The sequence below is a fragment of the Hypanus sabinus genome, chromosome 31 (genome assembly GCF_030144855.1).
Source record: "Hypanus sabinus isolate sHypSab1 chromosome 31, sHypSab1.hap1, whole genome shotgun sequence".
Lineage (NCBI taxonomy): Eukaryota > Metazoa > Chordata > Chondrichthyes > Myliobatiformes > Dasyatidae > Hypanus > Hypanus sabinus.
The window spans coordinates 27,570,212-27,714,390 of record NC_082736.1 but is presented as its reverse complement, the minus strand read 5'-3'; the positions used below and the strand labels follow the sequence as shown (position 1 = coordinate 27,714,390).

The following is a 144,179-nucleotide window of genomic DNA, read 5'->3' as shown; positions in this document are numbered from 1 at the left end:
ATTTCAAGACGCATGTAAGTGATGATAAACCTGATTCTGATAGTGGTCTCCATTGAGTGACGCTGTCGCAGGAAAGCAGCATCCATCATCAGAGATCCCCACCACCCAGGCCGTGCTCTCTTCTCCAGAGATCCCCACCACCCAGGCCGTGCTCTCTTCTCACTGCCGCCATCAGGTAGAAGGTACAGGAGCCTCAGGACTCGCACCAACAGGTTCAGGAACGGTTACCACCCCTCAACCATCAGGTAGAAGGTACAGGAGCCTCAGGACTCACACCAACAGGTTCAGGAACAGTTACTACCCCTCAACCATCAGGTAGAAGGTACAGGAGCCTCAGGACTCGCACCAACAGGTTCAGGAACAGTTACCACCCCTCAACCATCAGGAAGGAGGTACAAGAGCCTCAGGACTCGCACCACCAGGTTCAGGAACAGTTACCACCCCTCAACCATCAGGAAGGAGGTACAGGAGCCTCAGGACTCGCACCACCAGGTTCAGGAACAGTTACCACCCCTCAACCATCAGGAAGGAGGTACAGGAGCCTCAGGACTCGCACCACCAGGTTCAGGAACAGTTACCACCCCTCAACCATCAGGAAGGAGGTACAAGAGCCTCAGGACTCGCACCACCAGGTTCAGGAACAGTTCCTACCCCTCAACCATCAGGTAGAAGGTACAGGAGCCTCAGGACTTACACCAACAGGTTCAGGAACAGTTACTACCCCTCAACCATCAGGTAGAAGGTACAGGAGCCTCAGGTCCCACACCAGCAGGTTCAGGAACAGTTACCACCCCTCAACCATCAGGAAGGAGGTACAAGAGCCTCAGGACTCGCACCACCAGGTTCAGGAACAGTTCCTACCCCTCAACCATCAGGTAGAAGGTACAGGAGCCTCAGGTCCCACACCAGCAGGTTCAGGAACAGTTACCACCCCTCAACCATCAGGAAGGAGGTACAAGAGCCTCAGGACTCGCACCACCAGGTTCAGGAACAGTTCCTACCCCTCAACCATCAGGTAGAAGGTACAGGAGCCTCAGGTCCCACACCAGCAGGTTCAGGAACAGTTACCACCCCTCAACCATCAGGAAGGAGGTACAGGAGCCTCAGGACTCGCACCACCAGGTTCAGGAACAGTTACCACCCCTCAACCATCAGGAAGGAGGTACAGGAGCCTCAGGACTCGCACCACCAGGTTCAGGAACAGTTACCACCCCTCAACCATCAGGCTCCTCAACAAAAGGGAATAACTACACTCACTTGTCCATCCATTGAGAAGTTCCCACAATCAATGATCCCACTTTAAGGACTCTTTATCTCATATTCTCGTTATTTATTGCTATTTATTTATATTTGCATTTGCACAGTTTGTTGTCTTCTGCACTCTGGTTGATCTTTCACTGATCCTGTTCTAAAGATTTGCTGAGTATGCCCGCAGGGAAATGAATCTCAGGGTATGTGGTGACGTATATGTACTTTGACGTTAAGACTTACCTTGAACTTTGAGAGTCGGAAGGGGGCAGGGAGAGGGGAATCATGGTTGGGAAAAGGGGGGCAGGGAGAGGGGAAGGAAGGGGAAGCACCAGAGAGACATTCTGTAATGATCAATCAACCAATTTTTTTTGGAACAAACGACTTTGCCTGGTGTCTCAGGGCTGGGTGCGTCTGCACCCACATCACTGCCCAGTCCTGCCACCTATCCCGTACCCCTCCAACCCCGCCATTCCCAACAGTCCTTTGCACCCGCCAGGTTTACAAACTCGCTCTCCGCTCCATGTTGACAAATACTTCACTGTGCAAAAGTCTCAGATATCATAGCTACAGAGGTGAGGAAATCCAGTGCAACACACACAAAATGCCGGAGGAACTCAGCAGGTCAGGCAGCATCTGTGGAAAAGAGTAAGCAGTCGACATTTAGGGCCAAGACCCTTCATCAGGACTCTAGCCATAAGATCGTCAGACACAGGAGCAGAGGATGGCGCTGGAGTCCAAGGTCTTGGGCAGGGTTTAATTAACATGGTGTGTGGATTGGACTCTGCACACCATGTTACAATGCGTTTCTAGGTCACTCCTTTTCCGTTGCTATTTTGGGTGGTTTTGGTCAGGCGGACTGGCTCTGTGGCCTTTAGTCAATGACTGACACAGTGCTAGATTGAACTGAACTGAGCTGAAAATAAACATTCCTGGAGCGTTCACCTGGCGGAGAATCTCACCTCGTCCCTCAACACCAGCTCCACAGCCGAGAAGGCCCATCAGCGTCTCTACTTTCTGCGAAGGCTGAGGAAAGTCCATCTCCCACCCTCCCATCCTCATCACATTCTACGGGGGTTGTATCGAGAGCATCCTGAGCAGCTGCATCACTGCCTGGTTCCGAAATTGCACCATCTCGGATCGCAAGACCCTACAGCGGATAGTGAGGTCAGCTGAGAAGATCATCGGGGTCTCTCTTCCTGCCATCACGGACATTTACACTACACACTGCATCCGCAAAGCAAACAGCATTATGAAGGACCCCACGCACCCCTCATACAAACTCTTCTCCCTCCTGCCGTCTGGGAAAAGGCTCCGAAGCATTCAGGCTCTCACGACCAGACTGTGTAACAGTTTCTTCCCCCCAAGCCATCAGACTGCTCAATACCCGAAGCCTGGACTGACACCAACTTACACACACACACACACACACACACACACACACACACACACACACACACACACACACACACACACACACACACACACACACACACACACACACACACACACACACACACACATCTGAACACCACTCCACTCCCTTTGCAATTTTTGCTAATTTCTTTCTCAATTCCTGCTAAAACATTGTTTACATTTGCATCATTTATTGTATATTGTAATTTGCCCTTTACTGTGCCTATTGTCTTGTTTATTAATTATTGTACTGTCTTTCACTGTTTTGTGCAATTTATGTAGTCCCATGTAGGTCTGAAGTCTAGTGTAGTTTTGTGTCGTTTCAGGTAGTCTAGTGTAGCTTTGTGTCGTTTCACGTAGTCGAGTGTAGTTTTGTGTCATTTGAGGTAGTCTAGTGTAGTTTTGTGTCGTTTCACATAGTCTAGTGTAGTTTTGTGTCACTTCAGGTAGTCTAGTGTAGTTTTGTGTCGTTTCAGGTAGTCTAGTGTAGTTTTGTGTCGTTTCACGTAGTCTAGTGTAGTTTTGTGTCACTTCAGGTAGTCTAGTGTAGCTTTGAGTTGCCTCACATAGTCTAGTGTAGTTTTGTGTCATTTCACGTAGTCTAGTGTAGTTTTGTGTTGTTTCATGTAGCACCAGGGTCCTGGAGGAATGTTGTTTCATTTTTACTGTGTACTGTACCAGCAGTTTATGGTTGAAATGACAATAAAAGCAACTTGAACTTGACTTGACTTTGTAGTTTGTTGTTTCATATCCTGTATTTTTTCAGTCTATCTTTTTCTTTTGTCTGTTTGCGCGTTGTTTTTTTTTGCATGTTTCTCTTCGAACGGGCTCCGTGGTGCTTCTTTGACTCGTGGCTGTCTGTGGGGAAGACGAATGTCAGGGTCAGATGCTGGCACGCACACTTTAATAATAAATGGACTTCGAATGAGGCCGGGTCCACAGTTTGTCACCAGATCTCTTCGGCGCCGAAGGAAACGACCGCGACAAGCAATCCGCTGGGAGATCTCGACGGGTCAAGCAGTGTCTGTGTGAGGAAAGGAATCGTTGATTCATCCTGCATCAGGACACTGATACGGGGGGGGGGGGGGCGGTTTTGTCCTGAAAGGTCAGCGACTCCGTTTCCCCCACCGAGGCTGCTCACCCCGCTGAGATCTTCCAGCAGGTTGTCACCTGCGGTCTCCTGCGCCACCGGAAATCTGCTGGTCACGGCTTTGAGCACCTTCAGCAAGTCGCCGGCAAGCCCGCACTTGGAGTACCGTCCGCAGTTTTGGTCACCCTGTTGTTAAACCGGAAAGAATGCAGAAAAGATTCATGAGGGTGCTGCCAGCACTGGAGTTGGAGGCAGAGATTGCCCGGGCTAAGCCTTTATTTCTTGGAACAATGGAGAACGGAGTCCTAGAAAAGTACAGCCCAGAAACAGGCCCTTCAGCCCATCCAGTCCGTGCCGAAACATTTAAACTGCCTGCTCCCATTGACATGCACCTCCATACCTCCAACCGTCCATGTACCTACCCGAACTTCTCTCAAACGTTGAAATCAAGCTCACACTCACCACTTGCGCTGGCAGCTCGTTCCACACTCTCACCACCCTCCGAGTGAAGAAGTTTCTCCTCATGTTCCCCTTAAAGTTTTCACCCTTCACCTTTAACCCATGACCTCTGGTTGTAGGCCCACCCAACGTCAGTAGGAAAAGCCTGCTTGCATTTACTCTATCTGTACCCCTCATAATTTTGTATACCCCTATCAAATCTCCCCTCAATCATCTACGCTCTGAGGAATAAAGTCTCAACAAGCAACGTACAATCTGCTGGAAGAACTCAGTGGGCCTAGCGACTTCAGAGTGAGGAAAGGAATTATCGACATTCTGGGGCCAAAACCTGGCATGAGAACTGAGAGGGGAACCATCTTGCCTCTCCTCTCGGTCCTGACATGGGATTTAGACCCTTCCTTCCAGTGAAGCTGATTGGTTCCCTGTGTTCCTTAAATAGATTGTGACTCGTTCGACGTGTGCTGCGTATGTTAATCGAAATGGCTTCTTTGCTTGTTAAAAGTAAAACTGCTTCATTGTTATGTTAACTGGCGAGGGAGTGTTGTCTGGCTGAGCATTCTCGAAGCTTCTCGCAGCCCGTTTACGCTTAGGATCACCGATAACGGGGATTGTATTCATTTGTTAACCAACGGGGTCGGATGTTATTTTTTTTTCCTGGTGGGTCTGGGAGCTGGGATTTCGCGGTCTTTTCGGGAGTCGGGGAAGAAGACGCCGAAGAAGGTGGACACGTGCCTCACTGCTTGGTCAACCACTTCGGGTGGTCCCAGGTGCGAGGGCGTGGAGGGCGGAGGAGAGCGAAGAGGGGTCGAACAGTTCGATGGTTGAGCTCCAACGATGTGCACTAAATTGACTGAACCCTGATAAATTTTGGCGCCTTTTACTTTATTTTCTGTTCCTTCATATATACTGTATCATTGGTAATCACTTAGTTCTAGTAAAATCCATTTCCCTTCAGCCTATCACTTCCCAGCTCTCTACTTCATCCCTCTCCCCACTTCTTATCCCCCCCTTGACCATCCCATGTTACTTCGCTCCTGATGAAGGGTTTCGGCCCGAAACGTCGTCACTACCTCCTCCCATAGATGCTGTCTGGCCTGCTGAGTTCTACCAGCATTTTGTGTTTTTATTTATTTCCAGCATCTGCAGATTCACTCTTGTTGCTTCTGTAACTGTATCTGGTGTGAGCTTGATATTGCATGAGTGATGCTGCATTAACTTGTTTTCCACAGCGTCTGCGCATACGGGAGGTGGGGTTGGCGTGTGGCTGGAACCTCCCCCCTAGACATATACCAGCCTGTCGCGTAAGCGTTACAGGCGTCTTTGCAGTCTCCTTTATTTTAATCATTTTCCTTATTTCCTTATTAATCATTCTCCTTCTTGGAATCAAAATCACACAGAAAAAGAACGTAGAAGAGTACAGCACACAGGAACAGGCCATTCAGCCCACAACATTGTGCTGTACCAGCTTAAAAGCAAATCAGACCCCACCCAAACACTGATCCCTCCTCCCTGCACCATGTCCACATCCCTCCATCTCCCTCACATCCATGTGCCTTCCGAACTTCTCTTAAAAGCCTCTAAATGTATTTGCCTCTACCCCCATACCAGGCACCCACCACTCTCTGAGTAAAAAACTTACCCCTCTCACCTTCAATGCATGCCCCCCCCCCGGGTATTAGACATTTCGACCCTGGGAAACAGATACTCCAGTATGCCTCTCGTAATCCTGCAATAGCCACAGATCTTCACACCGTCCCTACGCATCTGGAGAAGAGGGATGCTTCTGTGAGAATGCTGTTCTTGGACTACAGTTCAACATTCAACACCATAATTCCCTCCAGGCTCGACAAGAAGCTCAGAGACCTCGGCCTTCACCCTGCCTTGTGCAGCTGGATCCTGGACTTTCTGTCAGATTGCCGGCAGGTGGTGAGAGTGGGCTCTCTCACCTCCAACCCTCAACACAGGAGCCCCCCAGGGCTGTGTCAGGAGCCCCCTCCCTTACTCCCTGTACACCCATGACTGTGTCACCACCCACAGCTCCAATCTGCTAATTACATTTGCTGATGACACTACACTGATTGGCCGAATCTCAAATAATAATGAGGTAACCTACAGAGAATAACTCATCACCCTGACACAATGGTGTCAAGAAAACAACCTCTCCCTCAATGTCGCAGAAACAAAGGAGCTGGTTGTGGACGACAGGAGGAATGGAGACGGGCTGACCCCTACTGACATCAATGGATCTGGGGCTGAGAGGGTAAACAGCTTTGAGTTCCTCAGCATCCACATCACCGAGGACCTCACGTGGTCTGTACACACCGGCTGTGCGGTGGAAAAGACACAACAGCGCCTCTTTCACCTCCGACGGTTGAAGAAGTTTGGTGTGGGTCCCCAAAACCTGAGAACTTTCTACAGGGGCACAATTGAGAGCACCCCGACTGGCTGCATCACTGCCCGGTACGGGAACTGTACCTCCCTCAATCGCAGGACACTGCAGAGAGTGGTGCGGACAGCCCAGCGCATCTGTAAACGTGAACTTCCCACGATTCAGGACATTTACAGAGACAGGTGTGTAAAAAGGGCCCAAAGGATCATCGGGGACCTGAGTCACCCCAACCACAAACTGTTCCAGCTGCTACCATCCGGGAAACGGTACCGCAGCATAAAAGCCAGGACCAACAGGCTCCGGGACAACTTCTCCCACCAGGCCATCAGACTGATTAATTCATGCTGACACAACAGTATTTCTATGTTATATTGACTGTCCTGTTGTACATAATATTTATTATAAATTACTATGATTGCACATGATGGAGATGTAACGTAAAGGTTTTTACTCCTCAGGTATATGAAGGATGTAAGTAAAAAAGTCAATTCAATTCGAACCTCTATCAGATCTCCCCTCCGGCACTCCAGAGAAAACAGCCCAAGTTTATCCAGCCTCTCGTGATAGCACATGTCCTCTAAACCAGAGCTTTATAAAGTTATAACATCTTGACTTCTGAATTCAAAGCCTTGACTAATAAAAGATGCGAAGTCCATTTATTATCAAAGTGCTATAAATAGCACAACCTTGAGATATACCTGCTCACAGCCAGCCACAAAGCAAGAAACCCGAAAGAACTCAATTTAAAAAAAAGACCAACCCCCAATGCTCGGAGAAAAAAAAAGACACCAATTATGCAAACAACGGAAGGGAGCACCATGGCCACATCGCTGGCCTTCGAGTGCAGAGAGGAGGCCTGAACTCCCAGAGTTCTTCGTCATGTTCACGTCGCTGGCCTTCAAGCGAGGAGCCGAGGCCTAGACTCATCCTGACCTTTAACTTCTTCGCATCCCTGTCCTTCAACCTCAATCTGACCACTAACCCCACCCGCACATCCCACTCTCTGAACGCTATCCTGACCTCTCTGTTCAACCATCCCTACGAACTTAAAAAAAGTTTACAGTGAACTTGCAGAAGGGGAATGACAAACTTGGACGAAAGAACCTCTTAGTCACCTCACTCAGCACCGCGGAGGAAGTCGCTAATGAGTAGGATTCTGCGTTGAGAGTAACAGCGAGGCTCCGGCAGTAAATTCAACAGTGTTCTGCGGAGTACAGAGCGAATGTAGGGATGTTGTTACTACGTCCTCCCCCACAGGATGTACCATGGCCCAGTCGTGCTGATAGCACTGAAAACCAACGTGTTTACGGAGCCACCAAGAGTATCAGAAAGGGTGAGGGCCGATCAGTTTTGGTCCCCTAATCTGAGGAAAGACATTCTTGCCATAGAGGGTGTACAGAGAAGGTTCACCAGATTGATTCCTGGGATGGCAGGACTTTCATATGAAGAAAGACTGGATCGACTAGGCTTATACTCGCTGGAATTTAGAAGATTGAGAGGGGATCTTATTGAAACGTATAAATTTCTAAAGGGATTGGACAGGCTAGATGCAGGAAGATTGTTTCCGATGTTGGGGAAGTCCAGAACGAGGGGTCACAGTTTAAGGATAAAGGGGAAGCCTTTTAGGACTGAGATGAGGAAAAACTTCTTCACACAGAGAGTGGTGAATCTGTGGAATTCTCTGCCACAGGAAACAGTTGAGGCCGGTTCCTTGGCTATATTTAAGAGGAAGTTAGATATGGCCCTTGTGGCTAAAGGGATCAGGGGGTATGGAGAGAAAGCAGGTACAGGGTTCTGAGTTGGATGATCAGCCATGATCATACTGAATGGCGGTGCAGGCTCGAAGGGCCGAATGGCCTACTCCTGCACCTGCTTTCTATGTTTCTATGATCCATTCAGATATTGGTGGATTGTTAATCGGTTGGTGGCGGTTGTCCGTCATGTCTGATAATGATAGGGAACCTGTGCGGGAGAGTTTTTTAAAGTGGAAAAGCCGTCGCACTGGGGCAGTTCCATTCTCCCGAGGTCAAAAGTCCAGGTCCAGTGGTACAGACAAGAGTCACAAATTGAGATCTTCCCTGGCTGCAGGGGACGACCGTGGCATCTTCTGTGCCTTGTCATGCCCATCGCTCTCCACGCAGCGTTACATTCTCAGCCGCTGGATCTCGCTGTAGATCTCACCTGCCCAGTCCGCCAGAGCTGGCGCCGGAGGCTGGGACAGGCATGTTCCTCTCTCACCGGCTCCCCTCACCCAGTTTACCCGCCTGTCGAAGCGGCGTAACGGAGGTGCAGGCGCTGTCGTGGGCAAACGGCTGCTTAGAGCCAAAGGTTTCCTCAGAATTGTCATGTAAGCCCCCTTCACCAGAGGTGCCACCCCTCCCTGGACACCCCATACACCCTGATCTAACACAAGCCATTATTATTCTCAAATAAATTACCTGCCAGTTTAACTTCCAGTGTTCAGGATTCAATTCTCATTTAATTCTTCCTCTTCCTTACCTTTGACCTCTATTCCCCCTCGCACTGAAATATAACCTACACTTCCCAGTTCCCTCCAAGAGGGCCACAACCTTGCCGTCGGGTTTGGAGGCTGGCGTGCCTCAACGAACCGCTTGAGCTATGTTGGCCGGAGTCAGGGCTTTATGTTTTTGGCTCTTGGTGGGGTCACCCATGCCAAGGAAGGTCAAAGGGTGGTTGACCGCTCTTAATCTGACCTCTACCCTTTGACCTGTTCAAGAGCCAAAGCGCAGAGCCCAGCCATCATAGCTCTCTAAGTCATCAAGCACACGAGCCTCCAAACTCAATGACAAGTTTGTGGTCCTATCGGAGGATAACTTAGTATAACTTACAGTAATTTTTAAAATGTATGACACTGTACTACTGCCACAAAGCAACACAATTCCCAACAATAATAAACCTGATTCTGATTGGATTCTGAACCACCCAATCAGACTGTAGTTCTTCACCGGCAAACACGAATTTCAGCTCTTCATTGGTTGTTCAGTATTCTCAGTGATTGTTCAATATTTTCTAGAAACATTTTTAACAATTTATAATCACAAACTTGTTTTTGAAGCCTCAGCACTTGTGCTGATCTTTATCTAATGAGTCTCGTTACGCGGTTCCCGGGGTGAAGTGGCGAAGCTGTTACATTCCAATAGTTTCTGAGGTTGCCCGTGAGTTCAAAGTTCAAAGTGCGTTTATTATCAAAGTCTGCATACCCCTTAAGGTCCGTCTGCTTACAGGCAGCCACAAAAGCAAGAGATCCGGAAGAACCCAATTTAAAAAAGGAAGACCAACACGCAGAGAGAGGAAAAATATCACGCGAACAATGAAAGCAAGCAACAGCTTTCAGGAGGAACGTGAGTCCGTAGACTCGGAGCCTGGTGCAGGCCCAGAGCCTCAGCCTCAGTCCATGACACAGTGGGGGAAATCGTCGCGGCATCCATTTCAAAATAAAACAGAAAATATGACTGAGGTATTAAAAAGGAGGACAGGAAATCTTGAATAAGGGTCGTGGCCCGAAACATCGACGCTTTATTCCTTTCCACGGATGCTGCCTGACCTGCTGAGTTCCTCTGGCATTTTGGGTGTGCTACACTGGATTTCCAGTGTCTGCAAAATCTCTTGTGTTTGTCTAAGGGTAGAAGACAGGAGAGATTGTTCAGAGTTCAAAGTGCGTTTATTATCGAAGTGATTCGTCTCCTTACAAGCAGCCACGAAACGAAGCGGCCCCCCCAAAAAAAAAACACACACATATGCAAAAGAGAAGACAGTCGAACAGCCAACGTGCAGAGGGGGAGAAAAACACAAGCGACTAGCGTTCTGATGTGAAGTCCGCAAGTCAGTCCCATAGTTCAGCGCAGAGCCCGGTAAGTGTCGTGGAGCAGCGATCCGGACTGGCCCACCCCTCGCCTCATGCCCTGACGCCCCGACCTTTTCGATCCAGTCCGGCGCTAGAACTGTCCAAATATTGGGGTCAATCCCTGGGGCCTGGGGCCTGGACTCCGCCGCGATCCGGAGCCTGTAACTGACCCTTCCGATCGGGCACGGGGCTTATCATGTAGGTAAAAACATCTATGAGGGTTTTAAACGTAGATTAACTGTATAAAATCAACAAAGACTTGAGGAAGGAAAGGTGGAACTCCGAAGTGAAAGATTAGGAGCAGAGTTGGGCTCAGAGGAGGCTTCTGAGCAGAAGAGCTTCTTCACTGAAGACTAGATACTGGAATTAACTTCCAGAAGGAAACAGATTAAGCCAAAGAGAAGGATTTAGATGAAGAGCAAAAAGGATTTTACACATTTGACTGGCTCTATATTATCCGTGATTGGGTCTAAAAGACAGCCAAGCGAGTGAATGGTCTCCAGTGATGGTAGGAGGGGTGACTCATAACACTTTACGGCGCCAACTGGGGTTCAATTCCTGCCGCTGCCTGTGAGGGGTTTGTACATTCTCCCCGTGACCTCGTGGGTTTCCTCCGGGTGCCCCGGTTCCCTCCCACAGTCCAAAGACGTACCGGTTAGGATTACCAAGTTGTGGGCGTGCGATGTCGGAGCCAAGAGCAAGGCAACACCTGCGGGCTGCCCTCAGCGCGTCCTCTGACTGCATTGGTCGTTGGCGCAAACAGTACACATTGCTGATCGCTACGATGTATGCAGGACAAATAAATCCTTCAATGCATGCCCTCTGGCATTAAGCTTTTCAACCCTGGGAAACAGATACTCCCTGTCCACTCTATCTGTGCCTCCCATATAACGAGGAACGTTTGATAGCTCTGGGTCTGTACTCGCTGGAATTGAGAAGGATGAGGGGGGGATCTCATTGAAACCTTTTGAATGTTGAAAGGCCTAGACAGAGTAGATGTGGAAAGGATGTTTCCCATGGTGGGGGAGTCTAGGACAAGAGGGCACAGCCTCAGGATAGAGGGGCGGCCATTTCAACACGGAGGTGCGGAGAAATTTCTTCAGCCAGAAGGCGGTGAATTTGTGGAATTTGTTACCACAGGCAGCTGTGGAGGCCGGGTTGTTGGGTGTATTTCAGGTGGAGATTGATAAGTTCTTGACTGGACTCAGTGTCGAAAATTACGGGGAGAAGACCGGGGAGTGGAGTTGAGGAAGGGAAGAAAAGGATCAGCCATGATTGAATGGCAGAGCAGACTGTATGGGCCAAATGGCCTAAGTCTGCTCCTGTCTCCTATGGTCTATCAAATCTCCCTGAAGTCTGCAGGGCTCCAGAGAAAACAACCAAGTTTATCCAGCCTCTGCTGATAGCGCAGGCCCTCTAAACCAGGCACCATCTTGGCGAAACTCTTCTGCACCCTCTCCGAAGCCTTGACATCCTCCCTACAGCGGGGCGACCAGAACTGGACGCAGTAATCCAGACACAGACCAGAATCTGACTCAAATGTATGACCACTGATTACATCGTGGAAGTTTTGTGGTAGCAAGGCATCAAAATAACTCCAAGTTACATGATAAAAATAGATAGGCCGTGTAACCGTTGGAGACCTGCTAGGAAGGGATTCCTGAGTTGAGTTTGGCAGCTTGATCAGCCATGCTGGAGGCTAACAGCGGACAGGAGGCCTGCGTTTTAAGAGTCTCAAACCGTGGAAGGTTGGACCACCGGACGAGACTTCAGAGATGGGAACGGCCGGCGAGCAACATTTAAATAGGGAGGCTTGCTTCCTCGAGCTCCTTTGCTCTGTCCACCTCAAGAGGCGGGATCTCCCAGTGGCCGACCATTATTCCCATCCCCTTTCCGATATGTCTATCCACAGCCTCCTCTACGGCCGCGATGAGGCCACGCTCACCTTGGAGGAGCAACACCTTATATTCCGTCTGGGCAGCCTCCAACCCGATGGCGTAAATGTCAGTTTCTCCAACTTCCCTGGGCTTCCATCCTCTCCCATCAGATTCCCCCTCCTCCAGCTCTTTATCCCTTTCACCAATCAATTTCCCAGCTCTTTAATTCACCCCCCTCCCCCTCTTCCCGGTTTCACCTGTCACCCACCACCTTGTACATCTTCCAACACCTCCCCCAACCCACTTTCTTATTCTGAACTCTCCCCCCACCCCCTTTCCTTCCCAGTCCCGATGAACGGTCGCGGCCCGAAGCATCACTGTCGAAGCTGCCCGGCTTGCTGGGCTCCTCAGGCACGTTGTGTGTAACGCAAGCGGGATGCCTGGGTCAAACCAGGTCCATTTTTAAAAGATCACACACACACGCAGTGAAATGTGCCATTTGCACTGACAGCCAACACAACCTACGGGCGTGCTGGGGGCGGACCGTCGGTGTCACTGCACGTTCTGGCACCCACAGTGCTCATCGGAGCATCACAGGCACCAACAACTGGGCTGCAATATCAATGAAGCAGGACCCCCCCCCCCCCCACCCCCACCCCCACCCCCGGCCGCCCACCTGCTCGCTCACAGACGGTCCACCAGACCCAGGGCCTCGAGAGGGCCCGTGGACTGGCGGACAGCAGGCCTCCGACGCAGCCAGTGGTCTCGCAGACCCAGAGCCTCAGGGAGAATGTAAGTAATGTTGTGACACACACAAAATGCTGGTGGGATGCAGCAGGCCAGGCAGCATCTATAGGGAGAAGCCCTGTTGACGTTTCGGGCCGAGACCCTTCGTCAGGACTCACTGAAAGGAAAGATAGTAGGAGATTTGAAAGTAGGTGGGAGGGGGAAATGCGAAATGATAGGAGAAGACCGGAGGTGGGTGGGGTGAAGCTGAGAGCTGGAAAGGTGATTGGCAAAAGTGATACAGAGCTGGAGAAGGGAAAGGATTATGGGACGGGAGGCCTCGGGAGAAAGAAAGGGGGAGGGGAGCACCAGAGGGAGATGGAGAACAGGTGATGGGCAGAGAGAGAGAGAAAAAAAGGGGGGGGAAATAAATAAATCAGGGATGGGCTAAAAAGGGGAGGAGGGGCATTAACGGAAGTTAGAGAAGTCAATGTTCATGCCATCAGGTTGGAGGCTACCCAGCCGGTATATAAGGTGTTGTTCCTCCAACCTGAGTGTGGCTTCATCTTGACAGTAGAGGAGGCCATGGATAGACATATCAGAATGGGAATGGGACGTGGAATTAAAATGTGTGGCCTCTGGGAGATCCTGCGTTCTCTGGCGGACCGAGCGTAGGTGTTCAGTGAAACGGTCTCCCAGTCTGCGTCGGGTTTCACCAATAAACGGCCGCACCGGGAGCACCGAACGCAGTACACCACACCAGCCAACTCACAGGTGAAGTGTCGCCTCACCTGGAAGGACTGTCTGGGGCCCTGAATGGTGGTGAGGGAGGAAGTGTAAGGGCAGGAATAGCACTTGTTCCGCTTACAAGGATAAAGTGCCAGGAGGGAGATCAGTGGGAAGGGATTGGGGGGGGGAACAAATAGACAAGGGAGTCACTTAGGGAGTGGTCCCTGTGGAAAGCAGAAGTGGGGGGGAGGGAAACGTGTGTTGTAATTTTGGACCACTTTCATGTATTCTGGGAAGCCGATTGTGTAGGGATTGTGTCGGTCCCCGAGTCAGTGGGGGGGGGGGGGGACTCAGAGAAGAGATGTGTAACATTGGAACATCTGCTGCTCTCCTGCTTGGATAACCTCTCTCTCCATCGATGGGGTGAGAGAGAGCCCGTCTGAAATACTGAGCTCTGGAGAGTGTTATACGGCCGGCTACATCATGGTCAACGCTCAGCTGGAGGCCGAAGAAGTGCTACAAGGACCAGATGAAGAATGCTTTAAGGAAGCGTGAGATCAGGCCCGAGGACCTGGAGGATGTTGCTGCCGACCATAACACTTGGCGACAGTTGTGTCGGGACGGGGTCCGTATTCTGGAGATGGAAAGAACAACCAGAAGACAGCAGAGGAGAGCCAGGAGAAATGCAGCCATGGTTGCCATCACTACCACCACAACCACATATACATGCCCCACCTGCAATAGAGCTTGTGGGTCCAGGATAGGACTGTATGGTCACCAGAGATCTTACCGTTAAGGGAGTGGACGTCGTCATCGGATTCCGCTGGACAACCAACGAAGAAGACGAGGAAGTTTTTCATGGACTCTAGATCAAGATCTCTTCGAGGAGCTTTTGCTAATGCTTTCCTGCTTGGGGGGGGGCGGATTCTGGAGTTTCTGTCACTCATTCTTTGGGTCTTTACTGTCTCATGGACGTCCGTGAAGAGTAAGAATTTCAGGTCGCGTACCGTACACACACTCTGATAATTAAATTCAACCACTTAAAATGATCTTGAGAACTGGTTTCGTCACTTCCCTTACCCGGTGGGGTGGGGGGGGGGGGTAATTCACTGTGCAAAAATATGGGGGGGGGGTAATGCACTATGCAAAAATAAGAAGATGCCATGTGAAACAAACTACGCGCTACGTGGGGTGACACTCTGCTACCCCGCTACGATCATCGGCCAGGGCTCAGTTCCCGCCGTTGCCTGCGAGATGTGCATTTCCTCCGGGCGCTCCGGTTTCCTCCCGCAGTCCAAAGACCTACGGGTGGGGATTAGTAAGTCATGGGCGTGCTACGTTGGTCCCGGGAGCATGGCAACCCTTACGGGTGATTTGGTTTGACGCAAACGGTGCATTTCGCTCTACGTTCCGATGCATGCGTGACAAATAAAATTAATCTTTCTCTCCTGGAGACTGCAAGTGGATTCCGCAGGGAATGGAAATGCTTTTTGACGAAACAGAGGTGAGGAGAGCGATGTGGAAGTATTAATGGCATGTCCTTACTCATCTCTTAATAAACCTATATTTATTAAGGCAACAAAAAGCACTGTACTGTATTTCACTCAAAAATATTGTGGAACGCCCTGGTTCATGTTTTTCTAACTGTTTCGCTGCTCTGTATTTCATTTTTGTGTTGTTCTATGCAAACCGCTTATTTGGATTACTGTTGAAGACAAGAGATAGGAGATTTGCGTGCCGTCCAGTTAGGATAGACGGATTAACCACATAACAACTACAGCACGGAAACAGGCCATCTCGGCCCTTCTAGTCCGTGCCGAACACGTACTCTCACCTAGTCCCACCGACCCGCACTCAGCCCATAACCCTCCATTCCTTTCCTGTCCGTATACCTATCCAATTACGGGGAGGTCTCTCTCGTGAGGGACCCGAAGGTTGGGCTTGGGGCTTTTCTTCGAGAGGAGATGAAGAGAGAGACGCTGGAGAAAAGAGGTCGTAGGGTTCGGCCCGGAGCGGGGCTGTGATTCAACGAAGCCCGGGGAGATCGAAGGAAGATCAGAGAAGGTGTAACGGTGAGCTCCAACTTGTGCATGCCCTTTTCTTTTTCTTTTAGTCCTTTTCTTTAATAACCCTTGAGTCAAATTAAGAATTATAAAGCTAAGTCTTTTAATTGCATGTGGTGTGCTGTCTGTTATTTTGTGGTACTGGTTTATAACAGGGTAACGGATCTCGCAGCATCCACACAGACAGGGTGGGCTCGGTCCTCAATCGCACACGTTTGGCGGGGCCAGAGATTGTCTCCCCAAGCTGACGGAACCAGAGTGTTTCAGTCGTACCGTTAATAGGCCCGAAAGGAATTGTCAGGATCTCAGGGGATGTGGGTTTAACTCAATGAAGTGGTTTGGAAGTTTAAAACAAAGATCAGTTATAAACTTATTGACTGGGAAGCAGGCTTGATGGGCTGAATGGCCTACTCTTGCTTTTATTTCTAACGAGCTTAAATCATTGATGGGTAAGGGCTATCAGAGCAAATCCCTCAGTAGACAAATCATTTTGAACTCTCAGTTCTGAGCGGGTGTAACCCCGAATATCCAATAATCTGTCCAAGAATTTGAAGACTGAGAAGATTCAAAGCACATTTTTTCATCCAAATAAGTTGTACAACCTCGAGATTCATCTGTTTGCAGGCAGCCGCAAAGCAGGAAACCCGAAAAGAACCCAGTCGACGAAAAGGACCGACCGCCAACGCGCAGAGAGAGAGAGAGAGAGAGAGAAAAACACACCGAATCACACGGACGGAAATGAGTCCCCAGTTCATCGCTCAGCAGTGAAAATGGCCGCGAGGCTCGCAGGCACGAAGCCGGAGCTGTCACACAGTCTCAGTATTGAGGAGACAAGAGTAAACACCACGGAGCAGCAAGCAGAACTGGACCTCCCCTCCCCTCTGGTCCCGACACCCTGCCTTTTCAGTCCACCTGGACTGGCGTTCAGTTTGCCCACACGCCAGGCCGTACCCCCCCACTCCCCGGGTCCCCTCCGCAGCACTGTCCATCACCGCCTGGAATATATTCAGTGACCGAATCTCCACAGACCTCCTGGGTGGAGAATTCCCAAGATTCACCACCCTCTCAATGAAGAGGAGCAGGAACAATGAAGACATGTCATTATCAGAAGACAAGAACTCTCAGGGGCCTGAATGAGCCACGAAAGGCCGAACCTGGCTTGCTCATTCCAAAACATTTTTGAGTAAACTACAACCTGCTTGAATAAAATGCTGTCACTTTTCATCTCGTCTAGTTGCCCTGACTCTGCTTGGTATAAGATTCTGAAACCCTGGTTATCGAGCACCTTCTAATACCAGAGGGCAACACTACCAGAGGGTAGGGTAGTGGTTAGCACGATGTCTTACAACTCCAGCGACCCGGGTTCAATTCCCGCTGCTGCCTGTGAGGAGTTTGCACTCCCTTCCCGCAACTGCAGGGGTTTCCTCCAGGTGCTCCGGTTTCCCCCCCACAGTCCAAAGACGTCCAGGTCATTGTAAATTGTCCCATAATTAAGCTAGGATTAAATTGGGGAATTGCTTGGTGCTGGGGCTTGAAGGGTCAGAGGGTTGTATGACATTGTATGACAATCAGTCAACAAAATAAGTAAATGATAAGTTAAAAAAGTAAGTATATAAATAATTAGATAGATAAATAAGTAAGACCATAAGATATAGGTGCAGAATAAGGCCATTTGGCCCATTGAGTCTGCTCTCCCATTTCATCATGGCCGATCCATTTTCCCTTCCAGCCCCTATCTCCTGCCTTCTCCCCCGTAACCCTTCACGCCCTGACCAGTCAAGAATCTGTCAACCTCTGCCTTACATACGTACACCCAAAGACATGGCCTCCACAGCCACCCATGGCAACAAATTCCACAGATTCACCACCCTCTAGCTAGAGAAATTCCTCTTCAGAACAAATAAATAAATATTAAATAGATAGAAAGATAGGGATAGATAGAAATAGGCAGATAGAGAGAGAGAGACGGATATAGATAGATAGAGACAGGCAGAGAGCTCGATGGAGAGAGAGAAAGACAGATGGGTAGAGAGATAGTGGTAGATGGATAAGTAGATATATAAACATATAGAGAGATAGATGGATAAATGACTAGACAGACAGATAGATAAATAGACTAGATAGACAGACAGATACATATTGAATTGAATGATCTTTATTGTCATTATGCACAGGTACACTGAAACTCTGTTTGGCTTCCTCTCAGGCAATTAAACAAAGCGGTAGATAAAAACAAGACAGTGATAGAAAAACAGTATTAAATAGATAAGTAGCAGAAAATAAGTTGCAGCAGCACCAGAATGTCACAGTAACGCACAAAGTGCCGTCGGTGCGAGTATTTGAGTCCTTGTGTGTGCATGTGTGTGCTCGCAGTTTCAGTCATTGTTCTGTGGGAGTGGTGTGATGGAGGCCACAGCTCTGGGGTCGAAGCTGTTCCTCAGTCTATTTGTTCTGGCTTTTCGTGTCCTGAACCTTTTGCTGGACGCAGCGGGTCAGACAGGGAGTGGCCGGGGTGCGTGGTGTCTCTGGTTATGCTGATTGCTTTCCTCCTGAGTCTGCTGGAGTAGACGGTGTCCAGTCCTGGGAGCTCCATCCTGACAATCCCCCGGGCCGCCGTCACCACGCGATGTGGGTCTCGTCGCTCAGCGGCTGATAGATAGAGAGACTAGATAGACAGATAAATAGCTAGAGATAGGTAGATAGATAAATAGATAGATAGATGCATCAATAAATAAATAAATAGATAAGAAAATAAGTGAGTAAATACATTAATAGCTGAATGAATGAAGGAAGGACCCCCCCCCCCCCACCCTGGGCTTACCCTCTTCTCAATCAGGCAGGAGCAACAAGAGCCCGACGACATTTCAGGAACCTCTGCCACCAGCTTTTTTTGAGCGGCCCATGAACCCCACCCCAGCATTTGTCTTTTGCATGGTTTATTTATTTATTTTTATAACTTGATCGTAAACTTTATGTCCCCCCCGGTGCTGTCGATAATAGACCCGGTTCTGATTTTGCCACCTTGCTCCCTGGCCTCCACCCTGTTCCCTCAGCTGGGGAGGGGTCCCGCAGAATCTTATTTGTAAATGATCCATGAATTAGCGATATCAGGAACTTGTTTCTTGAGGAGTCAGATACAATTAGTGCATTTGAGAGACACTTTGACAGGCACTTTAATAGACAAGGCATGAAAGATCAATAGATAGATAGATTATTAATCCCACAACAAATCACAGTGTCATGGTAGCATTACAAGTGCACAGGTACACAAATACTAGAAGTAAGAAAGAATAAAAAATAAGTTTCTTTAAGCAGTCTAACAGAAGGAGGACCATCACTCCCCCGGCTGTAGGTTGACTCATTGGCCGAGGGTAAGGATTACCTCATATATTGTTCTTTGGAGCAGCTCAGTTGTCTCAGTCTGTTACTAAAAGCTCTCTTTTCAGCCAAGGTGACGTGCAGAGGGAATAGCAACCTAATATGGTTGGATGGGCAAAAATGGTCAGTTTGGCCCCTGTTGGCTTCGAAGGACCTGTCCCTGTTCTATATTATTCTCTGGATTTATGATAATTAATGACTGATTTATCTTGATATAACGTGCTTTCTCAAGGTGGTTATAGCCAGTGGGTGGGGGGGGGGGGAAGGAGAAGGGACAAAGCTGGGTGACTGGCACCTTAAAACGAGACACTTTGGGCAGGTGGGGCTCGCCAGACCGTCCAGGAGAAAGGAAAGCTCCGGTCCCAAACCCCCGCTGCCCTGCGGCCGTACCCGCTCGCGGGCAAGGGTCCGGGAGTGAACCCCAAGGGGAGAGTCCGGAGCTGGGGTCTCTGAGGCGGTCCGATGTCAAGCTCTGACTGGCAGCTCTCTCCTCTCTGTGCCAAAGCCACAGTTCTCATGTTCATCTGGCTACTCACATCAAACCGGAGTGGAGCAGCTCGGTCAGAATCAGGCTTAATATCACCAGCATATGTCATGAAATTTGTTGTTTTTGTGGCAGCAGCACAATGCAGTGCATAATAATATAAAAATACTTGAATTACTGTAAATATATATGTAGCATCCGTGCCCCCAATTTACCCCCGTTCGCCTAGGGTGAACTGCCATCGCCCCGCCAACGGTGCAATACTTCAGTGTAAATACGGTATAATGCGCCCCCCCCCCCCCCCCGTACATGCTCGCAACACAAATACCAGACAATACACCACAGGCGAGTAAATAATTGCAACTTTATAGTTATCTCTTAGTGATGGGTTAGTAGAAACAGATAACCTAAAGGTGCCAAATCAGTAAGTTTATCAGTCTGTGCACATAATATGTTAATGCGTTGGAGCTCACGCCTCCGGTTCCATCCACAACGACCTTCTGAGCCTTCGGCCACCGTCCGAACCGCCGACGTCCAGTATCCGGTGGCCTGGAACCGCTTTCCGCTCCTCACTCGTCCGTCCTCCTCGCTCGCCTCCCGGAAAAGACCGCGAACTCCCGCTCAGCTCACACATACAAGATAGCACAGCTATTCTCCCCCTTATCTGCAGTTATAACCCAAACATTCCAGACACAGAAACCCATTACAGCATTAAACATTACAGAGAAGCCATTTCATTATAACAATACCGAGAAGCCATTTTGTTAGCCTGAACAGTTAACACCACAGTTAATGGTACTGAGAGCCCTACATACATATTAAATATTTCAAATTAAATAAGTAGAGCAAAAATAAAAATAAAAAAAGTAGTGAGGTAGTGTTCATGGGTTCAATGTCCATTCAGAAATCGGATGGCAGAGGGGAAGAAGCTGTTCCTGAATCGTTGAGTGTGTGTCTTCAGGCTCCTGTACCTCCTCCCTGATGGCAGAGGGGAAGAAGCTGTTCCTGAATCATTGAGTGTGTGTCTTCAGGCTCCTGTACCTCCTCCCTGATGGCAGAGGGGAAGAAGCTGTTCCTGAATCGTTGAGTGTGTGTCTTCAGACTCCTGTACCTCCTCCCTGATGGCAGAGGGGAAGAAGCTGTTCCTGAATCGCTGAGTGTGTGTCTTCAGGCTCCTGTACCTCCTCCCTGATGGCAGAGGGGAAGAAGCTGTTCCTGAATCGTTGAGTGTGTGTCTTCAGGCTCCTGTACCTCCTCCCTGATGGCAGAGGGGAAGAAGCTGTTCCTGAATCGTTGAGTGTGTGTCTTCAGGCTCCTGTACCCCCTCCCTGATGGCAGAGGGGAAGAAGCTGTTCCTGAATCGTTGAGTGTGTGTCTTCAGGCTCCTGTACCCCCTCCCTGATGGCAGAGGGGAAGAAGCTGTTCCTGAATCGCTGAGTGTGTGTCTTCAGGCTCCTGTACCCCCTCCCTGATGGCAGAGGGGAAGAAGCTGTTCCTGAATCGCTGAGTTTGTGTCTTCAGGCTCCTGTACCCCCTCCCTGATGGCAGAGGGGAAGAAGCGGTTCCTGAATCGTTGAGTGTGTGTCTTCAGGCTCCTGTACCCCCTCCCTGATGGCAGAGGGGAAGAAGCTGTTCCTGAATCGCTGAGTGTGTGTCTTCAGGCTCCTGTACCTCCTCCCTGAAAGGCCTATTCCAAGCTGGTTCTCTAAATAATAAATAAATTAAGTTATACCAAGATACACGTAACGCATTTTAACTCAGCGTTTTCAATTAACAAAACTTCCCCTAACAAAATGCTTTCCGGGAACACATCCCTTTTGTTAATTAAGGTATGTCTGAACAGTTTTTGTAATGGGATTTTGTTAGTCAACACTCCAAGTAAATGGCCAACCAGGCTTGGAGGACTGACAGAATCGTTGCCGATTAGTGAATTGAATTGACTTTATTACTTACATCCTTCACATACAAGAGGAGTAAAAACCTTTACGTTGCATCTCTGTCTAAATGTGCAATTTAGAGTAATTAATAATAAATAGTATGTACAACAGGATAGTCAATATAACATAGAAATGCAATTGTGTCAGCGTGAGTTAATCAGTCTGATGGCCTGGTGGAAGAAGCTGTCCCGGAGCCTGTTGGTCCTGGCTTTTATGCTGCGGTACCGTTTCCCGGATGGTGACGGACACAGTTAACATCCTGTCCCAGCCCCTCAGTGTTCAGCAGTTCCTAATCTGAATCCTTCCTCTGTTTTAATGTTTAACAGCCCGATGGGTAATCTAGGAGATTATCCATATCCTGTGAAAACTTTTAGCCTCTGCCGGCGAGAATTACAGAGGGAGAGGGGGGTGCGGGGTTGCGCACTCTCGGGAAACAAGTGCCGGGTGTATTATCTGTAACGTACAGTATATCGGGAAATTTGCTGTTTTGTAGTAATAGTACAGCGCAATATATTAAATATACTCTAATTGCGGTAACAAAGTATCTTTTAAAGTAAGTTAAATGAATAGCACAGAAAAAGAGCAGATCTAGTGAGGTGGCGTCCATGGGTCCATTTAGGAATCGGATGGCAGAGGGGAAGAAGCTGTTCCTGACCCGTGGAGTGTGTACCTCCTCCCTGATGGTAACAATGAGAAGAGGGAATGACCTGGGTGGTGGGGGTCCTTAATGATGGACGCTGCCTTTTCTTTAAGGCATCGCCTTCTGAAGGCGTCCTCGATACTGGGGAGGCTAGAGCCCATTATGCAGTTTGCAACCCTCTGCGGATACACTAGTGAAATTTAGGAGACCACCAGACAGGTATATGGAGGAATTTAACGTTGGGGGGGTTATGTGGGAGGCAGGGTTTAAGGGTCGGCACAACGTTGTGGGCCAAATGGTCTGTACCGTGCTGTATTGTTCTTTCCGATACTGTGCAGTGGCTGCTCCTGACCGGACGGTGATACAAATATTCAGAATGCTCTCCACCACACAGCTATTGAAATCTGTCAGAGTCTTTGACAGTGTCCCCTCTAATCGGCTTTTTTTCCCCACAGCTACGTGGACCAACCTTTGGCCTGAGTAGGAAATTTTTACACGGTCTAAAAAATCAGACAGACAGACAGACATACTTTATCGATCCCGAGGGAAACTGGGTTTGTTACAGCCGCACCAACCAAGAATAGTGAAGAAATACAGCAATATAAAACCACAAATAATTAAATAATAACAAGTTAATCATGCCAAGTGGAACTAAGTCCAGGACCAGCATATTAGCTCAGGGTGTCTGACACTCCGAGGGAGGAGTTGTAAAGTTTGATGGCCACAGGCAGGAATGACTTCCTATGACGCTCAGTGTTACATCTCGGTGGAATGAGTCTCTGGCTGAATGTACTCCTGTGCCTAACCAGTACATTATGGAGTGGATGGGAGTCATTGTCCAAGATGGCATGCAACTTGGACAGCATCCTCTTTTCAGACACCACCATCAGAGAGTCCAGTTCCACCCCCCACAACATCACTGGCCTCATGAATGAGTTTGTTGATTCTGTTGGTGTCTGCTACCCTCAGCCTGCTGCCCCAGCACACAACAGCAAACATGATAGCACTGGCCACCACAGACTCGTAGAACATCCTCAGCATCGTCCGGCAGATGTTAAAGGACCTCAGTCTCCTCAGGAAGTAGAGACGGCTCTGACCCTTCTTGTAGACAGCCTCAGTGTTCTTTGACCAGTCCAGTTTATTGTCCATTCGTATTCCCAGGTATTTGTAATCCTCCACCATGTCCACACTGACCCCTTGGATGGAAACAGGGGTCACTGGTGCCTTAGCCCTCCTCAGGTCCACCACCAGCTCCTTAGTCTTTTTCACATTAAGCTGCAGATGATTCTGCTCACACCATGTGACAAAGTTTCCCACTGTCACCCTGTGTGGCACTTTAAGTTTTTTTTTTGTAATACACATACTTTGAATATTGAGAATAAAAATTTGAAAAATCACATACTTTTGATTTTATTTATGAATTGAAGGTTAGAATGAAATACAATACCACACATAAAATCTTTCATAAGCGTTTTCTCATCTGCCCTTGTTACAAGTCCATTGTCTATAAACGCTCTCTAGTTTAATTTCACATCCGGGTGAAAGGCACGTCTTCTTATCAACCCAGTGTAACCAAAAGGACATCCTTCGCACATTAACAGCCCAGTAATACATTCTTAACTTAGGCAAAGCAATTTTTGTAAGTGACATTTCCTAATTCCTGGTCTTCTATCATTCCAAATAAAAGATGAGATAATAGAATCAATTTGATCAAAAAACTTCTCAGTCAAAAAAAACAGGGATGTTCTGCAATAAATATAAAAATTTTGGTAAAATCATCATTTTGGACGCGACCGGCAAGTGAAAACGTGAGTGGGCTCCTTCTGCTAAATAAATACTTCATAGAATCTACCAAGGGAACAGAATTAGCTTTCTTAAGATCCTGTTGAAGTGGAAGGACACGTCGGCTCCCACTCTGTCACAGCGGTTCTCTCAAGTGATGCTTGGGTGAAAATTAGAAGTTGAATCTTCGAACCTATGTTTGATTTTGAGAAAAGTTGGGGTTCATTTGCTCATTGCTACCATTTGAGTGATTGATAGATTTCCTCCGCCATCTAGTTGTAAATTTTGGTAAAAAAATTTTGTTGGCGGTTTGATGTTTGTCTTTAGAAGCTTTTTTTGTCTGACGCACGGCTCCGGGGTTGAACACCTAATGTAGCGGTCGCCAACCCGTCGATCTTTGAGACCTTCCCAGTAGATCCCGAAAAAAATCCGAAAAATTAAACACAAATACTGTTGAGAGGTTGTTTCCGGGTTGCGGGGTTTTAGTTCCGTTCTTTCTGCCCAGTGCGCATGCGTGTAGCGCCCCCGCCGCGTGACTGCACAGTGTATTTCTGTGGTCCCCAACCACCGGGCTGCGAGGAAACTATGAGTCAGCTGCACCTTTCCTCACTCCCGGTCACGCCCCCTGTTGAACTTGAACCCACGCGAGGTCATCAGTCGCCTAAACGCAGCGACGTCCTCGCGCACAGGGATCACCGGCTGGCCTCGGGTAACCGGCCGGCGGGAAGCGCCGATGCTACCAGCCCGGAGCGCGGACAGACGGGCGCCACCTCTAAACCTGTTCAGCACACCGAACGTTTGTGGGGAACCCAGTGCTAAAATATTTGCAGACGACCTAATTCGGGCTCAGGGTTTCGTAAGTAGCAGAGCAGCTACCTCGCTGCGATCTGCTGAAACAAACTTTGGTCAGCCGATAGATCCGATGGGGGGGAGGGGCGCAGGCAGGCACCCTGTCGCACTCCTCGCTCGGTCGGTTGGTTGTTCGCTCTCTCTGGACTGCCACCGCCACACCTGGCCAAGGCGGCGGGCGGCGGGAAGCTGGAGCTCGGGCCTGGAGACTGTCTAATGAGGCAATGAAGCCCTCAAAACTGCTCCGGTACCCTGAGTCCAAGCACCCCGCACTTTGAGACAAATCCACTCAGTTTTTCCAGCGGAAAAATACGTGAGCAAGTGGGACAGCAGGTAAGTGCCGAGAGCCGAATTGCGGAATAGACGGGACATAAGGAACTTGCTGCGAGTATCACTGTATTCCCGTCATGTTTAACAACACTTCCCCCCTCCACCCCGTCGGCCAGTCTGCAAGAATATTGTCAGTATTAAACCGGTCCGCGGTGCAAATAAAGGGCAGGTACCCCCTGGTGTTCATACATTATTTCTACTTCTGGGTCGCAGGGTTTTACTTCCGGTCTTTTCTGCCCACCGCAGTGCGCATGTGTGTAATTAATTGACTTGGAGTCGTTCTTGCCTTTTACTAAAGCCGAGGTAGGGGATCTTGGGCTTATAAAGGTCGGTGACCACTAACCTAATGAGTTTTTTTTCTCACTTTGCTTTCGTAGGGTGTTTTTCCTTTTCTTTTTTTTTGTTACCAAATTTTTCAATCTCCAAAACATTTCTTTTTCCCTTGAGACATTGCAAGTGTTACCTACTTCGATGTACACTTGCTATTTTGGACAACAATGATAAAAAGATTTGAAAAGGAAACAAAAGACACATCTTAATCCTCATTGCATCATCCAGAAGCTCCACTTACAGCCTGTTCCTAGATTTACATTTGATTGAATTCATAAGACTGAATCTGCATTCACAGTCAGCACTAGAAAACTTGAAGTTCCAACTGTCAGGGGGCCGATGGTTTACTGACGATAAGCTACCCACCGACTTCCCTTCTGGGTGAATTGTTGCAATTTATAATAGCGTTGTCACTTGAAACACTAACAATGCAAGTACATTGAAGCTCTAAAATGTTCCAACGTAAAGGTTGTGGCATGCTTACTACTTAGAAAATTTATGGATTATATTCATTAACATAATTAAATGCAGAGTATTTCACAATTACATTGACATCGACTTCGAAGCTATGTTAACATGGTTTCAAATTTATAGAAAAGAAAATTCTGCAACGAAGGCTATGTGCATGGTAGCATTTCAGTTACTACACAGCCACGCATCTGCAGTGGAGTCTGGCGACATTCCGAGCCTCCTCAAGCTGCCAGCCAACTCAGCCTCAATCCTCCCCCTCTTTCACTGCGCCCCCTGCGAATCGTTCACTCCCAACTTCCTTCCGGACGTTCTCTCTGAACCAGCTCCTTCCGGGAATGGGATTGATTGGAGAGTGATGGGCGGGCTGAAATGATTCGACGATGTTTCCCTCGCTGCCAACTTCGGGAACACTCCGCCACTCCTTGCCAACTACCCTCCCGGCGTTGCTGTGCGCACGCTGACGGTGCAGAGCCCCGCACAGAAGCCAATAGCTCTGCAATCAGCGTGTCTGGTGTTTCTCATCTGGGGTTCCGAGCCCTGCTGTACTCAGTGTGAATGGGAAATGTCAGAAGCTGTTCGTCACGAGCACGGGCCAGTGATCACACACAGTAAGAGCTCTCTCTTCCGCTGCACGTCAACAGCGTTTATTATTCTTATAGGACTAAGCTGATTACAGCCTGGGGTCACCCACCAGACCTCTGATCGACCTGGGCTGAATTTCTCCTGAAATAAAACCATTTACCCACTAATGAGCGGGCTTGCTTATTTTTAAACTTAACCTCTCCCGTTGTGACGGGGTGCCATGGCTACGAGCTGCTTGCCGGGAATCGCACCGGTGGAGGCCGGGATGAAAGCGACACCGTGTAATTGTGCTTGGACATGTTCATGCGTTAGCCAGGGCCGCATACACCTCCCAGCAGGAACAACTGGTGAGACCAACACAACCCCTGTTCCCCTCCCGACCAATCCCACTCCCACAGACTTGAGACCAAAAACAGACTTATTTTATGCTGCGCCCTTCAAGACCCCTGTAGGGTATGCTGAAGACCCCCGAAGATCCCTGCTGGATATTTAACGGCACTTCCAACTGAAAATAAAATGTTTATTTAGAGGCGGGGCACGGTGACACCCGTTCTGGCCCAACAAGCCTGTCCATGTGAACTATTAACATAGAAACATAGAAAATAGGTGCAGGAGTCGGCCATTCGGCCCTTCGAGCCTGCACCACCTTCAGTATGATCATGGCTGATCATCCAATTCAGAACCCTGTACCTGCTTTCTCTCCATACCCCCTGATCCCTTTAGCCACAAGGGCCATATCTAACTCCCTCTTAAATATAGCCAATGAACCGGCCTCAACTGTTTCCTGTGGCAGAGAATTCCACAGATTCACCACTCCCTGTGTGGAGAAGTTTTTCCTCATCTCAGTCCTAAAAGGCTTCCCTTTTATCCTTAAACTGTGACCCCTCGTTCTGGACTTCCCCAACATCGGAAACCATCTTCCTGAATCTAGCCTGTCCAATCCCTTTAGAAATTTATACGTTTCAATAAGATCCCCCCTCAATCTTCTAAATTCCAGTGAGTATAAGCCTAGTTGATCCAGTCTTTCTTCATATGAAAGTCCTGCCATCCCAGGAATCAATCTGGTGAACCTTCTCTGTACTCCCTCTATGGCAAGAATGTCTTTCCTCAGATTAGGGGACCAAAACTGCACACAATATTCTCGGTGCGGTCTCACCATTAACCGAATGTGGGAGGAAATCAGAACCCTCGGAACCCCACACAGCCAGCCTCCTTACAGACTGCAGCGGGAATTGAACCCGGGTCACTGGTGTTGTAATGGCATTACACTAACTGCTACGCCGTTGGGCCGCCCTAACACGGCCCGTGGGACGTGGACAACAATGGCGAAGCCAACATTTACTGCTCCCAAAGCATGGTTCGCTGGGCCTGTTAGCGGCGGGAGGGCGCACAGGAGCGAGGCATATCAGCTGGTGGAATGGTGTCGTAGCAACAGCCTCGTCCCCTCGACATCGGTAAGACCAAAGAGCTGATTGTGGACTTCAAGAAGGGAGATCACACACCAGGGAGATCGGAAGTGGAGAGAGAGTGAGCAGTTTCAAGTCCCTGGGTGCCAGTATCTCTGAGGATCTAACCTGGGCCCCAACACTTCGATGCAGCTACAAAGCAAGCACCGCATGTCGCGTTCTATATTTCATTAGGAGTTTGAGGAGATTTACTATGTCAGCAAAAGACACTTGCGAATTTCTACAGACGTACCGTGGAGAGCATTCCGACTGGCTGCATCACCGTCTGGCATGGGGGGTGGGAGGGAGATACAGGAGCCTCAGGACTCACAGTACCAGGTTCAGGAACAGTTAACCCTATAACATATAACAATTACAGCATGGAAACAGGCCATCTCGGCCCTTCTAGTCCGTGCCGAACGCTTACTCTCACCTAGACCCACCGACCACACTCAGCCCATAACCCTCCATTCCTTTCCTGTCCATATACCTATCCAATTATTTTTTAAATGACAAAATTGAACCTTCCTCTACCACTTCTACCAGAAGCTCGTTCCACACAGCCACCACTCTCTGAGTAAAGATGTTCCCCCTTGTGTTACCCCTAAACTTTTGCCCCTTAACTCTCAACTCATGTCCTCTTGTTTGAATCTCCCCTACTCTCAATAGAAAAAGCCTATCCACATCAACTCTTATCTATCCCCCTCATAATTTTAAATACCTCTATCAAGTCCCCCCTCAACCTTCTACGCTCCAAAGAATAAAGACCTAACTTGTTCAACCTTTCCCTGTAACTTAGGTGCTGAAACCCAGGTAACATTCCAGTAAATCTTCTCTGTACTCTCTCTATTTTGTTGACATCTTTCCTATAATTTGGTGACCAGAACTGTACACAATACTCCAAATTCGGCCTCACCGATGCCTTGTGCAATTTTAACATTACATCCCAACTCCAACACTCAATGCTCTGATTTATAAAGGCCAGCATACCAAAAGCTTTCTTCACCACCCTATCCACATGAGATTCCACCTTCAGGGAACTATGCGCCATTATTCCTAGATCACTCTGTTCTACTGCATTCCTCAATGCCCTGCCTTTTACCAATATGTCCTATTTTGATTATTCCTACCCCTCAGCTATAACCCCAGTTATCACCCCTCAACCATCATCTCCTGAACCAGGGGGAATGACTTCACTCACCCCATCATTGAAATGTTCCCACAACCCACGGACTCACTTTCAAGGGCTCTTTATACTAATACCCTTGATATTTATTCCTTATTTAAGCATAATTTTTTTCTGTCTGTTTCTGTATTTGCACAGTTTGTTGTCTTTTGCACTCTGGTTGCTCGTCCTGTCGGGCGTGGCCTTCCATTGATGCTATTGCGTTCCTTTATATTTGCTGTGAATGCCGGCAGGAGAATGAGTCTCGGGGTGTATGTACTTCGAGAATAGATTTACTTTGAACTTCCTTGGCCTCTCAGTCGACCTCGTCGCGGCCTTTGAACCTCACGGCCTGCCCGCTCCGCACCTCCTCTGTGACCGCGACGCTCTATTCAGCACTCCACTATCGCCCTGCCCCGAACCGCTGCAACGCACCAGACCCGACGGAGTGACCTGCGTGCGGGACAGAGTCTCCGACGGCAAAACGGGCCACAGAGCGGCAGTCGGTACGGGTCTCGATTCCCTGCGCGTTCTTCCCCCCCCATGACCGCCTGGGTTCGCTCCCCACGGGTTATCTGTGCCTCTAAGTTAAATAAGTCACCAGAGAGGCTGCCTGATCTGTGGCCGTTCTCCCTGGCTCTGTATTCCTTTCTCCCCCGCGTTCACTGAGCAGTTTATGAGGGGCGATTGATAAGTTCGTAGCCCGAGGTAGAAGGCGTCAATTTTAGAAAAACTAGCACGTTCATTTTCCCTGCATTTACATTCCCTTCGGCCCTTCTTGGCCGTGCCGAACCAGTTTTCAGCCTAGTCCCGCTGACCTGCACCTGGACCATATCCCTCCATACCCCTCTCATCCACGTAGCTGTCCAAGTTTTTCTTAAATGTCAGAAGTGAGCCCACATTCACCACTTCATCTGGCAGCTCGTTCCACACTCCCACCACTCTCTGCGTATAGAACCGTTTTAGAACACTACAACTGTTTAATGCTGTCTCTGCTAAGCTATCTCAGAATTTTGTGTGTTTTACCTCTGACACTCCCCCCTAAACTTTCCGCCAGGCACCTCAAAGTTATGCTCCTTCGTACTTGCCATTTCCACCCTGGAGAGAAAGAGCCTCCATCAGACCATAGGATTCAGGAGCAGGATTAGGCCATTCGGCCCATCGAGTCTGCTCCCCCATTTCATCATGGCCGATCCAATTTCCCTCTCAGCCCCAATCTCCTACTTTCTCCCCGTATCCCTTCATGCCCTGACCAATCTAGAATCTATCAACCTCTGCCTTAAATATACCCAAAGTCTTGGCCTCCACAGCCACCTGTGGCAACGAATTCCACAGATTCACCACCTGAAGGGATTCTTCTTCATCTCCGTTCCAAAAGGACAGTCCCTCTATTCTGAGGCAGTGTACCCTGGTTCTAGACTCACCCACCATAGAAAACATCCTCTCCACATCCACTTTTTACCAATCACTTTTTACCTCTCCAATTACTTTTTACCTCATTCTCCTGAATTCCAGTGAGTTTAGGCCCAGAGCCATCTAAAGCTCTTCATATGACAAGCCGTTTAGTCCTGGAATCATTTTTGTGAACCTCCTTTGAACCCTCTCCAGTTTCTCAGATTAAGGGCCCAAAACTGCTCACAATACTCCAAGTGAGACCTCCCCGGTGATTTACAAAGCCTCAACGTTACATCCTCTTGAAATTAATGCTAACATCACACTTGCCTTCCTCTTCACCACCGACTCAACCTTTACGAAATCCTGCACAAGGGATCCCAAGTCCCTTTGCACCTCAGATTTTTCTCTCCATTTAGAAAATGGTCTACCTTGTCATTTCTTCTGTCAAAATGCGTGACCGTACACTTCCCGACACTGCATTCCATCTGCCACTTCTTTGCCCGTTCTCCTAATCAGTCCAAGTCTTTCTGTAGCCTCTTGATCTGTGCCTCTTATCATCTTGTACACCTCTATCGTCTCCTCTCATCCTCTTTCACTCCAAAGAAAAAGGCCTTTCCTCACAAGACACGTTCTCTAATCCAGGCAGTGGCCTGGTGGTTCTCTGGACTTTCTCGAAAGCTTCCACCCCCAACATCTGGCGAGGCTGTTCAAATTGCCTCGTCTTGTTCGGGTCAGTCGTGCTTAATGGGAAATGGCGGCGGGCGTCACACGGTAACGAAGGCCAGACGGCCCGTCCTGTCGTGACAGACAGCATCCACGGTCAGCCGAGCTGTGGGTCGGCAGCTGCTCCCTGGGACTCGGCAGCCAGGGACGGGCCCCGCTGCTCGCTCCACGTAACAGCCTGAGCCTACGGCCGGCCGTACTTTTTCAACCCTCTGTGTCGCAGCGTCAGAGAGAGAGAGTGAAGGACGACCCTCTCCGGTCAAAGCGTCTCAGAGTTCGGTTCACGTGGGGCACCGCTGCTTTCCATGGTGTGGGGCGGTTCAGAATCAAAATCAGACTTTTCTTTATCACCGAAGTTTTTAAAGTTCTGTGTACGTTTGCTTTGAGGCTAACCAGCGAGAATACTACACATCAATTTCACCAACCTGTGGTTATTCCTCTGCCCTCTCCCTTCTGTCATTCGCATTCTATCTCCCCTCTTATGCCTTCTCTTCCCATCTATATCTACCTATCACCCCCTCCTCTCTGGTGTCCCTCCTCCTTCCCTTTCTCCCACGGACAACTCTCCTGCCCTATCGGATTCCTTCTTCCTCAGCCCTTCTACCTTTTCCACCAATCACCTCCCAGCTTCTTACATCACCCACCTGCCTTCTCCCTCACCTGGTCTCACCTATCACCTCCCAGCTTCTTACATCACCCACCTGCCTTCCCCCTCACCTGGTCTCACCTATCACCTCCCAGCTTCTTACATCACCCACCTGCCTTCCCCCTCACCTGGTCTCACCTATCACCTCCCAGCTTCTTACATCACCCACCTGCCTTCCCCCTCACCTGGTCTCACCTATCACCTCCCAGCCTGTTCTCCTTCCCCTCCCCTCGCCTGCTTCGTCTGGCTGCTACCCCCTTCCTCTCCAGTCCTGCTGAAAGGTCTCGGCCCGAAACGTCGACTCTTTATTCCCCTCCGTAGACGCTGCCCGGCCTGCTGAGTTCCTCCAGTGTGTGTTGCTCTGGATTTCCAGCATCCGTAGTGTTTATACTATAGGAGAACCTGGCTATTCCTCACCCTCGAACGCACTGACTATGATTTTAGTTATCACTGAGTCCTCCAATTGTAGCCTTCCCCAATCCAACAGATTTAATTTCAATTTTATTTATTTTTACATACAGTAACCCTCCAAGAGGACTGCAGCTTAGTCGCTGGGTTTGGAGGCTTGTGTGCCTCAATGACTGGGAGAGCTATGTTGGCTGGAGTCAGGGCTCTTGGTAGGGTCACCCATGCCACACAGGTCAAAGGGCAGAGGTCAGACCAAGAGTGGTCCACTGGTCCTCCAGGTTCAGGGGTTCAGCTCAGGGCTGACAACCCTGACTGGTCAAACAAAACTGTTACGGAAACAGCCATGAAGGATCCTTCACTGTCTGAGTGTGACGGTATTCCTGAGCCTCTGCCCGGGACTTGTGCGACTGACAGTAGCGAAAACTGAGAGGAAGCTACTGACACGATGAAGGAAGGCCTGAACACCGCCGGAGACGGTTAGTATCTTCATTGCTGCCCGAAACGCCAGCTGCATTAACAGACCCTCCCGGTCCAACAAGCCCGCGATGTCCAATTACACCCATGTGATCAATTACCCCCATGAACCCCTATGTCTTTGGACCGTGGGAGGAAACCGGAGCACCCGGAGGAAACCTACACAGTCACGGGAGGAATGTGCAAACTCCTCAGACAGCAGCAGGAATATAAATTAATATTGGGGAGCATGCCTTACGAGAATAGGTTGAGCGAACTCAGCCTTTTCTCCTTGGAGCGATGGAGGATGAGAGGTGACCTGATAGAGGGGTACAAGGTGATGAGAGGCATTGATCGTGTGGATAGTCAGAGGCTTTTCCCCGGGGCTGAAATGGCTAACACGAGAGGGCACAGCTTTAAGGTGCTTGGAAGTAGGTACAGAGGAGATGTCAGGGGTAAGGTTTTTACTCAGAGAGTGGTGAGGAGATGTCAGGGGTAAGTTTTTCACTCAGAGAGTGGTGAGTGCATGGAATGGGCTGCCGGCGGTGGTGGTGGAGGCGGATACGATAGGGTCTTTTAAGAGATTCCTGGACAGGTACATGGAGCTCAAAAAAATAGAGGGGTATGGGTAACCCTGGGTAATTTCTATGGTAAGGACATGTTGGGCACAGCACTGTGGGCTGAAGGGCCTGTACTGTGCTGTAGGTTTTCTATGTTTCTAATATTTTTCCCCATCCATAACCTAAATCTATTTAGCTTTCAGACAAAGGGAATAAGCCATTCACCATGTGCAGGCCCCTCGTAAACACATTAATTAGATCTCCGCTTGTTCATCTCTGTTCTAATTAAATGCAGAAAATAAATAGCCAAGTCAGTTGTAATGAACATTTAAGTATCTCCAGGCTGATGGGCAAATTTTATAAAAGCCCTCCATTGCTGTCCTTCTAGAAGAAGCCAAGGAATTTAGCACAAAGACAAGAGGCTGGAAATCCAGAGCAACACACACACACACACACATACACAAACACACACACAGACACACACACACACACACTCACACTCACACACAAACACACACAGAGACACAGACACGCACACACACACACACACAGACACACACACACAGACACACACACACTCACACTCACACACAAACACACACAGAGACACAGACACGCACACACACACACACACACACACACACACACACACACACACACACACACACACACACACACACACACAAACACACACACAGACACACACACAGCTGGAGGAACTCAGCAGGCCAGTCAGCATCTGTGGAAAAGAGTTAAACAGTCGACGTTTCGGGCCCAGACCTTTGGCAGGACCGGAAAAAATAGATGAGAAGTCAGTGTAAGAAGGGAAGGGAGGAGGAAGTACAAGATGGCAGGAGAAAGGTGGAACCGGGAGGGGCGGGTGCGAAGGAAAGAGTTGGGAGGTGGATGGGTGAAAGAGATGAAGGGCTGGAGAAGGGGGGAGTCTGATAGGAGAGGAGAGCAGACCATGGAAGAAAGGGAAGGGGGAGGGGCACCAGCGGCAGGGCTGATAGGCAGTTGAGGAGAACGGAAGGGGTAAGAGGTGAGCCAGAATTGTTACGTAAACAGCAATGAAGAATCCTTCTGCATCTGAGTGCGATAGTATTCCCATGTCCACACCCGGGACTTGTGTGACTGATGGTGGTGGAAACCGAGCTACTGACACGATGAGGGAAGCCCTGAACCCCACCAGAGAAGCAGGTGTGGCTGTGAACGCCAGCGGCGTACCAGGTAGATGGTGGGTAAGTGGTCAGCAAAAAATAGAGATCATTCCTCCCCCGGCTACAACAACCTGAAGGAACTCAAGGCGGCACCCATGGACGGGACTAAACAGTCGGCGTTTCGGACTGAGACCCTTCATCAGGACCGGACAGGAAGGGAGAAGAGGTCAGAGTAAGAAAGCGTGGGGCCAGGAGGAAGGTGGCAGGTGATAGGTGGAACCGGGAGAGGAGGAGGGGTTGAAGTAAAGAGCTGGGAAGTTGATTGGTGAAAGTGTTGAAGGGTTGGAGAAGGGGGGAGTCTGACAGGAGGAGGCAGAAGGCCGTGGAAGGGGGAGGAGCACCAGAGGGAGGTGTTATGTTACTTCTGTTTAAATGTACCGTGGGTTAACAATGAAGAATCACGTCCTGGAAGAATTAGAGAACTTTTATTTACACAAACGTGTCTTAACCCAGCCACGTGCTGGAACATTCCAGCAATCCTGCGCACACTCAGTGCTCTGCCCAATCGCTTACTGGCACATCATTGCACGTGTTATCACCACGGGAGGCGATGGACAGCTAGGGAGATGAGGTGAGAGAGAGAAATGGGGACGGGGAACGGTGAAGCGGGGGGTGGCAATTACGGGAAGTTAGAGAAATCGCTGTTCACGCTGTCAGGTTGGAGGCTACCCAGACGGAATGTAACGGGCTGTTCCTCCAACCTGAGTGTGGCCTCATCCCAGCAGTAGAGGAGACTATGGACTGACATGTGGGAATGGGAATGGGAATTAGAAGTGAAATGGATGGCCTCTGGGAAATCCCATACTTTGTGGGATTTCTCGATGGCCAACGATTTCAATTCTACTTCCCATTCCCACATGTCAGCCTGTGCCCAGCCCCTTACTTGAACAAACCCCTCCCGGTTTCACCTATCACCTGCCACCTTGTACTTCTTCCTCCCCCCTCCCTCCACCTTCTCACTCTGACTTCTTCCCCCTTCCTTTCCAGTAAACTGTTGACATTTTGGTCCAAGTCCCATCATCAGGACTCGGACCAAAATGTCGACTGTCTCCTCGTTTCCGTAGTTGCTGCCTGGCCTGCTGAGTTCCTCCAGCATTTTGTGTGTGTTGCAACTCTTTGAGTGATTATGCAGAAAGTTTGAAGTTAATAACTCATCAAGGGTGATTGATAAGTTCGTGGCCTGAGGTAGAAGGAGATGAGTTATTAACTTCAAACTTTCTGCATAATCACTCAAAGAGTTGAACTGCACGTACATGTAACGAGAGCTGTATAACTCATCTCCTTCTACCTTAGGCCATAAATTTATCAATCACCCATCTGTGGACACTTCCTGAAGGTCCAAGATCCATATGCTCCACGACCGCTGGACTAAGTGTGTAAATGTAGGAGGGGACTGTGTTGAAAAATAAATGTGCTAGGTTTTCTAAAATTGGCTCCTTCTATCTCAGGCCACAAATTTATCAATCACCCCTCATAAGTACAATGCAAATACCTCATCAGCCAATCACGTGGCAGCAACTCAGTGTGTAAAAGCACGCCGACACGGTCAAGAGGTTCAGTTGTTGTTCAGACCAAACATCAGAATGGGGAAGGAATGTGATCTAAGTGACTTTGACCGTGGAATGATTGTTGGTGCCAGACGGGGTGGTTTGAGTATCTCAGTAACTGATCTCCTCTCGTTAATGAGGGAGGTCAGAGGAGAACGGCCAGACTGGTTCAAGCTGACGGGAAGGTGACAGTAACTCAAATAACCACACGTTACAACAGTGGTCTGCAGAAGAGCATCTCTGAAGTGGATGGACTACAGCAGCAAAAGACCACAAACATTCGCTCGGTAACCACTTTAGGTACAGGAGGGACCTAATTAATTGGCCATTGAGTGCCTGGCCCTGTAGCTCAAAAATGGGTGTGAATTGAGAAAGGAGACAATAAAAACTTTGTAAGAGTGCAGAGTAGACCGTGAGGATGGGTGAGATTAGAAAAGTTTGTGAGGGGGTGAAATCACGGGAGAGACTGGTTAACTGGTCGCTGGTTAAAGTTACAATGGGTGTGAGTGGCCGGGACTCAGGATGGGCCAGGACACAGAGCAGCAAAGTCTGGCTTCTTCTCCCTTCCTTTCCCGTCCAGGGGGAGGGAAACATCGCCTCTTTACTCCCCTGAGCTGCTGAGTTCCTCCGCCATTTTGTGTGTGAGTGTGTGTGTGAATCAGGATTTCCAGCGTCTGCAGGACCACCGGTGTTTACGACGGTTGTAAGGTTTGAGCTTCACTTTGGGCTCGTATCCAACAGCAGAGGTGGCACGGAGCTGAAATTTCTGGCGCCACGTTAAACAAAACATCGTCTTCACATCCATCAGCTCAAAAATAGGTGGGGTGGGGGTGGTGAGAGGAGCTAAAGATGGCGCCAGAGGTGTTGAACCTGGGCGACTTCTTCCAGTTTGTCTGTGGGACAGTTTAATCTCTTTTCTTTTTTTTCTCTTCAGGGTGGCCGGGGTCCTGTCGGAGTCTGCGATTTGCAGCCGCGTTCGAACTGCGACTCTTCACGGCCGGTGGGCTCCCGCTCTCGGAGCTTGCCGACTGGCCTGGCGCTTTTGATACCTCCAGGAGCGGCCTGCAAGACGTGTGACCCCAGTTCCTCGCCGGCAAGGATGACTGAAGCTTTGTGGGAGGTTGAAGTGCTATTGAGTGAGTGAGAGAGAGAGAGCCTGTCTGAGATGTTGAGGGGTTGGGATGGACAGAAGGTTTTGATGGACTTGGGGGGGGGGGGGGGGGTTTGCTGTTGCTCGCAAGGTGGGTGGGGGGGGTGCTGATACCTTTGCTGCAGCAAGAGCCGAGAGGTAATGTTGCAGCTATATAGGACCCTGGTCAGGCCCCACTTGGAGTACTGAGCTCAGTTCTGGTCGCCTCATTACAGGAAGGACGTGGAAACCATAGAGAGGGTGCAGAGGAGATTTACGAGGATGTTGCCTGGATTGGGGAGCACGCCTTATGAGAATAGGTTGAGTGAACTCGGCCTTTTCTCCTCGAAGCGACGGAGGATGAGAGGTGACCTGATGGAGGTGTACAAGATGATGAGAGGCATTGATCGTGTGGTTAGTCAGAGGCTTTTCCCCAGGGCTGAAATAGCTGACATGAAAGGACGCGGGTTTAAGGTGCTGGGGAGAAGGTACAGAGGAGATGTCGGGGGTAAGTTTTTTACTCAGAGAGTGGTGAGTGAGTGGAATGGGCTGCCAGCGGTGGTGGAGGCGGAAACAACAGGGTCTTTTAAGAGACTCCTGGATGGAGACATGGAGCTTAGAAAGCTATGGGTAACCCGAGGTAACTTTTAAAGTAAGTAAATGTTCGGTGCAGCATTGTGGGCCGAATGGCCAGTATTGTGCTGCAGGCTTTCTATGTTTCTCGGTGGGGGGAGCAGGAGGGGGAGGGTTTATGCTTTTGCTGCTGCCTGTGGGTGGGTTGCGTAGGGGGATTTGTGTCCTAACGTTCTCTGTCATTCATTCTTTGGGAGGAGTAAGGATCCCAGGCTGTATACCGTGTGTGTTCTCCGTTATCAAATTGAGTGAAGAAGGGAGGCTATATTTGGAGACGTGGGCTGAGAGAACAGGCAGGCTGCTTTCCTTCAGCAGTGAGCAGCAGAAAAAGGTACCGAGCTGCACTTTAAAGTTTGCCACACAAGTGGTTCAAGGGGGCGCAGGTTAAATCTGGTCAGAAGTAAATTGTGGAGTACCGCCCCATTGGATCGCTTCTGCACGAGGAGGAATGAAAACATGGACTGGATTTCTAGATCAAGGAAGTAAAGGATCAGAGCTGGGTTTAATATGTTGTGAAATCTGTTAACTTTGCGGCAGCAGTACACCGCAATATATGTAAAATATAGAAAAAATGAATTACAGTAATTATATATCTGTATATTAAATAGTTAAGTTAAAATAAGTAGTGTAAAAACAGAAATTAAAAAGCAGTGAGGTAGTGTTTATGGGTTCAATGTCCATTCAGAAATTGGATGGCAGAGGGGAAGAAGCTGTTCCTGAATCATTGAGTGTGTGTCTTCAGGCTCCTTTATCTCCTCACTGCTGGTAACAATGAGAAGAGGGCATGTCCTGGGTGATGGGGGTCCTAAATGATGGACGCTGTCTTTTTGGGGCACTGTTCCTTGAAGATATCTTGGATAATACAGAGACTGGTGCCCATAATGGAGCTGACTAATTTTACAACTCTCTGAAGCTTAGTAAAACCCTGTGCAGTACCCCCCCCCCCCCAACCCATACCAGACGGTGATGCTCTCCACGATATAGCTGTAGAAATTTTCAAGTGTTTTTGGCGACACTCTGGCTCTCCTCAAACTCCTGATTAAGTATAGCTGTAGTCGTAACTTCTTTGTAGTTGCCTCAGTATGTTGGGTTCGGGGTAGATCCCCAGAGAGATTGACACCCGGGAACGTGAAGTTGCTCACTCCTTGCCCTGGAGCCACGTTTCGGCAAGAACGAGCACGCAGCAGTTCCTCATCTCGCTCTGGATCGGCTGCAGACAAGAGCAACCCAACTTGTCTTCCAGGGAGAGATCGCGGGAGAGCAGGATCGAAGCGAGGGTCGGCCTGCATGGGCTAGCCCCCAACGCAGCACGGAGTCCGGCATGCACCACCCTGCCGCCATTGCTTAGCTCATTATAATGTTCTCCCAAAGTTAGACTAGTGTGGTCCTTACGGCCCAGATGGTGTAAAAAACAACAAACTGTGGCGCTGGAACAGCTACACTAGAAGGCAAGCAACACACACAAAATGCTGGTGGAACACAGCAGGCCAGGCAGCATCTATAGGGAGAAGCACTGTCGACGTTTCGGGCCGAGACCCTCCATCAGGACTAACTGAAAGGAAAGATAGTAAGAGATTTGAAAGTACGACAGGGAGGGGGAGATCCGAAGTGATAGGAGAAGACCGGTGGGGGTGGGGTGAAGCTGAGAGCCAGGAAAGGTGATTGGTGAAAGAGATACAGAGCTGGAGAAGGGAAAGGATCATGGGACGGGAGGCCTAGGGGGAAAGAAAGGGGGAGGGGAGCACCAGAGGGAGATGGAGAACAGGCAGAGTGATGGGCAGAGAGAGAGAGAAAAAAAGGGGAGGGGGTTAAAACTGAATATATCAGGGATGGGTAAGAAGGGGAGGAGGGGCATTAACAGAAGTTAGAGAAGTCAATGTTCATGCCATCAGGTTGGAAGACCCTGGGTTTAATTCACCTTACAGTATCATAGTGGCTCAGTTATTAGTAACCGAGCCATTGGCCATGGTGAATTTAAAATATGGAGGAAGATGTTGAGCTTGAATGGGTCATGGGCAGTGGGAAGCAGACAAACTAATTTTCTTTGTTCTTGCCACCTGCTTGAACGAGATGGAGACAGCCATTTTGTGAGCCCCTCCTTGCCTGCATTTCCTCCCACCCCCCGCCTCATTTTGTGGACTCTGAACTGGTTCTTGCTTTCTAACCTAATCAGAGCAAGTGAATGTGGACGCAAGGAGCTTCAGGCAATGACCTGCTAAACCCGAGGCGACTCTCGAGTGGCTATTTACTGTGCAGAATGGCAGATCTATTGGAGAAGCTTGTGCAACTCAGTGCCTGGCTCGCCTGCTTTGACTGGTTTGTCCCAGTCAGAGTTGAAAGGAACAGAGGCACGAGGCTGTGGTTGGGGGTGCGGGGGCAGAAACCGTAGAATGACGTTGGTCCTGTCCCTGGACCAGAGCCAATATAAAGGTGGTAAGGAAAATCAGGTCCAATGACACTGCAACGCTAGTTTGGAATTGATAAGGAACGGATATAAAGGCGGGCATTTCGAGTGCGCCATCGCTACCGGCTACGGGTGGCGTAGTGGCGTCAGCACTGGACTCCAAGTCAGGAGGTCCTGAGTTCAAACTCAGCCGGGTCCCAACCTGGGCAGCAGCCGTATCTGCGCGGAAGAAAGGCTCGAAAACCCTGTGGGTGGGACTCGACTTAACGACCGAACAGCATCGCAAAGTCGGGCCCCCCCCCCACCCCGTCCCAGGCGCCGAGAGAAAGGATCGATCGCCTGGCCAACAGGGATCCTGTTACAAATTGGGAAAATTTACATTGTAAGGTGGCATTAAACGGCGACTCCTTTGCTTGCATCTTCTGAAACAGCTCTATTTCCATCTTTGGTACTTCTTTTATTTCCTTTTTGAGTTTCTCAGAGTTACATTCTGACTGTGGTTCTTTGCAGGAATGGGATGAAACAAACTTTTAACGTCATAAGCCAACGAGATGTTGTTACGTCTCCCCTCTCGTTGTGAAATGGGGACACCTCTTTTTCCCTTATTAGGGAGAGAGAGAGCCTGTGTGTGTTAAATTACCGGGTGAACGAGTAGTTTTTGGGGTACTGCAAGTCTGTGTCTTTACTGATGCTTTGCTGCATGCTTGAGTTCCTGGGTGGGGGGGGGTGCCGATGCTTTTTTTTGCTGCTGGGGAAGGGAGGGGTGGTTGTTGCCTTGCTGCCTTCTACGTGGGTGGGGGGACGCTTTGAGATTCTAACATTCAACAGTCATTATTTTCTGGGGCGCTCCTCCGTTTTCGTGGATGTTTGTGAAGAGAAAGAACTTCAGGATGTATATTGTGTAGATTTCTCTGACATTAAATGTGCCTATTGAATCTAATGAAAATGGTCTGAGTGAGTATAGGTACAGACAGAATGGTTGAATTCATGTTCGAAGTTGTTGGTCTGTGGTCAACACAGTTGCATTGTTGTTTGTGCTGGGACAATAAAGTGCAAACTTTGATTAATTAAGAGTATCGTTGTGAGTTTCCCAACCTAGTTCCATTGACAAATGTTCAACAAAGCCTCTTAGCTGTGGCATTCTATGGGCCGTGCTCTCTTCTCGTTGCTGCCATCAGGTAGAAGGTACAGGAGCCTCGGGACTCGCTCCACCAGGTTCAGGAACAGTTATTACCCCTCAACCATCAGGAAGGAGGTACAGGAGCCTCAGGACTCACACCACCAAGTTCAGGAACAGTTACAAAAGGGGATAACTACACTCACTTGCTCCATCATTGAAATATTCCTACAATCAATTTTCTCGCTTTGAGGACTCTTTATCTCACGTTCTCATTATTTTTTGTTATTTATTTACATTTGCACAGTTTGTTGTCTTCTGCACTCTGGTTGATCTTTCACTGATCCTGTTTACAGTTACTATTCTATAGATTTGCCGAGTATGCCCACAGGGAAATGAATCTCAGGGTTGTTTCGGTGCACTTTGATAATAAATTTAGTTTGAACTTTGAACAACTAATTATTTTTGTATGCTGCTTGCTTAACTGAAGGGGTATTTGTGGTTGCCAGTTAACCTACCAGCACGAAGGTGCCTGGGCCCTCAGCTGTACAGCTGATTCTCAACCACCTTGTGGTCCAGTCAGTCACTCAGCTCAGGAAGCAACTAATCTTATGAAAGAATTCAGATGGGTGCATTCTTTGAGTGTCCACAAACAACAGGTGCATATATCTTTTTTTTCCAGCTGTGGTGCTCCACCTCAACCAATGCGCAGATCGTTTGGACAATAGCCATTTGCATGTGCTCCACTACTTACTAAAATTTTCTTTTTTTTTTCTTCCCGGGAAGTTGTGCCATGGCTCCCACTCTTTCAGCAGACTGAACTTGACACAAGTCTCACGATTAGGGTTACCGTTCCAGTTTAATGCAGTCGAAGCAAATGCACTTTGAGCAAAGTAACTCGAGGACAGAGTTCTTTCGTTTACATGCTATGCTACTCCAACATAGATATCTTGCATTAATGATGTTGACCAAACCCAAGACACGCCTATCCAAAAGCACAATCCAACCCAGGACAACCTGGCTTGTTCTATTGGCCTCTGGAGGTCATTCATTGAAAGGACAGTGGTGCAACGTGTAAAAGCAAAAAGCAAATATGGTTGTGTGGCTACCCAAGTCAAGTATGATGTTCTAAGAGGTTGTCTGTGGGCTTCAAGTGGAATTTGGTTGTGCGGTCACTCAAGTTGCCTCCAAGAGGACCACAACCTTGTCGTAGGGTTCGGAGGCTTGCGTGCCTCAATGACCCGGGAGAGCTGTGTTGGAATCAGGGCTTTATGATTTGGCTTTTGGTAGGGTCACCCATGCCACACAGGTCAAAGGGTAAAGGTCAGACTAAGAGTGGACCTCCAGTTCTCCAGGTTCATGAGGGTTCAGCTCAGGGCTAGCAACCTCGACTGGTCAAAAGAAATAATTGTTATGGAAACAGCGATGAAGAATCCTTCTTCATCTGAGTGTGACGGTGTGGACAGATAGAGTTGGAGGATCTTTGCGGCTGCCTTAAACGTCAGCAGTGTAGTGGGTAGTGAATAAGTAAGTCTCTTAAGTCGAGTATGAATTTCTTCCTAAGAGGTTCCTATTGGTGGGTCTTCAGATGGAATACAGTTGTGTGGTTTCTCAAGTCTAGTGTGTAGGCCACAGTTAATCCCATGAGACCATGGATTTGTGCCTTGGAAAGTTTCCGGGGCGCAGGCCTGGGCAGGGTTGTGTGGGATACCGGCTGTTGCCCAAGCCGCAAGCCTCCCCTCTCCACGCCACCGATGTTGTCCAAGGGAAGGGCATTAGGACCATACAGCTTGGCACCGGTGTCGTCGCAGAGCAATGCCTTGCTCGAGGACACACACGCAGCCTCAGCCAAGGCTCAAACTAGCGACCTTCAGATCACTAGACGAACACCTTAACCACTTAGCCACGTGCCAGCACTCAAGTCTAGTTTGACGTTTTCATAAGAGGCTGTCTTTTGGTGGGTCTTCAGACGGAATACGGTTGTGTGCTTGCTTGTCGAGTTTGATACTTGTTTAAAGGGTCGTCTTCAGGTGGCTGGGAGCCCCATATTCTGAGGCAGTGTGGGCAAGAGTAAATGGTGACTGTGATTCGTGGTTGGGTCTTTTCATTTTTTAGTCTATCCTTTCACTGCTATATGATAAGGCAGTTTAAATCACATGCGCCAGAATGAAGATTACTTTGAGCTACAGTGCAATAAAAAAAAATCTTTGGGAAGTAGCGCATGAACAGAGGAAAATGTTGCCATATTTTCCTGGAGACAAGGGACAGATCACCACTCAACCGCTTTCCTCGCAATATTTGGGGAACCATCCTAAAGATCGATAGTACCGCGGAACAGAAACCTAGCAGGGAAGCACGAGGTCATTGATATATGGCACAGAGTTTACTGTCAACATCTGAAAGCAGGGAGGTTAGGAGTCGACGTGAAAATCAGGCTTTAACACAATGGAAAGAAACCATTCCCCTCCAGTCCGGGATCACACCTGTTCATATCCCTCCTTCCAGCTAAATGACACGAGCAGTGGCGTTTGCAATCCAGGCACTTCTGCAGCTATTGCAGCACCAGGTTTAGTACTTTGTCGAGAAATTATTAAAATCCAGTTTGGAGATATCCCTCTCATTGGAGAAATGGGCTCTGTCGATTCGAGACATTGGGCTTCCCACGGACTTGAGCCAATTCATCCTGCAACGGGAAGCAGAAAAGAAAGTTACTGGAAAACAAAACTGGTAGCGATTTGTCAGTGACTACGCAAACGTTTGTGACATGAATGATATATCTCCCTTGGGGCCCTTACTCCTGCAAACACATGCCCATTCACCTCCTCCCTCACCTCCGTTCAGAGCCCCTGGCAGTCCTCCCAGGTGAGGCAACACTTCACCTGATTGTCCTCTGTGTCGGGTGCTCCTGATGCGGCTTCCTCTATATTGTGGAGACCCGTCGTAAACTGGGGGGGGGGGGGGTGTTCCGTCAAGCACCTCCGCTCCATCCGCCAAAACTGCGACTTACCATTAGCCGAACATTTTGATTCCGATTCCCTTTCTGCACCATCCGCCACAAGTCCGTTCTGCCTTTAACATGTTTTGGGTTTGAGCTTAAGATAAGGGGCGGTGTTGTTCAATTTAGGATTGTGGTGTCAGCCAGTCAGGATGGTGGAGATGGTTGGCTCTCCTCCATTGTGTCCTGTTCAAGTTTGGAGGAAATTAGAAGCCGGATATTTGACACATCTTTTAATTTTGAGCAAGCCTGGCGGCCTTTTATTCAATATTTTCATATGATTTAATTTTTTTTTGTTTTGTTCCACTTTATCTGCAAGGGTTCAGAGTTGACCAGAAGGATGTTTTCTTTTTTCTTTTCTAATTTTATCCTCAAATGGACCACCCAGTCTCTCATTTCTTTTTGTTTTACGTTAGATTAGTGTTTTTTTCCTCTTTATTATAAAAATTTCCAGTCATTTTTTTATGATTTGCCAAGAGGAATTGTGGTTTCTTGTTTATATACAACAGCTTAATATTATATCTATATGACTCTGACGGTATTTATCCTTTTTGTTGGCTGTACGTTTTTTGCATTATGTGTTTGCTATAACTTCTCCTCTGATTTGCATCTCTTTTTTTTTGTTTAAAGACCCTGGACGTATGGAGTTTGAGAAAGGTGGCTTTCTCACGCTGAGCCCAGTGGCTGTTAGCAAGCGAATCTCTGGAGCTGCGTCTCTAGAGGCACCCAGTAAAGAGGGGTTTCATGTAAATAAAGAACGAGGACGAGATAAAGAGTCCTTAAAGTGAGATCATTTGTTGTGGGTTCAATTCTACAATCATGGAGAGCATCGTCTCGTCAGCCATTACCGTCTGGTTTGGTGCAGCATTCTCTCATTGCGTAGGAAAGCCACAGTGAACTTTCAGGGGAAAAAGTCATTGACTACAGCCCACCATCACCTCAGGACAAAGAAATGAGCAGGAGGTGTCAATAAGGTCACTACCCACCCTGCCGGGAAGTTCTATAGGACTATTAAAACATAAACTTCATGCCATCTTAGAAGTTCCTTCCTCCAGGCAGTTCATCTGATCAGCCATTCTAGTTCGACCCCTCCCCACTCCCCTCTATTACCTCAGTCACCGCACTATAGACACTGCAAACCACTTTTTTATAATGCTATCTATATTGTACATCCTCCAAGGGGACCACAACCTTTGTCCGAGGGTTTGGAGGCTTGCGTGCCTCAGTAACCCGACTTCTATACTGGCTGCAGTCAAACAAAATTGTGACGGAAACAGCGATGAAGAATCCTTCTACATCTGAGTGCGAAGGTATTCCTGAGTCTCTGCCCGGGACTCGAGTGACTGACGGTGGTGAAAACCGAGAGGAAGCTACTGACACGATGAAGGAAGCCCTGAGCACCGCCAGAGATGGAGGAACTTCATCGATGCCCGAAACTACAGCGGTGTAATGGACAGTAAGTAAGTTACATTGTAAGTACGTGCTGGTGTTCATGTAGTTGTGCACATTTTATTCCATATCAGTGCTTTATTGAACCCTTCGAGGCACGCCGCTCAGCAATCCCCCGATTTAATCCTAGCCTAATCACAATGACCAATTACCCTACCAATTGGTAGGTCACTGGACTGTGGGAGGGAAAAGGAGCACAGGCACGGTCACAGGGAGAACGTACAGGCAACGGCGGGAATTGAACCTGGGTCGCCTGAGCTGTAAACCGTTGTGCTAATCACCACGCTATCATGCTGGGTAAATAACATTGTCTTCCCGCGAACTGTTTGAAACCTCTTCAGAGGCCAAATAGCCAATTACTGATCCTTGATGTACATGTGACCCTCCAGTGGCTTAAGGGTTTTTACAAATAACCTAAAATGGACTCACAACCCAACCCCCCTCTTCCTCTATTCCCCACTCTGAGCCTGCACTTCTTCCCACTTACTTATTAGCTCCCCCCGGGTCCCCTCCTCCAATTCTCCAGCCTCCTCTCCCATCAGATTTTCTTCTCCAATCTTTGACCTTTCCCGTCCACCTGGCTTCACCCATCACCTTCCAGCTCAACTCCTCCCCCCCCCGACCACTTTTTATTTTGGCATCTTCCCCCTTCCAGCCCTGAAGAAGGGTCTCGGCCTGAGGCTTGACTGTTTATTCATTTCTGTAGATGGTGCTTCGACCTGCCGAGTGTGTGTGTGTTGCTAAGGAACACAATGTGGGAGGAATTGAACCAGGGTTGCCCGAACTATAAAGGGGTGTGTGTGAGTGTGTGAGTGCGTGTGTGTGTGTGTGTGTGTGTGTATGTGTGAGTGTGTGTGTGTGAGTGTGTGTGTGTGAGTGTGTGAGTGCATGTGTGTGTGAGAGTGTGTGTGAGAGTGTGTGTGAGTGTGTGTGTGAGTGTGTGTGAGAGTGTGTGAGTGCGTGTGTGTGTGAGTGTGTGTGTGAGAGTGTGTGTGTATGAGAGTGTGTGTGTGTGTGTTGCTAAGGAACACAATGTGGGAGGAATTGAACCAGGGTTGCCCGAACTGTAAAGGTGTGTGTGTGAGTGTGTGAGTGTGTGAGTGCATGTGTGTGTATGTGTGAGTGTGTGTGAGAGAATGTGTGTGAGTGTGTGTGTGTGTGTGTGTGTGTGTGTGTGTGTGAGAGAGAATGTGTGTGAGTGTGTGTGTGTGTGTGTGTGTGTGTGTGTGTGTGTGTGTGTGTGTGTGTGTCTGTCTGTCTGTGTGTGTGAGAGACACATTTCACGGTGTGTTTCGATGCCCAAGTGACAAATAAAGCTAATCTCTTTAAAAATGCCACTTTCGATATTAAAGCTAAAAGATATGATGAGGTTAAGGTTCACATCAAGGGGTTAAGCGCTGACTGTAGTTCTGAGTGAAATCACATCTAATATCCTGAGGCGCAAATGGATTTGGGAGTCCTTTTGCAGGATTCCCTGAAGATTAATTTGCAGGTGGAGTCTGTGGTGAGGAAGGCAAATGTGATGTTAACTTTCATTTCAAGAGGACTGGAATACAAAAGCCAATAAGTAATGTTGAGGTTTTATAAAGCACTGTGAAGGATGTGCTGAAACCGGAGAGGGTTCAAAGGAGGTTCACGAAAATGATTCCGGGATTGAATGGCTCGTTGTATGAAGAGCGTTTGATGGCTCTGGGGCCTGTATTCACTGGAATTCAGAAGACTGAGGGGTGACCTCATTGAGACCTATCAAATGGTGAGAGGCCTTGATGGAGTGGATGTGGAGAAGAGGTTTCCTGTGGCGGGAGAGTCAAAAACCAGAGGACACAGCCTCAGAATAGAGGGGTGTCTTTTTAGAACGGAGATGAGGAGGAATTTCTTTAGCCGGAGGGTGGTGGATCTGTGCAATTCTGTGCCACGGGCAGCTTGGAGGCCAAGTCTTTATGAATATTTAAGGCAGAGGTTGATAGATTCTTGATTGGTCGAGGCATGAAGGGATGTGGGGAGATGGCAGGGGAATGGGGCTGAGAGGGAAAATAGATCAGCCAAATGCCCTAATTCTACTCATATATCTTTTGGTCTTATGTAATGAATGGAACCAAGGCATGATGCAGCACAGACGTGAGTTGGTTGTCCAGTCAGATCTCTTACCTGCTTCTTGGTAGAGAAAACCACAAGCAAAGCATTCCCCATCATTGAGCACATCTACAGGAAGCACTGCCTGAAGTAAGCATCATCCATCGTCACCCACCATCCAGCCCATACTCTCTTCCTGACGCTGCCATCGGGTAAGAGGTACAGGAGCTTTAAGTCCCACACCGCCAGGTTCCTGAACCAGTGTGGGCAACGTCCTGAACTGATTCCACAACCTCACTTTCAAGGATTTTACTATCTGAACGGTGTCAAGTTAGGAAAAGGGGAAGTACAATGAGATTTAGTTGTCCTTGTTCATCAGTCACTGAAAGTAAGCATGCAGGTACAGCAGGTAGTGAAGAAAGCTAATGGCATGTTGGCCTTCATAACAAGGGGAGTTGAGTATAGGAGCAAAGAGGTCCTTCTGCAGTTGTACAGGGCCCTGGTGAGACCACACCTGGAGTACTGTGTCAGTTTTGGTCTCCAAATTCGAGGAAGGACATTCTTGCTATTGAGGGAGTGCAGCGTAGGTTCACGAGGTCGATTTCCAGGATAGCGGGATTGTCATATGTTGAAAGACTGGAGCAACTGGGCTTGTATACACTGGAATTCAGAAGGATGAGAGGGGATCTGATTGAAACATAGAGGCAGGAAACATGTTCCCAATGTTGGGGGAGCCCAGAACCAGAGGCCACAGTTTAAGAATAAGAGGAAGGCCGTTCAGAACGGAGTTGAGGAAAAACTTTTTCACCCAGAGAGTTGTGGATCTATGGAATGCTCTGCCTCAGAAGGCAGTGGAGGCCAATTCTCCGGATGCTTTCAAGAAAGAGTTAGATAGAGCTCTTAAAGATAGTGGAGTCAAGGGATATGGGGAGAGGGCAGGAACGGGGTACTGATTGTGGACGATCAGCCACGATCACAGTGAATGTTGGTGCTGGCTCGAAGGGCCGAATGGCCTACTCCTGCACCTATTGTCTTTTGGCTCCTGTTCTCATTTTTTGCTGTCCCTCTTTGTACCTGGTGGTGCATCGGGAGCAACCTTCGACGTTTCCTTCGCATTTTTCCTTTTTTTAAAATGAGACCGAGCGGCAACCTTGACGAGCAAGCCAGCACGGATGGAGAGCGCGCAAGGAGCCGGCAGGACCCGAGCCCGGGCCTGCCCGCCCGCCCGCCACCACCCCAGCTTTCAGTGTTATTTATTTACTATTTATTTTTATTTGTGTTTGCACAGTTGGCTTTCCCTTGCACGTTGGTTGTGTATCAATCTTCGCGTGTGGGTTTTCATTGGTTCTACAGTGCTACTGTGAATGCCTGCAAGAAAATGAATCTCAGGGTATGGTATGTGGTGACATATTACGTACTTCGAAAATACATTTGCTTTGAACTTTGAACAATACTTTTACTGACTAACGGAGCAACTAGAAAGTAGCACAGAATCTACTCTTGTTGCCATTTTAACCGAATTTCAAGAGCTAGCCGAAGGATTTGTGCAAACAATGCGACTGGAAACAATTACCACAATCCCAAAGTACTTGATCTCTCACACTTAAAGTATAGGCCCAGTGCGTTTTTTTTAGCAAAGGAACGTCTCTCTTATTTCCTGGGAGCAGGCAAGCTTGACAGAGGGAATCTCGGTTGCCTCCGTCCGTCACACGAATTGAGTCTCACAGTCGGGGAAGATGACGTTGCCAGAACAAAAACAACTGGCTGCGATGATATAGAGGCAACTGTGTCATTCGGCCTTTTGCAATGTTCCGGTTGTTAATCATGCTTCCATGTTAAAACTTTGTTCTTTTTTTTAATCAAATCTTTTCACGGTCTTGTTCTCTGTGATCTAATTTCTCCAGGTCGGTTGTCGTGCCTTCACTGGCCTGCGTCTCCATCTCCGGCACCTCCTTCAACCGCCCTGCCTCTCTTTTCAGCTATCCGCAGAGCAGCTAGGGCGGGGCTATTTTGCAGAAGATGCTCTTCTTTCACAACTCGTTCATTTTGGCTTCTTTCCCCCTTCCTTTCCCCGTGACTGATGAAATATTCATAGCTCAAGTACCATCTGGAGATCTGCTGATGATAAAGCCAGTCTTGGTAGAATCTCAGACGGAGACGAGGGGGCCTACAGGAGTGAGATCTGCCAACCACAGGTTTGCGTCGTTTAATGTCCACGATACATTCTGCGAAATCGGACGTTACGTGATTTGGACGTTGAGTGAACCCCATATTATATACCTAGCAAACCTATATAGAGTACTGTAGTGCACCCGTATTGACTAAATGGCCAAGAACACACTAAAACTGTATAATACATACACATGTAAGGGGTTTCTTCTTTTATGTTACTGCTAAGGCTAATAAAATGGCTTCTTTGTTATGGTAACTGGTGAGAGAGTGCTTTCTTTCCCAGCTTGTTTGGGTTATAATTACAGATAACGAGAATTGTATTCATTTGTTAACCAATTGGGACAGCTGTTATTCTTTCTTGTGGGTCTGTAAGCTAGTGTTGCGCGAACTTTTGAGGAGTGGGCGCCAGGGTGTTAGAGGGAGAAGGCATGATGCTGTGAGCTGGGCGGTGGAGCGGACCCCGAGCGGGGGTCCGAGGTCGAGGGGGCGATCGCCTGGACAGGAGACGAGGACAGATTTGTGTGGAGCGTCTGGTTGACCACCGTGGTTGGTCCCAGGTGGCGGGTCAGGGTTAGATCCTCATGCATTTTCCCTCTCAGCCCCAGTCTCCTGCCTTCTCCCTGTATCCCTTCATGCCCTGACTAATCAAGAATCTATCAATCTCTGCCTTAAATATACATAAAGGCCTCCACAGTGGCATTGAATTCCACAAATTCACCACTCTCTGGCTGAAGAAATTCCTCCACATATCCATTGTAAAAGGGCACCCCTCTATTCTGAGACTGTGTCCTCTGGTCCTAGACTCCCCCACCACAGGAAACATCCTCTCCACATCCACTCTGTCTGTGTCCTCTGATCTTAAACTCCCCCACTATAGGAAACATCCTCTCCACGTCCACTCTATCTGTGCCCTCTGGTCCTAGACTCCCCCACTATAGGAAACATCCTCTCCACATCCACTCTATCTGTGTCCTCTGGTCCTAGACTCCCCCACTATAGGAAACATCCTCTCCACATCCACTGTATCTGTGTCCTCTGGTCCTAGACTCCCCCCACTATAGGAAACATCCTCTCCACATCCACTCTATCTGTGTCCTCTGGTCCTAAACTCTCCCACCACAGGAAACATCCTCTCCACAACCACTCTATCTGTGCCCTCTGGTCCTAGACTCCCCCACTATAGGAAACATCCTCTCCACACCCACTCTATCTGTGTCCTCTGGTCCTAGACTCCCCCACTATAGGAAACATCCTCTCCACACCCACTCTATCTGTGTCCTCTGGTCCGAGACTCCCCCACTATAGGAAACATCCTCTCCACATCCACTCTATCTGTGTCCTCTGGTCCTAGACTCCCCCACTATAGGAAACATCCTCTCCACATCCACTCTATCTGTGCCCTCTCGTCCCAGACTCCCCCACTATCGGAAACATCCTCTCCACATCCACTCTATCTGTGTCCTCTGGTCCTAGACTCCCCCACTACAGGAAACATCCTCTCCTCATCCACTCTATTGGAGGCCTTTCTATAGGTTTCAATGCGGTCACCCCTCATTCTTCGGAATCCGAGTAAATACAGGCCTGGAGCCATCAATGTACAAGTATGAACAATGGGAGCCTCTGGACACCCTGCTCAAAAAAGCCAGCAAGCCAGCAGTGTGAATGGAAAATATGTTTTCCAGCCCTCGTTCACTTGCTTGTTACGTTACACTCAGTGGCCACTTTATTAGGCTCCATTTAATATCAGAGAAGGTGTATGGGATACAACCTGAAATCTTTACACTTCACAGACATCAACGAAACAGGGGGAGAAACCCCAAAGAATGAATGACAGAAAAACATTAGAACGCCAAAGCCTCGCTAACACCCCCCACGCACAAAGAGCAGCAAAGATTCAACCCTCCTCCTTCCCCCACTTGCTCCAGCGGGTAGCATCAGCGCCCACCACCCACCGAGCAAACAATGGCAAAGCCTCCGGAGAGAGCACGACCTGCAGTTCAACGACAACCATTGCCCACCCGACAATTCGACAGGCCCCAGGCTCCCTCTCTCACTAATAGTGGGGGGAGAGAGACGTGTCACCCTTTCCGCAGCGAGATGGGAGATGAACAGATCGCTGTTTCAGTGTTAGAGTCTGGGGCGGCGCTTATTCGAGCTCACCCCACTCGAGAACCAGCACTCTCCCCTCCCCCTCATCGAGGGAGAGAGCGATCGCTCGAGCGCAGAGGCCTCCGACGGCTGTCTCGATGTTTCGACTTCCCGCGACACTGTCGAGGAATCAGGTCTATAGGGGCGGCTTGAGGCTGTACCTCGAAGATGCCACACGTCTTCCAGGCTGCTCCTGGAGGTATTGAAAACGGCCAGTTCAGCGAGCTCTTGAAGCGGGAACCCACTGCCAGGGAAATCCACTGTTTGAGTGCAGTTGTAGATCATGGACTCTGACGGAACCCCAGGATGTGTAGGCATGGTTGTTGTTCAGACCAAACAACAGAATGGGGAAGAGACGCGATCTAAGTGACATTGACCGTGACCGATTGTAGGTGCCAGACAGGGTGGTTTGAGTGCATCAGAAACTGCTGATCTCCTGGGATTTTCACAATAGTCTCTGGATTTTACAGAGAACGGTACGAAAAGCATCCAGTCCAGTGAGTGACAGTTCTGAGCATGAAAATGCTTTGCTAATGACAACAGCCAGACCGAATCAAGCTGACAGGAAGGTGACAGTAACTCAAATAACCACACGTTACAACAGTGATGTGCAGAAGAGCATCTCTGAACGTAAAATGCGTCAAACCTTGAAGTGGATGGGCTGCAGCAGAAGATGACAAGGTACCTAATAAAGTGGCCACTGTATATATGTATAAAAAGGGTCGTAACTTGATTGCGTTTGGAAACTGGTAGCACCTACCTTCTGAATCTAGTCCTGATGGCAGCTTTCAGGAAAATCTATCTTCTCCACAGATGGGATACATTTATAAACTGACCTCATTCACACACCTCTCTCCAATGAATTTCTGACTTTGTGCTAAATGGTCTTTATAAAAATAGCATATATCTGGCCTAGTTTACTGTGGAAGGGACAAATCTTTAAAAAGATCTTCATGTCCGAAAAAATACGGAAAAATGTCCAATGCACAGCTTTGCTAATTTTGTCCTTTCCTTTAATTGGTGATTTAAACTTTGATGTACTTCAGTTTTAAAACCAAGGTTTAACTGATTTGGTTCCCCAGAGGGGTATGTTTTAAATAGGTCATTTATAACCTCTACCTTTATATGGTAAAACTCCAATAATCTAATATCCCACTGTTGAGAAATCTCAATGGTGTGGCGTTTGGCTCACTGGGGCCCCATTCCCATATTTTATCAATCATACTTTTTTCTGGTAAATGATCACTTCAACCAATAGCCGGTAAATTCCGTTTTGGAGTTGAGCTTTTGAACCACCTTGCATGACCCGGCATTATTCAAGATTTAAATTTATTTATTATCAAAGAACGTATAAGTTATACAACCTTGAGGTTTGCTTGCTCACAGGTAGCCACAGAGCAAGAAACCTAAAAGAACCCCGTTAAAGAGAAAAAAGGAATAAAATTAAAAATATAAGACCAACACCCAGAGTGCAAGAGAAAGAAAAAAAAGATTAATCATGCAAACAATTGAAGCGAACAACAACAGCATTACGAACCAAAATTGAGTCCTCAGATCTGAACCCTGGAGCTGCTCAGAGTAGGCCCAAGGCCTGGAGTAGGCTTTGCGATATGGGCTAAAGTACCGAAGGTGCAGGACGGTTGTGTCTTGCTGTGTACAAGTTGAATGAGGTGGCTTGGCCCAGGCAAAGTTTGGCCATTGCGGGAGGTGATTTGGTGCGGCAGAACTGAGGCGAGGCAAGGGCAGAGTCCAGGCAGAGTCTGGGCCTGAGCAAGGAAAGACCTGAGGTTTGGTCGATTTAGGTGCTGGGCTGAACTGGAAAGTTCGACTACAGGCCAAATCAAGGCGCCGGGGCCTGTGAGCAAGGAACAAACTGAGGTTTGGACGATTTAAGCACCGAATCAGATTGAAACGGTCAGGGTGTCGGGGCGGGAGAGGAGGGTCGGGCCAGTGTTCAGCTCACTGCGCCACAAGGTTTACTCGTCCCTATGTTGAACTGAGGCTGTGGCTTGCAACTAAGGCACTCCTGAATCGGCTGTGGACTCGCCTTTGTGAACGTCAGTGCTGAATGTTATTTGCTTGTTTTTATTGTTTGCAAGACTTGTTTTTCTTTCTCTGCACATTGGGTGTTTGATGGCCACCTTTTTTTTTAAAAAAAAGGGTTCTACTGGGTTTCTTTTTTTTTGTGGCCGCCTGTGAGGAGACAAATCTCAAGTTTGTGTAATAATTTATATTCTTTGATAATAAATGCACTAAATGTCACCAGGAGCCAGACTATATACACAGTATTCTAACCCTGCTTCCCGCAGGTTGAAATGTCTAGTACCAGAGGGCATGCATTGAAGGTTGGGGGAGAGAAGTAGGTTCAAGGGGGATGTGAGGGGTAAGTTTTTACTCAGAGTGTCAGATGCCTGGAATGGTGGTGGAGGCGAATACATTAGAGGCTTTGAAGAGATGTTTGGATCGGCACATGGATGTGAGGGAGATGGAGGTATGTGCGTGTAGGGAGGAGGGATTAGCGTTTGGGTGTTTTTGATTTGCTTTTTAGTTGGTACAGCACAACATTGTGGGCCAAATGGCCTGTTCCTGTGCTGTACTCTTCTATGTCCTATTATATAATACATCACTGAAATATTATTGAAAATATTAAATACACAAGTGTCTTGTTCGCCAGTTTGGATATTTCAAAAGGCGTGTATCACGTCTGCCTGCAGCTCTGTTCGATGTGTCAAAGACAAAATTTTACAAATGATCATAAGTCTTCAGAAACAATAAAGTTGTGTTTTTTTTTTAAAAAAATCTTCAGCATTTTGTATTTGTATTCTTCAAGATCTACGGATCTACTCTTTACAGAAATGGAGCAGTGAACCTTGCATGCTCTTTTGCCTGTTACACTTGCTGGCATTTAGGACGAGAATGGAAGTCCTCCATCTCTGGTGGCATTCGTGGCTTCCTTCATCATGTCAGTCTCGGCTTACTCTCAGTCATGTAAATCCCAGGTGGAGATTCAGGAATACCGTCGCAGTCAGATGGAGAAGGATTCTTAATGGTTTTCTTTGACCGGTTGGGGTTGTTCGCCCTGAGCTGAAACCCCAAACCTGGAGGACCGGTCGACCACTCTTAATCTGGCCTCTACCCTTTGACCTGTTCAGCATGGGTGACCCGACCAAGAGCCAAAGCACAAGGCCCTGACTCCAGCCGACACAGCTCTCTGGGTCATTGAGGCACGCAAGCCTCCAAACCCAACGACAAGGTCGTGGTCCTCTTGCAGAAGTGAACCTTACTTGCAGGCCACAATAGCTCTGAGCACTACTGCAGATGAATCAATGGCTTGCTTTCTACCATGCTGCAGGAAATTGTCTGTGGCAACAAGATAAAACTCACTCAGTGGCCACTTCTTTGGTAGGCTGACCTGTACACCTGCTCGTTAATGCAAATATCTAATCAACCAATCACGTGGCAGCAACTCAGTGCGTAAGAGCATGCAGATGCGGTCAAGAGGTTCAGTTGTTGATCAGACCAGACACCAAAATGGGGCAGAGATGTGATCCAAGTGACTTTGACCGTGGAATGATTGTTGGTGCCAGATGGGGTGGTTTGAGTATCTCAGAAACGGCTGATCTCTTAGGATTTTCACGCACAACTGTCTCATGTTTTTTGATTTCTCAAATGCCCCCAATGCCATAGAGCCCTCATTGCTGGGGGGAAAAGTTCTGTTCAATGCAGGCTGGCACTTCCATTGCATCCTGGATAATGGACTACCTGACTGGCAGACCACAGACTGTGCTGTTTCAGACGTGGCTATAAGCAGCACTGGGACCCCACAGGGGACTGTATTGGCTCCCTTCCTGTTTACCCTGTGTACCTAGAACTTTAGATACAACACTGAGTCATGCCATCTGCAGAAACTCTCTGATGACTCAGCAATTGTTGGGTGTACAAAGGGAGGATGGGAGGATGAATGCAGGGCCCTGGGGGAGGACATTGTCAAATGGTGCGAGCTGAATCATCTGCAGCTCAACATCAGTCAGACAAAGGAGCTGGTGATGGACTTTAGGAAGACTCAGCCTGCACTGCTCCCTGTTACTATCGACGGTGAGGACGTGGATGTGGTGAGGACAGGACCCACAAGTACCTGGGGGGGGGGGGCACCTGGATGGCAGACTTGAGTGGAGCCTCAACACAGAGGCTGTGTACAAGGAGGGCCGGAGTCACCTCAACTTCCTGAGGAGACTGAGGTCCTTTGGAGTGTGCAGGCCTCTCCTTCACACGTTCTACCAGTCTGTTGTCACCAGTACAATCTCCTATGTGGTGGTGTGCTGGGGCAGTGGCATCAACACGGGTGATGCCAACAGGCTCAATAAACTGATTAGAAAGCCTGGCTCTGTTATAGAAGTCAAACTGGACACACTGGCGGCTGTGGCAGAAGAAAGGACCCGACGGAAAATCCTGGCAATTCCGGACAATGTTTCTCACCCTCTGCATGCCTCCTTGGCTGAACAGGAGCACTCTCGGTAATGCACTGCTCCAAAGAGCGCTATACGAGTTCATCCTTACCTTCGGCCATTAGGCTCGATAATGAGTTATACAGCTCTCGTTACGTGCACGTGCAGTTCAACTCTTTGAGTGATTATGCAGAAAGTTTGAAGTTAATAACTCATCTCCTTCTACCTTAGGCCACAAACTTATCAATCACCCCATCTGTGGACACTTCCTGGAGGTCCAAGATCTGTATGCTCCACGACCGCTGGACTAAGTGTGTAAATGTAGGAGGGGACTGTGCTGAAAAATAAATGTGCTAGGTTTTCTAAAATGGACTCCTTCGACCTTAGGCCACAAACTTATCAATCACCCCTCATATATTTATTTTCTAATTGCACGTTTTGTTGTCTTTTGCACATTGGTTGTTTGCCCGTCTTTGTTTGTGTGTAGTTTCTCATTGATTCTATTGTGTTTCTTTGTATCTGCTGTGAATGCCTGCAAGAAGGGGAATCTCAGGGTAGTTTACAGCGACATACATTTTGAGACCCTCAGTTGGTCAGGGTTGACCATGGATGTTGCTTTCTAGCTGCCTAGATATGCAAGCCAGGGTGGTACATTATGGAAAGCGAGCTGTTGTCCGTGCAGTAAGCTCCCCCTCTCCACACAGCTGATGAATCTAAAGGAACAGCAGAGACTTGATTACAGTGGGGTTACAACAGTCTCCAGTCAGCATTGAACTCAACGTAGGGACCTCAGCTCCGGATTTTTCCCCTCGGGGCTCACCCCTGAAGCCTTCCCCACGAGCGGGTGCAGCCTCAAGACAGCGGAGGTTTGGGGTCGGAGTTTTCCTTCTAGGTGAGCTGCCAGTCGCGGCTGACGAGACCCATCTGCCCGAAGCGACCGGTTTTGAGGCGCCAGTAACCCACCTTTGCCCCCTCTCCTGTCAGCTGGGCTCAGTAGCTAAGTAGTAGCTTAGTGTGATGCGTGGCCAAGTGGTTAAGGCGTCGGCCTAGTGATCTGAAGGTCGCTGGTTCGAGCCTCAGCTGAGGCAGCGCTTTGTGTCCTCGAGCAAGGCACTTAATCACACATTGCTCTGCGACGACACCGGTGCCAAGCTGCTTGGGTCCTAGTGCCCTTCCCTTGGACAACATCGGTGGCGTGGAGAGGGGAGACTTGCAGCTTGGGCAACTGCCGGTCTCCCACACAACCCTGCCCAGGCCTCAGTCATCATCGAAAATCGATGGACAGCCGAAGAAGAGTAGCTAAGCCACACGTGAAGGCCAGGAGACGGACTTGGTTGTCAGAGGCTATTTGAGATACACGCTGTTGGAAGCATTTAGTGAGTAGTGGGAGCGTGTCCCATGACAACCCAAAAGAACCTAATATATATGCACATTGATAATAAATATACTTTGAATTCTGAACTTCTCCCGCTTTTGCTTCTGTTGGCAATTAATAAATCCAATGGAATATTATTCCACTACAAGTACTCGTTGAAGAGTGGCTATCTTACCTCCATCATGGGCTACTTACATGAAGTTCACTTTCTCAGCTGCCCCCTGCACCTGCCCCGTCACCGTGCCTCCCGCCGTGTTCTTCACCCAGCCAACCAGGCCCAGTTTTCTGGCCTGCTCCTCCGTGTACTGAAAGAGAAAGAAAAAGGGCAAAATACTATTTTAAGTCGAAGACAAATGCAACGGTGAGATTGATGGCAGGGTGGAGACTGAGGTAGTTGGAAAAAAACCCAGAACGTATAATACTGGCCGATAAATGAGATCACAAAACATTTTATGGGCACAGCTGCTAAAGATCAGATGGAGTAGAAAGGAACGGTAGTCATTTTAAATTTTTTTGCACCATTCTAGAAATTCACACAAAAAACTGCACATCAACATTTTGGGAATTGACCAGCCAATGCCTTTACTCATATTAATACTTCAGTTACTCTGAGCCAAGTTCTTTAGCGCCTTCTCATCGCAAAAGGGGAGATGGAAGATGAGCTTTATTTGTCACAGGTATGTGACATGTACAGAGAAGTGTTGTCGGTTGTGTCCGAGGATGTGCTGGGGGCAACTCCAGCGACGACATAGTGTGTTCACAGATCTTGGCAGGACGACACAGAAACCAGCAAGCGACAAGACAGCAACAGCAAAACCAGCCCTTTCCACACACGTTCATCCAGCCCTCAGACAGGCCTCCAGTTACCAGGGTTTGACTCCTACACTACCGATTGACCTCCGGGCTCCGATCTTCAGTATTGACTCCCAGTCCAGCCAACTACAAGACCTCAGACTTCAGGGGTGAACCTCAGGCACACCGACTGACCATCCCTCGTGCCTCCTCCTCGCACGGATTCCTGATCGCTGGCCTCTTGAGCGTGCAGCAAGAGGCCTGGATTGCAGACATCCTTCATCACCCGCCCACGTCGCTGGCCTTCGAGTGGAGAGCAGAGTCCTCAGCTGTGAGTGGTTTTCATCACCCACCCTTGTCGCTGGACTTTGAACATGGTGTGTCGAGCAGAGACCTCTATCTCCCCCATATCTCTGTCCCTCAACCCTAACCCGACCCTTAACTCTTCTCTCTGTCCATAAACCCATTCCTATGCACTTAAAAAAGACGATTAAGTCTGAGCCACAACCCTGGGTTTAAGGGCAGGGAGAAACGCCCTTGTTTATTGATTTTCTGTTTCTACGGTGGTGCTGGCTAGAAGGGCCAAATGGCCTACTCCTGCACCTACTGTCTATTGTCTATCTTAAAATATAATTAAAAACTCTACTTCTGCTGTCCTTTAAAAAAGGGATCTCCAAAGCTTCAGCACTCAGAGGAAAAAACGTTTAGTTTTAAATCAGTGACCCCCAAAGTTCCAAATGTTCCTGCAAAAGGAAACAACCCTCCAAATACGCCCTGTCAAGGTCCCTCAGGATCCGAGATGTTTTAATCTCTCCTTTCATTCAAGTGCAGTGGATTCCAGTGAACTGGGCCATCAGTTAATTGGGACAGCCATTTATTTGGGACAGCTACTGAAGAACTAAAACTATTCGAGAAAATAGCTGAGATTTCCTTCGTTTATTTCGGACGCTATGCTAATTAGCAGCAGGAGACTGTTGCCGAACAGTTTCCAAGTAACGTCAGGTACATTCAGAGGTTCATTTATTATCAAAGCATCGAGAAAGAAAAGAACAGCAGCACGATCATCAACTCTTAAAAAAAAACACACCAAAACAGAACGGGCACATTGAGCCCTAAATCCCCCTCCCCACACACACACACACACAAAACAAGATCGGGCGAAAGACATAGAATATAAAAACACAGACTGAAAAAAATGTCTATAGTCCAAGTCCAAATTCAAGTCAAGTCAAGTCACTTTTATTGTCATTTCGACCGTAACTGCTGGTACAGTACACAGTAAAAATGAAACGTTTTTCAGGACCATGGTGTTACATGACACAGTACAAAAACTAGACTGAACTACGTAAAAAACAACACAGAAAAAAAAAACTACACTAGACTACAGACCTACCCAGGACTGCATAAAGTGCACAAAATCAGTGCAGGCATTACAATAAATAATAAACAAGACAATAGGGCAGTAAGGTGTCAGTCCAGGCTCTGGGTATTGAGGAGTCTGATAGCTTGGGGGAAGAAACTGTTACATAGTCTGGTTGTGAGAGCCCGAATGCTTCGGTGCCTTTTCCCAGATGGCAGGAGGGAGAAGAGTTTGTATGAGGGGTGCATGGGGTCCTTCATAATGCTGTTTGCTTTGCGGATGCAGCGTGTGGTGTAAATGTCCGTGATGGCGGGAAGAGAGATCCCGATGATCTTCTCAGCTGACCTCACTATCCGCTGCAGGGTCTTGCGATCTGAGACGGTGCAATTTCCGAACCAGGCAGTGATGCAGCTGCTCGGGATGCTCTCAATACAACCCCTGTAGAATGTGATGAGGGTGGGAGGTGGGAGAGGGACTTGGGTAACATTCACTGGACACAGTGACAGGCCTTTCCCTCTCTGGTAGTAAGTGATCCCACCAGTGATCAAATGGCAGTCTCTCCTGTCCGGCAACGGAGTGATCCCCTATCGATAAAAAGGCAGGCAGCTGGCGCTCAGCTTCGATGTTTCAGTCTCCCTGGTCGCTCTAATCGGTGAACAATGGAAGCTTTAATCAGCAAAATGGAGTGGAACATCAACTCGTGTTCCATCCTGCAGCCTTAATGCCGCGAGGTTTGCGCTGGCTGCCTCCCGGAATCCTCTCGGAGACTGCAGAGCACTGAAACGCCCTTTTTCCAAACTGCAAGTCACAGACTCCGACAATTCCAGGATCACATCCAAGACAAAAAAAAAACAACAAAAGGCATAAAAGAAGTGAAATGTATGGTTTCATAATCTATCTGGAAGATGTCGACCGAAAGAGCGTTGTACACAGACGCCATCTTGACCGCTCACTCGTGTGGGAGTTGGACAATATATTGCGCTCAGAGCAAACAGTTGCTGGCGTCATTTTCGTGAATGAATCAATACTTCATTGAGAATGAAGGTATCATTTATGAAGGCCAGTTGAATTTATTGTCATATGCACAAAAACAGGCGTAATGAAAAACCAACTTCCAGCAGCATCACATGCTTGTGGCATCTAACGAGGAACTTTAATGACCAAACTTAAATAAATTGAACTCAATTTTTCCAAGAATACAAGAAGTCCATTTTAGTACGATGTGTGTGCAGTCAATAAGGTCCGGGGAGTTCTGTAGTGGTGGGAGTTGTGTTGTTTGCTTTAAGAACTTTGGTCAGTGAGACCAAAGAGCTGATTACGGACTTTAGAAAGGGTACGGCAAGGAAACACACACCCGAGGGATCGGAAGTGGAGAGAGTGAGCAGTTTCAAGTTCCTGGATGTCAATAGCTCTGAGGACCTAACCTGGTCCCAACGTTCCGAAGCAGCTACAAAGAAGGCAAGATGGCGGCTATATTTCATTTGGAATTTGGGAAGATTTAGTGTGTCTCCAAAAACATTCGTGGGTAGCATTCTAATTGGTATGTTGGTGGTGGCGGGGTGTGGGGGGCATTACACAGAATCGAAATAAACTCTGTCAGCTCCGTCGTGGGCACCAGCCTCCGCTGTATCCAGGACATCTTCTAGGAGCGGTGCCTCAGAAAGACGGCATCCGTCATTAAGGACCCCCATCACCCAGATCTTCCCTTGTTCTCTTTGGGAAGGAGGTACAGAAGCCTAAAGGCACACATTCAATAATTCAGGAACAGCTTCTTCCCCTCTGCGATCAGATTTCTGAATGGACATTGAACCCATGAACACCACCTCACTACTTTTTATATTTCTGTTTTTGCACTACTTATTTAATAATTACACTTATTGCGATTCACAGTACTTTCTTTAGGCATCTGTTAGTCTCGTGAGACCATGGTTTCCAGGGCGCAGACCTGGGCAGGGTTGTATGGGAGACCGGCAGTTGCCCAAGCTGCAAGTCTCCCCTCTCCACGCCACCGATGTTGTCCAAGGGAAGGGCATTAGGATGCTATCGTCGTCGCAGAGCAACGTGTGGTTAAGTACCTTGTTCAAGGACACACTTGCAGCCTCAACCAAGGCTCGAACCAACGACCTTCAGATCACTAGACCGATGCCTTATCCACTAGGCCACGCGCCAACACAGTTCTTTATTATCTTGTATTGCATTGTGCTGCTGCCACAAAGACAACGTATTTCACATCATAAGCCAGTGATATTAAACCTGGTTCTCATTCTGATGGCTGAAGGGAAGCAGCTGCTATTGAACCTGGCGGTGTGGGACCTCAGACCTCTGATTACTGTGAGAGGATGGCAAGATCTGCATGGCACGGCGTTATTAAGTTAGTGGCAATTTGTTATAGAGACCAAAAAAAAGGATGCATTTGCATTCTGTTTTGGTTATCAATCCAATCCCCATAGAAAGTTTGTTTTTTCCAGAGCTGGGGTTCCCAACCCAGACTCTACGGACTCCTTGGTTTATGGTAGGGGTCCATGGCGCATAAAAAGGTTGGGAACCCGTTTCAGAGAAACAAGCCGAAGGGGCCCTTCAATGTTGGAGATGCTGAAGTCAATCAGATTGCAATAATTAGACAACCTCAGGTTTAAGAACATGGAATGGAAGATAGGCATTGGAGAAGGTCCAGAGAACGACCATGGGAATGAAAGGGTTAACGTGAGGTGTGTTTGATGGCTCCAGACCTGTATTTGCCAGAGTTTAGAAGAATGAGTGGGGGGTGGGAGGTTCTCATTGAAACCTGTCAAATATTGAAAGGCCTAGACAGAGTAGATGTGGAGAGGATGTTTCCTGCAGCCGGGAATACTGGGACCAGAGAGCACAACCTCAGAATACAGGGACGTCCCTTTAGAGCAGAGGTGAGGAGGAATTTCTTCAGACAGTAGGTGGTGAATCTGTGGATTTCATTTCCACAGGTTAAGTCATTGGATATATTTAAAGTGGAGCTTGACAGGTTCTTGATCAGTAACAGCATCAAAGATTACGGGGGGAAGGGCAGAGAATGGGATTGAGAAAGACAATAAATCAGCCAAGATAGCATAGAGGACTTGATGGGCTGAATGGCCTAATTCTGCTCCTATGTCTTATGGTTTAAGGGAAATAAAAGCAGAATACTCCAGGTCAGCATTTTGAGAGAAACGGTGTTAAAACTTCAGCTTGACAACCTTTCATTAGAACTGTGAGTGGTTAGAGATGAGTTGCGATGTTATGTTGAGTTTTATAAGATGTTGGTAAGGTCTGATTTGGAAAATAGAGTGCAGTTCTGGTCACCTACCTACAGGGAGATATATCAGTAAGATTGAAAGACTACAGAGAAAATGTACAAGGATGCTGCTGGGTTTTGAGAGCCCGAGTTAGAGGGAAAGGTTGAATAGGAGGTGTTGTGGATAGTGTGGAGGGCTGTCAGAGGTTACAGTGGGACATTGATAGGATGCAAAACTGGGCTGAGAAGTGGCAGATGGAGTTCAACCCAGATAAGTGTGAGGTGGTTCATTTTGGTAGGTCAAATATGATGGCAGAATATAGTATTAATGGTAAGACTCTTGGCAGTGCGGAGGATCAGAGGGATCTTGGAGTCCGAGTCCATAGGACACTCAAAGCAGCTGCGCAGATTGACTCTGTGGTTAAGAAGGCGTACGGTGTATTGGCCGTCATCAATCGTGGAATTGAATTTAGGAGCTGAGAGGTAATGTTGCGGCTATATAGGACCCTGGTCAGACCCCACTTGGAGTACAGTGCTCAGTTCCAGTCGCCTCACTACAGGAAGGATGTGGAAACCATAGAAAGGGTGCAGAGGAGATTTACAAGGATGTTGCCTGGATTGGGGAGCATGCCTTATGTGAACTTGGCCTTTTCTCTTTGGAGCGACGGAGGATGAGAGGTGACCTGATCGAGGTGTGCAAGATGATGAGAGGCATTGATCGTGTGGATAGTCAGAGGCTTTTTCCCAGGGCTGAAATAGTTGTCACAAGAGGACACAGGTTTAAGGTGCTGGGCAGTAGGTACAGAGGAGATGTCAGGGTTAAGATTTTTTTTTAAAGCAGAGAGTGGTGAGTGTGTGGAATGGGCTGCCGGCAACAGTGGTGGAGGCCGATACGATAGGATTTTTTAAGAGACTTTTGGATAGGTACATGGAGCTTAGAAAAATAGAGAGCTGTGGGTAAGCCTAGTAATTTCTAAGGTAGGGACATATTCAGCACAACTTTGTGGGCTGAAGGGACTGTATTTGTCATAAGGTGGGAACTGGGAATGGACCCAGTGCAGGACACAGACACTGAAGTACTAGGAACTGGACTGGACTACAGTTCGGGATGGGACAGGACGCAGACTAGGAGCTGGGATAGGAACACAGACTTGGGCTGGGACTTCGGCTAGGAAAGCAGGAGCAGGACAAAGAACTGGGAGCTAGGAGCCTGGGCTTGGACTCCGAGCCAGAGACTGGATAAGGACCCAGAACCTGGGTCTGGACCCAGGCTCAGACCCCAGAACCAGGCGAGGCCATGACATGGCTGCAGGACTGGTCCTGGCTTAGGTTCTTCAAGGCTTGGCTGCCAGACTAGACAGGGAACTCCACGGGACAAGGTACATGGACAGGACAAGAACCCAAAGCCTTGACTTGGTCTTGAGAGAACAGGAACACAGAGCTGGAACCCCTCCTTGGGAGAAGGACATAGGGCCAGAACTCATACATAGAACACAGAGAGACAGATCTCAACACAAGGTAGCAGCAAACAGCCGGACCTACCTAGCAAAGGCGTGGACACAGAGACAGTTTCAAACAACGACAGACAGTTCCTTATCCAGACACAGCAAGGCTCCGGCAGTAGAACTTGACAGCAATACAGGCAAGGCTTCAGGAAGGTGAAGGAAAGGGAACAGTCCAGCCAATGAAGCTGAACCCAGGAGCTATTTATGTAGCCAGCCCAAAATGAGAATGAGGTGCCTCGATTACAGCACCCAACAGAACAAGGGAAAACTGGAGAACCTGGAATAAGGAACTTGGACCAGACAGTGAACCGGAATGCCGATTTCACGGACCAGACCATGACAGCATTGTGCTGTAGGTTTTCTATGTTTCTATGTTTATTCCCTGGAGCACAGGAGAGTGAGGGGAGAAGTGGTAGAGGTATAAAAATTACAAGGGGTATAAATAGGGTAAATGGAAACAGGCTTTTCCCACTGAGTTTGGGAGCGGCTAGAACTAGAGGTCATGGGCTAAGGATGAAAGGTGAAATGTTTAAGGAGAAAATGAGGGGGCGTTTTTCCTTCAGAGGGTGATGTGAGCTGCCAGCGGATGTGGCAGATGTGGGTTTGATTTAACAGAAGTCTGAATAAGTGCAGGGATGGGAGTTGTATGGAGGACTATGCTCGAGATTGATGGGACTCGGCAGAATAGGTTTGGCACGGACTAGATGGGCTGAAGAGTTAATTGTCACATGTGCCGACGTACATAGAAAAACTTTGTTTTCATGCCAGTCCATACAGATCATTTCTTTACATCAGTGCCCTGAGGTATGCAATTATCCACCTCGCAGTGAAAGGCTGCGGGTCCTCAAGTCGGGGGAATTCGGACAAGCGACGTGGCAGATTGTAAGATCAGAACAGCGAGATGCCGGTCTCCCTCATGCTGTGGCTTGAGAGAGAGAGAGAGAGAGCGAGGGATTGAAAGACCGGGGGGAGGGGGAGACAGAGAGAGAGAGAGGGAGAGAAAGACAGAGAGAGGGGGGAGAGAGAGAGAGGGAGAGAGGGGGAGAGAGAGGGAGAGAGAGAAAGAGGAAAGAGAGGGGAGAGAGAGAAAGAGGAAAGAGAGAGGGGGGAGAGAAAGAGAGAGAGACAGAGAGGGAGAGAGGGGGAGAGAGAGGGAGAGAGAGAAAGAGGAAAGAGAGGGGGGAGAGAGAGAAAGAGGAAAGAGAGAGGGGGAGAGAGAGAAAGAGGAAAGAGAGAGGGGGGAGAGAGAGAGAGACAGAGAGGGAGAGAGGGGGAGAGAGAGGGAGAGAGAGAAAGAGGAAAGAGAGAGGGGGGAGAGAGAGAAAGAGGAAAGAGAGAGGGGGGAGAGAGAGAGAGAGAGAGACAGAGAGGGAGAGAGGGGGAGAGAGAGGGAGAGAGAGAAAGAGGAAAGAGAGAGGGGGGAGAGAGAGAAAGAGGAAAGAGAGAGGGGGGAGAGAGAGAGAGAGAGACAGAGAGGGAGAGAGGGGGAGAGAGAGGGAGAGAGAGAAAGAGGAAAGAGAGAGGGGGGAGAGAGAGAAAGAGGAAAGAGAGAGGGGGGAGAGAGAGAGACAGAGAGGGAGAGAGAGAGAGAGGGAGAGAGGGGGAGAGAGGGAGAGAGAGGGAGAGAAAGAGAGAGGGGATGTCAAAGTGTTGGGATGTCTGAGATGTTAAAGTATTGGGATGGACAGTCGTTTTTGTTGGACCCTGGGGGCTTTGCTATCGCTTGCAAGGTGGATGATGGGGGGGATTGATACTTTTGCTGGAGCAGGGGAGGGAGGGGGAGATGGGAGAGGGGATGGGAGGGAGAGGGAGAGGGGATGGGAGGGAGAGAGAGAGGGGATGGGAGGGGGGAGAGGGGATGGGAGGGAGGGGGAGAGGGGATGGGAGGGACGGGGAGAGGGGATGGGAGGGAGGGGATGGGAGGGAGGGGGAGAGGGGATGGGATAGGGAGGGGATGGGAGGGAGGGGGAGAGGGGATGGGAGGGAGAGGGCGAGGGGATGGGAGGGGGAGAGGGGATGGGAGGGAGGGGGAGAGGGGATGGGAGGGAGAGGGAGAGGGGATGGGAGGGAGGGGGAGAGGGGATGGGAGGGAGAGGGAGAGGGGATGGGAGGGAGGGGGAGGGGATGGGAGGGAGAGGGAGAGGGGATGGGAGGGAGAGGGAGAGGGGATGGGAGGGGGAGAGGGGATGGGAGGGAGAGGGAGAGGGGATGGGAGGGAGAGGGAGAGGGGATGGGAGGGAGGGGGAGGGGATGGGAGGGAGGGAGAGGGGATGGGAGGGAGGGGGAGAGGGGATGGGAGGGAGAGGGAGAGGGGATGGGAGGGAGAGGGAGAGGGGATGGGAGGGGGAGAGGGGATGGGAGGGAGAGGGAGAGGGGATGGGAGGGAGAGGGAGAGGGGATGGGAGGGAGGGGGAGGGGATGGGAGGGAGGGAGAGGGGATGGGAGGGAGAGGGAGAGGGGATGGGAGGGAGGGGGAGAGGGGATGGGAGGGAGAGGGAGAGGGGATGGGAGGGGGAGAGGGGTGGGAGGGAGAGGGAGAGGGATGGGAGGGAGAGGGAGAGGGGATGGGAGGGAGGGGGAGGGGATGGGAGGGAGGAGAGGGGATGGGAGGGAGGGGGAGAGGGGATGGGAGGGAGTGGGTGAGGGGATGGGAGGGAGAGGGTGAGGGGATGGGGGGGGAGAGGGGTGGGTGGGAGTGGGAGTGGGGATGGGTGGGTGAGGGAGTGGGGATGGGAGGGAGGGGGTGGGGTTGGGTGGGTGGGTGTGGGGTTGGGTGGGAGTGGGTGGGGGATGGGAGGGTGGGGGTGTGGGGATGGGAGGGAGTGGGAGAGGGGATGGGAGGGGGAGAGGGGATGGGGAGGGAGAGGGAGGGGATGGGAGGGAGAGGGAGAGGGGATGGGTGGGTGGGGGAGGGGATGGGAGGGAGGGAGAGGGGATGGGAGGGAGGGGGAGAGGGGATGGGAGGGAGAGGGAGAGGGGATGGGAGGGAGAGGGGATGGGTGGAAGGTTGATGCTTTCGCTGCCGCCTGTGTGCCGGAGGGAGGGGGGATTTGGGGTTCTAACATTTTTCTGTCATTCATTCTTTATTTATTTTTCCTCTCCATTTCGCGGACGTCCGTGAAGAGTAAAAATTTCAGGTGGTATACTGTATAAATTCTCGGATATTAAATGAAAGCCTTGAATCTTATTTTACCAGAGAAATGGCCCTGCTTCTATCAGGAGAGATTTACCATACTTTTGGCCAGAAGTTGGATTGCCGTCGTTCTTTAAATAGACAGCATTCAGAGTACACTGACATCGTCTTCTGCACACTTGGTCACCCTGCCTAGCACCCAGTTAGCTGGTTGTCTGGGTGATATTGACACAATCCATGGAAACAGAATACAGCAGGATGCAGCTCTGACTTTCTAGCTTGGTGCTCTGCTGTGATGCTGTGACTAATTATGCAAACTCCCCCTGTTCTTGCTTTCAATCCCATTTCCTTTGATTCCTTTAGTGCTCAGACACACACTCTATGTCCGTGGCCTTTCACTGCTGCAGCCTGTCCACAAGGTTCGACGTCTTGTGCGTTCAGAGATGCTCTTCCACACACCGCTGTTGTAATTTGTGGTTATTTGAGTTACTGTCACCTTCCTGTCAGCTCGAACCAGTCTGGCCATTCTCCTCTGACCTCTCTCATTAACAGGGCATTTTTGCCCACAGAACTGCCGTCCACTGCTTTTTTTGTCTTTCAACCATTCTCTGTAAACTCTAGGGACTGTCTTACATGAAAATCCCAGGAGATCAGCAATTTCTGAGATACTCTGACCACCCCATCTGGCACCAACAATCATTCCGCAGTCAAAGTCACTTAGATCACATTTCTTTTCCCATTCTGGTGTCTGGGCTGAACAACAACTGAACCTCTTGACCATGTCTGCATGCTTTTATGCATTGAGTTACTGCCACGTGATTGGCTGATTAGATAGACAGACAGACAGACTTTATTGATCCCGAGGGAAACTGGGTTTCGTTACAGTTGCACCAAGCAAGAATAGTGTAGAAGTATAGCAATATAAAACCATAAATAATTAAATAATAATAAGTAAATTTTTCCAAGTGGAAATAAGTCCAGGACCAGCCTATTGTCTCAGGGTGTCTGACACTCCGAGGGAGGAGTTGTAAAGTTTGATGGCCACAGGTAGGAATGACTTCCTACGACGCTCAGTGTTGCATCTCGGTGGAATGAGTCTCTGGCTGAATGTACTCCTGTGCCTAACCAGTACATTATGGAGTGGATGGGAGTCATTGTCCAAGATGGCATGCAACTTGGACAGCATCCTCTTTTCAGACACCACCGTCAGAGAATCCAGTTCCACCCCCACAACATCACTGGCCTTGCAAATGAGTTTGTTGATTCTGTTGGTGTCTGCTACCCTCAGCCTGCTGCCCCAGCACACAACAGCAAACATGATAGCACTGGCCACCACAGACTCGTACAACATCCTCAGCATCGTCCGGCTGATGTTAAAGGACCTCAGTCTCCTCAGGAAATAGAGTCGGCTCTGACCCTTCTTGTAGACAGCCTCAGTGTTCTTTGACCAGTCCAGTTTATTGTCAATTCATATCCCCAGGTATTTGTAATCCTCCACCATGTCCACACTGGCCCCTTGGATGGAAACAGGGGTCACTGGTGCCTTAGCCCTCCTCAGGTCCACCACCAGCTCCTTAGTCTTTTTCACATTAAGCTGCAGATGATTCTGCTCACACCATGTGACAAAGTTTCCCACTGTAGCCCTGTACTCAGCCTCATCTCCCTTTTTTATGCATTAACGAGCAGGGGTACCTCATAAAATGGCCACTGAGATTATTAATATTAATAAAAGGTCAAATAATGATTCAGCTTCAGCCATTTTCCAGTGATAGAGAACTCAACAGATTCATTCTCTCTGGGAGAAGAAATTTCTCCTCGTCTCCCCTCCGTTTCACTGATTAAAGCGACGAGGGAGATCGAAACATTGAGGCGCATGCAGAGGGGGAGCGCTGGCTGCCTGCCTTTTGATTGCTGGTGAAATCGCTCGGTTTCGTGGTTATCTGGTGAAGAATTTCGGAGTAGTACGCTTTGATAATAAATCAACCCTTGAAGTGACTTATCCCTTACCCTTCAACTGTGAATCCATCTTTCCAGCATCTGGTCTGTCCTAACATCTAAGAATCTCTTCCCCTCATTCTTCCAGCTTCCAGCAAATGGCAGCCAATCGGTCCAATCTTGCCGGTCTGCACTCCACTCACTACAGATCCACCCATTGCTGCTATTACAATCGTTCTCTCTGTAGCTGTTACGCCTTATTCTGTTGTTGTTTTATCACGTTCTATCTCAATACACACCGTAATGTTCCGATCCGTATAAACGGAATGTGTGATGGACTTTTCAGTACCTCTGACAATAATAAACCAATTCCAACCCAGGAACTGCTGGACTCTTCCCACTACAAGACCATGAGACTTAGGAGCAGAAGTAGGCCACTCGGCCCATCGAGTCTGTTCTGCCATTCGATCAAGGCTGATTTATTTCCCCTCCCAACCTCCATCTCCCTGGAACCTTTGACACCCTCACTTACAGTTTGTCATATGAAGAGCATTTGATGGCTCTGGGCTTGTATTCACTAGAGTTCAGAAGAATGAGGAAGTGACCTGCTTGAAACCGATCGAATGGTGAAAGGTCTTGATAGAGTGGACGTGGAGAGGATGTTTCCGATGGTGGGAGGGTCAAAGACCAGAGGACCCAGCCTAGAATAGAGGCCGTGGGAGGATCAAAGACCAGAGGACACAGCCTAGAATAGAGGAGCATCCTTTTAGAATGGTGAGGAGGAATTTCTTCAGCCAGAGAGTGGTGAATCTGTGGAATTCTTTGCCTCAGGCAGCTGTGGAGGCCAAGTCTTTGGTTATACTTAAGGCAGAGGCAGATAGACGTAACACACGCAAAATACTGGAGGAACTCAGAAGGCCAGGTAGCACCTATGGAAAAAAGTATAGCTGACATTTGAGGCTGAGATTCTTCGGCAGGACTGAAGAAACTAAAAGATGAGGAGTAGATTTAAAAGGTGGGGGGAAGGGAGAGAGAAGCACCAGGCAATGGGTGAAACCGGGAGTGGGAGGGATGAAGTAAAGAGCTGAGAAGTTGATCGGTGAAAGAGATACAGGGCTGAGAAGGGGGAGTCTGATAGGAGAGGACAGAAGGCCTTGGAAGAAAGAAAAGGGGGGAGGAGAACCAGAGGGAGGCATTGGGCAGGCAAGGAGATGAGGTGAGAGAGGGAGAAAGGGATGGGGAGTGGTGAAAAAGATGGGGGCATTACCGGAAGTTTGAGAAATCAATGTTCATGCCATCAGGTTGGAGGCTACCCAGATGGAATATAAGATGTTGTTCCAACAACTTAAGTGTGGCCTCATCACGACAGTGGAGGAGGCCATGGATTGACGTAGTGAAATGAGAATGGGAAGTAGAATTAAAATGGGTGGCCGCTGGGAGATCCCGCTTTTCCTAGCGGACGGAGCATGAAGGGGTACGGGGAGAATTGGGGCTGAGAGGGAAATGGATCAGCTATGATAAAATGGCAGAGCAGACTCGATGGGTCAACTGGCCTGATTTTGCTCCTCCTATATCTTATGGTCAAATCAAGAACTTATCAAGTTTTGTTTTAAAGAATGTGCTTCCTGAGAAAAGGGAACCAAACCAGCACACGGTACTGGAGGTGTGGTCCCATCAAGCTCTTGTACAAATGTAGCAACCTCTCTTCCTAGCTTCACTATGAAGGATACCATCCCATTTGTCTTCTTTCACCAAAGAGTAAGGCCGATCAATACCTCGACCCCACCACACACAGCCTCACCACTGCTTTATCATTTCCTGTCAGAGTCACCTTATATACAGACATTCCTATGCCTAACGTCACTTTATGGACACATGATCACAATTACCTGGACTATATCACGTCCCACGTTGCTACTTGTAAAAATGCCATCCTCTTCTCTCAATTCCTCCATCTCTGCCGCATCTGCACTCAGGATGAGGCTTTTCATTCTAGAGCAAAGGAGATGTCCTCCTTTATCAAATAAGGGGCTTCCCTTCCTCCACCATCAACACTGCACTCTTCCATTTCACACACATCTGCTCTTACCCCATCCTCCCGCCACCATACCAGGGAAAGGATTCCTCTTGTCTTCACCTACCACCCCACCAGCACACAATTCTCCGAAACTTTTGCCACCTCCAACTGGATCCCACCACCGAGCACATCTTTCCCTCCCCCCCCCCTTTCTGCTTTCCGCAGGGATCACTCTCTACGCGATTCTCCATCGTCCCTCTCCACTGATCTCCCTCCTGGCACTTGTCCTTGCAAGCGGAACAAGTGCTACACCTGCCCCTGCAGCTCCCCCCTCACCACCATTCAGGGCCCCAAACAGCCCCTCCAGGTGAGGCAACACTTCGCCTGTGAGTCTGTCGTGATCATATACTGTGTTCGGTGCTCCCGGTGTGGCCTCTTTTATATCGGTGAGACCAGATTGGAAGATCGCTCTGCGCTCTGTCCACCAGAACAAGTGGGATCTCCCAGTGGCCACCCATTTTAATTCCGCTTCCCATTCCCTTTCCAATATGTTTATCCACTGTCGCGATGAGGCCACACTCAGGATGGAGGAACACCACCTTATATTCTGTCTGGGTAGCCTCCAATCTGATGGCATGAACATCGATTTCTCAAACTTCCAGTAATGCTCCCCTCCCCTTCACCATTTCCCGTCCCCTCGTCCCTCTCTCATGTTACGTCCACCCATCACCTCCCTCTGGTGCTCCTCTCCTTTTTCCTTCCTTCCATGGCCTTCTAGCTCTTTCACCAATTAACTTCCCAGCTCTTAGCTTCATCCCTCCCCCTCCAAGTTTCACCTATCGCCGGCACTTCTCAATTCCCTCCCCCCCACCACCTTTTAAATCTACTCCTCGGCTTTTCTTCCTCCCGTCCCGCCGAAGGGTCTCGGCCCAAAACATCGACTGTGCTTTTTTCCATCGATGCTGCCTGGCCTGCTGAGTTCCTCCAGCATTTTGTGTGTGTTGATCAGAATCAGAATCAGGTTTAATGTCACCGGCACGTGTCCTGAAATTTGTTGACTTAGCAGCAGCAGAACAACAATGCCATACGTAATAATATAGAAAAAATATAAATGAGAATAAGTGTATATATGTGTATTAATTAGCTAAATTAAAACATAGTGCAAAAAAACAGAAAAAAGTGAGGTAGCGTTTGCGGGTTCAATGCCCATTCAGAAATCAGACGGCAGAGGGGAAGAAGCTGTTCCTGAATCGTTGAGTGTGTGTCTTCAGGCTCCTGTACCTCCTCCCTGATGGCAGAGGGGAAGAAGCTGTTCCTGAATCGTTGAGTGTGTGTCTTCAGGCTCCTGTACCTCCTCCCTGATGGCAGAGGGGAAGAAGCTGTTCCTGAATCGTTGAGTGTGTGTCTTCAGGCTTTTGTCCCCCTCTCTAACTGCAATCTATGTATAAGTTATCTGATGTGTTTATATTTATTGTATTTTTTTTATGATTGTGTTCTTTCTCTTATCGCATTGGATCTGGAGCGGAGTCACAGCACAGAAACACGCTCTTTGGCCCATTTAAATTGCCTACTCCCATTGACCAGCACCGGGTCCAAAGCCCTTTGCACCTCTACCAACCTTGTCCCCTATTCAACCTTCTCTTAAATGCTGAAATCGAGCTCACATGCACCACTTGTACTGGCGCTCTCACCACCCTCTGAGTGAAGAAGTTTCCCCTCACGTTCCCCTTAAACTTCTCACCTTTCACCCTTAACCCATGACCTCTGGTTGTCGTCCCAAACAACCTCAGTTTAAAGAGCCTGCTTGCATTTAACAAATTCTTTTGTTCTCCTTTGTACTTGTGGACCGGAACCTGACATTAACTGATCTTGAGTCTTGAATCTCAGCCGCCTGCTGCACTTGAAGTTTACTTTCATTGACCGGTGTACAACAACACCCCTGGTTTTAGGCCTCCTCCTTTTCCCCAATTTAACACCTATTGGATAAAAGTGCCATCAAACTAATTTCCCAAGTGGATAAGCCTCGCGTTTATCCACTTTATTCTGCACCTTGTCCCGACTAGATCACGCTGGAGCTTCTCTGCATCCATTTCTCAGCTCAGACTCTCACCCAGCTCAGTTCGGTACGGACTAGAAGGGCCGAGATGGCCTGCTTCTGTCCTGTGATTGTTTTACGGTTATAATGCTGACAAGCTTGGATACGTGACATTTCAGTTTTCTCATCTGAATCATTCATCTACATCGTGAGCAGCTGGGAGGCGGGATATTTCAAAAGTCAAAGTAAACTTGCTATGAAAGTCCATACACGTCGCCAGTTACTACCTTGAGATTAATTTTCATGCAGGCATTCACAGTGGAACAAAGAAATAAGACCATAAGTCCATAAGATATAGGAGCTGAATTAGGCCATTTGGCCCATCGAGTCTGTTCCGCCATTTCATCATGGCTGGTCCACTTTCCCTCTCAGCCCCCAATCCCTTCATGCCCTGACCAATCAAGAATCTATCAATCAATAATCTAACAAATACAAGAGTATCAATGAAAACCTACAAAGACTGACAAACAACTAATGGGTAAAAGTAGATAAACTGTGCAAATAAGTACATAAGTAAATAATACTGAGGACATGAGTTGTAGAGTCCTTGAAAGTGAGTTCCTAAGATATAGCAGCAGGGTTAGGCCATTTGGCCCATCGAGTCTTTTCTAGCATTTCATCATGGCTGATCCATTTCCCTCTCAGCCTTCTCCCGTTAATCCTTCATGCCCTGATTAATCAACAACCTATCAATCTCTGCCTCAAAGATATCCCATGACTTGTCCTCCACAGAGCTTTTGGCAACAAATTCCACAGATTCACCACTCTCTGGCTAAAGAAATTGGTTTATGAAGGAGCACGAAGGGGAGACTAGCAACATTATCCTTAACAAGGACCACTGCTCTCAGCCTGAATAGGGCAGACCGAACTAAAAAAGCCTGGAAAATCTGCCTTTCACTTTTTATAGATAAAGGGATTAAATAAGCTCGTCTTAGTGCGGACTGAAAATGAATGTTAACATCGAGTGAGTCTGGGGATTGTGGAATCACCTCAGAGTTGAGGCTCAGGAGCCTGAAGATTGAAAGGTTAGCAGCTGTTCTGAACAGGTGGTGATCTATTCACCTCCTCCACACGAAGGTTTACTTCTGAAGCAACTCACACAGAATGCTGGAGGAACTCAGCAGGCCAGGCGCCATCGAAGGAGGGGAATAAGCAATCTTCTCTTTGGGCCGAGACCCTTCATCAGCCTCCGGTATCTCCAGAATCCCTTGGGCTATTGCCCATTTCTATTCTCTGCTAACCAGCCTGCCAGGCAGTTCCCTATCCAACCGTAGCTTATCCCCAATCCCAATCTTTCGAAGCGACTGAACCCAATGTTTGGATGACGATTTACGCACCGGGCCAGATTGAAAAGGCCAGGGTGTCAGGGCCCGAGGCGAAGGCTGGGCCGGTACAGCCCTGTGCTGAACCAAGGGTCTCTGGGCAAACTGTCTTTGTGGACTTCAGTTCGGATCGCTATTTAATTGCATTTATTATTTGCGTGACTTGTTTACTTTTTCTCTCTGCACATTGGGTTTACGTTAAAAAAAGAGTTTACGTGTGCTTTCGGGTTTCTTTGTTTCGTAGCTGCCTGTTAGGAGATGAACCTCAAGGCTGTAATAATGTATACTTTGATAATAAATGTATTTGAACTTTAATGTACTTTAAGTTGCTTGGTAATCTCTTAAATGGGACTTTTCAAAAGCCTTTTGAAGGTCTAAATACACCACATTCTTCTCCTATTCTGTACTCTCAAAAAAAAATCTGCTGGTTTGATATACCAGCTTTTAATGGTAGGAAATGATATCAAATCATTAGAAAGAGTTCGGAAAGGATCGGAAGGTGCAGAATCTTTATGGGTTGAGCTAAGAAATCGCAGGGGTAAAAGGACCCTGATGGCAGTTATCTACAGGCCTCCAAACAGCTGCAGTGATGTGGACTACAAATTACAACAGGAAATAGAAAAGGCTTGCCAGAAGGGCAGTGTTATGATAATTGTTGGGGATTTTAACATGCGAGTGGATTGGGAAAATCAGGTCGGCACTGGATCTCAAGAGAGAGAATTTGTAGAATGTCTACGAGATGGTTTTTTAGAACAGCTTGTTGTTGAGCCCACTAGGAGATCGGCTGTGCTGGATTGGGTGTTGTGTAATGAACCAGAGGTGATTAGAGAGATTGAGGTGAAGGAACCCTTAGGAGGCAGTGATCACAACATGATTGAGTTCACTGTTAAATTTGAGAGAGAGAAGCCGAAATCCAATGTGTCGGTATTTCAGTGGAGTAAAGGAAATTACAGTGGCACGAGAGAGGAACTGGCCAAGGTTGACTGGAAAGGGACACTAGCAGGAAGGATGGCAGAACAGGCTAACTTTGAGGGGATGCGAAGGGATTTAGAGAGAGTGGATTCGGTCAAGTTGTTTTATGGGAAAGATGTAATAGAGAAATGGAGGTCATTTAAGGGTGAAATTATAAGGGTACAGAATCTTTATGTTCCTGTTAGGGTGAAAGGAAAGGTTAAAGGTTTGAGAGCACCATGGTTTTCAAGGGATATTAGAAATTTGGTTCAGAAAAAGAGGGATGTCTACAATAGATATAGGCAGCATGGAGTAAAGGAATTGCTCGAGGAATATAAAGAATGTAAAAGGAATCTTAAGAAAGAGATTAGAAAAGCTAAAAGAAGATACAAGGTTGGTTTGGCAAATAAGGTGAAAGTAAATCCGAAAGGTTTCTACAGTTATATTAAAAGCAAGAGGATTGTGAGGGATAAAATTGGCCCCTTAGAGAATCAGAGTGGTCAGCTATGTGTGGAACCGAAGGAGATGGGAGAGATTTTGAATGATTTCTTCTCTTCGGTATTCACTAAGGAGAAGGATATTGAATTGTCTAAGGTGTGGGAAACAAGTAAGGAAGTTATGGAACCTATGACAATTAAAGAGGTGGAGGTACTGGCGCTTTTAAGAAATTTAAAAGTGGATAAATCTCCGGGTCCTGACAGGATATTCCCCAGGACCTTGAGGGAAGTTTGTGTAGAAATAGCAGGAGCTCTGACGGAGATCTTTAATATGTCATTAGAAATGGGCATTGTGCCGGAGGATTGGCGTATTGCTCATGTGGTTCCATTGTTTCCGCTCAACGGATGATAGCTTTTACAACTTTATTGGCTAGGAGAGCCATTTTGCTCAAATGGAAGGATTTCAATCAACCTACTGTTTTTTTATTGGCTTTTCTCCATTATTATTTTACCAGCCAAGAAGGGCCAAAAGGCCTGTTTCTGTGCTGTAATGTTCTATGGTTCTATGTCCTGTTTAAGTTTAGAGAAAATAATTGGGTTTTTTTGTGTACATTTCAATTATTAAAATTTCTTCATCTTTTTTCTTCTTTTTATGGATGAGAATCAATTATCTTCTTCTTTACTATATACTATTAGATTAATACTATGTATTAATCTTGATAACATTTATTTTCCTTTTATTTGAATTATTATTGATATCGGTATTTGAGATAATTCTCTTGTTTATATATATATATATATATATGTACTCTTTTACTTAACTAATAAAAAGATTGATAAAGAAAAAAAGTAAGACACTGAAGGAGAAGGGAGTGGTTGGAGATCTTTCTTGGCTAGAGGATACGAAGGATCTGCTAGAGGCTTGTGGTGTGGAATGATGACGGCTTGGCATGGTCACTCTCTGTCATTTTCTCTCTGCCTCATTTATAAAGAGCAGGGTTACGTTAGCTGTCCTTCACTCTGTCAGAACTGTTCCAGAATCTACAAAACTTTGGGAGGTGACCAGCAATACATTTATTCACACCTATACTGCAACCATTCTGAGCCAAGTTCTTAAATTCCTTTTCATCAGAAAAAGAGAGATTTATTTGTCACATACAGTGAAACAGACAGTGAAGTGTGTCGTATTGCAGTCCGAGGATGTGCAGCCATCTGCCCATAAATGTTGCCATGCTTTCCGTGCCAGCACAGCATGGCCACAACTTACTGACCTTAACCTGTACGTCATTTGCACTCGGAAGAAACCCACTTGGACATGGGGAGAATGAACAAACTCCTTACAGACGTCGGCAGGAATTGCTGATGTTTAATAGTGCTACGCGAGTGGCTACGCTGCCATGCCTTCGGGAAAGTGTGATTTATGTTCAGACCACAAGGTATAGTAGCAGAATCAGACCATTCAGCCCATCGAGTCTGCTCCACCATTCCATCATGGCTGATTTATTATCCCTCTCAACCTCACTCTCCTGCTTTCTCTCTGAATCGAAGTGGGGGAGTCCAAACCCGAGGGTGTATCGAAGTGGTAGAGAACAAGGAACTGAGGTTTGAGTAACTGGGCCAGATTGAAATGGTCAGGGTGTCGGGGTCGGAGGCGAGGGACGGTCCAGTTCGGCTTGCTGTTCCCGTGGGATTTGCTCGTCTCTGTGTTGAACCGAAGCTGTGGCTCTCTCTCTCTCTGCACACTGGCCATTTGACGGTCTTCTTTCATTTTTAATGGGTTCTGTTGGGCTTTTTTGGCTTTGTGGCTGCCTGGAAGGAGACTGATCTCAAGGGTGCATAAAGCAAACCTACTTTGATAATGAATGTACTTTGAAAGTCGCATTTTGCAGCATCACCGACATTCAAGGGAAGTTTCAGCCATTGCTGATTTTCTGCGGGCAAAGTCACAGGAATAAATTTAGAAAAAGGCTAGTAACAGTGATGCTGACAACAAAACTGAACCAACTTGGTAACCGATCAGCTTCGCAGACGGCCTTTGGTTTACGGAAGTCTGCCCTTCCTACCCAATCAGGCCTGTCTTTGGCTCCAAACCACAGCAAGATGGTTAAATACTTCTCTGCTCTCTGTCTAACCAAGCTGATCATTACACAGATTCACATGTAAAACAAGAGTTGTTTCCTCTGCAGCAGTGAAATTGGGAGGTGACAGTCCAAGTGAAATAACGCTGCAAGGAATTCAATTGCACTTAATAGCCTTTTTAGCTCCTTGTAAATGAAAGGATAACCATCTTTCAATATTTGAGCATCCTCTGTTACTGATACATATATTAATACTTTGCTCTCTACTTCGGCCTGACATCTAAAACTTTGACAAACTTCTATAGATGTCTAGTGGAGAGTATATTGACTGGTTGCATCACAGCCTGGAATGGAAACACCAATGCCCTTGAACAGAAAATTCTACAAAAAGCAGTAGATGCTGCCCAGTCCATCACGGTTAAAGCCCTCCCGACCATTGAGCACATCTGCATGAAACACTGTCGTAGGAAAGCAGCAGCCATCATCAGGAACCCCTGCCACCCGGGACATTTGAGTACAGGAGCAGGGAGGTTCTACTGCAGTTGTACAAGGCCTTGGTGAGACTGCACCTAGAATATTGAGTGCAGTTTTGGTCCCCTAATCTGAGGAAAGACATTCTTGCCATAGAGGGAGTATAGAGAAGGTTCACCAGATTGATTCCTGGGATGGCAGGACTTTCATATGAAGAAAGACTGGATCGACTAGGCTTATACTCACTGGAATTTAGAAGACTGAGGATCTTATTGATCCTCAATAAGATCCTGAAGATCTTATTGAAACGTATAAAATTCTAAAGGGATTGGACAGGCTAGATGCAGGAAGATTGTTTCTGATGTTGGGGAAGTCCAGAACGAGGGGTCACAGCTTAAGGATAAAGGGGAAGCCTTTTAGGACCGAAATGAGGAAAAACTTCTTCACACAGAGAGTGGTGAATCTGTGGAATTCTCTGACACAGGAAACAGTTGAGGCTGGTTCATTGGCTATATTTAAGAGGAAGTTAGACGTGGCCCTTGTGGCTAAAAGGATCACGGGGTATGGAGAGAAAGCAGGTTCAGGGTTCTGAGTTGGATGATCAGCCATGATCATACTGAATGGCGGTGCAGGCTCGAAGGGCTGAATGGCCTACTCCTGCATCTATTATCTATGTTTCTATGACATCCTCTCTTCCCACGGCTGCCATCAGGTAGAAGGCATAAGAGCATCAGGATTCACACCGCCAGGTTAAGGAACAGTTTCTACCCCTCAGACATCAGGTCCTTGTACCAAGTGGGATAACTTCACTCAACTTCACTTGCCCCATCTTCGAGATGTTCCCTCAGCCAATGGATTCACTAGCACGGACTCTTCAATCTCATGTTTTTGATGTTTAAATTATTGTTTCTTCTTTTTGCATTAGCACAGTTTGTTGTTTTCTGCCCTCTGGTTGCTATCTCACCGATCCCGTTTACAGTTACTATTCTATAGATTTGCTGAGGATACCCGCAGGAAAATGAACCCCAGGGTTGTAGATGGTTGACATATATGTACTTGGATAATAAAATTTACTTTGAACCCAAATTCTCACCCTAATTATGAAACTGTTCTGAAATAAGTTTTGTTTTCACCCCCAGTTTGGTCTTCACTATTTGTAGATTAATCACGTGGTTGCAATTTTTGCAATTTTCTTTTCGTCTGGTTTAACCTGTGTATTCATGTCCTTCATCCCCCCCCCAGTTTAGTTTGTGCATTCAGTCCACTTTGAAAATAGATCATGAGACTGCAAATCTCCCTCACTGTTTTGTCATTCTTTGTAGAATGATCCATCTCTGAATGTTTAAGGGAAGGCTTGATACAAACGCAAAGTTAGCACTTGATTTAGATACCTCTTCTACCTAATAAAGTGGCCATGGAGTGTACGTTCGAGGTCTTCTGCTGCTGTAGCCCGTCCAATTCAAGGTTTGACGTGTTGTGCTTTCAGAGATGCTCTTCTGCACACCACTGTTGTAATGCGTACTGTCGCCTTCCTGTCAGCATGAACCAGTCTGGCCGTTCTCCTCTGACCCCTCTCTCATGAACATTTTCACCCACAGAACTGTCACTCACTCAAAGTTTTGTTTTTCTTATCGTTCCCTGTAAACTCTAGAGACTGTTGTGTGCGAAAAATCTAGGAGATCAGCAGTTTATGAGATACTCAAACCACCCCATCTGGCACCAACAGTCATTCCATGGTCAAAGTCATACTCTTCCACATTCTGATGTTTGGCCTGAGCAACAACAGAGCCTCTTGACCAGGTCTGCATGCTTTTATGCACTGAGTTGCTGCCACATGATTGGCTGATATTCGCATTAATGAGCAGGTGGGCAGGCTAAATACTGAGGGCATTTGAGGGATTGGGGAATAGTGGTGGTAGAGGGGAAACATGCTGTGAATAGCTAAGTGTAGTGAAGAAAAAGCTCAGTTCACAGAGAAATACTGACTAGGTTCTGATAAAGGCAATTCTTCCAGAATCTGAAAGAAACCATTTTATAATCAGAATCAGGCTTAATATCACCGGCAAATGTCATGATATTTGTTAACTTTTCAGCATCAGAACAAAGCAATACATGATTAGAGAGAAAAAACTGTGAATTACACAAGTATATATATATATATTAAATAGTTCTAAATCAGCAGTGCAAAAATAGAAACATAAAAAGTAGTGAGGAGGTGTTCATGGGTTCAATGTCCATTCAGATATCGGATGGAAGAAGCTGTTCCTGAATTGCTGAGTGTGTGTCTTCAGGCTCCTGTACCTCCTCCCTGATGGTAGCAATGAGAACAAGGCATGTCCTTGGTGGTGGGGGCCCTTATTGATGAATGCCACCTTGTCCTGTTTACCACGGAGGCTAGTGCCCATGATGGAGCTGACTAATTTACTTCGATCCTGTGCAGTAGCCCCTCCCTCCCCCACATCAGACAGTGATGCAGCTGGTCAGAATTCTCTCCATGGTGCATCTGTAGAAATTTTTGAGTGTTTTAGGAGATGTACTGAATCTCCTCAGACGCTAAATGAAATATAGCCACTGTTGTGCCTTCTTTGTAGCTGCATCAATGTGTGGGGACTACGTTTGGTCCTCAGAGATATTGACATCCAGGAACTTGAATTCACAAGATCACAAGACAAAGGAGCAGAATAGGCTATTTGGCCCATCGAGTCTGCTCTGGCACTCCACCATGAGCTAAACTATTCTCCCATCTAGTTCCAATTTCCCCATTTCCCTTGATACCCCGACTAATTAGATACCTGTCAATCTTCTCCTGAAACACCTCAATGATCGGGCCTCCACAGTTGTATGTGGCAACGAATTCCATAAATCCACGACCCTCTGGCTAAAAATTTTTTTCCTCATCTCTGTTTTAAATGGGTACCCTCTAATTCTAAGACTGTGGCCTGTTGTCCTGGACTCACCTGCCAAGGGAAACAGCCTTTCCACATCTATTCTGTCCAACCCTTTCAACATTCAAAATGTTTCTATTAGATCCCCATTCATTTTTCCATACTCTAATGAATACAGTCCAAGAGCCGACAAACTCCTCATATGTTAGTCCCTGCATTCCAGGAATCATCCTCGTGAATCTTCTCTGAACTCTCTCCAACTTCAGCACATCCTTTCTAAGATAGGGGGCCCAAAACTGCACACGTTATTCCAAATGAGGTCTCACCAGTGCCCCATAGAGCCTCATCAACACATCCTTACTCTTATACACTACTCCTCTTGAAATGAATGCCAACCTAGCATTTGCTTTCCTTACTGCTGATCCAACCTGGTGGTTAACCTTTGGGGTATCCTGCACAAGGACCCCCAGGTCCCTTTGCACTTCCGATTTTTGAGTTTTCTCAATCAGTTTAAATAATAATCTGCCCAATTATTTCTTTTTTCAAAATGTACAACCGTTCGTTTCTCAACATTGTATCTCATCTGCCATTTCTTTGCCCACTCTCCTAAACTGACCAAGTCTCTGCAACCTTTCCATTTCTTCAACACTTCCTGCTCCTCCACCTATCTCGGTGTCATCCGCAAACTTAACCACAAAACCATTTAATCCATAATCTAAATCATCGATATACAGTGTAAGAAGAAGCGGCCCCAACATTGACCCTGTGAAACACCACTAGTAACCGGCAACCAACCAGAATAGAATCCCTTTATTCCTACCCTTTGCTTTCTGCCTGTCAGCCAATGCTCCACCCATTCCAAAATCCTTCCTATAATTCCATGGACTCTCATCTTATTAAGCAGCCTCTTATGGGGTGCCTTATCGAAGGCCTTTTGAAAATCCAAATACACAACATCCACAGCCTCTCCCTTGTCAATCTTATTTGAGATTACCTCAAAAAATTCCAATAGGTTGGTGAGGCAGGATCTTCCCTTCATGAAACCATGCTGGCTTGGGCCTATCTTGTCATGCACCTTGAGGTATTTCATAATCTCGTCCTTGAGGATCGACTCCAATAACTTTCCAACTACCTATGGTCAGACTAATAGGTCTGAAATTTTCTTTTTGCTGCCTCCCTCCTTTCTTAAACAGTGGAACTACATTTGTGACCTTCCAGTCCTCTGGAACCGTGCCAGAGTCTATTGATTCCTGGAAGATCATTTCCAATGCCTCCACAATCTCCAAAGCCACCTCCTTCAGAACTCGTGGGTGCACCTCATCCAGTCCGGGATACTTAACTATCCTTAGTCCATTTAGCTTCCCAAGAACTTTCTCTCTAGTCATCTTGACGGTACCTAATTCTATTCCCTGAGACCTCTGGCTATCAGGTATGTTGCTAATATCTTCCACTGTGAAGACTGATGTAAAATACTCATTTAGTTCTTCTGCCATCTCTTTGTTACCCATTATAATTTCTCCAGCATCATTTTCAATAGGTCCTATATCTACCCGTGTCACTCTTTTACTCTTCATATATTTTAAAAAACTCTTAGTATCCTTTTTTATGTTAATTACCAACTTTCTTTCAAAATTCATCTTTTCTTTCCTAATGACTTTCTTAGTTTCCTTCTGTAAGTTTTTAAAAGTTGTCTAGTCCTCAGTTTTCCCACTAATTTTTGCTTCCTTGTACGGCATCTCTTTTGCTTTTATTTTAGCCTTAATCTCTCTCGTTAGCCACATTTGTGCCATTTTTCCATTCATGATTTTCTTTTTTCTCGGAATATATTTTTCCTGCACTTTCCTTATTTCTTGTAGGAATTTCATCCAATTCTGCTCTACTGTCCCTCCATCTAGCTTTCTTTCCCAATCGACTTGGGCCAGTTCCTCTCTCATCCCTCTGTAATTTCCTTTGTTCCACTGAAATATCGATACACCTGATACCAGCTTCTCCTTTTCAAATTTGAAACTGAACTCCATCACATTACTTCCAAGGGGTTCCATCACCTCAGGTTCATTACACAGCACCCCATCCAAAACAGCCGACCCCCTGATGGGCTTATGGACAATTGCTCACTCTGATCCCTCCATGACGACTGGGGAATGTTACCCTTTCTGAAGTTCACAATTATCACTTTGTAAAACTATTAGAAAGCACGGCATTCTGTCCTTTTAATTGCTTTTCTAATTTTGAGAACACTGAACTAAATTCTGAGAGCTCGTGCTGGGGGCGATGAGTCTCAGCTGCCAGACATGGAAGAAGTCACAGACAATGCACCCGTCACCGTCTGACAAGGAGCAGTCAAGGTTGCTTGCCCATGGCGACACTGTCTAAATTTTTCCAAAGAAATGCATTATCTCTCATTCCATAAAGGGCTGTAGCTGGACTGCTGCTGGACAAAATGGTGAGGGGTAAACATAGAAACATAGAAACCCTACAGCACAATACAAGCCCTTCGGCCCACAAAGTTGTGCCGAACAAGTCCCTACCTTAGAAATTACTAGGCTTCCCCATAGCCCTCTATTTTTCTAAGCTCCATGTGCCTATCCAAAAATCTCTTAAAAGACCCTATTGTATCCGCCTCCACCACCGTTGCCGGCAGCCCATTCCATGCACTCATCACTCTCTGAGTAAAAAACTTACCTCTGACATCTCCTCTGTACCTTCTCCCCAGCACCTTAAACCCGTATCCTTTTGTGGCAACCATTTCAGCCCTGGGGAAAAATGCCTCTGACTATCCACATGGTCAGTGCCTCTCATCATCTTATACACCTCTCTCAGGTCACCTCTCGTCTTCCGTCGCTCTGAGGAGAAAAGGCCGAGTTCACTCAAGCATGACTGGCTAATCTGGGTGTAATACTTTAGGAGAGCCCTGACATGGTGTGTTGAGAGGAAAGAACTCGGAGCCTGGCAATTAGTTTGCAGATGTTTCACCACCGGTTGAGGTGGTTTCAGCTTATCTCTAGAAATGTTGGTGTTTGAAATAACTAAACATATAGATAGATAGATAAATAAAGTCTCCCTCCCCCAACCCCCCATTTGTTAGCCTTGGTCCTGATTGACTACCCTTCAGTTAACCTTTGAATTCTATTGGCTTGTGTCTCTTTGGCTCCTAGGGGTCCGTAGATGGCGTCCATTTTGATATGTTTATTTACAGAGTTATCTAAAAATCTTCATGTCCGCTTCACGTCTGTCTGCGACAGGATCGCTGTGGCATCCTTCACCTACTGAGATCGGCGACAGTGGGTTGCGTCTCCGTACCGCCTGTCTGTGTTCCCGTACTGAGGATGTCACCTCGGCCGGTGATGGATCGCCCACAGGCCAATCGCCAACCTCGGCGAGCTCCACACATCAGCCCGAACGACCGACACTCGCCACCATCCAAGAATAGCCGGTGGCGTCAATTTGAACAGCCAGGCAGACCTACAGCACGGCCGTGGGCTGCAATCCTGAACGCGAATGGGGCCTGGGCAGCAAAATATGTCCTCTCAGCATTGGGTGGTAAATAGTCACTGGAACGGTCGTAAAGGATGTCCGAGGCCGAGAATGTCAAAGTTACATCCCACTTGAAGCGGAACATCAGATCTGGAGCACAGGAGGCGTCCAGGCGTCAGAGCCAGTGCACTTCACTGAGGGAGGGTCTGGCGCAGTGTCGAGGTTGGAGGCAGTGCTGCCCCGTCTGCTCGGCAGACTTCTGCGGCGTCCATGGGCACAGGGTCTGGATTATTTATTTTGTGAGGCTGTGTTTTACTGATACCTTGCACATGTTTGCTATCTTAAATGTGCTACGTGAGCTTTGTGCTGTGTGGGTCTGTTGGTACTCTGGTTTTCACCTTGACCCTGGAGTAATGCCGCCTCTAGCCGTATTCATGTATGGTTGAATAACAATTAAACTTGAATTCAATTGAATTGAAAATATACTAAGGAAGAACGTGGTCATTCTCCTAAGAAGGCAGTTCAGGGAAAGGGGGGGAGGAAGACTGATTTAAAATTTGGACTGAGAAGTATAAAAGTGGGAGAGTCTTGGACCAGAGGGCACAGCCTCAGAATCCAAGGACGTCCCTTTAGATCAGAGATGAGAAGGAATTTCTTCAGGCAGAGGGTGAAGAATCTGTGGAATTCATTGCCACAGACAGGAGGCCATGTCCTTGGGTATATTTAAAGTGGAGGTTGACAGATTCCTGATTAGTAAGGACATCAAAGGTTACAGGGAGAAGGCAGAAGGATGGGGCTGAGAGGGGGCCACAGTGTGGAAGGCCACACTCTTAGTCCTTAGGTCAAAGGGACTGCCGGTCTCTAATCATCGAGTAAACCCATGGACTGACCCTGGAGAGGAGAACTCTGCGCTTCACGGCGGACTCGGCCACTTCAATCTCCTCCAGGTATGATTTGAAGCAGGCTGGCCAGAGTTCGAAAGCATTTCCGGCCTCGGGTGCTTGTGGGTCAAGGTCTAACTTGTTGGGTCTCAGGACGTGTTCCGTGCCTTAAAATTACTGTTCATAAAATTGATGCACTATCAATTACACCAAAGGTCTGGAAGTAGAGTAAATACTGAAAGGCTTTAATTAACGATAAAATGGATCCACGTCCATGCTGGATGTCTGTCCTGGACTGTGGGAGGAGCAGTGACACAATCGCCTTTATTCAGGGGTCTGTGGGAGGAGCCACAGGTGCAGTCAGCAGAGGGTCGTGTCCAGACAGATATACATGGTTTACCACAAAGGGAAAATCTATCAGTTATGATTGAATGACAGAGCAGACACTATAGGCCGAATGCTCTATTTCTGCGCCTGTCTTAAGGTCCCTATGCCTCTGGCCAACTAATTCCTTTCTCTACCATTAGCCAAGGGATTGCACTTGCTTCGATATGGAATGCAGAAAAGCATGCTGGGAGGGGACCCCCAGGCATTTCCCAAAATAACATGCCAATCTCCTGAAGCATGCGACACAGAACTACTCCAGTGCTCAGTCGCAAAAAAAGCTCTTGAAAGACAGAGCTGAGAAAAGTAAAAAAAAATCAACAGACCAGATCAAAGCACCGCAGTCCCAGGCACTCCTGGTCACGGATGGTGATGCGCAATTGAACCGATTCTTCAAATGGAGAGCATTACCGGTACTGCAGAAGTTGTTCGGTTCACTGCATATAACATCACAATATGGCTGAGACCATTAAACGCAGAGCATTAAAGTGTAACGGGATTTCAACAGCTTGGCTGTAGCACTAATGACCTGCTCTTCAGAATGAATCGTGCCTTGCAACAGGCTGAACTTTGGTAACTGCCCAGCTCCATCACAGGCACTAGCCTCCCCAGCATCAAGGACACCTTCCAGGAGCCATGCCTCGAAAAAGCAGCATCCATTATTAAGGATGCATCCCTCCCCCTCCAAATCACCCTCTTTTCATTGCTACCATCAGGGAAGAGATATAGAGGCCAAAGGCATGTGCTCAGTGATTCAGGGAGAGCTTCTTCTCCTCTGCTGTCCGATTTCTGAATGGACGTAGAACCCACGAACTTTCTTTGCGCTACTTACTTAACTCCTTAGGTCTGCATTGTGCTCTCAACGTTGCTGTTGGCTTAGGTGCGACCAAAACTCTTGGAGCAGTCAGGCTGCCATTTCCGAGATACTTCGACTGTACGGAAGGGCTGAGCCTTTGGTTGCTTCTTGGTTGGTGCATTGTCCACCTTGAAGGCAATGTCGTCATGTAGCACCATTGTCCTGAAAAAACGTTATCTCAATTTTACTATGTACTGTACCAACAGTTATGGTTGAAATGACAATAAAAGTGACTTGACTTGACCTTCATCTGAAGTCACGTGTGTATCCGTTTTGTGCGAATACTTTGAAGAGATGTTTCTCCTTTTTACCCCTCAGCACCGCTGTGCTGCAGCGTGTGTCCGCTCTTCCGAACCAAGTTTTGATACAGCTCTACTTGCGTGCATTTGGATGGCTATTGTGATATCGCTACTTCTTACTGTCGGTCCCAGTTTCTATCATTAACTATTGCAATTTACTGCCGCCACGAAGACAACAAATTTCATGACTTACGCCGGTGATATCAAACCTGATTCTGATTCAGAATGGAAAATTGTCCAGGATGCAGGGCAAATCCAATTGAGGTCATTACCACAATCATTAGCGAAGTGCTGGAAGGTATCTTTGTTAGTACCAATCAATATAGACAATAGAGCTGAATTAATTGAAGAGATGAGGCAAGATTGAATGCTGTCAACATCAAGCCAATGTCTGACTAAATGTGGCTTAAGCAACCCTTGTTAAAACCAAGGGAAAACACATACGGCTGGAGGCAAAAGTCATAAAAAGTAAGGTAGTTGGAGGTCCATCACTCCAGCTGCAGGACATCAGTACGGGAGCTCCTCAGGACAGTATCCTATGGCCAAGCATCCATTGATCTTTCTTTCCATTACGTCAGAGGCAGGAGCTGGTCGCCAATGATTAGATTATGTTGAATTCTGTTTGAAACTCTTCAGTAAATGAAACAATCTGTGCATGACTGTATACAGGAGCGTTTGATGGCTCTGGGGCCCTACTCACTGGAATTCAGAAGAATGAGGGATGACCTCAATAGAGTGGATGTGGAGAGGATGTTTCCTGTGGTAGGGGACTCTAAGACCAGAGGGCACAGCGTCAGAAGAGATGGGCGTCATTTTGAAACGGAGACAAGGAGAAATCTCTTTCGCCAGAGGGTGGTGAATCTGTGGAATTCATTGCCACAGGTGGCTGTGGAGGCCAAGCCTTTACGTATATTTAAGGCTGAGGTTGATAGATTCTTGATTGGTCAGGGTGTGAAGGGATTTGAGGAGAAGGCAGGAGATTGGGGCTGAGAAGGAAAATGGATCAGCCATAATGAAGTAGAACTTCAACACTCACTTTCAGACAATCAATGGAGTAAAATTCATTATCTAGTCAATAATTCATCTATTTGCGCATGCCATATCTTGATTCAGTTTAAAATAGTACAATGGGCCCATATGTCCAAAGATAAATTTGTGCATATGTTTCCTAATATAAGCCCTACTTGTGACAGATGTAACGAAGAAGTGGCTACTCTAACTCATATGTTTTGGTCATGTGTTAGCTTAAACAATTTTTGGAGGGATGTGTCTGGAATATTATCTAAAGTTATAGATGTGGATGTTCAACCTAATTCACTTACAGCAATTTTTGGGATTATTCCAGAGGAAGCAAGCAAAGTGTCTGCTTCCTCTCAACATGTGATAGCCTTTTCAACTTTGCTGGCTAGGAGAGCTATCTTGTTAGACTGGAAAGAATCTAATCCACCTACTGTTTTCTATTGTCTCTCCTCCATCATGCCATGTCTAAGTTCGGAGAAAATTAGAAGCCGGACATTTGATACATCCTTTAATTTTCAACAAGTCTGGCGACCCTTTATTCAATAGTTTCACATAATTCAATTTATTTTTTATTTATTTATTTTTCTTTACTCTTTTCGGAAAATCCTTACCCGTGAAAGGTCCTGAGATGACTGGAAGGATGTTTTTCCCCCTTCTCTCTTTTTTTAATTTTATCCTCAATTGGACTGCCCAATCTTTCTTTTTCTTTCCTTTTTCCTTTTCTTTTCTTTCATCTTAGTTAGTTAGTGGTTTTTTTCCCTTTATTAAATAAAATTTCCAATCTATTTTTTATGATTGCTATGAGGAGTTGTAGTTTTTTATCGACCATTGTATATATAACAGCGTAACATTTTAACTATCTGATTTTGGCATTATATATTTTCTGTTTTTTTATTGCTGTTTATATGTCTTTTACATTATCTGTTTGCTAAACTCATCCTCTGATTTGCATATTCTTTATTTGAACATCAATAAAAAGATTGAAAAATGAAATGATGAAGTGGTAGAGAGGACTCGATGGCCTAATTCTTCTCCTATATCTCATGGTCGTATCAACTGCTAAACATCATTTAAAGTTCAAAGGAAATTTATTATCGAAGTACGCAGTGTGTCCCGTGGGCATTCAAAGCAGAACAAAGAAATACAATAGGACCAATGAAGAACGACAAAGACTGACAAACAAACAACACGAAAAAGAAGGCAAACTGCAAATACAATAACGAAAAGATAATACGAAAATATAGATGAGTAAATAAATAAATAATATTGAGAACATGAGTTGTAGAGTCCTTGAAAGCGAGTCCATAGATTGTGGAATCATTAAACTTCGCTCTTGGTGTTAAATGGCATTACCATTAGCCAGTACCATATCATCACATCCTGAATGACACCACTATTCAGAAATGGACCCATATAATAATAATAATGATGATGAGAAGGAGACAAAGAAGATGAAGACGATGATGAAGACGATTTCTTAACGTATATTAAGTAGTCCTTAATGACACCCAATACTGAGCCCAACATATTGATGCAGCTACAAAGAAGGCACGACAGCGGCACTATTTCATTAGGAGTTTGCAAAGACTTGGCATATCACCAAAGACTCTGGTAAATTTCTACTGAGGTACTGTGGAGAGGATTCTAATTGGTTGTTTCACTGTCTGGTATGAAGGGGACACTGCCTTGGATCAGAGTAAGCTGCAGGAAGTTGTGGACTCAGCCAGCTCCATCATGGGTCCCAGCATCGGCGACACTTTCAAAAGGCGATGCCTCAAGAAGATGATATCTATCATTAAGGACCCTTTAACTGCAGAATTAGAAGGAAAGGGAAGAAAATGGAAAGAGAGGCAGCAACAACCAAAGCCCGATCTGCTATCTGGAACTATCTGCCCTGAATGCGGAAGAACTTCCAAAGCCAAGATTGGACTCATCAGTCACTTGCGAGCCCATAAATAGATCAACGGAATGAAGACCATCATCCTCGACATCGAGGGATAGCCACAACGATATCCATCATTAAGGACCCCCATCACTCATGATATGCCTTGTTCTCATTGCTACCATCAGGGAGGAGGTACAGGAGCCTGAAGGCACACACTCAGCGATTCAGGAACAGCTTCTTCCCCTCTGCTATCAGGGAGGAGGTACAGGAGCCTGAAGACACACACTCAACGATTCAGGAACAGCTTCTTCCCCTCTGCCATCAGGGAGGAGGTACAGGAGCCTGAAGGCACACACTCAGCGATTCAGGAACAGCTTCTTCCCCTCTGCCATCAAGGAGGAGGTACAGGAACCTGAAGGCACACACTCAACGATTCAGGAACAGCTTCTTCCCCTCTGCCATCAGGGAGGGGGTACAGGAGCCTGAAGACACACACTCAGCGATTCAGGAACAGCTTCTTCCCCTCTGCCATCAGGGAGGAGGTACAGGAGCCTGAAGGCACACACTCAGCGATTCAGGAACAGCTTCTTCCCCTCTGCTATCAGGGAGGAGGTACAGGAGCCTGAAGACACACACTCAACGATTCAGGAACAGCTTCTTCCCCTCTGCCATCAGGGAGGAGGTACAGGAGCCTGAAGGCACACACTCAGCGATTCAGGAACAGCTTCTTCCCCTCTGCCATCAAGGAGGAGGTACAGGAACCTGAAGACACACACTCAACGATTCAGGAACAGCTTCTTCCCCTCTGCCATCAGGGAGGGGGTACAGGAGCCTGAAGGCACACACTCAACGATTCAGGAACAGCTTCTTCCCCTCTGCCATCTGATTTCTGAATGGACAGTGAACCCATGAAGACTACTTCACTTCTTTTTTTTACGTTTCTATTTTTGCACAGCTTATTAAAAAAAATTACACACTCCCCCCCCATAGAAAGTATGCAACCCTACCCCCCCCCCGAAAAGTTTTCATGTTTCACAACATTGGATCACAGTGGATTTAATTTGGCTTTTTTGACACTGATCAACAGAAAAAGGTTTGTGTGGGTGTGTGTTAATTTATAGCTTTTTATTATTATGCATTGCACTGTACTGCTGCCAGTATTATTAAATATGATTCTGTTTTAAACTATTATTTTTGAGAGCTGAGCATATTGAACTCCTCAAAAAATTAACTTGGACAGTCAGAATCAGGTTTAATATCACCAGCATATATTGCGAAATTTGTTGTCTTTGCGGCAGCAGTACAATGTACTACATGGTAATAGAGAAATAATTGAATTACTGTAAGTATATATCCATTAAATAGTTAAATTAAATACATAGTGACTAAGTAGAAATATTAAAAGTTGTGAGGTGGTGTTGATAGGTTCAATATCCATTTAGAAATCAGCTGGAAGAGGGGAAGAAGCTGTTCCTGAATCGCTGAGTGTGTGTCTTCAGGCTCCTGTACCCCCTCCCTGATGGCAGAGGGGAAGAAGCGGTTCCTGAATCGCTGAGTGTGTGTCTTCAGGCTCCTGTACCCCCTCCCTGATGGCAGAGGGGAAGAAGCTGTTCCTGAATCGCTGAGTATGTGTCTTCAGGCTCCTGTACCCCCTCCCTGATGGCAGAGGGGAAGAAGCTGTTCCTGAATCGCTGAGTGTGTGTCTTCAGGCTCCTGTACCTCCTCCCTGATGGCAGAGGGGAAGAAGCTGTTCCTGAATCGTTGAGTGTGTGTCTTCAGGCTCCTGTACCTCCTCCCTGATGGCAGAGGGGAAGAAGCTGTTCCTGAATCGTTGAGTGTGTGTCTTCAGGCTCCTGTACCTCCTCCCTGATGGCAGAGGGGAAGAAGCTGTTCCTGAATCGTTGAGTGTGTGTCTTCAGGCTCCTGTACCTCCTCCCTGATGGCAGAGGGGAAGAAGCTGTTCCTGAATCGTTGAGTGTGTGTCTTCAGGCTCCTGTACCTCCTCCCTGATGGCAGAGGGGAAGAAGCTGTTCCTGAATCGTTGTGTGTGTGTCTTCAGGCTCCTGTACCTCCTCTCTGATGGCAGAGGGGAAGAAGCCGTTCCTGAATCGTTGTGTGTGTGTGTCTTCAGGCTCCTGTACCTCCTCCCTGATGGCAGAGGGGAAGAAGCTGTTCCTGAATCGTTGTGTGTGTGTCTTCAGGCTCCTGTACCTCCTCCCTGATGGCAGAGGGGAAGAAGCCGTTCCTGAATCGTTGTGTGTGTGTCTTCAGGCTCCTGTACCTCCTCCCTGATGGCAGAGGGGAAGAAGCTGTTTCTGAATCGTTGAGTGTGTGTCTTCAGGCTCCTGTACCTCCTCCCTGATGGTAGCAACGAGAACAAGGCATGACCTGGGTGATGTGGGTCCTTAATGGCGGATGCTGCCTTTCTGAGGCATCTGCTTCTTGAGGATGTCCTGGATAGGATGGAGACTAGTGCTCGTGATTTGAGAATTCCTTTCAATTCGCATGTATTCCCACCCTTTCCCCTTCATTAAACGCATACTCACACTCGACACTCTGGTACCCCAAGTGACACAGATAGCTGTGGTGAGAAATGGATCCATTGGGAGTCACCAATCTTACCTTTCGGAAGAAGACGCCTGGAAATGGAAAGAAAAACATATGTTATTCATCATTTCCTACAGCGATTGCAGCTGCAATGCTGACCTCTAGACCTGTTCCCTTGGTCCCCAGCCGCTGGATACAAATAAATACTCTGGTTGGTTGTGGAGGTACAGTGGCACTTTGAGGCATGACTTGAGTTTCTAGAACTCTTCTGCACCCCCACTATACTGAACGATAGGTAATCCCTATCCTCTTAAAGCCGCCTGCATCATTAATTAAAGCTGCGCACAAGTCCAGAGGTAATCAGATCCGATAAAAAATTACGAGAGAATCTGCAGATGCTGGAATTCCTTAGTAACTGACACACACACACACACACAAAGTACTGGAGGAACTCAGCAGGTCAGGCAGCACCTGTGGAGAGGGATGAAGGGTTTCAGCCTGAAACGTCGACTGTTAGTTTTCCTCCATAGATGCTGCCTGACTGGCTGAACTCCTCCAGCATTCCCTGCTGGATTGAACTGAACTGAGCTGGACTGAATCTGCCCAGACTCCTCGATTTTCTGTTCCACATTCTGTGTTTCTTACTCTGTTTTTGCTGTTGGCACGATTCCCCCCCCCCCCCCCCGCATGGGAGGTTGATATTTTTCTTTGGACTGATTTGTTTCGTGGCTGGCTGTGGGAAAATGAATCTCAGGGGTTGTACACTTCTGGGTCAAAGGTTCACTTTATTGCCGAAGTATGCCTGTTCAACTCTGATATTTGTCTTCTCCAGATAACCACGAAACACAGGAAGACCATGGGTGCTGATAAAAGAAAATACCCCCCTCAACTGCCCCCCACCACACTAAAAGAAAAGAAACAAAACTCAGAGACCCCAAAATCCCCCACCCTCTACCCCGCAGAAAAAAAATGTCAACAGCATCAACAGCCTCCTCCTGTAGGAAAAAAACGACATCTCGACTGGAAGTTTACACTCTGCGAAAAGATCGACTTAGATTATAAATATACTCTGAATCTTGAATACATCCTCATATTCTTTCAAAGATACTCCAGCAATTTTTTTGCGTTTTATTTTGTGTTACTTGGATTATGGTGGAGAATACTTTCACACGAGGTTTCGATAAATGAAACCTTCACTCCCAGCGCTCAGTTTTGATAAGGCTTTCCATCGCAAGCACGCTAGACAAGAACTACCGAAATTCAGTTCTACATATCATCTGCTTCCAAATGTTTGACAGATATATGAAAATATCCATTTTTGCAAGGAGTATCTGCTAATCTATTGCAGACAAATTAATGCCCCCCAATGAAGGAGGTAAATACAAAAGGTAATTAGTCTGATGTTTTGTGTTGGTTCCAATTAAATAACCAGCGGGTGATCACAGCCTCTTTCAATAAAGCTTGCTAGGCCCGCCCAGCAGGTTTTTGTTGTCAAGCCTTTTCTGAGCAACACAGGGAAGCAGCTAGTTTTGAGATGAGAGCTGGCAGTCATATATTCCATATACTCCTGTCCGTTACCCCGCTGGCATTTAGGGCAACAGTGAAGGTCCTCCATCTTTGGCGGTGTTCAAGGCTTCTTTCATCGCGTCAATCGCTTCCCCTCGGTTTTCACTGTCAGTCATGCAAGTCTCGGGTGGAGACTCAGGAATACCGTCAGGAATATCGCACTCAGACGAAGAAGGATTCTTCATCGCTGTTTCCGTAACAGTTTTGTTTGACCAGTCGGGGTTGTTAGCCCTGAGCTGAACCTCCGAACCTGGAGGACCGGCGGACCACTCTTGTCTGATCCTTTGACCTGTTTGGCTTGGGTGGACCCACCAAGATCCAGAGCATAAAGCCCTGACTCCAGCTCTCCGGGTCACTGAGGCACGGAAGCCTCCAAACCCCACGGAAAGGTTGTGGTCCTCATGGAGGCTGGAAGTAAGGTGGAGTGGGAAAATCTGGTTGCTACCCTGCCAGGCCCATTAGGGGCAGGCAGGATTTAGTCAGGGCTTGTAGGGGGGCTATTGTGGTTTCTCCTTCTGTACCCCCAGCTGACAGACTGACTAGGTTGGAGTGGGCAGAATCTCATGAGGCTGTTTTAGTGACCGAGTGGGTGTGTTGTCTACAGTTCTTTCCAGGATCAAATGCAGCATGGGTCTCGGCCCAAAGTGTCAACTGCTTACTCTTCTCCATAGATTCCTCTTGGCCTGTCGGGTTCCTCCAGCACTTGTGTGTGTGTTGCTTGGGATTTCCAGCCTCTGCAGATTTTCTCTTGATCGTGATTCTGAGCAACCTTGTCCCGAACAAACTGAGAGGGAGGGAAGGGACTTGTCTGGGAACAAAGTTTGCGATGGTGACAAGGGAGCAAATCTCACTAAATGTTTGCATCCCCTTTACACAGCAGACTCTTAAAAGCAAGCACTGTGTTCTGTGATAGAAGCTGTTCTGCAGTCCCCAGTTGGAACAAGTCATCCTTTCTGTTGAGTAGAATCCATCTGTTCTACTGCTATTGAGGGAATGATTTACTCTGATATCAGCGACTGAAGATAAGACCAAATGTGCGTTCTACAGTATGAAAGCAGCTCTCGCAGGCCCTTCTTGATAGAGTGAGCTTTAATCTTGATAGAACAGGGTGATAAAATTGATTCTACAATTAATTCTGATAGGCAGCATGAAGCATTGTCTGTTCTCAGTTCAGACAAATAGTCCTGCTGTCTGTTGTTGCAATCTGAAGTTAAACCTCTGCAGTAACGATAAAGATGCTTGTCTTGTGCAGAGTATTGGAGGAACCAGCTGCCTTTCAGATGTATGGCCTACAGCGCCACCAAGAGGACAGAGGTACACATTAATTTTCAAACCCAACACACTCAAGAACTAGCATCAATTCGTCCTGATGAAGGTTCTCAGCTCGAAACGTCGACTGATTACTCTTTTCCACATACGCTGCCAGGCCTGCAAGAGTTCCTCTGGCATTTTTGTGTGTGTTGCTCTGGATTTCCAGCGTCTGCAGACTTTCTCGTGTTTGTGTTACTCCATCTGCCAAGAGCGGAACTTCCCAGTGACAGACAGACAGACATACTTTATTGACCAAACACCTTAATTCCCTTTCCCTCTCCTGCATGTCGGTCCATGGCTTCCTCCTCTGCAAAAGTGAGGCCACCCTCAGGGTTGGTGGAGCAACACCCTATATTCCGTCCAGGTGCCCTCCAATCTGAAGGCGTGAACATCGATCTCCCCTTCCAGTAAAAAAATTTTCCCTCCCCACCCCCCCCTACTCCTTCTAGTTCCCACTTTGACCCCTTACCTCTTCTCACCTGTCTATCACTTCCATCTGGGCTCCCTCCTCCTTACCTTCTCCACTCTACTCTCCCATCAGATTCCTCCCTCTCCAGCCCTTGACCTTTCCTACCCACCTGGCTTCACCCTTCACCTTCCAGTTTGTCCTCCTTCCCCTCCCCCACCTTCTTATTCTGGCATCTTCCATCTCAGTCCTGAAGAAGGGCCACAGCATGAAATGTCAACTCATTTCCTCGGTGGCTGCCTGACCTTCTGAGTTGCTCCAGCATTTTCCAGAAGACTGGAAACTTGCAAATGTCGCTCCATTTGGTGCAAATCATCTCCATTATGGAACAATAATCATCTTCTATCTGGGGGGAAACCATTCACTAACAGAATTTTGGAGGATGAAGGTATTACTACTCTCCAAGATATTGATGGGGCAAGTACTATCCTTAGTTTTCAAGAACTGGTATCTCGATATGATATTGATAAACTCCTTCTTCTCTTCTACTTTAGAGTAAAGCCTATGGGGTTCCCTGGGGGTCAGATTTAAAGGACCATCCCATTTTAAGTTGGATACAGAGAGCTCCAGGACTGATAGTGTCATATATCTACGATAATTTAAACTCCCAGAAATATATGCCCACATCAGGAATGAAAGCCTGGGATAGGGACTTACCTGAAGTGGGACAAGACTTAGACTGGGTTACGATTTGGGATAACGTTGCCAGTGCTTCGATAAACCTAAATCATCGGTATATACACTTGAAATTTTGTCATAGAGCATGTCTAACACTGAGAATTAGACATCATTAGATACGGGACTGGTTCCTGACCCATATTGCTCATTTTGCCCCCATGGAACCGTTGGCTCTTTTATACATGTTGTATGGGAATTTGGTTTGTGGGGGAAGGTTATCAGTACTCTTGCAGAACTAACAGGGGTGCAATTACCAATGGACCTCGCTGTACATCTTCTAAATGATGACTCCCACCTCTTCCCTTACAGAAAAAACAAGCAAAGTCTGGCTGGCAGGCCTGACTACAGCTAAGAAGATTGTAGTCCAGCGTTGGAAACCTCCCCGTGATATTTCAAATACTCACTGGCTTCGGAGCTTTTTGGACATTTCCTACCTGGAATTATCATCAGCAAGAGTAAATGATGCATGACCACCACAATCTTAATGTGGACAAATTTGATATCAAACTTAAAAGATCTTCTGTTAAAATAGGAGTGCTCTGTCTGTGTATGTACCACAATTCAGTTGGTTGGTGGAGGGGAGAGGGATGGGGGGGGAGGAATAGAAAGAGGGTGATGATGAGGGTTGGGGGGTGGCTGGGTTAAACACTCAAAATGTAATCGGCAACTGGTTGTATTGAATGTAATTTATTGGTGTTGCAATAAAAATTAGTGATAAAAAAAGGAGAGAGGCAGAAGAAAGGAAACTATAGGCCAGTTAGTCTGTCCTCAGTGGTTGAGAAGATGTTGGAGTTGATTATTAAGGATGAGGTCTCAGGGTACTTGGAGGCACGTGATAAAATAGGTTGCAGTCAGCAAGGTTTCCTCAAAGGAAAATCTTGCCTGACAAATCTGTTGGAATTCTTTGAAGAAGTAACCATAAAACCATGGAACATTACAACACAGAAACAGGCCTTTTGGCCCTTCTTGACTGTGCCGAACCATTTTTCTGCCTAGTCCCACTGACCTGCACCCGGCCCATATCCCTCCATACACCTCTCATCCATGTACCTGTCCAAGTTTTTCTTAAATGTTAAAAGTAAGTCCACATTTACCACTTCATCTGGCAGCTCATTCCACACTCCCACCACTCTCTGTGTGAAGGAGCCCCTCCAATGTTCCCTTTAAACTTGTCCCCCTTCAAGTCCCGGCAACATCCTTGTAAACCTTCTCTGCACGCTTTCAACCTTATTAATATCCTTCCTGTAATTTGGTGACCAAAACTGCACACAATACTTCAAATTTGGCCTCACCAATGCTTTATACAACCTCACCATAACATTCCCACTCTTATACTCAATACTTTCAATGTACCAAAAGCTTTCTTTACTACCCTATCTACCTGTGACGCCACTTTTAGGGAATTTTGTATCTGTATTCCCAGATCCCTCTTCTACTGCACTCCTCAGTGCCCTATCATTTACCTTCTATGTTCTACCTTGGTTTTTCTTTCCGAAGTGCAATACCTCCCACTTGTCCGTATGAAACTCCATCTGCCAGGCAGATGGGCAGAAGTAAAGGAGAATCTGTTGATGTTGTGTACCTGGATTTTCAGAAGGCCTTTGACAAGGTGCCGCACATGAGGCTACAAGCCCCTGCTATTACAGGGGAGAAGGTAGCATGGATAAAGCAGTAGTTGATTGGCAGGAGGCAAAGAGTTGGCTGCCAGTGACCAGTGGTGCTTCACAGGGGTCTGAGTGGGACCGATTCTTTTTACATTATATGTCAATGATGATGGCATTGATGGCTTTGTTGAAAAGTTTGCAGATGATATGAAGATCGGTGGAGGGGCAGGTAGCTTTGAGGAAGTCGAGAGGCTGCAGAAGGGTTTTGACAGATTAGGAGAACGGGCAAAGAAATGGCAGGTGGAATACAGTGCTGGGAGACAGTGTATGGTCATGAACGTTGGTGGAAGAGATGAAAGGAGAGAATGGAGAGAAAATACAAAACAAAACTTAGGTGTGAAAGGACTTGGGAGTCCATATGCAGGATTCCCTAAATGCTAATTTGCAGGTTGAGTCTGTGGTGAGGAAGGCAAATGAAATGCTAGCATTCATTTCAAGAAGATTAGAATATAAAAGCAAGGATGTAACGTTGAAATGTTAGAAAAGCACTGGAGAGGCCTCACTTGGAGGATTGTGAGCAGGTTAGGGCCCCTTATCTTAGAAAGGATGTGTTGACACTGGAGAGGATTCAAAGGAGATTTACGAAAGTAATTCCCAGATTGAATGGCCCGTCAAATGAAGAGCATTTCACGGCTCTGGGCATATATTCACTAGAATTCAGAAGAATTAAAGGAGATCTCATTGAAACATATCGAATGATGAAAAGCCTGATAGGGTGGATGTGGAGAGGATGTTTCCTATGGTGGGGGAGACTAAGACCAGAGGACACAGATAGAGTGGATGTGGAGAGGATGTTTCCTATGGTGGGGGAGCCTAGGACCAGAGGACACAGATAGAGTGGATGTGGAGAGGATGTTTCCTATGGTGGGTGAGTCTAGGACCAGAGGACACAGATTGAGTGGATGTGGAGAGGATGTTTCCTATGGTGGGGGAGCCTAGGACCAGAGGACACAGAGAGAGTGGATGTGGAGAGGATGTTTCCTATAGTGGGTGAGTCTAGGACCAGAGGACACAGATAGAGTGGATGTGGAGAGGATGTTTCCTATGGTGGGGGAGCCTAGGACCAGAGGACACAGGCTCAGAATAGAGGGACACCCTTTTAGAGCAGAGATGGGGAAGAATTTCTTTAGCCAGCAAGTGGGAATCTGTGAAATCCTTTGCCACTGGCAGCTGTGGAGGCCAAGTCTTTATGTACAGTGCCTATAAAAAGTAGTCACCCCCTCCCCCTCTGGAAGTTCTATTCTTTATTGTTTTACAACATTGAATCACAGTGGATTGAATTTTAGCTTTCATGATACTGATCAACAGAAAAGACTATTATGTCAAAGTGGAAACAAAATTTCTGGAAATTGGTCTAAATTTATTACAATTATTAAATATAAAATAATTGATTGCATAATTACTCACCCCCTGAAACAAAAAAAAAAGACTGGGCATTTCATTTGAGGATATAATTACAAAAAAAAGGGGAAAAAAATCCTTCCGGTCAAATCTGAAATGTCATGGAGAAGAAGGAAAAAGATTACCTAAAAAAAGGTGGAAAAATGTTTAAAAAAAAGAAAAAAATTAAATCAAATGAAAATATTGAAAACCAATCTTCCATCCTTGGACTCACTTTACACTGCACGCTGACGGAGCAGTGCTGCCAGGATAATCAAGGACACCACCCACCCAGTCAACACACTTTTTGTCTCTCTCCCCTCCGGGAGAAGGTTCAGGAGATTGAAGATTCATACGGCCAGATTTGGGAACAGCTTCTTTCCAACTGTGATAAGACTGCTGAATGGTTCCTGACCCGGATCTGGGCCGTACCTTCCAAATATCCAGACCTGACTTGCACTACCTTACTTTCCCTTTTCTATTTTCTAATTATGATTTATAATTAAAATTTTTATTATATCTACTTCGATTTGTACTCCAGGGAGCGTGAAGCGCAGAATCAAATATCGCTGTGATGATTGTATGCTCTAGTATCAATTGTTTGGTGACAGTAAAGTTAAGTAATGTTGAACGTAAGGTCGACAGGTTTGCTCAAATTCAAAAGGTGTATCAAACGTTCGACTTCTAATTTTTCCCAAGCTTAAACACGACATAATGAAGGAAAGCCAGAAAAAACAGTAGGTGGATTAGGATCTTTCCAATACAACAAAATAGCTCTCCTAGCCAATAAAGTTGAAAAAGCTATCATACATTTCCTGCTTCCTTTGGAGTGATCCCAAAGATTGCTGGAAGTGAAACCTATGACTTTGGGTAACGTTCTACAAACATCTCTCCAAAAATTATTTAATTTTATACAAGACCAAAGCATATGAGTTAAGGTAGCTGCCTCAGCATTATATCCATCACAGGTGGGATTTATATTAGAAAAAATATGTGCTAGTTTTTTTTGTCTTAGCTTAGTTTAGTTGGGATTTTTTCTTCTTAATAATGGTGATTTTTTTGGTCTTTATTTTGAATTGTTAAGAGGAGTTGTGGCTCCTTTTATATGTTAGCTTAATATTATACAATATATGATTTTGACAGTGTACACTCCTTTTTTGTTGTTTGTACTTTAATTGGAATATGTATTTGATATAACTTCTCCTCTGATTTGTATTTGTCCTTATATATTTTTTAAATCAATAAAAAAAAGATTAAAAATGAAATAATTTCTCACTCCCTTCAAATTGTATTTAGTAGATGCGGTGTCCAGATTTGGCAGCAATTACAGCCTTGAGTCTTTGTGCGGGTAGGTTTCTATCAGCTTTGCACATCTGGACACCGCAATTTTTCCCCATTCTTCGTTACAAACCTGCTCAAGCTCCACCAGATTGCACGCGGATCGAGAAGGAGCAGCCCTTTTCAAGTACAGCCACTAATTTTCGGTTGGCTTGAGGTCTGGATTCTGGCCACTCCAGGACATTGACTTTGTGGTTTTAAAACCATTCCTGTGTAGCTTTGGCTTTCTGCTTGGACTCATTGTCTTGCTGGGAAACAAACCTTCTCCCAAGTCACAGTTCTCTTGCAGACTGCATCAGGCTTCCTTCCAGGATTTTCCTGAATTTTACTGCATTCATTTTTACCTTCTACCTTTACAAGCTTTCCAGGTCCTGCTGTATTGAAGCATCCCACAGCATGATGTAGTCACCACCATGCTTCACAGAAGGGGTGGTATGTTTTGGATCATGTGTGGTGTTTGGCACATAGTGTTTAGTCTGATGGCCAAAAAGCTCAATTTTGGTTTCATCGGACCATAGAACCTTCTTCCAGCTGACTTCAGAGTCTCCCACACGCCTTCTGGCAAACTCTAGCCGAGATTTCATGTGAGTTTTTTTTTCCCAACAGCGGCTTTCTCTTTGCCTCTCTCCCATAATTTATTATGTTCGGTTCTGGTCACCTCACTATAGGAAGGATGTGGAAGCTATGGAGAAGGAGCAGAGGAGATTTACCAGGATGTTGCCTGGTTTGGAGAACAAGTCATCTGAAGCAAGGTTAGCAGAGCTGGGACTTTTCTCTTTGGAGCGTAGAAGAACGAGAGGGGACTTGATAGAAGTCTACAAGATTATGAGAGGCATAGATATGGTGGATAGTCAGTACCAGTTTCCCAGAGCACCAATAGCAAACACCAGAGGGCATATGTACAAAATTAATGGAGGGAAGATTAGGGGAGACATCAGGGGTAAGTTTTTTTACACAGAGGGTTGTGAGTGCCTGGAATGACTTGCCAGGGATGGTAGTGGAGGCTAAAACATTAGGGGTATTTAAGAGCCTCTTGGACAGATACATGGATGAAAGAAAAATGGATGGTTATGGGGTAGTGTGGGTTTAGTACATTTTTTTTTAAGGATTATATGGGTCGGCACAACAAGGAGGGCTGAAGGGCCTGTACTGTGCTGTAGTGTTCTATGGTTTTATTAGTCTCATGTACATTGAAACTTACAGTGAAATGCATCATTTGTGTCAAATCGAATCAACAAGGATTGAGCCGGGGGGGGTGGTGGATGGGGGCAGCCTGCAAGTGTCAGCGTGCCTCTGGAGCTGACATGGCATGCCCACGGCTTACCAATCCTATCTGTTCATCTTCGGAATGGAGGAGGAAACTGGAGCACCAGGAGGAAAGCTACGCGGTCATGAGGAGAAGGTGCAAACCTCTTACAGACAGGTGCGGGAATCAAACTCAGATCTGGCACAGAAAAGCGCTGCGCCACACCCGCCGTTTCATTACTGTTAGGTCAGCGTTCCCTACCCGACAACACAAGAGTGGACTTACCACAGGAAATAAAAACTGGCTCACTCATGTCCCCCTAGGGAGGGATAACCGTCATCTCGTGTGGCCTGCATGTGACTCAGACTTGTAATTTCTCTGAACTGGCACTTCCAGAGTAGTTGGGAGTGGGGGGGAATAAATGTTGACTACCTACCATGACCAATTAAACAAAAACAAGGAACAATGCGGGCTGGGGAACGTCACACAGAGAGAGCCCCCTACAACGAGAGAACGTCACTTGCTGTTTTGGATGGAACCAATTCCCCAGCTTCGGCTTATTTTGAGAGATTTGAAGAGAGGGATGTGAACAGATTTGAGTAGGAACCTGCTTCTTAAAATAAGGACGTGTTTGGCACAGCCTTGTGGGCCGAAGGGTCTGTATTGTGCTTTGGGTTTTCTACGTCTCTATAATGTTTGCAGACTGTTTGTGAGGCATTAAGGGGGTGTGAGATGGCATAGGAACTACCGTGAAGGCCCTCTTGCCTGAAATTTCTACTGAGGCATCTGCATGTAATGAGACATCATATGGCTTTGGGAATGTGTCTATCAACAAGAAAATAAAGCAGTGCCCTTTTCCTTTGAATTTCTGAGACGAGCTGTTCCACCCCTGAAATGGTCTGGTTCAAAACAAGTACCAATCCCCCCCACCAAAAAAAAAACAAGTTTAATGCTGTTAACATGGAAAAAATCCACAATATTGCTAGACACAGATACAATTATCTATTTGCAGCTGCTATGGTACTATTTGGAAATGAAAGGGTTAATGTATGAAGTGCGTTTGATGGCTCTGGGCCTGTACTCACTGTTGTTTAGATGAATGCGAGGGTGGTGGGGGGGGGGGGGATCTCAATAGACAGTAGATGCAGGAGTAGGCCCGCCATTCAATGTGATCATGGCTGATCATCCACAATCAGTACCCCGTTCCTGCCTTCTCCCCATATCCCTTGACTCCACTATCTTTAAGGGCTCTATCTAGAAAGCATCCAGAGAATTGGCCTCTACTGCCTTCTGAGGCAGAGCATTCCACAGATCCACAACTCTCTGGGTGAAAAAGATTTTCCTCAACAACGTTCTAAATGGTCTACCCCTTATTCTTAAACTGTGGCCTTTGGGTCTGGACTCCCCCAACATTGGGAACATGTTTCCTGCCTCTATTGTGTCCAGTCCCTTAATAATCTTATATGTTGCAATCAGAAATCAAATCTCATTGAAACATGTTGAATATTGAAAGGTCTAGGTAGACTGGATGTGGAAAGGATATTTTCAATGGTTGGGGGAGTCCAGAAACAGGGGGCACAGCCTCAGAGTACAAGGACATCCTTTTAGAACAGAGATGAGGAGGAACATTTTAGCTAGAGGGCAGTGAATCTGACAGCTGTGGAGGCCAAGTCACTGGATATATTTAAAGCGGAGGTTGATTGGTTCTTGATTAGTAAGGGTGTCAAAGGTTATGGGGAGAAGGCAGGAGAATGGGGTTGAGAGGGATAATAAATCAGCCATGATGGAATGGTGGAGCAGACATGATGGGCCAAGTGGCTCCTATGTCTTACGGCTTTACACATTGTGCAACTTCATTAGGAGTTTGAGAAGATTCGGCATACCTCCAAAAACACTTGCAAATTCCGACAGATGTAGCGTGGAGAACATTCTAACTGGCTGCACCACCGTCTGGTATGGGTTGGGGTGTGGGAGTGGATAGTTACCGCACAGGATCGAAACAAGCTACTGAAAGTTGCAAATTTAGTCAGCTCCATCGTGGGCACTGCCGACCATAGTATCAGGGACATCCTCAAAGAGCAGATGCCTCAAACAGATACCGCCCGTCATTCAGGATCCCCATCACCCAGGACATGCCCTGCTCTCATTGCTACCATCAGGAAGGAGGTACAGGAGCCTGAAGACACACACTCAACGATTCAGGAACAGCTTCTCCCCCTCTGCCATCAGGGAGGAGGTACAGGAGCCTGAAGACACACACTCAGCGATTCAGGAACAGCTTCTTCCCCTCTGCCATCAGGGAGGAGGTACAGGAGCCTGAAGGCACACACTCAACGATTCAGGAACAGCTTCTTCCCCTCTGCCATCAGGGAGGAGGTACAGGAGCCTGAAGTCACACACTCAGCGATTCAGGAACAGCTTCTTCCCCTCTGCCATCAGGGAGGAGGTACTGGAGCCTGAAGGCACACACTCAGTGATTCAGGAACAGCTTCTTCCCCTCTGCCATCAGGGAGGAGGTACAGGAGCCTGAAGACACACACTCAGCGATTCAGGAACAGCTTCTTCCCCTCTGCCATCAGGGAGGAGGTACAGGAGCTTGAAGACACACACTCAAAAATTCAGGAACAGCTTCTTCCCCTCTGCCATCCAATTTCAAAATAAATGCAAATCTGGTAATTGCTTTCATATATGTATATCCAACTTCTGGTAATTGCCCCCACCTCTCCTTCACTGTTCCCCATTCTTGTCACCGTCTCTCACCTTCTCTTCTTACCTCCTTCTGGTGTTCCTCTCCCTTCCCTTTCTTCCATGGTCTCCTGTCTTCTGGTCGCCCCACTATAGGGAGGAGGTTGGGGCTTTGGAGAGGGGGCAGAAGAGGCTCACCAGGGTGCTGCCTGGTTTAGAGGGCCTGTGCTATCATGAGAGGCTGGATAAACCTGGGTTGTTTTCTCTGGAGGGAAGATCTGACAGAGGTTTGCAAAATTATGAGAGGCATAGATGGAGTGGACAGAGAGTATTTGTTTCCCAGGGTTGAAGTGTCTAATACCAGGGGGTATGCATTGACGGTGAGAGTGGGTAGATTCAAGGAGGATGTGAGGGGTAAGTTATTTTTACTCAGAGAGTGTTGGATGCCTGGTATGGAGGTAGAGGCTTCTAAGAGACGTTTGGATAGGCACATGGATGTGAGGAAGATGGAGGGATATGAACATGGTGTAGGTAGGAGGAATTAGTGTTTGGGAGTTTTTGATCTGCTTTTTTTGCTGGGTCGGCACAACACTATGGGCCGAATAGCCTGTTCCTGTGCTGTACTCTCATGCTCTACGCTCTCGTGCCAGATTCCCCCTTCTCCAGCCCTCTATCTCTTTCACCAACTTCCCAGTTCTTTACTTCACCACCCCCCCCTTCACCTGCCACCTTGTACTTCTTCCCATCTTCTTACTCTGAATTCTTCCTCCTTCCTTTCCAGTCCTGATGGTCTCGGCCCAAAACGTCGACTGTTTATTTCCATCCACAGGTGCTGCCTGACCTGCTGAGCTCCTCCAGAACAATGTGTACTGCTCTCGATTTCCACACACACACACTTATTATATATATATACATATACCGAAATTCTTAGTTTTTAAAAATCATATATTACATTGTACTGCTGCTGCAAAATCACATATTTCACAAAATACCAGAGATATTAAACCTGATTCTGGCCTTTAAGGAAATACTGAAGAAATATGTCTGCAAGGCTGAGTCGGACGGCGCAGTGGAACTCCATAGCGGGGGTATTCCCTTCTGTCGCGGCGTGGGATGACAAGTCTATCGGGACCCTGAGGACTTGTGGAAACTGTGTGCTGGTTTCTTTCGAACTTATAGTCTTTTAACATCTTTGGACTATTTTTACTGTGCCCATGGTCTGTTTTTTTTTATCAATTATGGTATTGTCTGCACTGTTGTAACTATATGTTAACTATAACTATATGTAAGTATATGGTTTTGTGTAGGTCTTGTAGCTTTAGTTTTTGGTTTGTTGGGTGGTAGAGTTGGTCTCCTGACTTGGTGTGTCTGGGTAGTCTTGTTTTGTCTGGTGAGTTTGGAGCTCCTTTCCGGGGAACATGCTAAGACGGTAGCGCGATATTAATACGCAGCAGCCTCTCCGGACTCTGGATTTGGGGATTGCCAAACGTTATGTGGATTTTCTGGTGTAGTCTGTTTTGTCGTGTGCTTTCGTGATATCATTCTGGAGGAATGTTGTCTCATTTTTTAACTGCATTGCAGTTGTGGTTTCTAAATAACAATAAAGCAAATTCAATTCAATACTAAGGACCATAAAACATAGGAGCACAATTAGGCCATTTGGTCATCACATCTGCTGCCCATTCTATCATGGCAGATTCACCATCCTCTGATTGAAGGAATTTCTCCTCATCTCCGCTCTAAAGGGACGTCCTTCTACTCTGAGGCTGTGCCCTCTGGATCTAGACTCCCCCACTACAGGAAACATCCTCTCCCATGTCCACTCTGCCTAGGCCTTTCAATATTCGGCATGAAATACAGGTCTACGGCACAGCACATAATGATGATGACAGTAAGTCGCCTGTAGTGCAACAATCTCCACAATAAATATAGCTCTGGTAAAGATTCTATAGCACAGCACAACTGAAGAATCCTAGAAATGTGAGGGGCAGCTGCATATTTCCTGGCACACATAGATGAGTAAATTATGGCTTACGGAATTTAAGTTTCTTCAGCTACTCGTACCATAAATGTTTATAAAATGGATTGATTTTCGAATTACCCACATTGCCTTAGCATTTGTTTCCACTGATAGCAGCTGTCTTTTTTTTTGCGGGTCAAAGCAAGTTTTGCTGTGCTATTTTCAGCAGACACCCTTCGTCCAGCCAGAAAGAGAAGAAATGAAAATATTAAAAAAAAGACACAGGAGAAGGAGGCTTGTCCTGTATCATACTGACCCTGTACGTCCCCAAAGATCTCGTAATCCACAGATTTCAGTCCTGTGCTGGAGGAGCTCATCTCTGAAGCTGCCGTTGACAGATGAGTGTGCAGAAGCCTGACAGTAGAGCCACTGCTTCTGTCTGTAAGCCTCTACAGGATCCGAACGGGAACAAAATCTACTTCCATCAGTCAGAGGGAGGAAACACAGAAGCAAAGGAGAGAACAGGAAAGATAATTAGGGGAAAAAACACAGGTTGAAAATCTATCAATATCATTAAGCTAGGAATGTGTAACATTCTCATATGTCAACAATGAATTTCAGATATACTTAATTTGAGCTTGTTTAAGATATGTGGAATTTAAAACAGTTTTGATCTCTAATTTCAACTTGCTATTAATTTAGGTGTAAAAAAACATACATTAATCACTACCGTGAGATCAGTTTTCTTTTTTAAGCACATTTTTTCTGCATATTGTGGTTTTTGTAAGTGTATTACTCCTAATTTTATTGCAGTCAGATTTCCACCCAAAGGTTTAACTGGATTTGCTATGGATGTCAGCTGTCAGGCTTGCTATTCACGGTTATAATTATGGTCTGTGAAACCTTGTTCTGCCCAAAATTAAGGCCGCCAGAATATCTGGAACGTGGCTAATTGGGACACATTGTGACCAGTACATTTTGGGTCAGTTTAGCAGCTGCCCCAATTAGCTGAAGTTTTGTGGAAATAGTTAAAGCGGTATATAAAAAAAAGACAAACCACCATTTAACTATCTTATTTATTTAAATGAAATACAGAACAAATTAGAACACTACCAAAACTACGACAGTATTGTAAAACTGTGTTAGTTCCTAACAGTTACTGACAGAGGAGTTCATCCAGTGTACGCTGCCATGTTCTTTTGATTGACTGTAAATGAACAAAATCAGCGCAGATGATGGACTGCCTTCATAAAATGCTTGTGATGATCGCATCCTCCAAATCATCACCTTCATTGTAACATTCAAGATGATTTTCAATACCTTAAAATTCTCTGTAGTTCCCAACTATTTGAAGTGGTGAAATGGTTTCATTTTCACTCCTCGCCATTTTTGGCGTCTCCAAGCCTGAATGCTTGAAACCACAGTGAGCAGAACACATCTGAGTTGTCTTATTGCTTATTTCTTTCCACCTATCAGTGACAAAAAATTATTGTGTTTTTTTAACATCAACACATGCAACTGACGCTGTTTAAAAACTATTTGCTCCAAGCATGGTGTAGTATTTAATGGTCACACATGCACATTACTGACGCTAATTAGAAACTATTCAGAAACAGTCTCCTGTCCCAAGTAAGTGGGATAGTGTCCCAAATAAATGAATGGACTTCCGTCTATTTTCTCAATTAGTTTTTGTTATTTAAGAATTGTATCAAAGAAACAGCTGTCCCAATTAACTGATGGCCTTCTTAACCGGGACCCTAAACAGAATTATAAGGCAGTTTGATACTCTAAGGCTGTCTGGTGGCGTAGAGGCATCAGCGCTGGACTCCAGAGTGAAGGGTCCCGAGTTCGAGTCCAGCCGGCTCCCTTGCACGCTTTCCATCCATGCTGGGCTGAGCGTCAAGTTAGCAACTCGATCTCCTAAAAAAAAACCTGGAGAATGCTGCAGAAACTGCACGATGAGTAATCGCCAAAACGATCGGTGCAAAAAGCTTGTCATGACGGCGCCCCGATGACTCCACCAGGAGTTAAGGGTGTTCTTCTTCTCTTCTACTCGATATTCTAAGTTACTTGCATTGTTGTTACATCCAACGGGGACTAAATTATATTACTAAATGTTCTGAGATGTTTTTGACATCTTGGACCTTCCACAGAAAGGAGATGAAAAAGATTTTAAAATGATCTAGGAGTGATTTTCCTTTCATTATAGTGAACAGCTTACATTTTCAAAAACACAACAGTTCATAAATTTTGCTTTTGAATTATCAAATATCACAATTATTGTTGCTTTTGGTCAAAAATTCAAATGACCAAACCCGACAGTTTGCTAAACGCGACAAGTAAAATCCTTAGCATGCTGCCTTATAACCCACTTCAAATATTTGCAACAATAGTTTAGCACTGAATTTAATCAAGACTTATTCAAACACCTTAAAAATCTGATTACTTTTGCTTCAGAATTGACTTTGCTGTGAATTTAACACTGCAGCTGTTCAGAACAAATGCTTCTGTGTTGCAAAAGAGCCCTTCTTAAATCTTGTTAGTCCTTGATAATTCACTACATCTAACTCTCATTCAGATCATGAATGGACCTTTTTCTTCTCCTTTTGACTTTTAACAGTGGTCGGTAGTCCAACTTAAAGTTGCATTACCGCCACCAACTGGCCTAGAGTATGGTGTGGAGAATTGGAAAAGAAAAGCCCTGTAGACTGCAAGTAATGCAAGACGATACTGTGAATTAAATTAAAGCCACTCCCATAACTTAACAAACGATGCGAAAACTATCAAGACCCAAAGAGTGTAATGAAGCCTGCATTTGATTTATTTGAACCTTATGTGATTCACTCTGTAATGGAATGCATTCAACTGTTTCATACTGACATAACCTGCACAACCCAGAGTTATGTTTTCCAACAAGATATAAGGAATAATTAAGCCTAGTATGCCCAAGTTGTGTCAAAATAATTCCTTCCCTTCCTGTTTTACCCCCTTCTCCCATAAATGCAAAATTTTCTGCATTCTGTAAAGGTGTCCCCCCCTTATTCCACAAGTCTTGTTGTAACTTTTAACTGCATTTTTAGCCAACCCATTTACCTATCACCTAGCTGGTGTCTTTCCCCTCCCTCCCACATTTTTTTATTCTGGAATCTTTCCCTTACTTCTCGGTCCTGAAGAAGGGTCTGGGCCCAAATTGTCGACCACCTATTCATTTTGATAGATGCTGCCTGAACTGCTGAGTTCCTCTAGCCTTCTGTGTGTGTTGCTTCAGACTTCTGGAAGTATTTGGTCTGCTTTAATGACGCTTAGTTGCTGGTGGTAACGTTCCTGACATTGTTTGCCAACTGCCATTAAACATCAGTAGAAGAAGAAGAGGTTCAGTTGTTGTTCAGACCAAACACCAGAATGAGGAGGAAGTGTGATCCAAGTGACTTTGACAGGTGGAACGATGGATGGTGCCAGATGGGGTGGTTTGAGTATCTCAGAAACTGCTGATCTCCTGGGATTTTCATGCAAAGTCTAGAGTGTTTACAGAGAATGGTGCGAGAAACAAAAAAAAAACATCCAGTGGGTGGCAATTCTGTGGGTGAAAACGCCTTGTTAATGAGAGAGGTCAGAGGAGAATGGCCAGACTGGTTCAAGCTGACAGTAACTCAAATAACTACGCATTCCAACAAAGGCATATAGAAGAGCATCTCTGAACTCACCAGAAGTCAAACCTTGAAGTGGATGGACTACAGCAGCAGAAGACCACAAACATACACCCAGTGGCCACTTTATTAGGTACAATGCCCATTGAGTTCAGATTTTTGCAAACATTAGCGCAAGCTGTACTGCCTCTGGGTTAGTTAAACCATTTATAGTACAGGAATTAGTTACATTTACATTGGAATATACATTAAACTATTCAGATCACAAACTTAAATCCTACAGAAGCTGCCTTTTCCCCATTAATTATTTATCAGACGAATATCGAAACAAACAGTGTAATAAGTTCTGCCACCTTCAACAGGACCCCACCACTAAGCACATCTTTCCCTCTCTACCTGTCTCTGCTTCCCTCTGCGACTCCCTGGTCCACACGTCCCCTCCCCACAGATCTCCCACCTGGTACTTCTCCCTGCAAGCAGAAGCGCTACACCTGTCTGACACCTCCCCTCTTCAGGGCCCCAAATAGTTCTTCCAGGTGAGGCAACACTTCACTCGTGGATCTGTTGGGGTCATTGATTGGATGCTGCCCGACCTGCTGAGTGCCTCCTGCATGTTGGAAGTGTAATGCATTGCTTGTGTTATTTATTTACTGACATGCAGCATGGAATAGACCCTTCGAGCCAACCTCCTAGCCTAGTCATGGGACAGTTTACAATGACCAGTTAACCTACTAACTGGTACACCTTTGGACTGTGTGAGAGGAAACCGGAGCACCTGGAGGAAGCCCCCACTTACGGGTAGCGGCAGGAATCGATCCATCAAAACTGCTGTCCGTCCCAATACTTTGACGTGTCAGCAGGCTCTCCCCCTCACTGACGAGGGAAAGAAAGAGGGAGATAACTGCTCTCTGCCACAGCGAGAGGGGAGCCCGCCAGCTCGCCTCTTCGACGTTACGGTCTGCAGCGTCAGTTATCCGAGGTGCCGGCCGCTACATTAACGACCAGCACAACATGACGGTGCGCTGGAGGCAGCCTGCAAGTGTCACCACACATTCCGGTGCCGACATGCTGTGTCCACAAAGTTCAGCAGAACAACACGGCAACAAGAGAGAAAAACCGGCAAAACAAACCTCTTTCCACCTTCCCTTACGTGTATTTATTCTATTTCGACTGTTTCACATAATAACTAGGGTGTATGGCAGGGGTCAGCAACCTTTACCACTGAAAGAGCCACTTGGACCCGTTTCCCACAGAAAAGAAAACACTGGGAGCCGCAAAACCCGTTTGACATTTAAAATGAAATAACACTGCATACAACGTTTTGTTTTGCCTTTATGCTATGTATAAACAAACTATAATGTGTTGCATTTATGAAATTGATGAACTCCTGCAGAGAAAACGAAATTACATTTCTGCATGCAACAAAAACATGTTGACCTCCGAAAAAAAGACGTTGGGTTGAAAGTTACTTTTAAGTAAAATACTCAACGTCTATTTGAGTCCTTCTTGTATTTATGAAAAACGCCAAACTTAAATTTGCCGCCAGCAGCAAACCAAAAATAACGTCAGCCAGCTGTCAACCTGAAAAATAAAAGGACTATTTCACTGAACAATGAAAGCATATGAATATACGTAAAATAATAGGCAATTAAAATATTTATCATCCTTGTTCAGGTTGACTCACACCTGACAATGCAGTCGTATTCAGTAGGGATGGATCGATGCTTAGGGGAGTGACCAGGAAGGATAATGTGTTTTTTTTCTCTCTGAACTCACAGAAGCGTTTCCCAAACGATGTTTGCATTGCGATGATTGCCCAATGTAAATACTCCGAATTTATCATGTCGTGACCTTTTTTGAACTCTCTCAAATTGGGGAAGTGAGACAATGTGCCTTTCTGTAAATCTCTGGCAAGCAACGTCAACTTGTGCTCAAATGCCAAAACATCCTCCAACATGTGCAGGGCTGTACGTCCTTACCCCGTTGAAGAGCTGTGTTCAGCGTGTTCAGGTGCGCTGTTATGTCTACCATGAAGTGTAGCTTTTCCAGCCACTCTGGCTGTTCCAGCTCAGGAAAGGTGAGCCCTTTGCTGCCCAGGAAAGTTTTCACTTCTTCCAGACACGCGACAAAGCGTTTCAGCACCTCCCCTCTGGACAGCCAGCGATAAAAACACGTTGTAGCGGTTGCTACACGCAGTCAGTAAACTGCAGTCAAAGATAGCTTTATTCGAACTAAACAGCCTTGCTTTTAAGCCTCCCTCAACCCGCCCCCCATGGGCACGGATGCTGCAAAAGACACGTACTCACAAACCCCTGTAGGCTATCTCCCTTAGCCTGAACGCTGGCTAATTGTGAGCCGGTTCGGATGTGTCAGGAAATGGGTCGCCACAAAGTCTTATTTAGATTGTACAAGATCACCATAATCTTCAAATTTAGAATTACATTTCAAAAACTAACAAACTAACATAAAATACATTTTAATTAAATACTGACCATGTAGCGGTGTGCTACACGCAGCGCTAAAATTACGACACGGAGTCGGTAACTGCAGTCGAAGGAAAAAACTTTATTCGAAATCTTCAGCCTCACTTTTAAGCCTCCCTCAACCTGCCCCCCATGGCGCAGAGGCTCCAAAGCTCTGTGCTCGCAAACCCCCGTAGGCTATCTAATTGTGAGTCGGTTCGGATGTGCCAGGAAAAGGGTCGCCACAACCAATTATTTCCCAAAGCAACAGGGAGCCGCAGCACAGACGTAAAAGAGCCACATGCGGCTCCGGAGCCGCGGGTTGCCGACCCCCGGTGTATGGGGTGCCAGGGAAGGGGTGGCCCCTCTGATGAAGGGTTCAATGGTTCAATTTAATGTTGGTATAAAAACTGAAATTCTTACTCTTCACAGACATCCAGAGAGAAAACAAAAACAAAGAAAGAATGACAGAAAAACTCTAGAATCCCCAAGCCCCCCTCCCACACATAAGCAGCAGCAAACCATTCAACTCTCTGCCTCCCCCCACTTGTTCCATCAAAAAGCATCAGCCACCCCCCACCATGCAAGCAATAGCAAGCCCCTAGAGTCCATCCCAACAACTCGACATCTCAGGCAGGTGCTCCCTCTCACTGGTGAGGGAGAGAAAGAGAGAGATATCGCTCCTGCCGCTGTGAAAGGGCAGGTGAACAGCTCGCTGTTTCGACGTTACAGTCGGCAGCGTTGTTAACATGAGTTCGGCTGACTTGAGAATCAGCAGGTTCCCTCCGTTGTCGTGTCCGTGCTGGGGCGGCTCACTCACCCTTGGCTCCCCACCGGACCGTCGGCTCTCACCTTGCGGTTCCAAGTAGCCGTTTGCACACGAACAGCGACCTCATCCCAGTACACCGCTTCGACGGGCAGGCTGAATCAGGCCTCATATCCTGGTGAGGCAGAAACATGCCTGTCCTGTTGGCGGACTGGGCAGATGAGATCAGCAGTGAGATCCAAGTCCAGGGAGGTGGTCCTGCCAAGCTTTGTGGAGAGCAAAGGGCACAACAAAGCATAGAGAAAAAACATCACAGCAATCTGCTACAACCAAATACTCATGCCACCGGACCCGGACTTTCAAGGCTGTGAGAGAGGAACTGTGATGCCACTTTAAAAACTCTCCTGCACAGGTTTCTCTGTCACCGATCGATACGATGGACGACCAATCACATTATAATTACTTAAGAGAACCATCTACAAATTTTATTTATGTGTTTATTGAAATACAGCACGGAATAGGCCCTTCTGGCCCTTTGAGCTGTGCCGCCCAACAATCCCCTGATTTAACTCTAGCCTAACCATGGGCCAATTTACAATGACCATTTAACCTACCAAGCAGTAGATCTTTGGACCGCAGGAGGAAACCCACGCGGTCATGGGAAGAATGTACAAACTCTATACAGACAACAGGGAAATTGAATCCGTGTCTCCTGTGCTGTAAAGTGTTGTGCTAACCACTACCCTACTGTGAATATTGATTTCTCTAACTTCTAATAATTACTCACCTTTTCCCACATTTTCCATTTCCATTCTGATTACCTTTAAAACCCTTCTCTTCTCAGACAGACAGACAGACAGACATATTTTATTGATCCCGAGGGAAATTGGGTTTCGTTACAGCCGCACCAACCAAGAATACTGTAGAGATATAGCAATACAAAACCATAAATAATTAAATAATAATAAGTTAATTATGCCAAGTGGAAATAAGTCCAGAACCAGCCTATTGGCTCAGGGTGTCTGACACTCCGAGGGAGGAGTTGTAAAGTTCAAAGTTCAAAGTAAATCTATTATCAAAGTACATATATGTCACCATGTACAATCATGAGAATCATTGTCTTGCGGGCATACTCTATAAAACAACAACAACAACAACAACAATGAAAGACCCCACCAGCTTGGGCGTTCAACCTGTGTGCAAAAGATGACAAACTGCAATTACAAAAAGAGAGAAATAATAGTTATAAATAAATAAGAAATAAATATTGAGACCATGAGGTGATGATTAATATTATTCTTTACTCTCTCTTTCACCATTTTCTATTTCAATTTCACAACTTTTGCTTTTGTGCCAGAATTAGTACTGACCTGTTGTTAAGTCAGTCTTAAAATAGTGTTTCAGAAAATGATCACAAAACCTATTAAAAACATAAATATCACTTTCACCACGGCACCTTATCTATTAGAGAGCGACAAGTCAGTCTCCAAGAGCTATACCATGAATCATTTCCCAATCTTTGCAAAGTTTTCTTGAAATAAGTTTGCCTTCTTCCCTCGTTTCCTCTTTTGTAAGGGCTGCCACAACTTTATGATCAGCGTTAGCAAAGTTTAACTGTTTTAATTAACTGCCATTGTTCGGATTGTCATAACAGCTTTTGAAACCACAACATAATTCAAGATTGTCCCTGGTTTCCTCCATCCCTTACCTATCCTAGATGCAATTTCTAAGACAACACGTGGAAGATGGTAGCTGAAACTCACTTTTGAAACCTTTTGCTACCATTAATATGTGTAACACTGGCTTTGCCTGGCAGCTTAATATAGGGGGTGATAACCCCCTGCCTGGCCAAACTTACGAAATCTCATTCAGGTGGATGCTGCGTGATGTGCCCCTGTTACAAATCAGTACCACGACATAACAAACAGTACACAATATGTGATTAAACGATTAAGCTTTATAAATCTTACTTTGACGATATGGTTAGTAGAGAAACAAAATATAAAAGAAAAAAGGGCCCAAATCATAAGATTTAATAATAAACAGCATGTGCACAAAGTTGAAGCTCCACAGTTCAATAGTTCTTCTTCCACCATCGGTCTCCGTCAAGTGTCGCCGGCCTTCGGACCCCCGCTCCAAGTCCGCCCTGTCCGGCAGTCTACCAAATCTCTCCAAATCTCGCGTCTTCTCTCTTCATCTCTCTCTCTCTCTCTCTCTCTCTCTCTCTCGCCAAAGCCCGCGAAATCGACCGCTTCCAGAATCGCAAGACACAGCAGCGACCTCTTATTGGCTAGCATGCATCCCGTTATCTCCGGCCATGACCCAAACATTGCTGCTACAGGGAAACCGTTACTTCAGCAGTGAACATTACAAAGAAGCCGTTACATTAGTAATGGAACCTTACAGCGCATTGCATATGCTTCGAAGGTTCAAAGGCTCATTTTTTCAAAGTATGCATGTACAATACAACTATGATATCTGTCTTCTCCAGATAGCCATGAGATGCAGAAAAGCCTTGGGAGCTGTTGAAAAGAAAAACCGTCACTCCATCCACCCCAACATGAAGAAGGAAAAGAAACAGAATTTGCAAACCCCACAACCCTCCCACCCCAAAAAGCTAACAGGTCGTTCACACCCCCCAAAAAGCACACACCCCAATACCCTCCCTTGCAGAAAAAAGCAACAATAACGTCAAATCCCCAGCTTCTCCCTCACAGAAAAAAACAGTGAAGATAACATTAAAACCCCCATCCCCCTCTCTCACACACAAAACCTAACAGATTTGCCCACTCAGAAAAAACACAAATATCAGATCCTAAAGCCCAACTTCTCTCTTGCATAAAAAGCAATACTTCACCCACCGCCAATTGGCAACAAGGAAGAAAACTGAAAACTGAAGACCAATAAAAAGTGCAGTCCGACAGTCACATAAATCTCAGAAGTGTTGGCGCGTGGCCAAGTGGTTAAGGCGTTCGTCTAGTTATCTGAAAGTCGCTAGTTCGAGCCTTGGCTGAGGCAGCGTGTGTGACCTTGAGCAAGGCACTTAACCACACATTGCTCTGCGATGACACCGGTGCCAAGCTGTATGGGTCCTAATGCCCTTCCCTTGGACATCGGTGGCCTGGAGAGGGGAGAACTGCCGGTCTTCCATTTAAAAAATACCTTACCCAGGCTTGCGCCCTGGAAAATTTCCAAGGTGCAAATCCATGGTCTATCGAGACTAACGGAGTCCTACACAAAGAAAATCTCAGAATATCCAAAACATCATTCTGTTGGCTTTATGCTTGAGCATAATCTTCCATTCTCTGATACTGGTATTTACTTTACATATAAACGGTTCACTAATAGCGACAATAATAAGTTGTGTTCATATTCCTTGTAGTATATCAGATATACTGTATGTTCTGCTTCAGGAAAAATACAGCTGCCAGTAACACCACACTCGGTGACCACTTTATTAGATACAGGAGTGGAACCTGGTTTGGTTTCTGCAGTTGTGGCCCATCCACTTCAAGGTTCAATGTGTTGTGTGTTCAGAGATGCTCCTCCGCCAGCATCTCTGTTGTAAAAAGAGTCTCTTAAGCTACAGTCGCCTTCCTGTCAGCTTGAAGCAGGCTGGCCATTCTCCTCTGACCTCTCTCATTAACCAAGTTTCCCCCCACAGAACTGCCGCTCGCTGGATGTTTTTTCCTTCTGCACCACTCTCTGTAAACTCTAGAGGCTGTGCATGAAAATCCCAGGAGATCAGCAGTTTCTGAGATCCTCAAACCACCCCATCCGGTACCGACAATCTCTGTAAACTCTGGAGGCTGCTGTGGGTCAGCAGTTTCTGAGATCCTCAAACCACCCCATCTGGCACCAACAATCTCTGCAAACTCTGGAGACTGCTGTGGGTCAGCAGTTTCTGAGATCCTCAAATCACCCCATCTGGCACCAACAATCTCTGCAAACTCTGGAGACTGCTGTGGGTCAGCAGTTTCTGAGATCCTCAAACCACCCCATCTGGCACCGACAACCATTCCACAAAGTCATTCAGATCACCCAATTCTGATACTTGGTTGGAACAACAAATGAACTTCTTGAGCATGACTGCATGCTTTCATGCACTGAGTTGCTGCCGTATGATTGGCTGATTAGATATTTGTATTAGTGAGCAGGTGTATAGGTGTACCTAATAAAGCGGTCACCTAGTGTAATCTCTTCAAATAATGACCAACAATAAGTTGTTACATGCCTTGTACTTTTTCCAGAGATGCTTCCAAAATATTCATAGAACGCAGAATAGTACAGCACATTACAGGTCCTTCGGCCCACAATGTTGTGCCAACCCTCAAACCCTGCCTCCCATATAACCCCCCACCTTAAATTCCACCATACACCTGTCTAGTAGACTCTTAAATTTCACCAGTGTATCTGCCTCCACCACTGACTCAGGCAGTGCATTCCACGCACCAACCACTCTCTGAGTGAAAAACCTTCCCTTAATATTCCCCTTGAACTTCCCTCCTCTTACCTTAAAGCCTTGTACTGAGCAGTGGTGCCCTGAGGAAGAGGCACTGGCTGTCCACTCTATCTATTCCTCTTAATATCTTGTACACCTCTATCATGTCTCCTCCCATCCTCCTCCTCTCCAGAGAGTAAAGCCCTAGCTCCCTTAATCTCTGATCATAATCCATACTCTCTAAACCAGGCAGCAACCTGGCAAATCTCCTCTGTACCCTTTCCAATGCTTCCACATCCTTCCTATAGTGAGGTGACCAGAACTAGACACAGTACTCCAAGTGTGGCCTAACCAGAGTTTTATAGAGCTGCATCATTACATCGCGTTTCTTAAACTCTATCCCTCAACTTATGAACATCCCAAAAGCTTTCTTAACTACCCTAACTATCTGTGAGGCAACTTTCAGGGATCTGTGAACGTACCCCCAGATCCCTCTGCTCCTCCACACTATCAAGTACCCTGCCAGTAATTATATTCTCCTGTCAGTAACTATATACTCTAGTCTTGAACTTCATTGACTGATGAATGACTCGTATGTAAATAGAATATGGCTTCAACTCCTCAATACACCAGTGTTAAGTGCATTTATGTATGTATCCACAGTATATGCACTTATAGGAGGTTATGTAAAACTGGGACAGCGGTAGACTCAGAATATTAAACAGTACGCATGCAGAACTGGATGATTATTTTGAAATCTTCTAAGATGGTATCTAAGAGATATGCATCCATTTGCATTTATCGCAAAATTTGCGTCCACGGACAAGTTCACCGATCTGTCCATAAATGCATCACGGCCACAGCTTGCAAGCAAAACACATTTCTAATTCATACGTACTTGTAGTTTCCATGGCAACGCTCCTTAGAAACCAGAGATTGCTCCAGACTGCAGCATCAGATGAGGAAAAAGAGCTTATTTAACAATGAGACCGCAACGTATTGATCGGACTAATTGATTTCATTTCAAAGTTACCGTTTGGATTTTCATTTTAATTGTTTGCAATGTGCGGATGGGTTTCTGGTCACCGTCTGATGCAACCTGGTTTATTTTTTTCAGTGCCGGGCCTGAAAATTTCTGATTCTCTCAGTCATCAATGTCAAAAGCTGCGGTATCTAGCCTGAATACCAATCTGCTTCTCTCGTCTCGCGGAGATTTAGCGCGCCATCCATCATGGCCACAATGTGATCCTATGATCAAAAGCGAACCAAATGGTATGTATTGGCACTTAATTCGTTACTGAATAATGATAATGTCAGTAAGTAGTTACTTCATTGCAAAATCTATTTCAGAGCAAATATCAGGAGTACCAAGGATGCAAGTTGCTTTCTTTAATTTTTTTCCCGTAGGTGCATTGTTTCTAAAACAAAAGCTGCTGGAAATAGAAATGTTTTTCCCTTCTTCTAAAGGCGGAATTAGATTTAATAAGAATATAGGGTCGTATTAACATTGAGCAGATCACTGTTGATGTGATGCTTGGAGCAAAATGTATAACAGCATTGAGATACATAGCACGTAAATTTTATACATGTGTAACTGCATGTGTCTGCAGTACATAACAGAGGCAGCAGGCTGAAACACACGGGGACATTTCAAAACCAGGGATGGCGATTGCTGTCCCAGCAATCAATGCAAGCACCTTCCTCCCCATCATACATTGAAATGTACCAAATTTGGTATTTTTAGAGAAAACTCTGAACATACGACAGTTAAACGCAAAGAAAGGTTGGGAGAGCTGGCCTGGCTTGGAACTTGGTGAAGGAAAGTCAAATCCCAAGGCTGGTCAACCAACTTTCTTCTTCCAATCAGCAGCTATTAATTAATCAGCAACTATTAATTAGGCGACTGATTATAGTTGTGCTTTGCGATAGGTTGAATTAGCATTGTATAGATACCAGTGCAGGCTGCTTCCAGTTGTGTCCCTGCAATTATCCGTCACGTCATGAGTCTAGCGTGCAAAGTGGATTCAGCTCTAGATGACCAATTGTTAACCAGTTTCTCAACCACAGGTCTGAGAAGCTCCTTTACTACCACGATGAGGCCACACTCAGGCTGGACGAGCAACACCTTATGTTCCATCGGGGTAGCCTCCAAGCTGATGGCATGAACATTGGTTTCTCTGTCTCCTGGTAATTGCACACCTCTCCTTCACCAATCTCTGTTTCTGTTTCCCTTTCTCACTTATCACCATACCTGCCCATCACCTCCCTCTGGTCCTCCTCCCCCTTCCCTTTCTTCCACAGCCTTCAGTCCTCTCCTATCAGATTCCCCCTTCTCCAGCCCTTTATTTCTTTCACCAGTCAACTTCCCAGTTCTTTACATCACCCCTTCCCCCATTCCTGGTTTCACCTATCTGCTGCCGCCCTTGTTACGTACCCCGTAATTGGGTCACTTACCAGCAAAGATAGAGAGGTCTGTTGAAGTCTGATGGTACTATTTTTAACAGTATTTATTGATAAAAATACACAAAAATAATATCAATGCAAACACACAGATAATATACGTCATCAATACTAAATCTAAAAGCGCGGGTATAATAATAATCAATAAGAAATAGCTCTATCGTCGTCTAGAGGATAATGTATTGTCTGATGGAAATATAAAAGTCACTTAACTTCATTCAAACTGCAGCTTTTTGGTTGGAGAGAAAGACGGAGGTTTAACTTGCCCATTCCTTTTATGATGTCAATCCTTCGAGAGTCGTTGGGGACTGATTTCCCCTTTGTGGTTAGCTAAAGCCAGGCTTCCATGGTAAAGGCCCACCGATTCCGAGGCAAATGGAAAAGGACACACGTGGGCTGTTCCCCAGACCCTCTTTTATCCTGACTCACAGGGTCTCAGATGTCAATCAGGTTGGGATGATGCAATCCCTCCATCATTGCCTGGGGCTTCGATGCATCGTACAGTATTCAATACACAATTCCGTCTCCAAGAGACAATAGCCATTATCAATGGTTCTGCCTTTCAGAGGCCAGGACACATTCCAAACTCTTTGTGGATTCTGCATGTCTTTCTCTCATTTCCTGGGTCTTCTGAACTGACTTAATAGTGATCTTGCGATTCTCAAAAAGGAGGGGGCCACGGGCGTAACACCTTGTACTTTCTCCTTCCCACCCTCCACCTTCTTAATCTGACTTCTTCCCCCTTCCTTTCCAGTCCTGATGATGGGACTCAGGCTGAAATGTTGACTGTTACTCTGTACCATAGATGTTGCCTGACCTGCTGAGCTCATCCAGCACATTGTGTGCATTGCTCTATATTTCCAGCACCTGCAGTACCTCTATCGCTCTCTCTTTCTCTCTCCCTCCTCCCTCTCCCTCCTCCCTCTCCCTCTCTATATATATACACACATACACATACATATATTACTGTAAGTTGCTTTTTTTGTTATCATGTATTGCATTGTACTGTTGACGCAAAGACAACAAATTTCACAACATATGGGGTGATATTAAACCTGATTCTGTTTCTGATTTTGGCCTTTAAAGAAATTCTAAAGCCCATAAGACACAGTAGTAGAATTAGGCCATTCAGCCCATCATGTCCATTCCTCCATTCTATCGCTGATTCATTATTCCTCTTGCCTTCTCCTCGTAAACTTTGACACCCTGACTAATCAAGAACCTATCAACCTCCGCTTTAATTACACCCAGTGACTTGGCCACGACAGCCGCCTGCATTGATGAATTCCACAGATCCACCACTCTCTGGCTAAAGAAATTCCTCCTTATCTGAAGGACTCACCTGGAAGGACTGCTTGGGATCCTGAACGGAGGCGAGGGAGGAGGAATAGCACTTTGGCTGCCTGCAGGGATAAGTACGAGGAGGCAGAGTAGTGGGGAGAGATGAACAGAGAAGGGAATTACAGAGGGAGCGATCACTGCGGAAAGTGGAGAGGGGGAGGGGAGGTAAAGATATGTTTGGAGGCAAGACTCTTTTGAAAGTGGATGATATCTGGAACTCACTGCTAGAGTAACTGGTGCAGTCAGATCAAATCACCATATTTAAGAGGCACATTGACAGACGCTTGAATAGACAAGACACAGAAGAAAACACACCTCTTCTGGGAAAATAGGGTTAGTGATGACGGGACAAAGGCCAGCATGGACACGGTGGGCTGAAAAGCTAAAACTCTTGGACTGTATACTGTAACTGAGAGTTGGCCACACATATACGAGAACCCAGCTGATCTCTTTTGTCAGGATCTGGAGTGCTTCTCATTAAAAAAAAGAGATGGTAGTAATTCACAAGAGCTTGGCAATCCTTGAAATGAAAATTTAAATCCCTTAACTACAATGCATCTAATTTGTTCGTTTGACATTCTCGAATCAGAATCAGGTTTAATATCAGCAGCGTATGTTGTGAAATTTGTTGGCTTTGTGGCAGCAGTACAATGCAATATGTAATAATAGAGAGAAAACAAAACTGTGAATTACAGTATATACATGAACAAAAAATAAGATAACATTTTATTTATCCAGAAAGAAATTATTGCAAGATTGCACACAGAAATATGTACTTTAAAATACAAAATGTAAGCATTGGGGTAGAAAAAAATATATAAAAAGTGCATTAAAAGGTAACAGCGCAGATGTGCAATGAAACCAAATACTTATATACTTAAGGAGGAGGAGTTGTAGAGTCAAGTCATTTTTATTGTCATTTCGACCATAACTGCTGGTACAGTACACAGTAAAAATGAGACAACGTTTTTTCAGGACCATGGTGTTACATGACATGGTACAAAAACTAGACTGAACTACGTAAAAAAAACAACACAGAGAAAAAAAAAACTACATGAGACTATAGACCTACCCAGGACTGCATAAAGTGCAGAAAAACAGTGCAGGCATTACAATAAATAATAAACAGGACAATAGGGCAGTAAGGTGTCAGTCCAGGCTCTGGGTATTGAGGAGTCTGATGGCTTGGGGGAAGAAACTGTTACACAGTCTGGTCGTGAGAGCCCGAATGCTTCGGTGCCTTTTCCCGGATGGCAGGAAGGAGCAGAGTTTGTATGAGGGGTGCATGGGGTCCTTCATAATGCTGTTTGCTTTGCGGATGCAATGTGTAGTGTAAATGTCTGTAATGGCGGGAAGAGACACCCCGATGATCTTCTCAGCTTATAGACACAGGGAGAAAGGACCTCCTGTGGCATATATATAGTAAGATAGTATTCAATATCAATTAAATAAGTAGTGCAAAAATAGGAAATTTAAAAAGTAGTGAAGTAGTGTTCAATGTCCATTCAGAAATCGGCTGATAGAGAGAAAGATGTTCCGAGTGTGTACCTTTACTATTCTGTACCTCCTTCCTGATGGCAGCAATGAGAACAAGGCATGACCTGGGTTATGGGGTGGGCATGCAACAGGCAGTAGTTACTGGGGAGGGAAGAGGGGAATATCTACATTTAGAATTTAAATGTATATTATACTGCTGGTCACCACATGGATGCAAAGAATCATGAGTCGATTAGTTGGTTGTATTCTCACTTGGCTCTGGTTGGCAAAATCTTTTCCTCTCAGAACTGACTATCACTGTCGTGGCAGACGGTTTCAGCGTCTCTTGGCTTCTTTCCTTGGTAGGCGTCTCATTCCACTCCCAAAAAAAAAGCCTCCTTTGGCAGCCATTTCTTTGTAGTCAACTTTTATACAATGTGACCTACAGCTGAACCCACGACTGCTAAAGCACTGGGCAACAATTGCGATGGCTGACTATTGACCTAGGGGTAGAGTTTGAATCCCACTACACCAGTTGGAAGGTCACTTACATTACAGATTTCTTTAAAGCTAATCTCAGTGATAGTGACTGTATGAAACTACTGGACTGCTGGTTCATACCATCTGGTTTACTGATATCTTTCAGTAAATGAAACATGAGCTTACTCAGTATGGCCAAGATATGGACAGACCCACTGTAATACAGCTGACACTACAGAACTTCCATAACACAGCAAACCAGTCAGCCCGTCAAGTTTATTTCAGTTCAAATCCCAGGCCCCATTACGCAGCTCTTTTCCCCACAGCTGAGCAAATTAATTGCTGCTGAGTGCCTATCCAATTCCCTACTGAAGTCACTGACTGACCCACTCTCCATTCTTTAAATTTCGAAGTGAATTTTATTATCGGAGTACATATATGTAACCATATACAACCATGAGATTCATTTTCTTGAGGCCATAGAATCTATAGAATAATAATAACCTCAATAATAAAAACTCCAGATGATAAATGTGGAAAATGCCAAGGAAAAACCGGAAACAATCCAACACATTACAGGATCCTGTAGCAGTTTAACTCAATCTGATTACTTCCACCAGGCACGGTCAAGTGACAAACATCATTCATCAAAACCTTGTTTTAAAATACAAACCCATAAAAGAAATCACAGCTTACTATAAAAACAAGCCTGATCCAGTTTTAGAGTCGGAATTCCACAAATTATATTACGATCCGTTATTACAGATCGGACAATCCATAATAACCGGATATAATAGCAGGATAAAGAAACAAGAGCAACTTATTTAACAGATATAGCTCTTCCAAACACACAGAAATCACTAAGTTAAAAAACACCAGAAATATGCTGAATTAAAAGAGGAAATTGAAAGACTATGGAACATGAACAGGAAATACATTGTTCTGATTGTAATATCTACAACTTATTCCGAAGACATTATACAATAGCTAAACAATTAGGGCCACAGAGTATTATCTATGTAAATCTTCAGAAAGCCACAATACAAACCACCACTAGAATAGTCAGAAAGTTGGTAGAATGCAGTAGGCTAGGCAGCATCTATAGGAAGAAGTACAGTCGACATTTTGGGCTGAGACCCTTCGTCAGGACCGAAGGGTGTCAGCCCGAAACATCGACTGTGCTTCTTCCTATAGATGCTGCCTGGCCTGCTGCATTCCACCAGAATTTTGTGCGTGTTGCTTGAATTTCCAGCATCTGCAGATTTCCTCGTGTTTGCTCAGTGTTTGTGAAGTTCCTAGCCATCGAGAAATCAGTGTGCTTGGCTATGCCCGTACCTCAGGTTTTACCAGCTTAAGCTGAGAAAAAATGTTTCACAATAACAATAATAACAACCATAACAGGATCAAAGAAAGACCACCCAACTTGGCTGCTCAGCCACAGTGAAAAAGGTAACAAACCGCAAATACTTACAGGCAGTCCACTACAGAACTCAAATGTATTTTTTAAATGCTTTTGCAAACCATCCTCTTGTATTTTACTCAAAATTATAAACCTGTTACTGGTACTTGATCTATTCACTTGATTTATCTAATTTTACTTTATCTGAACCAATTATAATCTCAAATACTTCCATTAAATTTTCTCTCAACCTTCTAGAATAACATCCCTAGCATTACTTTGCACCGAAATGTCTCATCACTGATAGTTTTTTTCAGGTGGTAACCTGACTTCAAAACTATGCTTGTTTGTGGCCTAACCAGTGTTTACCTCTGTTTGTGAAAATACGGAACACAGAAGTATTGTGTCCAATTTTATTAGGAGTTTGAGGAGATTTGGTACATTATCAAAAAACACTTGCTAATTTCTACAGATGTGCTGTGGAGAGCATTCTGACTGGCTGTATCACTGTCGTGTGGGGGAAAGAGGGGCAGCTAGTGCACAGGTTCGAAGTAAGCTGCAGAGATTTGTAAACTCGGTCAGCTCCATGATGGGCACTAACCTTTGCAGTATCCAGGACATCTTCAAGGAGCCGTACATCAAAAAGGCAGCATCCATCATTGAGGACCCCCATCACCCAGGGCGTGCCTTCTCATTGTTACCGTCCTGAAGGCACACACTCAATGATTCAGGAACTGCTTCTTCCCCTCTGCCATCTGATTTCTGAATGGACATTGAACCCGTGAGCACTACTTCATTGGATGAAACCAGTTGTAGGTATTACAACTGGGACTTCCAGGTATAGACTGATAAGTAGGTACTGGCCAACCAACCAGACACAGTAATACTGAACAAGGTACAGAAGAAAGCAATAATAATAGATGTGGCAATCCTGAAGGAAGAGAAAAATATGAGAAGCTGGAACATAACATAAGAACATAAGAAATAGGAGCAGGAGTCGGCCATCTTGCCCGTCGAGCCTGCCCCACCATTCAATAAGATCATGGCTGATCTGGGCATGAACTCATCTCCACCTACCTGCCTTTTCCCCATAACCCTTAATCCCCCTACTATGCAGAAATCTATCCAGCCTTGTCTTAAATATATTTACTGAGGCAGCCTCCACTGCTTCACTGGGCAGAGAATTCCACAGATTCACCACCGTCTGGGAAAAGCAGTTCCTCCTCATCTCCATCCTAAATCTACTCCCCTGAATCTTGAGGCTGTGCCCCCTAGTTCTAGTCTCACCAACCAGTGGAAACAACTTTCCTGCCTCTATCTTATCTATAACTTTAATTATTATATATGTTTCTATAATATCTCCTCTCATTCTTCTGAATTCCAGCAATACAGTCCCAGGCAACTCAAACTCTCCTCATAGCCTAACCCCCTCATCTCTGGAATCAAGCTGGTGAACCTCATTCGTACCACCTCCAAAGCCAGTATATCCTTCCTCAAGTAAGGAGACCAAAACTGCACGCAAAACTCCAGGTGTGGTCTCCCCAGTACCCTGTACAGTTGCAGCATTAAGAGTCCCCGCTCTTAACTTCAATCCCTTTAGCAATGAAGGCCAACATTCCATTTGCCTTCTTGATAGCTTGATGCACCTGCAAACCAACCTTTTGTGATTCATGCACAAGCACTCCCAAGTCCCTCTGCACAGCAGCATGCTGCAATTTTTTTTATCACTTAAATAATAATCTGCTCTTTCATTTTCCCTTCCAAAGTGGATGATCTCTCATTTACTAAAGTTGTGCTCCATCTGCCGGACACTTGCCCACTCACTTAACCTATCTAGATCTCTCTGTTGACTCTTTATATCTTCTGTACAATTAGCTTCCACTCAATTTAGTGTCATCAGCAAACCTAGATACACTACATTCTGTCTCCTCTACTAGATCGTATATCGTGAAGAGTTGTGGGCTGCTGCGGCACACCACTCACCACCAGCCAGAGTAACACCCATGTATCCAAACTCTGTTTTCTATTAGTTAACCAATTCTCTATCCATGCTAATACAACACCCTCAACTCCATGCATTCTTATCTTATGGATGTCTTTTATGCAGCACCTTATTGAATGCCTTCTTGAAATCCAAGTAAATAACATCCATATGTTCCCCTCTATCCATTGTGCTTGTTATATCCTCAAAGAACTCCAGTAAGTTTGGCAAACAGGACCTGTCTTTGCTGTGTCTGCCTGATGGATCCATTTCTTTCCAGATGCCTCGCTATTTCTTCTTTAATGATAGCTTCAAGCATTTTCCCAACTACAGATATTGGCCTATAGTTACCTGCTTTTTGCTATATTCTTTTTTGAACAGTAGCATTACATTCGACATCTTCCAATCCACCAGGACCTGCCTGGAGCCCAGAGAATTTTGGCAAATTATCACCAAAGCTTTCACTATAACTTCTGCCATTTCTTTCAGTACCCTGGGATGCATTCCATCAGGACCAAGGGACTTACCTATCTTCAGGCCCACAAGTTTACTTTTTAGCGTTTTATTGTATCGAGGTCCTCACCTACCATCGCATCCATAACATCTCTCTTTGGCATGTTAGACGTGTCCTCCACCGTGAAGACTGACTGACACTAATTCAAAGCTTCCATTTCCTCATCATCCAATCAATTTCCCCTTCTCGTCCTCCAAGGGACCTACTTTCACTTTAGCCACCCTTTTCCACTTTATATAATTATTAAAACTTTAACTATCCATTTTTATATTTTGTGCTAGTTTATTTTTATAATCTAGCATCCCTTACTTTATTGTTTGCCTAGTGGTTCTTTGTTGCTTTTTAAAATGTTCCCAATCTTCCAGTTTTCCACTACTCTTGGAGATTTTGTATGCATGAGCTTTTAGTTCGATGCCTTCTTTTATTTCCTTAGTTATCCAAGGGCTGGCTCTCTCTATCTTTACTGTCCTTGCTTTTAATTGGAATATACTTCTGTTGAGCACTGTGAAAATTCTCTTTGAAAGTCTTCCACTGCTCCTCAACTGTCCCACCATATAGCCTGCGCCCCCAGTCTACAGGAGCCAAATCCTCCCTCATCCCATGGTAGTTTCCATTGTATAGGCATAATACACTGGTTTTAAATTGAACTATTGCACCCTCCATTTGTATAAGAAACTCAATCATACTGTGATCACTCTTTCCAAGAGAAGTACCAGGGCTTGAAAGAGCAGATGGGACAGTTAAAGCAAGAGTAATCCTGGCAGTGATAGGAGCTCTTGGGAGCTGTGACACCTGAACTGTGAGTGTGGCTCCAAGAAATCCCAGGAACAACATCTGAGGTCTCAGTCCAGAAGAGCACACTATTAGGAACAGCAAGGATACTGCGCTGAACCTTCAAGTTCTTGGGCCTCTGGTAGAAGACCTGAGATTGAGGGAAAAATACGCATACACACCATACAGGACAAAGAACCAAATATATATATACTCACTGTAATTTACAGATCTTTTTCTCTGTTATTATGTATTACATTGGATTGCTGCCGCAGATTTAACAAATTTCATGACTAATGCTGGTGATGTTAAACCTGATTCTGAATACTGATCACTGCAATAGGAAGGTGTGAAAATGCTTGAGAGAGTGAAGAATATTGTCTGTATTGTGAATTCTATGTGCCACTCCAACAACCTTTTCAACACGCCTTTCCAATTCCAATTATTTTTGTACATGCACACCCAGGTTCCCCTTTTCCTCTCCATCCTTTCATCTATGTTATCCCTCCTTATTCAAATATAGAAGTGGGAATAGGTTAAATAGCTCATTAAGCCTGCTTCACCATTGAATAAGATCATAGCTTCAAGTCTATCTGGCCTTGACCCATGGATCCATGAAAATCTATCCACTTTAAGCTTGAATTTACTAAATCAATTCAACCTCCACAGCTCTCGAAAGGAGAGAGTGCCGAAGACTCACAACCTGTTGAGAAAAGAAATTTCCCCTCATCTCAGTAAAAATAGGGGAATCTTTTTCTTGATCCCATGCCACTTTGTTCTCAAATATAAGACAGTGATAATAAACCTGATGCTGATAACAACTCATTACCTACCCCACTGAACCCCTTCAGGACCTGATATTTTAAAAGGATAAACAAGAGAAAATCTGCAGAGGCTGGAAATCCAAGCAACACCCACAAAATGCTGGAAGAACTCAGCAGGCCAGAAAAAAAGTACAGTTGACGTTTCAGGCCAAGACCCTTCAGCAGGACTCAACACCAGAATTGAAATGGATGAAACAACAACACCAAGACTCCATAAACATAGACAAAGCATGCCCACTTTCTGAATAAGATAACTCTTTCCTTTCTGGAACTGAACTTCTAAACTTATTCTTCTTAAACAATCTTCTCCACTCCTATTTTTTCACTGAGGTGTATTGTTTGTTTGTTATGTGTCATGTCATATGTGTCATGAGCGATCGTGGTCTTTCCTTGACCATGTTTGTTCTTGGGAAATTTTTCAACGTCAGTGCTTTGCCATTGCTTTCTGCTGGGCAGTGTCTTAACACGACGGGTGACCCCAGTCATTATCAATACTCTTCCAAGACTGTCTGCCTGGGTAACCAGGACTTGTGATATGCACTGGCTGCTCATTCAACCAACTGCTACCTGCTCCAAAGGCTTTGTATGACCCTGACCAGGGGGAGGGGGGTGCTAAGCAGGTGTCACACCTTGCCGAAGGCTAATTTGCAGGCTAGTGGAGGGAAGGAGTGCCTTACGCCTCCTTTGGCAGAGACACATCTCCACCCCACCATCCTATCAAAGTGTACAACCTCATTAAAAAAAAAGCTACAGGAGGAACTCAGCAGGTCAGGCAGCAAACATAGAGGGAAATGGGTGGTCAAAATTTCAACACTCTTCATCTGAACTGGAAGATTAATGGGAGTATAGCCCGTGTGAAGCAGTGAGAGTGAGGGGTTAAATGGCAGGTGGAGTGGGAGTGCAGAGAAAGCGATAGAGAATTGAAACCAACAAAGTCTGATTAGGGCGGAAGGGTGAAGCATTGCAGTCTCATGTGTTGTCATCTGGATAACCTCCCTATCAAAGGTGGTGATGAATTAGCATGCAGAAAGGAGATTGAAATATGGCTGTATTGTGTCTTAACAACAACCTCTCTCTCACTCAATGTCAGCAAGACCAAGGTACTGATTATAGACCAGGAGAGAGAAACCCGAGGTCCATGAGCCAGCCCTCATCAGAGGGATGGAGATGGAGAGGGTCGGTAACTTTAAATTCCTGGTGTCACTATTTCAGAGGACCTGATCTGGACTCGGCACGTAAATGGAATTGTGAAGAAAGCACAGCTTCCTGGTATGGAAGCACCAGTGCCTTTGAATGGAAATTCCTACAAAAGTTCGTAGATTTGGCCTAGTACATAATGGGTAAAGCCCTCCCAACCACTGAGCACATCTACATGAAACGCTGTCATTGGAGAGCAGCATCCATCATCAGAGATCCCCGCCGCCCAGGCCGTGCTCTTTTCCCGCTGCTGCCATTAGGTAGAAGCCTCAGGACTCGTACCACCAGGTTCAAGAACAGTAACCACCCCACAATCATCAGACTCTTCACACTCACTTGCCCATCCATTGAGATGTTCCCACAACCAGTGATCTCACTTTAAGGACTCTTTATCTCATGTTCTTGTTATTTATTGCTACTTATTTATATTTGCATTTGCACAGTTTGTTGTCTTCTGTCCTCTGGCTGATCTTTCATTGATCCAGTTATAGTTACCATTCTATAGATTTGCTGAGTATGCCCACAGGGAAATGACCTTAGGGTTGTATGTGACATATATGTACTTCGATAATAAAATTTATTTCAAACTTTGAACAATACTCCATTTTGTACTCCAAGTACAAATTACCCAATGTTTACATCTTACATCCCACTCTTTACAATTCACAATCCCATTTAGCTTCATATCAGCAAATTTAGATGAAACATACTCAGTCCCTTTGTCTAAATTATTGAGTAAAAACCTGTGATCAAGTTCACAAAGTTTGTAATTTATTTTGCATCATACTTCCAATTACAATCTTTACCTAGAACAGTACTGCCCAGGCACAGACCCTTTGGCCAATGTGCCTGCACTGACCATGATGCCATTCTAAATCAGGGGTGCCTGATCCTTTTTATGCCTTGGACCAAAGCCATAGAACCATGGACCCCATAAGACCATAAGATATAGGAGCAGAAGTAGGCCATTTGGCCCATCAAGTCTGTCTACCATTCAATCATCTCCACTTCCCTGTCTTCCTCCCATACCCTGGCTAATCAAGAATCTATCTATCTCTGCCTTAAATACACCCGGTGACTCGGCCTCCACAGCTGCTCGTGGCAACAAATTCCACAGATTTACCACCCTCTGCATGAAGTAATTTCTCTGCATTACTGTCTAAAAGGACGTCCTTCAATCCTGAAGTCATGCCCTCATGTCCTAGATTCCCCTACCATGGGAAATAATTTTGCCATATCAAATCTGTTCAGGCCTTTTAACATTCAGAATGTTTCTATGAGATCCTCCCTCATTGCCTAAACTCCAGGGAATACAGCCCAAGCTGCCAGACATTCCTCATACGATAACCCTTTCATTCCTGGAATCATTCTTGCGAATCTTCTCTGAACCCTCTCCAACGTCAGTATATCCTTTCTAAAATAAGGAGCCCAAAATTGCACACAATACTCCAAGTGTGGTCTCACGAGTGTCTTATAGAGCCTCAACATCACATCCCTGCTCTTATATTCTATATCTCTAGAAATGAATGCCAATATTGCATTTGCCTTTTTCATAACTAACTCAACCTGGAGGTTAACCTTTAGGGTATCTCGCACAAGGACTCCCAAGTCCCTTTGCAACTCTGCATTTTGAATTCTCTCCCCATCTAAATAATAGTCTGCCCATTTATTTCTTCCACCAAAGTGCATGACCATACACTTTCCAACATTGTATTTCATTTGCCACTTCTTTGCCCATTCCCCTAAACTATCTAAGCCTCTCTGCAGGCTCTCTGTTTCCTCAACACTACCCATTCCTCCACCTATCTTTGTACCATTGGAAAATTTAGCGACAGATCCATTAATTACGTAGTCCAACTCATTGATATACATCATAAAAAGCAGTGGTCCCAACACCAACCACTATGGAACTCCACTGGTAACTGGCAGCCAGCCAGAAAAGGATCCCTTTATTTCCACTCTGTTTTCTGATGACCAGCCAATGCTCCACCCATGCTAGTAACTTCCCTGTAATTCCATGGCCTCTTATCTTGCTAAGCAGCCTCATGTGCGGCACATTGTCAAAGGCCTTCTGAAAATCCAAATATACCAGGTCAACTGCATCTCCTTTGTCTACGCTACTTGTAATTTCCTCAAAGAATTGCAGTAGGTTTGTCAGGGAGGATTTTCCTTTCAGGAAACCATGCTGGTTTTGGCCTATCTTGTTATGTGCCTCCAGGTGCTCCATAATCTTGTCCCTAACAATCGATTACAACAACTTTCCAACCACTGATGTCAGGCTAACAGTTATATAGTTATATAGTTATATCCCACTAGGGATAGGGTTCCTCTTTGTCCTCACCTACCTCCCCACCAGCCTTCGTGTCCAACATATAATTCTCCATAACTTCCGCCATCTCCAACAGGATCCCACCCCCAACTTTCTGCTTTCCGCAGGGATCGCTCCCTCCTCGACTCCCTTGTCCATTCATTCCTCCTGTCTCTTCCCACCAATCTCCCTCCTGGCACTTACCCTTGTAAGCGGAACAAGTGCTCTATCCGCTCTTACACTTCCTTTGTCACCACCATTCAGAGCCCTAGACAGTCCTTCCAGGTGAGGCGACACTTCACCTGTGAGTCTGCTGGTGTGATATACTGTCTGGTGCTCCCGGTATGGTTTTCTATATATCGGTGAGACCCAACACAGACTGGGAGACCGTTTTGCTGAACACCTATGCTCTGTCCGCCAGAGGAAGCAGGATCTCCCAGTGGCCACACATTTTAATTCCACGTCCCATTCCCATTCTGATATGTCTATCCATGGCCTCTACTGTCAAGATGAAGCCACACTCAGGTTGGAGGAACAACACCTGATATTCCGTCTGGGTAGCCTCCAACCTGATGGCATGAACATTGACTTCTCTAACTTCCGTAACTGCCCCTCCTTCCCTTTTTACCCCATCCCTAATTTTTAAATTTTAAATAATTTTGTTTTCCTCTCTTTCCCTCTCACAATAATTCCTTGCCTGTTCTCCATCTTCCTCTGCTGCTCACCTCCCTCATTCTTTCTTCCAAGGCCTTCCATCCTATGATACTCCCCCTTCTCCAGCCTTGTATCCCTTTTGCCAATCAACTTCCCAGCTCTTAGCTTCATCCCTCTCCCTCCAGTCTTCTCCTATCATTTCGGGTCCCCCTCTCCCACTTTCAAATCTCTTACTATCTTTTCTTTCTGTTAGTCCTGATGAAGGGTCTTGATTGTACATCTTCCTATAGATGCTGCCTGGGCTGCTGCGTTCCACCGGCATTTTGTGTGTATTGCTTGAATTTCCAGTATCTGCAGATTTTCATTTGTTTGAGGTCTGTAATTTCCTTTCTGCTGCCCCCACCCTTCTTAAATAGCAGAGTAACATTTGCAATTTTCCAGTCCTCTAGTACAATGCCAGAATCTATTGATTCTTGAAAAATCATTGTTAATGCCTTGGCAATCTCTCCAGCTGCTTCCTTCAGAACCCAAGGGTGCATTCCATCAGGTCCAGGAGATTTATCCACCCTCAGACCATTAAGTTTCCTGAGCACCTTCTCAGTCGTAATTTTCACTGTATGAACTTCATTTCCCTTACACTCTTGAATGCCCGGTATACTGCAGATGTCTCCCACTGTGAAGACTGATGCAAAATAAACATTTAGTTCCTCTGCCATCTCTGCATCTCTCATTACAATATCTCCAGCATCAATTTGTATTGGTCTTATATCTACCATTGACTCTCTTTTACCCTTCATATACTTGAAAAAGCTTTTAGTATCTTCTTTGATATTAGTCGCCAGCTTCATCTCATAATTCATCTTTTCCTTCTGCAAGTTGTTTAAAGCTTCCCACTCCTCTATCTTCCCACTAGCTTTGGCTTCCTTGTATGCCCTCTCATTTGCTTTTACTTTGGCTCTGACTTCACTTGCCAGCCGTGATAGTGTCCTTCTTCCCTTTGAAATTTTCTTGTTATTTGGAATATACCTGTCTTGCACTTCCCGTTTTTCACGAAAACTCCAGCCATTGCTGCTCTGCTGTCCTTCCTGCAAATGTCTTTTTTCAGTCAACTTTGGTCGGTTCCCCTCTCATGCCATTGTAATTTCCTTTATTCCACTGAAATACCGACACATTGGATTTTATTTTTTCCCTCTCAAATTTCAATGTGAACTTGGTCATATTGTGATCACTGTTCTCTAAGGGTTCCTTAACCTTAAGCTCTCTGGATCATTGCACAACCCCCAATCCAGCACAGTCCATGTTGGGAACCCCTGATCTAAACAAATCCTGTTTGCTTATACATGGTCCCACTGTTCTCTACTGGTTTATATGTGTCTAAATATGTCTTAAACATTGTTATTGTATCTGTTTCTACCACTTACTCTGGCAGCACACAGCAGATACCTGACACTGTGTAAAAAACATGTCTTGCAAACCTCCTTTAAACTTTCCCCCTTTTACCTTAAACCTATGCCATCAAGGATGTCACACTGCCATCTTAGGGAAAACGAACTCTGCCCTAGTTTTCATAATTTTATCTACTGTGGATTCCTGTTAATTGGGCCATCAGGTAATTGTGTCAGCTGCTTATTTGGGACAGCGTAAAAAGAACACAATTGAATTGGTAAGATAGCTGGGATACCCTTCGTTTATTCGGGACACGCTGCTGGTTAACTGGGACTGGAAACCGTTGCTGAACAGTTTCTAACCAGTATCAGGTGTGAGCATGTCTGGCCGTTAGATATGACGCCATGCTTGGCGCAAACAGTTTTAAAATGCATTAGTTGTGTGTGCTTGTATTCAAAAAGCTGTGGATTTTTGTCATTGATAGTTGGTGAGAAATAAGCAGTAAGACAATTTAAAAACTGGTCTGCTTACTTAAGTTTTCAAGTTTTCAGGCCTGTAGATTTTAGAAACAGCTGGGAGGGAAAATTAAACAATTTCTCTACAACAAGTTAGGCACTATGAAGAATTTGAAGGTATCGATAATCATCTGGAATGTTACAATGGAAGTGAAGATTTGGAGAAGGTGTTCACTGATAGCACTGTGTGAAAGCAGCACTATCTGCATGGGTTTTCTTCATTTAGAGGCAAATAAAAGAAAGCACCAGTGAACACTGGATGAATTTCTTTGTTGATAACTATTAGGAACTAATACAGTTTCATAGTAGCATTGACAGTTTTGTATCTTTTCTGTATTCCATTCAAATACGTGGCACAGTAGCAGTACCAGTGACCTGGGTTCAATTCCTGCTGTTGTCTGTAAGGAGTTTGTATGTTCTTCCTGTGACCACGTGGATTTCCTCTGGGTGATCCAGTTTCTTCCCACAGTCCAAGGACGTACCAACTGGTATGTTAACTGGTATTTGTAAATTGTCCCATGATTAGGCTAGGGCTAAATCAGGGACAGCTGGGCCCTGCAGCTTGAAGGGCCAGAAGGGCCTATTCTGTGCTGTATCTTGATAAATAAATAATTTGTTACTCAGTTAAATGATAGATTGCCTTTTTTTTAATAACTTTTTAACTATTTCCCTGAAACTTCTGCAAATTGGAGCAACTGCTTAATTGAACCAAAATGTATTGGTCCAAAGTGCCCCAATTAACTGGAATCCATTGTACTTCAATCAAGTTGCGCCTTAACCTCTGATGTTGTAGCAACTACAATCCAAGTTTATCCAAACTCTCCTTATTGTTAATACACTCAAATCCAGTTAATATGAGGTAGCTTTACTCTATTCTGGGATTAGAAGGGAATAAAACTATAAAGAACTGGAAGTACTCAGCTCAATAGGCAGGATCCATGGAAACTTCTGTTGAAAAGCCAACTCTGATTCTCTCTCCACTATACTGATCATCTGAATGGTTCCAAAACTTCAGACAGTTCATTTTTACTTATGGCTTCCAGCATTCAGAGTATTTTGCTACTATGTCAGGTTTAATGGGGACTTCACAACATTCATTTCAGCAAGTAGTTCAGTATAAGGGTAGCTAAGTTATAGTGACCGGGGAAATCTAAAAAAAAACCTTGAACCAGACTTTCACCTAATGTTGTAGTTAAGTTACCAGCAACATATTGGTGAGGTCAGCTGAGAAGCTAATCAGGGTCTCTCTTCCCGCCATTACAGACATTTACACCACACGCTGCACTTGCAAAGCTAACAGCGTTATGAAGGACCCCACGCACCCCTCATACAAACTCTTCTCCCTCCTGCCATCCGGCAAAAGGTACCGAAGCATTCAGTCTGTCACGTCCAGACTGCGCAACAGTTTCTTCCCCCAAGCCATCAGACTCCTCAATACCCAGAGTCTAGACTGACATCTACATCATTTATTATTGTATTGAAGTTTGCCCTCCACTGTGCCTATTGTCTTGTTTATTTATTTATTAATTATTGTACTGCCCTGCACTGTTTCGTGCACTTTATGTAGTCATGTGTAGGTCTGTAGTCTAGTGTAGTTTTTGTGTTGTTTTACGTAGTCTAGTGTAGCCTTGAGTTGCCTCACATAGTCTAGTGTAGTTTTGTGTTGTGTCATGTAGCCCCAGGGTCCTGGAGGAACGTTGTTCAGTTTTTACTGTGTACTGTACCAGCAGTTTATGGTCAAAATAACAATAAAAACTAAACAACGTTCCTCCAGGACTTGAAGTAAATGGTACAAATGTGCTCAAATAGAGATTTCTTCTGAGTATAGAGGTTCAGTAAACCTCTTTACTGAAGATCTTTTGTGCATGTAGATCTTAAAATAGGTTCCTTAAAGTTGTTATAGCTGGTGGTGATAATGGGGACAAGCTCCCACTACCTATTAAATGCTGCCAATGGCGTGCGTCTCAAATAGCCTCTGGCAACCAAGTCCAGCTCCTGGCCTTCACATGTGGCTTAGCTACTACACCCGGCGGAACAGTATCTACTGACAGGAGAATGGCAAAGGCGGGTTACCGGTGCCTTAAAACCAGTCACTGATGGGGCTCGTCAGCTGTGGTCGGCAGCTCATCTAGGAGAAGGAAAACTCTGATCTCAAACCTCTATTGCCTTCCGGCTATAACCACTCATGGGGAAGGCTTCGGGGGTAAACCCCAAGGAACAATCTGGCGCTGGAGTCCCTAAGGCAGCCTTATGTTGAGTTCAACGTTGACTGGCAACTCCTGTGATGCCACTGGTGTTGAACTATATTGGTCTCTGCCGTTCCTTTGGATTCATCAGTTGCATGGAGAAGGGAAGTCTACTGCATGGGCAACAGCTGTTCTCATATTGTACTGCCCTGACAGCTAGGACCCAACATCCATTAGGCTGTGTGAAAATTAAATAGCCATATTTTTAAAAGATTTGTTTTATTTGTCACATATACAAGATTCCACTTGTGCTAAAAGGTGTTGGGCCCCAAGTTTAAAAAATGATGGCATAGGCTTCTATTCAAGGACCCAGTCTTTCCAAGCGAGGCAGCATTTCAACCTGAGAATCTGCTGGGGTCACCTATTGTGTCCTGACCTGGCCTCCTCTACACTGGTGAGACCCATTGTAAAATTGGGATCGTGCTTCGTCGAGCATCTCCGCTCCATCCGCCAAAAGCGGAACTATCTGGCGCCCAAACATTTTAATTCTGATTCCCATTCATATTCCGGCTTGTCGGTTCATAGCTTCCTCTTGTGCCAAAATGTGGCGGCTCTCAGGGTGGAGAAGCCACACCTTATATTCCATCAGGGTAGCCTCCTGAGGTATGAATATTGATTTCTTCTTTGGGTAAAAAAAATATTTTCTTCCCCCTCTCCTCTTCTATTCCCCACTCTGGTCTATCACCTCTTCTTACCTGCCTATCACTTTTCCCCTGGGTTCTCTCTTCCTTTCCTTTCTCCTATTGTCCACTCTTCTCTCCTGTCAGATCCCTTCTTCTCCAACTCTTGACCTTTCCTACCCACCCGGCTTCTCCTATCACCTCCAGCTAGCCTCCTTTCCCTCCCACTGCCTCATTATTCTGGCATCTTTTCAGTCCTAAAGAAGGGTCTCAGCCCAAAATGTCGATTGTTTATTCATTTCCGCAGATGTGTTCCTGTTGTGTACCTGTTGAGTTCCTGCAGCGTTTTGTGTGTGGTGCTTTGGATTTCCAGCAATTGCAGACTTTCTCGTGTTTATGATTTCCCACAGGCTACATAATCCTAATGTTTTGAAATGACTCACAGTGGATGTCTGTGGACAATTCCATCAGAGTGCAGCACACTGTAAGAGCATGAAAATAGCATGTAGCATGTAAGCAAGAGGAAGCTTACATTGAAAAAAAAGTATCTAGATCAAAATTTGTAGCTCTATAACATTCCAGAGTAAATCAGCTTTCCATTTCATTCTCTTTGTCAACTTCTGCAGAAGCTATATTCTCATGCCCTCTACAATACTATGTGGAATGGAAAAGTTCAAAAACTATTTTAGCTGGCTGAGACATCCAGGAAAATTTCCAAGGGGAAATACCCTTTAAAATCTGGGAAATTCCACCAACAAATTGGAGAATATATTTTACCAAAGGATGGTAGAAAATCTCCCACAAAGCTTCTTGATATTTATCAATCTGAGACTACTCGGCAAAAGACAAGTAGTCTCCTGCAAAAGAGAAGTTTCTCAAGAATTTTGTGTATGCATGCGCACGCACATTCAAAATGCTGGAGAAATTCAGCAGGTCAGGCAGCACTTATGGACAGAAATAAACAGTTGCCATTTTGGGCTGAGACCCTTCACCTGACGAAGAACATCAGCCCAAAAGTCTAACTGTTTATTCTTTTGCAGAGATTTTATTTATTATTTATTGAGATACAGCACGGAACAGCCCCTTCTGGCTCTTTGAGCTGCATCACCCAGCATTACCCCGTTTTAGTCCTAGCCTAATCATGGGACAATTTACAATGACCAAATAACCTGCCAACCGATAGGTCTTTGAGATGTAGGAGGAAACCAGAGCACCCGGAGAAAACCCACGTAGTAATGAGGTGAAAGTACAAACTCCTTGCAGGCAGTGGTGGGATTTGAACCCAGGTCTTCTGTTCTGTAAAGCATTGGGCTAACCACTACACTACAGTGCTGCCCCCCTCCGATGCTCCCTGACTGCTAAGTTCCTCCAGCAATCTGTGTGTGCTGCTCGGACTTCCAGCATTTGCAGAATCTGTTGTGTTCAGAATTGGAAGAAATATTTATTTTTCGTAAAAGTGGTTATGTTCTGGAATTCTCTACCTAAAAGGGCCATTTGAGGAGTTAATTGAGACTTTCAAATGAGAAATCAAATTAACACCAGAGGGGGGAGAGAAAACAGGGCTGCAAGATATCAGGAATCAGCAGGTAGGACAGAAAGTTGAGCTGCCACTTCACAGCTCCAGTGACTACTGTTCAATCCTAACCTCTAGTGTTGCCTGTTTTCTCCCTATACATTTGTTTGCACAGGGTTCCTCCCAAGTCCCACAGAAGTGCAGGTCGGCAGATCAATTGGACATTATAAATTGTCCTGAGTGTGTCTCAGGGAAGGAATGGAAACATGGACAAAATTGGATCACTGCAATTTGGGCTTGACGGTGAGACCCGCATGGAGTATGTTGAGGTTACAAAAGAGAAAGTGTTGGAGCTTCTGAAAGCATTAGGATAGGGAGAGCTTGATAGGTTCTTGATTAGTAAGGGTGTCAAAGGTTATGGGGAGAAGGCAGGAGAATGTGGTTGAGAATGACAATTGAATTGTGTAGCAGACTTGATGGGACAAATGGACTAATTCTGCTCCTGTAAAGTCCCTTGGGCCAGATGGAATATATCCTAGGTTACTTGGCAAGTGAGGGAACTGAGTTCTGGGTCGTTGACAATGATCTTTGCATCATCCCTGGCCACAGCCGTAGGACCCAGAAGACTGGAAGATGATGACTGTTATTCTATTGTTCAAGAAAAACAGAGATTATCCTGGAATTATAGACCAGCGAGTTTTACATCAGCGGTGGGCAAACTAACGGAGAGGATTCTTCAGAACAGGATTTACAGGAATTTGGAGAAGCATTTTCTTATTCGGGATCATCAACATGGCTTCGAGAGGGGCAGGTTGTGCCTCGAGTTTTTCGAGGATGAAGGAAGAGTGGTGTGTGGTGTATATGGATTTTAGTGAGGCATTTAATTTGGGAGGCTCATCCAGAAAGACATGATGCTTGGGATCTGTGGAAATGTGGCTACACGGATTAAGAATTGGCTTGCCCTTTGAAGGTAACACAGGTAGCAGATGGGACATGAGGTAAGCGACTTGTGGTGTTCTACGGGGATTCACTCCGGGAACTCCTGCTCTTTTAAGACTTTAATAAATGACTTGGAAGAGGATGTGGAAGGGTGGGTTAGTAAATTTTCAGATGACACGAGGGTTGTTGGTATTGTGGATCAAGCTGAGGGTCATTGTAGGTTACAATGGAATACAGAAAGGATGTAGGGCAGGGCGGAGAAATTGCAGTTGGAGTTCAATCTGGAGAAGCGTGAAGTGATACACTTCGGAAGATTGAGCTACAAGGGAGAGCACAGGGTTAATGGCAGGATGTCAAGCAGCGTGGAGGAACAGAGGGATCTTGGAGTCTGAATGCACAGATCCCTCAGAGTTACTGCACAGGTCGACAAGGGTGGTTAAGAAGGCATGCGGTATGTTGATACTCTTTAGTGGAAGACGATTTCAACAGCTACAAGCTACAAGGTAATGTTGCAGCTCTATGAAACTCTGGTTAGATCACACTTAAGGGTATTGTGTTCAGTTTTGTTTGTCTCATTATAGGAAGGATATGGAAACTATATGGAGAATGTGCAGAGGATGCTGTCAGGATTAGATAAAACGTCTTATGTGGAAAGACTGAGTGAGTTCTATTATTATTATTAATGAGATACGCGCAGAGTAGTTCTTATGACACCTTGAGCCGTGCTGCCCTGCAATCCCTTGATTTAATCCTGGCCTAATCACAGGACAATTTACAATGACCAATTAACCTACTATCTGTGGGAAGAAACCAGAGCACTTAGAGAAAAACCCATTTGGTCACGGGGAAAGTGTACAAATTCCTTACAAGCAGTGGCGGGAATTGAACCCAGGTCATTGGTACTGTAAAGTGTTGAGCTAACCACTAAGCTACCGTGCTGCTCTGCTCCAATGAAGAAGGATGAAAGACGACAGTAGAGGTATAAAAGATTATGAGGCTATGGATAGCCAGCACCCTTTTCCCTAATGACCAATAACCAGAAATCTGCTTGAAGTAAAGTTTTGAGGGAGATGTCGGAGGTAGGTTTTTCATTTTACAAAGAGGATGGCAGGTGTCTGGAACACACTGGCAAGTGAGGTGGCAGAGGATGATACAATTGGCACAGTTAAAAGACTCAGAGATAGGCACATAGATGCCAGAAAAACTGAGGGTTATGGGCTGTGTAGGAGGGAAGACTAGATTAATCATGGAGTAGATTTCTTCCCTCTTCTATTACTGTTGGGAAGCAAGTACAGGAGCCTGAAAGCACACACTCAGCGATTCACAAACAACTTCTTCCCCTCTGCCATCAGATTTCTAAATGGACATTGAACCCATGAACACTACCTATTCTTTGTGCAATGCTCAGCTATCTTGGCTCGTATGCATCTAGGAGAGACCCTGTCCCCTGCCCAACCTTGTCTCACGGTTGCATCGGTTGCTATGCAATGCCACCTGATATGGCCTCAAACATCAATCATCAGCCAGCACACAATGTACGTTTTTACACTTTATAAATCCTACTAGAACTAGGTAATTAATAGCGATACAATATATATGAAAGAAAGGGCGCCAAAACTTATCAGAGTTCAGTCAATCCATGCACAACCGTTGGAGCTCAACTATCGAAGTCTTTGGTCCGCTATTTGATCTTCTCCGACCTCCTCGACCCGCCGCCTGGGACCAACCTCGGTGGTCGACCAGAGTGCATCCAGCATGTCCTCCTTCCTCGCGATCTCCCCTCCAACTCCCCAAAAGTCCGCACAACACTAGCTTACAGACCCACAAGAAAGAATAACATCTATCCCAATTGGTTAACAAATGAATACAATTCTCGTTACCAGTAATTATAACCCAAACAAGCTGTGAGAGAAAGCACTCTCTCACCAGTTACCATAACAAAGAAGCATTCTTACTTTTAACATAAAGAAGCCATTTTGATTAACATACGCAGTAACATAAAGAAGAAACCCTTTACATTTGCACTACTTATTTTAACTTAACTATTTAACAGACATACTGTATATTTACTTAATGAAACTCAGTTTTTCCCCTCTATATTTATCAAGTATTTCATTGTACTGCTGCTGTAAAGTTAAGAAATTTCACAACATAAACTGGTGATATTAATCTGATATGGGTCAACACAAAGGGCCCATGCTGTGCTGTACTATCCTAAGGTTGG

The 144,179-nt window shown here is 46.2% G+C and overlaps 1 protein-coding gene across 2 annotated transcripts; it reads right to left on the bottom strand.

Annotated features, from left to right (window-relative positions):
* Window positions 1–42,348: 42,348 nt before the first annotated feature.
* LOC132383668 (acylphosphatase-2-like) lies at window positions 42,349–108,453 on the bottom strand. 2 transcript variants are annotated; one of them, XM_059954860.1, is made up of 4 exons: window positions 108,332–108,453; window positions 93,797–93,813; window positions 58,343–58,452; window positions 42,349–44,173 (listed from the first exon to the last, which is right to left on the bottom strand). In XM_059954860.1, the coding sequence occupies exons 1-4, from the start codon at window positions 108,390–108,392 to the stop codon at window positions 44,059–44,061; spliced, it is 303 nt and encodes a 100-aa protein (XP_059810843.1). In that variant the 5' UTR covers window positions 108,393–108,453; the 3' UTR covers window positions 42,349–44,058. The 2 variants fall into 2 exon arrangements, with proteins under 2 accessions (XP_059810843.1, XP_059810844.1); XM_059954861.1 differs by lacking the exon at window positions 108,332–108,453 and having other exon boundaries at window positions 93,721–93,802.
* Between the last annotated feature and the right edge of the window lie 35,726 nt (window positions 108,454–144,179).

Coding starts and splice junctions, on each gene's coding strand:
- LOC132383668 (XM_059954860.1), bottom strand. CDS start 108,392: ATGAGCTCCTCCAGCACAGGACTGAAATCTGTGGATTACGAGATCTTT. Junction 44,174..58,342: donor GCTGAGAAAGTGAACTTCAT/GTAAGTAGCCCA, acceptor TTCCCGTTGCAG/GATGAATTGGCTCAAGTCCG.